Source organism: Cryptomeria japonica, chromosome 7 (genome assembly GCF_030272615.1).
Source record: "Cryptomeria japonica chromosome 7, Sugi_1.0, whole genome shotgun sequence".
Lineage (NCBI taxonomy): Eukaryota > Viridiplantae > Streptophyta > Pinopsida > Cupressales > Cupressaceae > Cryptomeria > Cryptomeria japonica.
Window position 1 is genome coordinate 613,526,900 of NC_081411.1, and position 144,179 is coordinate 613,671,078.

Consider the following 144,179-nt stretch of genomic DNA (forward strand, 5'->3'; position numbering starts at 1 on the left):
AAATGTATTTATACAATGATATTTTATTTTTTCATAAATTAATCTATTTTGTAACACCATTTACATGTTTAGTTCTTTAGATGTAAATGAACGTACACACACACATATATAAACAAGGAAGGTGTTGTGAATGTGATATACAGATCCTATTGAAAGATTCATAAAATTTAGTAATCTTGTTCAATTAATGCTAGAAAATTTTCTTAATGTGGGGACTTGAATATACTAAGATAAGTGAAAAATTATCTATTTAATATTGCAGGTATGTTTTGATAGATGGTACTTGCAAAAGGTCATTAGTAGCAGAATTACTCCTTGTGTAAAAATAGGCCCAAAACAACAATAAAATAGAACAACGGTAAACAGGGAAAAAAGAGTATAAAACATAATTATGTAGTTGAAGAAAATATCTTTGTTGATCTAACTTGTAGTACATTCAATCCAATGTACAATTAGTATTGTTTGCAATGAACAACCTCATATTTATTCTGAAATATTCTAATATCTAAAAAAATTTCATTTTTAAAAGGATTCTACATATAGACACTAAAAATTGGTATCACCTACATATTTCATTTTTAACCTAATCGCGCATATAATCTTCATTATTCATGCGATCTTGTCCTACTATGCCTTTTCCATTTTCTATCCAAATCATTTCATTGTCTTCCCATTTCGAGTTTGGGATTTCATTTTATCCTCAACTTCATCCCCTTTGCGATAGATTGTTCCCTTTTCATTTTTTGCGGCATTCGTTTACCTAATTTTGTCCTGATTAGGTCATTTTGCTCTCGTTTTGTCCTTTTCCATTTTTTATCTAGATTGTTTCATTTTCTTCCCATTTCGAGTTTGGGATTTCATTTTATCCTCAGCTTCATCCCCTTGGTGTCAGTTTGTTCCCCTCTCAATCGGGTGATGTCAGTTTTCTATTTAAACCCCTATCTTGGTTAGGGTTTTTTGTTTCCTTTTTGGTCCTATTGCTTCTCGCTTTCCATTTTTTGTCTTGTTGGCTTCATTTTTTTCCCTATCCCTGTTTTATGGTTTCATTTTGACCTCTTGTCCCTCCCCATGGCATTGCATTCGTCCCTTTTACATTTGTTAACCCTCTTTGACCCGGTTTACCTGTTTTTACTTGGTTTTACATAGTTTAACCTATTTTTCCCATTTTCGCTCTATTCCTCCCATTTTTTGTTCTAACCTTCCCAAATCTTTCCAATTTCACCCATTTTGACCAAAATTACTTAATTTGACTTAATTAAGGTCTTCGGACATTAGTTTGACTAATTCCTCCTTTAGGTTTAATTAATTCTTTAATTAATTAAGCCCTTTTTTACTGATTTTTTATTTTTAAATCTTTCATCATTTGACCATCTCCTTTTAATATCAATTAAATAATTATATTATTTAATTAATTTCGATTTACACTTTAAATAAGTAATCTTAATTATTTAACTAAATGTTCAATTTCTATCTCCCATAATTGAGTAATTTATTTAAATTACTTAATTAGCTAATTGTGTCATAGTTGAATATATATCTTTATTTATTTAATTATTTGTCCTAAATATATTGCTAATTTTCGAAAATTGCAACAATATCTTAGATATTTATGGGATTTTCCCTAATATTCTCTTTTGTTGTTATATGGAGCCTAATCAGACTCGGAGGTTAAATTTTGCCTACTTCTATCGGCGCGGTTTCCCACCATATTTTTCAACGGGAGTCCCATATTAGAATGTGAGAATAGACACAACATGCTCAACAACCGATTCAAACAAATCTCCCACAACAAACAGATCAATTCCCAAAATTTACAAAAGAAGACTTACGGAAAAAACCTCACAAGAAATTAATTATGCAAGATCCCTCAAGAACATCATTCGAAAAGTTCAATAAACCGTTGCTTAGTATTGCATCATCGACACATCAAATGGATCCATACCAGGTGCCAATATCACAAGTAACGATGAGAACCTTGGCAAATACTATCTAACCTCAAACATAAAATTTTCCTCAAACAGGTCCACAACAACCCATTACCCAAGAAGTGGTTACATATACGACAAGAATGTTGTACATACCACCCTTGGACGAGAATACACAGAATGCTTCCGTCACACAAACAACTACGAATGATCAAGCATATTAGATACAAACTCAATCTCATAAACAAGCAACTATTGCACTAGTTGACATACTCATTCCCACGTTACAAATTAACACCAATACTCAACAAGGTCAACCAAGTAATATTCTACCACAAGACGGTGTAAACATGATATCCCAATCCAAGCCTTCTAAACATCAAAAGTGCAAAACAAAAATGCTTGACAACTTGCTTGGGAGATTAGGATACACACAACCAATTGTTCAAGAACATATTGCTACCAACTATGCAAGTTGGTACCCAATATCAAAATGCTGGACAAATGCATCAAGTAACACAACAACTGGTTATCCAACCATATCAATTAGACCAGCAACAACAAGAATCTGTGCCACAATATCAACAACAGATACCTCAAATTCCTCGATTTCAACAACAGGTGACACAATCAAGAACTCAAAAACAAATACTAGTAGCGCAATTGCAACAAAACGCATGTCGTCCATTACTCACAATTCAAACTCAACAACAACCTGTCAAACAAACACACCAATTTCAACCACAGACACAATGAAACAGGCAATTTCAACCTCAGACACAATCCAACACTCAATAGCAACCCCAAGTTTAGTCTGCAATGCAGTATCCACAATAACAAAATAAACACCAACACACCACTGTGACACAGTATGGCAACCCATACCAGGACACACCAATAACAAGTGCAACTCGATCCAGTATTCTTGAATATCGAGAGCAATATCCACTTGGAGGAACAATATATAGACAATGAGGTCATGTAGGGATGAACGATGAACTTCCTAGATAAGGACCTACTTACACAATGAAACAACAAATTGAGAAACTGTCCAAACAAGTTGAAGCGTTATACACAAGGAACTAAAAGAGGTTACACACCACAAGACCTATGTCCTAATCCCTTCAATAGAAGTCTGTACATGCTTCCTTTCCCTAAAAATTTCAGTGTACCTACGTTTGACAAATATAGAGGAAAAGGAGACCCAAACGATCATATCAGAGAATTTTATGCATCTTATATGGAAATTCTCTATGATAGCACATATGTCATGCGTTTATTCCTGCAAATTATATCTGGACAAGCGATGGATTGGTTTGCCCGACTACCTGGTAACATTAAGTCATGGAATGAGTTAGCTGAGAAATTCATTTGCCACTTTGCCTTTAGTATAGACAATGAAATCACCGTGATCGACCTTTGCACTACTAAACAAAAAACATGAGAATCCTTTGTCACATTCTTACAAAGATGGCGAAACTTAGTCAGTCGATGCCCATTCGACGTCCCTGAGGAATAGCAAGTCAGTGTGTTTATTGAAAAACTAGTACCAGAATTAATGTACGAATTAAAGATCAAAAGTCCTAGCTCCATTGACAAACTTGTCAAGAAAGGGACAAACGTTGAGAAAGCTCTTATACAAAAAGAGGTTATCAAAATCTTTAAAGACAACATGGACAACCCTAGCAGTTCCAATGATAAGAGCAAATTTTGGTCTAGAAACAAAAATGTTACCAATGATGGGGTTGTGGATGCGAAGACAGTAAAAAATACACACAAAAAAAAAATCATCCTCAAAGGAGCTATACCATGAAATACTCAAACAAACAATCAGTCACCTCAGCAAACCCAAAACAATGTACCCAATCAACAAGAAGATCAAGCGGTCAATACTATGCAACAAAATCAACAACAAAGACCTCCTCAAAATAGAGACATCTCCTCGTCAGTTTACATCGTTAAGGGAATCCATTGAGTCTGTATGGAAACAGTTACTTCAATCAAATCTTGTGCAACTACCTGAGATAAAAAAAAAATGAACCAATAGTAAAACCTAGGTGGTGGAATGACAATCAATATTGTGAATACAACTGAACAAAGGGACACAAAACCACTTCTTGCTTCCAATTGAAACATCTGATACAAGACCTTATTGACCAAGGTTTGGTTGAAATAGATTGTCCTACAACTTCCTCAAATACAGATCATATAATATTCAAGACTTCGTTTCTTGGTCATGATAAAGGGAAGGCCTATACATCTAAGTTTGACTTGAAAGACAATGTTAAATACACCATTGATTCCCATCAATATACCATTAATTATCTTTGAATGCTAACTTGAAAGGAACATTTGAACAACAAGTACATGCAAATAGAGAATCTTCGTTCTCCAATGACACTTCTCGAAACCTGGATCTTCATACATTGGCTAAATTGTTTAAAGGAAAAATCAAAATTGAAGATTAGGGGTGTAAATAATACACTATGGCACAATCATTCTGCATCTAGAAAATTACCTACTTCTCCTAAATCATATGGAAAGCCACATCTTGTGCAAAAGGAACCTAAAGTGATAATTCAATATCAACCTCATACTACTTTCACAAAAATGGGGAGACCATAATGAAGAAAAAATTGAAGAGGATGTATCAAAATGGCTTTATAAAAATGAAGAAGATGTTCCACTTGTACAATTGCTTGTGAAAGACTATGGTAAATGATTCACCATCATGCAACATAAAGGTTATGACGAACATAGTGGTCTTGGAACAAACAAACAAGGAATTATAGAACCTTTTCAACCAAAAGAATGACATCACACCAGAGGACTCAGATTTAAACCATTATGAATTGGTCCTTCCAATACTAAGTTAACCTCATGTGCAAAAAGAATGTATTCCTGACGATGATAAGACACCTGAGGAGGACCTTAAAGAAATTGTTTCCAATGAGTGGGAATGAGATTCCTATTCCTCCAACTCTTATGCCTTAGATAATATTTTCATTGATCTAGATGACTTACCCATCAAAGAAAAAAATGTCATTATTCCCCTTCCAGAACAACCTTGTCAAAGAGCTTGGATTATAGACTTTTGGGATCCTATCTCCTCTTTTGAAAAATATCATAGTGAAAACAATGCTGACAGTGATGCTACTGATATCCATCTCATGACTTTCACCTTTGCCACACTAGACCTGTATAATGCCAATGATAGCATTCCCTTAGTCCATCCTGAACTTATTGATTGGGACCAACAAGGACTACCAAGTTTAGACCATTTTGAGAATGATGACACCATAGAAGCATTCCTTGAGTCTCATGAAGATATATCAACACAATTTGGGGAATCAACTCCTTCTAGCCAAAAAAATGAAAAAAATGAAAACAATGAGTCTCTTGGTGAAAACCGAAAGACACCTCTAGACATTAAAAAAGTAAAAATAAATGACATATCCAAAGGTGAAAACCTTTCTGAGGCGCCCAAGGATGAAAGAATGGACAAATCCCTGACAGAACATGTAAAATATCCTCTCTTGGTAGAGATCACAAAAGAAATCAACTTGGGAACATGAGATAACCCTAAGGTTATTCACTTTGCAGCTTCCTTGTCAAAACAAGAAAAGACAGATTTCATCATATTCATTTTGCAAAATTTAATTTACTTTGCATGGTCCTATACTGATATGCTAGGGATAGATCTAGAATTGGTACTCCATCGTTTTCCGTTACAGCCAGATGCTAAACTAGTTAAACAAAAACTAAGAAAAATGCATCCACACATTGCATTAATTGTTAAAGCCAAGCTTAAGAAGTTATTAGATGTCCCGCCCCCCCTCTAGATAATTGGCCGGGCCCCTCCCCTTAGAATAGTAGGGCTAAGGTAGTTGGTAGATTATTCTACCCAATGACCATAAAATTGATAGGGGGCCCTTCCCCACCCCTATCAAATTTTAGGGCGGCTGGGGGTTTGAAAACCATAGAAAATAGTAGGGTTAATGGCATCAGTAAATTAATCAGTTCATTAATAAACTTGCTAGCCCTTTAGAAAACTATAGAAAGGGGGAGGCTAGAAGAAGCTAAAATAGAATTAATTACTACTATAAGTAAGGGCTAGCAGGTTTCTTAATTCTGAATTAATTACTGATTAATAAGGGGGGCTTTACTAGGGGGCTCTGCATGCAGGGTGGGAATTCTAGTTGAGGTAGATTAGTGGTGGACCCCTACTATTCTATGGCAGGAGGAGAAGGTGAAAAGTCGAGGAAGGTTGGGTGGGCCCTACTATTCTATGGGGTAGTTACGAGCATGTGTTTCAAATCTGAGGAAGGAGCCACGCTCCACTCCGAGAATCACCTCCCCCCTCACTCACGGGTTTAGTTCTCGTTCATAGACAATCAGGCTTGGGTGGGCGGGCCCTTATTTTCTATTATTCGATTGAGCCATCACATTTATAAAGTCTATGGGGCTAGGGTTGTGAGCTCCCACGAGCGCGTTGGTTTCATCAGACCTATTGATTATGCATAATGTATATCTAACCTTGTTCCAGTGAACAAACCCATTGGGGGAATCAAAATTTGTATTGATTTCAAAGACTTGAACAAAGCATGTCCAAATTGATGACTTCCCTTTGCCCAACATCAATATAATTGTGGACTTAACAACAGGCTATGAAATTATGTCCCTAACGGATGGATTTTCTGGGTACAATCAAATCAAAATAGCTCCCGAGTACAACCTAAAACAACTTTTACATGTGTCTGGGGAACCTAATGTTGGAATGTAATGCCCTTCGGCCTAAAAAATGCAGGAGCAACTTATGAAAGAGCTATGAACCTTTTTTCATGATTTAATGCATACATTGATGGAAGATTATGTAGATGACCTACTTTGTAAATCACTCACTCGAGATAGTCATCTTGGCATCTTGAATTTGATCTTTGATAGAATGGAACAATATAAGCTTAGGCTAAACCCTAAGAAATGTGCTTTTGGGGTTACATCAGGAAAAATCCTTGGATACATTGTCTCTCGTCGTGGCATTGAAGTAGATCGAAAAAAAGTGAAGGCTATCATGGATATGCCTCCCCCATCCAATATGAAAAAATTGAGAAGTCTACGAGGAAAACTACAATCTATCAGAAGGTTCATAACACAAGTGGCTGATAATTGTCATCCCTTTCAACATTTTCTTCACAAGGGAGTATTATTCAAATGGACTAAACAATGTCAACAAGCTTTCCAACATTGAAAGATTATTTGCTATCTCCACCTATCTTGATGCCTCCAGTTGAAAAAAACCCTTTCATATTGTACATATCAACAACAACAACATTAGGAGATCCCCTAACGTAACATAATGAAAAAGGGAAAGAGAGAACTATATACTATATCAGTCGAACTCTGGTTGGCTATGAATTGAATTATACCACAGTTGAATATGCATGCCTAGCAGTTGTCTTCTCTACTCAAACTCTAAGACATTACTTGTTGAGTCACAAAATTTTTCTCATCGCAAAGATAGATCCATTGAAATATCTACTCAACAGGGCAACACTAATTGACCACCTTACTAAATGGGTTATGATGTTGAGTGAATTTGATATAGATTATGTAGACCATAAGGCTATAAAAGGACAAGCAATAGTAGATCAACTGGTTAAAGCTCCTATCCAAGATGATCACCCATTATTATTTGATTTCCTAGTTGAATCCCTATTCAATGCTACAACTAATCCTGAATGGAAAATTTGTTTTGATGGCTCACATACACAACATGGATCAGGAGCAAGTATCTTATTTCTGACTCCGCGGGGGGATGCAATCCCTAAATCATATAGAATCACTTTTTAGTGCACAAACAACATTGCAGATTATGAAGCCCTTGTCATAGGATTGAGAATTGCAGTACAACGAGACATTAAAAATCTTGAAGTATATGGTTATTCTCAACTGATCATCTGGCAAGCAAATGATGAATATGAGACAAAGATGAGAAGCTCATTCCTTGCAAAAAGGTAGTTGATTTCTATAAAACAAGGTTTGTTACAGTTACCTTCAGTTAGGTACCACAACTACATAACAAACCCGCAGATGCTATGGCTACTGTCTCTTCCATGCTCGATATCCCACAAAATGCTGCTAAATGCAAGTTCTTGGTCGAACAACTGTTGATTCCGACATTTGAGATTCCACAGTTTGAATTCGTGTGTGGAATTGTTGGTACCAATATATTTACAACTACCTAAAGTCCCAAACATTACCTCTAACATGTCCAAAAACCAACTTTGCTCCTTTATCCATCAAACCACTAGATATGTTATCATTGGTGACACCCTATACATCTATTCTTTTGACCAAACCCTCCTCAAGTGTCTTGATTCTGACAAAGATCAAACTGCTTTACAAGAGGTTCACGATGGTATTTGTGGGGGCCACTTCAATGGTTTAAGTCTTTCTAAGAAGCCGACAAGAGAAGGATACTATTGGCTTACCATGGAACAAGAAACTCACACTTTTGCAAAGAAGTGTTGGAAATGTCAAATTCACAGAGATCTAATTCATGCTCTAGCATAAGAACTCTGGCCTATCATATCTCCTCGGCCTTTTTCTCAATGGGGACCTGACCTCATAGGTAAGATTCACTCTACCTCTACCAATAGTCATAAGTTCATTATCACTACCACAGAGTACTTCACCAAATGGATTGAAGTGATCCCTATGATCTACATTATCGACACACAGATTTCCAAATTTATCATAAATTACATCATATGCTACTATGGAGTCCCTTAAGCTATTGTTACTAATAATGGTTACCCCTTCAAAAACCAATATGTTAAGGAACATTGTGAGAATTGTCATATACAACACCACTTTTCCTCTCCTTACTACCTACAGAGTAATGGTCAAGTTGAGGCATCTAACCAAACCATCATGAAAATCCTTAAGAAGAATGTCAATGATGTTGGCCAAGACTAGCATGTGCAGCTTAATCCCGCCTTATGGGCATACCGAACCAGTATCCACACATCTACAAGCACGACACCTTATTCCCTAGTCTATGGTGTTGAATCTATCCTTCCTAGTGAGGTCGAGATCCCTTCGTTAAGAGTCTCCCTAGGCAATATCATTGATGATGAAGAATACAGGGTATCCAGATTGCATGACCTAGAAACATTGGATGAGTGATGCCAAACCGCTCTAGTTCATCTACAAGCATATCAGAATCGTCTCCATAGAAATTATAACAAGAAAGTCATGGGTAGTAAATTTGAAGTCGGAGACCTGGTCCTCAAGATGAATCCTAAGAATCAATAAGAAAGGGAGAAGCTAGGAAAATTTGAGCCTAATTGGCTAGGTCCCTATGTGGTCACTGGAGCCTATGGATATGGGGTTTATCAACCAGAAACATCAGAGGTAGAATCACTATCTGACCCTGTAAATAGCATGTACCTCTGCAAGTTAATTTATACTTGGGGATATATTACCCTCAAAAAAAAAAAAAAAATGGATCCTAAAAAAAAAAGAAAACAAAAAAGGAAAAATCATTCACCCACTAGTGAAAACCTGGCAAATATGTGCTTTGGGTAAGTACTATGGTGAAAACCTAGCAAATAGGTGTCACGTGTAGCAAGTGTCTTCTTCGTCATCTATCCTCACTCTATCTGAATCCTATTCATATCCATGATAGATTTTCCATCCATCTTTCCATTAACCCCTTTATTCCTTTCTGACCTGAAACTGGTCGATGTTCATTGTCTTAACTCAATGCAAACCAATCTTGTATATATGCTCATTTTGGCCATTGTATACAGTTTCACAAGTTGGGGGTATCTTCTTTATCATGATCAATAGATGGAGTTCATCTCGCTGCAAGATCAGAGAATGACACATGTACATAGCTTAAATGTCCTTAAAACTCCCTAAAAATTGCAAAATGTCCTAAAAAAATCCCTAAAAATTGCAAAACGTCCTTAAAAAAGATTAAAAAAAATCCAAATAATGTCTTGAAAAACAAATCCAAAAACATTCAAAAAATGATCCTAATTTTTTTTCCAAAAACATTGAATAACCACAAAATACCTAAAAATTGAAAAACAATAAAAAATTCCAAAAAGAATCATTTTTCATCTCATCAATAAACTTGTCCTTTTGCAACAAACAAACATTTGAGCAAACACAGACGGAAACCCGTAAAACACTGTGCTTATCAAATCATGTTTCAACAAAAAGTTTTCAATCAAATCAATAATTAGACAGATCAACTTGTCATATCAATCAATCAATCAACCTATCAAACTAGCCCTATCCGACTATCATCTATCTTATACAGGGTGTAGTATATTCGAAACCAAATTGTGTCTGTCTTATATAGTGTATTTCATTCCTGAAACCATACATCATGATCATCCTATCAAACACAATCTATCAAAACTTTGACAACAAGATCAGAATGGTTGTTGGCTTGCTTGGTCTAGTGAGTCTTATCCTTCTTTGATTTATCTTTGATCATGCTCCTATGCTACTCAAGGATATTAGAGTGACCGAGATGGTGCATGGGCTTCTTGTTTTGTCTTCTATTTGTGGGATGTTTTCATGATGTTCTGAAATAGGTATGTCTTAGGCGTCTGTGTTGGTACATTCACTTTGTGACTATCACACATACCTCGACCCTTGACAAACCCCCAACATTTCAGAACTAATGGGAACATTCCTTGTCTGCAATATGTCTATTTCTTTGCAAAAGGATCGCATTATCGCTCTAACCTCATATGTCACAATGCAATGTATCCATTTGCCATATTAAATAAAGCTCTCTGCTGCTAATGGTGCATTTATGAAAGCTAGGTTTCATCACTACTAACCTTTTCTCTAACTTTTTTCATTCTAACTACTTTCTCCATCTAACATTTTTCTTTTTTTGCTGGCCCTCCTTAGGTTAGTCCTTGTCGTCTTCATCATCTTGTACTCTGATACTTAAGGTGGTAAGCATCCCGCATTCATAAAACATTAGTGTCATGCATTTCATAATCATTTATATATAATCTCATCCTGCATACATAAGTTAGTAACATTGTATAACATCATTCACAATATCATAGAAATGAATACATATCTCGTTCATAAAACCAACAGTTTAATGCATATCCATACACATAAAACAACATCACATATAGAATCTGCATTACATATATATCATAAAAGTGTCAGAGTACATAGTTTGAATATTTTGTGTCAAAATGGAGCTCGCGGGCTCGCTACAACCTCAAAAGGTGTCTACACATATCTATATAACTGCAAATATCACTGGATGCTCTCTCAATCCACCTAACCTTTGTCCTATTGTGAGGATGAAGCTCCTATTGTTGCTACTCACGTCTATCTTGGTAGCCTCAATGGTCCTATCACCCTTGCGTTGCTCTGTGCCCTTCGTGAGTGTGTCCTATTGCGTGACCTACTCTATGTCTGAAATGATGGTGCTCTCTTCTCTGCTAGCACTACCCTTTCATACAAATCTCTCCAGTATCTGGTCTCCTTCCCTAGCTCTCTTATCTCTCGTATATCCTTGTGCATGCCCATATTTGTGACACTTTGGATAAACTCCTGAAATCTCTCTTCATCTCTCTGTGCTCTAGCCATTGCTATGTCTCAAGAAGCTATCAATATAGCTCTCTTCTTTGTGAGTCTATCCCTATTAGCGACCAGTTATGATTGCTCTACCTCCCACGTTCTATCTGCTTATGTAGCCCGAGAGGCCATTAGAGTACCCCTCTCTACCAATAGTGTAGCTCTCTTTGCACTCCATTTCTCCCTCTACACTGTCAACCTCTCCACGCTTGTGATCAACGATGCTCTCTCGACATCCCAAGTTCTCCTATCGCCTCGAAGAGCTACTATCTATCTCTCTAATACTGAGATGTTCTCTCTCTGATATCTCACCTCTCCTCTAACTGCTCCATCATCTGGAATGTGCTCCTATTGTTATATCTTGCATAGGCTCATCTAGTGGATCCTGTATGTCATCCATCTGATCCATCGATATGGCTTCTTGATCCTCAGTCCCATCCTCATTGTCTGACTCTGTCTCTCCATCCTTATCATTTGACTCAATATCCCCGTCCTCCTCACCTGAATCTATCTCCTCAACCTCATTCATCTTCTCATCCTCATCCCCCTCGACCTCCTCCATCTCTGCCTCCTCTTGTCTGTGTCGTAATGACATTCTTAGAACTGGAGCATCTAGATCTGTCAAAGGCACTAGCCTGTGCTCTATGAACCATCTATCATAAGCTTCTATCGGCCCTGCATCTATAACTTCTAGCCCCACAATCCACTATGTAGGTTGTAACTAGTCGAACTCTGTGAAAGCTACATGCAGTATGATAATTGGTCCCCAGTCTCCAACCTCTCACCTGGATCATGCATAATATGTTGTGCCTATCGATACATCCCGTCGCTCCCCAAATTGCCTCTAAACCCTCTTTGGTAGCTGAAGCTCAATAATCCTTTGTCTCATAATGGTCCTACCTATCATGCACCTCTCATGTCTGCAATATGGAAGATGATCCTCATCATTCAACCAACCCTTGCAATCCTTGTATGGTCTCCATGTGAAATATCTCAAGCAGTCTAACTAATGTCTCATGTACATGGTCTGACCCAATGGCCCCTGTGACAACGCTCCATCATAACAATATACATATGATCATCCAGGTTGTACCTTCTTATAGAGTTAGCCCATTGCTAATAGTCAAAGTCTGTCTATATGCCACCTGGTGCTGATGAAAGTATAGCATGCCTAACATGCATGGTCCCCATGCAAATGTCGTCCCCTCCATAAACATCCACTCTAACACTTGTCCCCATCCAATATGGAATCCGTTAACTCTCCTATTTGCCTCTACCAATCTCGCTACAACTGCATTGATGACATTCACCAACATCAAGTGTTGCGCTGCCATAGTCTCCAATCTAATCTCACAATCAATGATGCATAGCTCCTCCTCATCTACCTGAAACATCTATCTCAACACCTCTCTCCCAATAGAAGGCTCATACACTGCTAGCTACCCATGAATATTGTGGAGAGGAAGATTGTGTTTCATCTTGTTGTGTCTTAGGCTTAGACCGCTTTTTCTTCTTGTTGGAATCCTTTCCTTGATTCTCTTGATTAACCACCAAAGCCATGGACTTTGAAGACTTAAGAATCCCCATGCTCATCAACTTTGATTTCTCCAACATCAACATTTTTGTGAATGAATCAAATGAAGGCATAGTGAAGGAACTACCCACTGTTAAGCGATGGGTTTGGAAGCTAGAAACAAATGTTGCATACTCTGATGGAAGCTTTCCCAAAAGGTTGTAGACCAACTATGCATCCTTCTTATCAATGCCACAATCCTTCAGCTGTGCTCTTAGCTCATTTGCCTCGGTAACATAATATTGGATTGTATCAAAGTTCTTGGGATCCAACATGGTGCGATCGTTATCAAGCTGATAGCCTCTAATCTCATCAATTTTTCCAATAATTTTCCCAAGACATCCCATGCATCCTTAACTCTTGTACACTTGTCAATATGAAATATGAGATCCTTTGATATGTATTTCCTCAATGTCCTTATTGCCATAATATTTTTAGTAAGCCATTCCATGTGAGCATTACTATCAGATTTAGGATCATCTGGTGGAGTTATAGTTCCATCAATATGATGAGTTAATCCCTTTTCCATTAGCTTACTCCATACATCAATTTTCCATGAAGCATAGCTATGTGGAGTTAAAAGTGGAAATTTCGGAGAACCCATAGCAAAAAAATGAAAGAGAACTAGGAAAAGAGAGACACAATCACACAAGACACCTCCCCAAATTCACTCAATCAAAGAACCCCCCCCCCCCCCCCCCCCCCCCTCCTTCCCCCACACCCCCTGCCCCCCAAAATGATGATTTGACACTTTATACTTAGTGTGTGTACAATGGACCACTTGCAAAAAAGGCAAAGTGGACTTCTGATTGCAAATTTACAACTGCCTCAAATAGGCTAAAGAGACTCCAACAAATATTGCAAGTGTTCTAAACTGAGATCCAAGCAAAATACAAGTACCAAATAGGCAAAAAAGACCAAATACTGAAAGTACAATTTCTACTCAAGATGGTAAAAAATAGATAGCACCACATGAAATTAGATGAAAAATTATGCACTTTCAAAAAAATGACACCTGAAAAGGAGGGTGTATGACCCCAAACGAAGCCTTTGAAGTTGAAAAAATGAGGATTGGATAGGTACAGTTATGAAAAACTGAAAATTGTGAAAATTATGTTTATCAAAATAAAAAAATACCACCACCACTACGAAGAAAACAAAAAATTAGCCCAAATAAAAAAAATTGCATCAAAAAAGGAGCTAAAATGAGCAAGTTATGGGCCTCCAAAGTTGGCCTGCAAAACCAAAAAGCTCATTGGAGAGGAGCTGATAAATTTTCAAAAAAATTGTTGACGTCATCATTCAATAGATTAAATTTGACAGTCGTCTAGCCGAAAGGAGTAGTGGTGGCGTGGAAGTCGATGATCGCTAGAAGAAGAGTACGGGGGGTGGGGGCCTCAAAAAAATTAGACGCTGCAGAACTTTTAAAACACAATACAAGGTCAGGGGTTAAACCCCCCCCGTAAACAACAATTTTTTATTTATTTTCTAATAATATTAAAAAACTTTTATAGAAATGAAAAATTTCTAGAATATTTAAAATAAAAATTGAAAATATTTTTTTCTCAGAAAATAAAGAAATTTTTATTTTTATTTTTTATTTAAAAAAAAAAACCAATCTAACAGGTCGATTTTTTCCTCCAAAGCCCCAAATTTGATTTTCACCAAATATAAGCAAATTTATACTCAAAATTCATGGAAATAGCCTCCCAGATGCAACGGTGAGGTCAAAATCACCATAGTATGCCCCCAAAACGCGTAGTTCCCCAAATCCAAAATATGAATGCTCCAAAGGCTCTCCAAAAGACTACTCAATGAAGCCCTAATGACTCTGATACCATGTAAGAATTGGTTGAAATTAGCCAAGATCAAGAGCACATTGAATAGCACAAAAGAGAGAGAGACAATATATTTGATAAGAATAAATGGTATTCTAATCAATATGCAAAATGTTGATCAACTGGATCATCAAAATTACATACAATGTAGATGAGCATACTTATAAAGGCAAGGCTCAGAGATAAGAGAACACACAATGATGACATGTGGCTCAATGAGATGCAAGGGTAGGTAGAGTAGGTAGAAGAAATAATAAAATATTCCACAAGAGGTGGATCACCCACCGAATGTGGAATGTAACAACAAGATAAGACCACAAAATGTGGAATTTCTCCTACATACATCATCCCTATGTGCACACTTCCCTAAGTGTGCCATATCCAAACTACTATAAGATGCATTATCCTAAGTCAACTTAAGTAAGGTGTAATTATATCCTATATGAATAAATAAGTACACCAACACTAAGTATCCTCCAAACGTCCTCTAAATTCATTCTCCCCTCTCCCATCGGTAGATAAATTGAATTTGTCTCTGAGTGCCACCGCTCTGTCAATGTAGTAATCAGTGCCCTATTTGTCCTTATCTCGGGCATAAATGTGATGTAATATAATCCCAAGCACAAAAAATAATATTTCTCATGTCTTTGCAACTGATGATGCAGTGCTAGATAGGGAGGTCGACTCTCATGTGTTTGTAAAGTTGGAAGATCCACCTACAATACAATGGAGCAAGGATCATGTTAACCTAACCTCTTCCATCATGATTTCCTTGTTCAAATCCTAATTGTTTTAACCCTCGGTCAACCTAGTTGATCACCAATCAAACCCTAACCCTAGGACACCCTCCAATTGCCTATTGGTCTAACCAATTGCATAGTCCCCTTGACCAACTGCACAGTTTGCTTAACCAATTGCACAGTTTGCTTGGCCAATAGTGCATTTTGCCTAGCTACAAAGTTTCATCCCAAAATTGCATAGGACTATAAGCCAAGTGTACATATCTAGCCAACTACGCAGTTTCTATCCCAAACCCACCCTAACATGCATCGAAATCAAAGAAATTAAGCCTAGAAAAGTGTTATTATTAAAACTTAAATTGACAAGTAGGATTTGGGGTACATATCACTAGTCCTATGCCCTCTGATTTCTAATAAGTCCGTACATGCTCACAATGATAATTCTCCCTCAAAATTTGCACCATCCTGCTAACTTCCCCTTCCTTCTAGAGTTCCAATTCTTCCAAAAAAGATAGTGAAAATGAGCTCTCTTAACCCTCCCATCCCCTTTCATACCCCTCTTTCCTATCTAGATGGACGTGCATGCCCTCCTTTTTGTACTGGTAGAGGTCATTTTCACCTTCCCATGCTTGTATCTTTTGCATCTTAACTCCGATTTCACTTCCGTTCACGATGTTATAATCCAGGCGTCATTGTGGACAAATTAACTTTTTTTCAAGATTTTTCAATCAAATTCTCGAGGGGGCAACCTTATACCCTATCATGTCTAGGGTATGTTTATTGTGATTTCTTATTCATATCTTTTTTGAAACAATGTTCTAAATCGCATTGTCTCAAAGAGGAGAAAAATGTAGACACTAAAAATTGGTATCACCTACATTCTTCATTTTTAACCTAATCACACATATAATCTTCATTATTCATGTGATCCTATCTCGCTTTGCCTTTTCCATTTTTCTGTCTAGATTGTTTCATTTTCTTCCCATTTCAAGTATGGGATTTCATTTTATCCTTAGCTTCTTCTCCTTTATGATAGATCATTCCCTTTTCATTTCTGCAACATTGATTTAACTAATTTTGTCTCGATTAGGTCATTTTGTTCCTATTTAGATCTTGTCGCTTCACCTTTTCCATTTTCTGTCGAAATTGTTTCATTTTTTTTCCATTTCGAGTTTGGGATTTCATTTTATCCTCATATTCATTTGCTTGGTGTTGGTTCATTCCCCTCTTGATTTGGTAATGTCAGTTTTCAACCTAAACCCCTGTCTCGATTAGGGTTTTTTGCTTCCTTTATGGTCTTGTCGCTTCCTACTTTCCATTTTCTTTCTCATTGGCTTCATCTTTTCCCCTATTCTTATTTTATTATTTCATTTTGACCTCTTCTACTTCCCCATGGTGTCACATTCGTCCGTTGACTCGCTTTGACACAGTTTACCCACTTTTACTCGATTTTACTTGGTTTTACCTAATTTTCCCATTTTGTGTATGAACATTCCCAGTTCTTTCTAATTTCACCCATTTTAAATAAAATTGACTTAATTTAACCTAATTAAGGTCTTGAGATGCCAATTTGACTAATTCCCCCTTTAGTTTTAATTAATTAAGCCCCTTTTTACTAATTTTTCATCTTTTAATCTTTCATCATTTGACCATCTCCTTTTAATATTAATTAAATAATTATATTATTTAATTAATTTTAATTTTACATTTTAATTAAATAATTTTAATTATTTAATTAAATTTTCAATTTCTATTTGCCATAATTGAGTAATTTATTTAAATTACTTAATTAGCTAATTGTGTCATAATTGAATAAATATCTTTATTTATTTAATTATTTGCCCTAATTATCCTCATAACTTTTGAAAATGGCAACAATATCTTAGATATTTATGAGATTTTTCCTAATATTCTCTTTGATTTTTGAAAATCCTTCTTTTTGGAAATATCTCATTAATCTTAATTTTAAATTCTAAAATGAGGTATGCATCCTCAAAAAATCTGCTTTTTGTTTTTTCTCCGCTTTTTCCTCATCTCCTTCATCCTTCTTTGAATGGAAGCTCTATCGTTCGCTTAATCAGGTCCATCCATCTAACCAAAAATATTTTCAGTCGTGTTTGTCCATCGAGTCTCCGATTTTCTATAAATTGGGACTTCTCTATCAATCAACTCATCAAATTTTTTAGCATTGTCATTCTGTCCAAATAGCTTGTCACGTGTCTATAAATTTGGAAGATCTACCTACAATACGATGGAGTAAACAAATCATGTTAACTAACTCCTTCCATCAATATGATTTTCCTATTCAAATCTTGATTGTTTTAACCCTAGTTGCAAACCCTAATTTAGTCCCCTAACTGGGTACCTGATTGTTCAAGCCTAATCCATCCAACCTAGTCCATCACCAATCAAACCCTAACCCTAGACTAATTATGCAATTTTGATGAGGGAACAATCCGAGAATAGAAAAAAATACAACAAATTGGAATAAAGAGATTATATTAATATTATCATAAAACTATCTTCCAAACATGCATACATGCAACTAAGAGGAATAATCCTCACAGGCTATCACAAACTATAGCTAATACCAGTTTCTAGGGAAAAAACCCTTGTCTCACAATCCCACTTATCCAAACCAAAAACTAACTACTCAGAACTGACTACAAGTTTCCCAAATAGCCTTTTTCCATCTTGGAACCAAAATTAGAATTTAAAAATTACCATTTGGCAAACAAATGCCAAAACATGAAATTGGAAATTTGAAAATTTAGCCAGATTCGAAAACTAGAAACTTTATGAATAATTGCCCAACTTCTGATAGCCATAACTTTTGATCCGGGAATCGGATTGATGCGTTGTTTGAATCATCGAAAATATCTCTGAGTGAAGAATATGCGAAGAATTTTCTCTACCAATTCCTGCCATTTTTAGGATTGTTCAAGACTGTTTAATGCCTCAAATCTGACTTGGAAGATTTTTTTTTGTTTTTCAGGAAACAAAAAACTTGAATAACTTTCAAACCATAAATGATTTTAAGTTGATTCTTTTGCCAAAGTGCTTATTTTTCCATTCTCAAGCTTCTCTCAAAATTTGAGCTCCATCCGCCTTTAAAAAAAACTTTCTATTTTTGGCAATCGGCTAGAAAAAACGACATGTCAATTCTGAAAGTTTGAATGTCTTATTAGAACAAATGGGTAACCAAAAATGCAAAAATATTAAAAGAAAAATAACTAAAGAGATATTTTTGGGTGGTGCAAGATTGTCCTTACACCAATTGATGCTCCTGCATCAAGTTCCCTTGACCAACTACGTAGTTTGCCTAACCAGCTGTACAATTTGCCTAACCAACTATGTAGTTTTTTGACCAACTACACAGTTTCATCCCTCAATTGCGCAAGACTATCAACCAAGTGCACATATCTAACCAACTGTAGAGGTTCTAGCCTAGACCCACCCCGACATGCATCAAAATAAAAAAAATTAAGCCTAGAAAAGCATGCTTAATACTCAAATTGACAAGGAGGATTTGTAGTACATACCACTGGTCCTGTGCCCTCCAATCATTGATAGGTCCGCACATGCTCACCACAATGATTCTCCCTCAAAATTCACACCATCCTGCTAACTTCCCCTTCCTTCCAGAGTGCTCTCTTAACCATACCACCCCCTTTTATACCCCTCTTTTGTGCTTAGATGGACATGCATACCCTCTCTTTTGCACTGGTCATGGTTATTTTCAACTTCCCAAGCTTTTATATTTTGCGTCTTAACTATAGACACCTAAAAATGTCTCATTAATCATGCACTAATTATTTGTCTTATTAATTAAATAATTATTTGATTAAACTAATTAAATTCTTCTAAATTAATTTTAATCACCATTTCAACATCCCTAATTATTCTATTTCTATCGCCTTAATCAATTAATCATTTAACCTTTCTATACAATTACTAAATATTTATTATTTAATTAATTGTGATTTAATACTATAATTAAATAATCTTTATTATTTAATTAAATTCAATTTCAAATGATTAAATAATTTATTTCATTTATTTAATTAGCTAACTCATTCTTCTTTAAATTCAAAATTCAAAATTCAAATAAAATGCAAATCAAATGCGATTTCATCTCAAAATACTATAACACATGTTGAAAATCTAACTCCCATTACTTTCAGTCTGACTGGGCAATCAATTCAGTCAACTGAGCCATCTATCTTGTCATCTCCCCAGTTAACTTAGTTAACTCATCAATCACCTTTTTCAATTCTCAATCAACTTTTTGGAATAGAGTAATCAATTCAGTTAACAGACCAATCAACTCAGTTTAATGACCAATCTATTAAGTCATCTGACCAATTAGTCCAATTGACTCATCAATTAAATGAATTTAACTCCCAATTAGTTTTGTGTCAAGCAATCTCAGCCATTGATCAATTCTGTTCTAGAATGAATCTCAACAGTCCATTCTTATCCTCTAGAATAAAAAGTTAGCCCATTTCTCCTCAATTTTCTTAACCACTATCTTCGAAATTATTGTACCATTTTTATGTAGGAATCCCAACACACACTAAGAGCCACACAACACAAAATTGGATAAGAGCAATGGAAACCATGAAAGAAATCGAGGGAGTTTTGATTGAATTTTCTATATTTAATTGATTTTAGCATACATTTCATTGTAATTTATGGTTTTCTTAATTGGAATCGAGTTTTAGTGGTTAGCTCAAATATTCTAATTAAATATGATTAATTTTTCCGTAAATCATCTGGTGAACCCAATGTGAAATTACAACTATTGACCTTTGTTTTTTGTTTTTTGCGTGTTTTACATGTTTCCCGTACGGATTCTTGTAAGCATGAATGTCATTTCGCATTCGTATACGCATATTTTTGCATTTGTCCAGTCAACATTTTGCATCAGTGCAAATTTTTTTTTGCATTCGTCTAATCAAAATATCACATTCGTAGATCGAGCATTTCACATTCATTTACAATAGTTTTGCATTCCCTTGGTTTAGTCACCCCTATTCGCGATTTGTTTCTTCTCCTAGCCAATATTCAGATTTACAATTCTGGAATTTTTTATTTACAGTTTTCCTATGCTTGATAACATGAAACTAACCCTATGACATGAAAGCTAAGGTTTTAAATTTCAAGATCCAAGAGGAGCGTTGAATAGAGAAGACAACAACAATATTTTCAGAGACTTTTGCAAGTACAAAGAAAAGTCAACGAACCCAAACTTCAAATCGCCTATCTCAAATACCAGAGATGAGCCTACACCTACATAGCAAAATATTTTCAAGTTTGAGTTTTCTAACTCTCTGTTTTGTAGTTTTTAGTTTATGTGTTTTGAATCAGTATTAATTTTGCATTCATTTTGAGAGAAATTCGTAAGAGTTTTGTCAGAATTTCACATTCCTAGTTACAGTGTCACATTAGTTTAAATAGAGTTTTGCATTCATCTAGGTATAATTTCGCATGTGTCTACTAAAATAGATCATTTGCTATTTTTGTTTTATCATTTTCTATTCTAGCTTTTATGTGTTTTTGACAGTTTGTTTGCAGTGTGTGGCAAGAAGAACAGGGAAGGAATGATCGGTCCAAGACTCTTATTGAAACTACTAACTTGTGGATTGCAGGGTTTCCTTTCTTAGTTTCCATTTTGATTCACAATTTAGTTTGATGCTTTAAAAATAAACCTGTATGCAATTCACGTTTTGATTTGGGCTTAAAAATGGACATGGATATGTTTTATGTTTAGATTAGATCACACATTGCGACGCTTTAAGGTTAATAAACTCTTGTTTGTTGTGTTTGGAGCGCTTGCTCATTTCGTAGGGTGGACCCATAGTTGCATGAATTACCTTTCCACCCACCTTTGGGGTCTTGGGAGATAATGAAAAGTGACAACGACACCCAATTTTATTTTAGTAATGAGGGGTATCTTTGACTGGAGATTTCATCACCCCACAGAGGTATCTCGAATTGGGACACATTGGGAATATCGACTCTACCAACGTGATCATGAGCGGGTTTTTTGAGCCGCTATATAAATATGTTGGTCAAGCGACTGTAGCATTGAGTGAATTTGGCATATGTGGAGGCCCCCTCTGCACCGATAAGCTCAGTTAAAGCCTTAAGTGGCTTGCTTTGAGAGTTCATTGTTGGATTGGTGATCCCTCAGAACTATACTATGAGCCAATTGTTTTAGTTGACCAAAAATCCCACATTTGATGGTTCCGCGAGTGTGGATCATACCCTGTAGATACCCTTCATGTACCTTTAAAGAATGAGATGGGAATCCCCCAGTTACAAGATCTTTAGATCTTAGGGGTAAGAGAATCTGGTATTCCTAAGAAGTGAGTGTCATGGTGGGGGAGCCAGTGCTACCAGATTCTCTATCTGTCTGTCTTGCTTGGGTATTTTGTTGTGGGGCCCCCATTGGATAGTTTCCTCTTCCCAGCCTAAGTTGTAAATGCTTTCTTTATGTCTCTACTTTGTTCGATGTTCTAAGCCAGTAAGAGTCAGTCTTTCTTGGGCCCAATTAGGCCCATTTGCTCGCATAACTAATTTTCAAGAGTTTTCAAAACAAGTCCAATTGGTCATATTGTCTTCAATATCTATATGCAGTTTTTTCAAAACCACTCAAAACAAAATTGTGCTCAAACAAGGTCACTCAAACAACCAACCCAGTCAATACCAAAACTATCAAATAAGGTCTCAAAATACCAAAACAAATTTTTTCACCTCCTTTATGATCATAGGTTGGTTCAAAGTGCCTAGTCCTCATATTACATAGTCCATCCTTAGGTCCTTTCATAGTCCTTGCATAATCCACATTGCATAGTCCTTACCTAGCTTATCTTGCATAATCCTCATAGTGAATTTTCCTAGTTCATTGCTTAGTCCTCATATTATCTTTGCCTAATACATCCTTGGTCCTCATATTGCATGCATAATCCTTTCATAGTCCTCACTTTGCATCAATTCTGAGTTAGTCATTTTCACTTAGTTCTTGCATCAGGTCCAAACATTCTCTCAAAGATCATTAAGTCCAAAAGATCCCCAACTTTCAATCAATCATCATATCAATCTCGGTCCCTTTCCTCATTAGTTTAGTATAGAGAAACATTTTCCAAAATTCCAACTTGGGTCATCAACAAATTCTTAATATTTTTGAGCAATGTCAACCACTTGGTCAATAGATTGATTCTCCAGTAATTGCATTGTCTTTAGGAAATCTTCTTTAGTTACATTTTCTAGCATGTGTTGCAATGGCTTTGCATGGTGACGGTTTCTTTCCATTTATACAACCTGATCTGGGACCAAATGACGTCCAGGAAGAAATCATTGATGGCTTGGATAACCTTGCATGGAGGATAAGAACAAGTGTCCCCCAATATATGGGAATTGAATTTGTCATAGATGAGGAAATATGAAAAGCAGTCTGAATCCAAAGAGCAGCTGAAAGAAAAATTGTTTAGCAAAGACTTGAAAGACTTAGATTGCAACAACAACAACCTCCTCATCCCAATCCTCAACAGCCTTCTCCATAACCTCCTCGTCCCAATCCCCAATAGTGTGTCAGAAATAGTTTGCATACATAATATTCCTTCGATCCAAGAGTCTAGCATTGTCATCCTAAGTGCTTCATAACTTGTCATAGGTCTTGCATTTTCCAAGTCGTCCTAGGAGTCATTCATGCCCTTAACAATATTTCAAAAGGCTAAGAATAAGATGGACCCGAATAGTGACCCATTGGTTAATCCCACGTGGAACATGGACTTATCAACCTACCAACACATGCAGCCCGGAAGAGTTGCAACACTACCAACAAATATAAACATGCCTTCAACAGAAGAAATCCAACAAAAGTTGACACAAGAAGAACTTGAAGCCACCCAACAAGATCCGGAAGTCCTCATAGTTCTCAATGCGCTTATTAATCATGATAGGGACATATATCTTTCCCTTTTATTCAAAATGGAGCTAAGTTACCCCCAAACTTTTACATTTCAACAATCTTGCCACTAGGAGTAACTTTGAATCAAAATGTAAATCAGACACCAAATTCTACACAAACACAAGCTACATCTTCAAGCTCAACCCACAGTACACCTCAAAACACACAAGCAGCAACAAACCAAGCCACTGTGGCTTCAACTTAGAGTTCTCAATCAAGTGTTGTGTCCTCAATGGTCAATGTCACATCTCAAACAACCTCCAATATTACTTCACAACCCACAACAAATGTCTCAAATACCTTTGCTCAAGGTCAAACAAGTGCAACTCATAATACAATTCCCACAAGTACTTTTGAACCAACAGTATCAGTCTCTATAGGATCTACTTACAACAGGTAGGTTTTGAATCAAGGCTCCATAAGTTCATACGGATCTAGTCAGCCCAATGTCAGGACACAGTTCACCTACTTCACAACGCCCAGTGGAGGTCATAGCACACAATTGCATAATCAATCAATGTTTTAACAGTCTCCAATAAACACCAATCTTTTTGTGGGGAATACATATTCAACAAATACACCTCTAACCTAGATAGAGATCTTGGCTCAGCAAGTTCGAAACCTCCAAAGATAGATGATAAACATGCAAACTAGGAATGAAAAGAAAAGATATACCATGGAGGATCTCCACCTTTATCCCTTTGATAGGACCTTGTACATGCCACCCTTTCCACCACATTTTGAAACTCCGAAGTTTGATAAATACAGAGAGAAAGGTGATCCCTGAGATCATGTTAGGGAATTATTCACTACATGTATTGAGGTAGCTCATGAAGACACATACTTGATGTGCCTATTTCCCAAAAGTCTTATAGGAACAACACTAGAATGGTTTTCACGCCTGCCACTGAGGATTGCCTTGTGGGGAGAGCTAGCTAAGTAGTTTATAACAAACTTCTCCCATAATATAGATAATCCAGTCACTCTAATGGATTTATGTGCTTCCAAACAAAGGGAAGGCAAGATATTTGCTACATTTTTACAAAGGTGGAGATCTTTGTGCAACATATGCCTTAGTCATATCCCAAAAGTTGAACAAGTGGACATCTTTGTTGAAAATCTCATTCCTCAAATCAAGTATCCACTGCAAATTCAATGTCTCAACACCTTCAAGGAAATCACATAAAAGGGTTTAAAATGTGAGAAAGGTCTTATAGAGTAAGGGATTTAAAGAATACTAAGGAAAGTGGTTTGACCAATAATGTGAGCAATGAGATATTAAAATACTAGTCGAAAAACAAGAATGTGACAAATGATGGAGTTGTAGATGCTCGTGTGGTCAACAGAGCTCAACAAGTGGTGTCACTAAAAGGACCAGTTAATTCCTTTACGCCAAGTAACAACCAATCTTAAGACAACAATACAGTGTCAACAAATGCAAATATAGTGCAATCTAGTAACCCCAAACCTCCAAGGAAAAATACACCAAGGAGAAATTATACGCCACTTGGGTAGCCAATTGAGTCAGCTCTTAAAAATTTGATATAAACTAATATAATAAATCTACCAAAGATTAGGCCATATGAACTAGGTCCTATCAAGTCAACCTGGTGGAAAGATAACAATTTTTGCAAATACCATCACACCAAAGGCCACAAAACATCAAGTTGTTATAAGCTCAAGAACTTGATACAAGATCTTATAGATGAGGGGGACATTACTGTAGATGTTAATAAAGGATCTGCCAACATAGACCATACTATCTTCAAGGATCCTTTTGTCAAACATGACAAAGGAAAGGCTTCTAGTTCAAGGACACAAGATAACACTACAAACTACACCAACTTTAGCCTATGATTATACAATCAATGTAGTTAGTGCAGGAGATGAGATAGTCACCACAATCCCTATCAACCCAAGAAACTAATATTGTGCATTTGTTACTTGCTGATCAAAAGTCACATTGCAAGGGTTTTTGTCCAATCCTCCTCTACCAACAAGTAACTACAATGTGGTCGATCAGTTAAGAAAGACCCTTGCACAGATATCATTGTTTGAGTTGCTTCACATTTACCCATCACAAGGCAATCCTAGATAAATCTCTCCAGGAGTCTATCGTTGGCCGTGACATAGATGAGAATACTTTCCAATCCATGCATGGTTGGGAACCTAGCTACTTCCCTATGGCGTTTACAGAGAAACATGTACCGATAGACATACCTATGCATAATGATCCCCTCCATCTAGAAGTATTTGTCCATAAACAGAAAGTCAGTAGAGTGTTAATATATGGTCGAGGTGGTCTTAATATATGTGCTCTTAATCTAGTTAAAGAATTGGGCTACTCACACCATCATATTGATCCTACTAAAAGAATAAACATTAAAGCATATGATGATGAGGAACGCCCCTCAAAAGGAGTGGTTACTTTGTCTGTACAAGTAGGACCGGTCACCACTAATGTCACATTCCAAGTCTTGGATCAAGAGTTGGGATACAACATGCTACTGGGTCAGCCATGGATACATGCCATGCAGGCCAAACTGTCAACTTTCCACCAATGTGTCAAGTTTCCTTACAATGGCATTGAGATCATGATACAAGGTGATCCTAACCGCTTCCAATATTGCAATTACTTGAGGGCGAGCATAGACAACCAAGTTGCTATCAACCAAGCAACTCCTCTCACCTCATAGTTGGAATCATTGACAATATCTGACACATAGGCATATTCATCCTACACACCTACTGCACCACCACTCCTAATCAAGGAAGAAGGATGCAATAAATATTCTATTTCAGACACATCGTCAGTTAGGCAATTATCTTTATCCCCAAGATCTTTCAGGAAACTACTACCAAACTCTACAAATAAAGACAAAGGAAAAGAGGTAGTTAGATATTCTTCCTCTTGTTCTTTTATAAGGTGGGGATAATTAAATGAAGAATCCCTGGAGGATGTGAATAAATGGTTGTATAAAGAAGAGGATGAGAGTTCAAACATCAGACTTCCTTTAGATCAATATGGCAATGGCTTCAAAATGTTATAGAAGCATGGTTATGATGGTGCAACACAATTAGGGGTGCATGCTCAAGGCATCATTGAACCAATATTACTGTTAGAAAACCTAGGGAATCAAGGATTGGGATATAGCAACATGACAAGAAGAAAAACAACAGTTAGACCAGATACCCTGGTTGTATTAAATCTGCCAACTTCAACATCACCACTTCTCATAAATGAGAATGATGATCCTGAGTCACCAAGTTAGAACAACTTATTAATGATTTTTTTTACATTAGCATCACGTGTGAATACAGTTACAAAAACAAGAATATCACTAGTATCACATGTAAATGCAGTTACAGAAATAGGAATAGCACCAACAAATGAATCAAGTACCTATTTTGCATCATCATCTTCAACCAACACATTAACAGAGACAAGTATAACACTAGGTAGTGACATCAACATCATAGTACCTCAGTCTCTCATCCAAGGATTAAGTGTTATCTCTATCATAGAGGAAGGATCCACAAGTCATGAGAATGTTCCATTATTCATCAATGCTGAAACTACACTCCCTTCAATTGAAGAAATTGATGAACCATATGAAGATGGGTCAAATATAGAGACTTACATTGAAAGTGTAACATATTCTCATGAATACAAATGGATGTCTCTTCATAGCAATAACACCTATGTAGTAGATAAGTCTTATGATCATCAACCACCTATTGATGATGGCATCATTTATGAAGATAAAGCAATAGACCCTAATTTCTGGAGACATTATTTTGACACCAAAACTTGTATGATATCAACGGTACCTCCTCCTAATGAAGATAGAGACCTTTGTCTTATGTATCCCCACTTGATAGACTGGGGGCAACAAAACCAACCACATCTCTATTGGTTTGAAAATGATGAGGCTATAGAAAAATTTCTAAGGGCACAAGATGGATTTCCCTATGACGATCACAAAACTAGATTTGCAATAGACTTGGACAAAACAACCTATTTTGGAGAAGCAAGTTCTTCCTCTCATTCAGAAGATTTTAATGAACCAAAGAACATCAAAACTTGACTAGATGATCTCCCCATCGATCAAGAAAGGTCATCATTGCTCGTTGAAAAGATAAAGGAAGTCAATATTAGAGATGTTGGAACTATACGCCCGGTACATTTGGCTCAGTCTCTCAAACTAGAGGAAAAAGAGAAGTTTATCCAGTTCTTCAAACAAAGGCCAATAAACTTTGCATGGTCATATGCTGATATGCCCGGACTAGATCCAGAGTTAGTGTTGTATCATTTACCATTACTACCAGGAATGAAGTCATACAAATAAAAGCTCTGTAGGATGCACCCACAAATTTCTTTTCTAGTAAAGGTGGAGCTACAAAAGTTGTTAGATGTGGGCTTCATCAAGCCCATATATTATGCAGAATAGATATTAAACTTAGTATTAGTGACCAAACCTAGTGTGGGCATAAGAATCTGCATAGAATTTAGGGATTTAAACAAGGATTGTCCCAAGGATGACTTTTCGCTACCCAACATAGATATGATTGTGGACCTAGCTGTCGAACATGAAATGCTTTCACTCTTGGATGGCTTCTTGGGCTATAATCAAATCAGGATTGTGCCAGATCAACACAAAAAAAAATTCACTTGCCCATGGTGGACCCTGTTCCATGACATGATACACGATATCATGGAAGACTATGTTGATGATTTACTAGCAATATCCAAAACCAGGGATGATCATCTTGAGGTTCTCACCAAAATCTTTGACAGACTTGAACAATACAATGTCTGACTTAACCCAAAAAAGTGTGTTTGACGTAACCTTCGACAAACTCTTGGGATTAATTGTATTCAACATATGAATTAAGGTGGATCCTTCAAAGGTAAAAACCATACTAGAAATGCCACCACCATCCAAGCTCAAGCAGTTAAGGATTTTACAGGGAAGATTGCAATCCATTAGACACTTTATAGCATAATTGGGAGAAAAGTGCCAACCATTTCAATAGCTTCTCAAGAAAGGTGTAACCTTCAAATAGATATATCAATGCCAGGAATCATTCTAGGCATTGAAAGACTACTTCTTATCAATGTCAGTACTAGTTCCACCAACACCGGATAAACTTTTTCTTTTGTACATTCTAGCAATAAATTTGTCTTTAGGAACACTCTTGGCACAACTGACCAAGTGAGAGAAAGGCCATCTATTACATCAGCAGAACACTTGTGGGGTATGAAATTAATTATATGCCCATATAGAGAGCATGTTTGGCAGTGATATTTACATCTCAAAAGCTAAGACACTACATGCTTAGTCATAAGATCAAATTCATAGCACATTTTGATCCTCTTAAATATCTTTTGAGCAAAGCTTCCCTAACAAGAAGATTGGCCAAATGGGTTATGATCTTAAGTGAATTTGATATCGAGTATGTGGATAGAAAGGCGATCAAAGGCCAAATCATAGTAGATCAGTTGGTAGAAGCTCATATGCAAGACAATCACCCAATGTTAGAACACTTTCTTGGTGAATTTGTGTTCACACTAACAACATCAAGAACATGTAAGTTACACTTTGATGGCTCTTACACCAATCATGGGGCCAGTGCTAGAATTCTCTTTATCACTCTGAAGGTGACTCAATTCCAAAACCCTACAAAATAATTTTTCCACGCACAAATAACATAGCTGAATATGAATCCCTCATCATAGGTCTTCATGTTGTCATTCAGTGAAAAATAACAAAATTAAATGTCTACAAAGATTCACAGCTCATTGTAAATCAGGTCAATGATGATTATAACACTAAGGATTACAAGTTGATGCCCTACAAACAAATGATTGAATGACTCAAACAATACCTCAGTCATATAACCTTTGAGAAAATTACTAGACAACAAAAATAAAGCAACAAACGCTATGGTGATTGTAGGGTACCTTTTGGATATGCCAAATAATGAAACTCAGTTTGAGATCATACTAGAATAGCTAATGGTACCAACATATGAGATCCCCTCTTCTAAATATGTATGCATGATAGTGGGCCCTGAATCACCATGGTACAATGAAATATATGCATACTTGCATGACCAATACATGTCTCCTAACCTTTCTAGGAATCAAAGGAAAACTCTCATATGTCAAGCATCTAGACATGTTATCATTGTTGACACTTTATATAGAAAGAGCTTTGATGGGACTCTTCTTTGATGTTTGAATTTTGAAGAAGCACAATTAGCATTAAAAGAGGTACATGATGGAATTTGTGGTGCCCATTCCAACGACCCAATGATGGGAAAATATTCTTACAAAGAAACTGTTGAGAATTGGATATTACTAACCAACTATGGAAAAATATGCTTACAAATATGTACAAAAATGTAGACAATGCCAGATACATGGGGATTTGATTGATACGCCTACTCAATATCTCCAACCCATTACATCACCATGGCCATTTTCACAATGGGGATTGAATCTTGTAGGGAAAATCAACCCTACCTCTTGTAATGGACACAAGTTCATTCTAACAACCATCGAATATTTTACCAAGTGGGTTGAGGAAATCCCTCTCACTTATACCATTGTTAAGAAGATAGAAAAAATCATGCTTAATTTTATTATCTGTCCATATGGAATCCCCATGTGCATAGTTACTGATAATGGGCACCCATTCAAAAATCAAGAGGTGTGAGAACTTTGTGACCAATTTTAGATCCAACATCAATTTGCAACCCCATATTACCCGATGGTCTAGAAGAGGAAACCAACAAAACTATATTGAAAATCCTAAAGAAAGTTGTCAATGAAGCAGGATGAGACTGGCACCTTCAGTTAAATCTCGTGCTCTCAGCTTATAGAATAAGTGTGTGCACAACTATAGGCACCACACCATACTCATTGGTCTATGGTACAGAATCTATTTTGCCTATTGAGATAGATTTTCCATCTCTTAGAGTTTTCTTGAAGAATATCATATCAGAAGAAGACTATAGAGTTGCAAGATTGCAAGAGCTAGTAATATAGGATGAAAAGCAACAAAGCACACTAAAACACTTGAAAGGCTACCAAAATATATTGAAAAGAAACTATTTAATAAGAGGGTAAGACCAAGAAACTTTGAGGTAGGATATCTAGTTATCAAAGAAAACAAAAGGAATCTAGCAGAGCGAAAACAACCAAGCAAATTCAAATCTAACTAGTTGGGTCCTTTTGTAATAACAAGGGTCATTGGTAACGGTGCTTGTAATTTAACCACCATGGAGGGGGATCCACTCCTTGATCCCATGAACAACATGCATCTTAAATGATACTATATATAAAGGGATGGTTAATTTAGGTGTCATTTTTACTGCATTTGCATATCATTTCCATAGTGTTGCATTGTATACATTTTACTTTTAAGGTTGCATGATAGTTGCATTATCATAAAATTGCTCACACATTGCATTTCATTCACATATAGATACATCAATAAAACAAGGCGATTGTCTTAGTTGATTACCTGTTTGTGCATGAATGGAGCAAGGGTCATCTCATTTCTTAGATATTTGTTCAAGAAGATTTCAAAACCTAAGGTCACTCACTTTCAACATGACCTTGTGGTTAGGCTTTGTCTATGGTTGGGTAGAAGTTTCACTATTGAGACTTGTCACTTAAGTCTTTCAATTGCTATATCTTATACATTAATCATTTGCTCTAAATCATTGTAGATACCTGGTTTATAATATGGCTAGTGAAAAATCTTAAATTCTACTTCAGCATCACTGTAATTGTCATACCCATGTAGGTTTCATTACTTACAATCCAATGCAAGAGTAAAAAAGAAACACAAAATATCTATGCCTAATTACATATCAAAATATCAAGACATAAGAGCAAAGAGATATAACTGAAATATCATTCATAAAAAGTGCATTAAAATCTTGGCTATGGGAGCATACGAGTAACTCCATCAGGGTAATGGACGCCTACTGGAAATGGAGCAATATTCGAGAAATTACAGTGATAACCTCATCGGGGCTATAGACGTCTGTTGGTATTGAGGCTCTATCTAAGATGCTTTTGAAGTATGAATAACTCACGTAGCTAGTCATATAGAATTCTAAGGGTCTCTAATGATCACAAGAGCCACAATAAACTCAACTACACACACATGGGCAAGAGAAGACCAAAAGCTTCAAGAATCAGTGGGGAAGTTTTCTGTGTCTCCATTTACAAATCCTAGTCACTCAATGTGTTAGTTTGGATGGACTAAGTGTTCTTGAGAATAGAATCAACCCATTGTAAAAGAGTGTGATTTTTATTCCAAAGGGACCTTAACTCCTTGACCCATGCACCAAACACCATCTCCTTTCTATCCATACTTGGAAGAAATATTAAATCTTGGACCATAACGTGATTGCAACTGCTCCAAAGGGGGATGATCACCTTTAATGGTGTAGCCAATGGTGTTCATATGATCCCATGATACAGAAGAATAATCATCTTTGATAGCGAGTGTGAATGATACTTTTGGAAAGTTAAGGTAGATATGGTCAACTTTGTATTCTCCAATGGATGAGCTTGTAAAGTCTAAGGAACCCCAATCATCACCAAGAAATGCATTTGATTGAGAAGGAGTAGACTTAGGACTTTCTATTTTAGGAGGATCTTCTTTAGGGACAAACTTCTCGCGGGTTTCCTCTTTAGGAAGGTCCATGGGAATAGTTGTTGACATATTAGAAGATAAAGATGGAATATATTTTTGAAAGGTAGGTGTAACTAAGGCATGACCAGTTGCTGCAATTTGACATAAGTGCATAGCTTCAGGATCAACCTTGATTGTAACTACCTGATTGTTAGCAAAAAACTTAAGAGAACCATGAAGGGTATAACTGACCACTCCTAAAGCATGAATCCAAGGTCTACCCAAGAGAAGATTGTATGATAAAGGTTCGAGCATAACATGCACCAGGGTTAGAATAGTAACTAGTCCAACCTTTATAGGCAAAATAACAGTGCCCAAAGCGGTTTTACCAGTATTATCAAAACCAAGGATAAACATATAAGATGCAACGAGCAACTTAGAATCTACTTTGATTTTGGGCAATAAGTCTAGACTACAAACATTGAATGTTGAACCAGTATCAATGAGAGTCCTTCTAATGCCGACACATTTAACATAAATGATTATCATTAATGGATTTGCTTGATTTCTTACTTTTGAAGGTGGGAGTTCGGGTGGATAGAATGTAATATTTGGTGAATCTGCACGAATATGATCCATCAACGTATTTACATCTGAAGGCCTAGTAGAAGAAGGAAATGAGATCTTTTGAAGAGATTCCTCTAGCATACCTTGATAAACTGGAGCAATCTGAAGAAAATACCAAAGTGATATCTTAGAAAGAGTAACACGTAGTTTCTCAATAAGATTGTTATCACTAGGTTGCTTAATTGAAGGCTTAGGTGCTTGAGGAAGATCTGGTTGAGATGGTGGTAAAGAAGGTTGTGAATGATCAAGATGTTGCTTATTTCTTCGAGTATTATAAGTATGGGCTACCATTCTATAAGAAGGAGCCTTAGACTATGTATATCTCGTAAAAAGATTTGATGAGTCATTTTCAAAAGGAACACCATGAATAGATTTTACCTTCTTTGGAGAAGGACTAGTTGCAGTCACATGAATGATCAGTCTCTTAGGCCTTTTAGGGGCGGTAGAGACATAAATGACATTCACAGAATCATTATGATATGTAAAAGATTTAGATGATGGAATTTTCTCAACATCGACCTTTGGAAAATTAGATATGAGTCAAGACTCATCATTCACTAATGCCTCATATCTAGAAGAGAGGGCACTAGAATGAAGAGATGGTAGAGTAACATTAAGAAAGGTGCCAATAATTTCATCCTCTTGTAACAAAATATCCTTTGAAATAGAAAATATATTACGAGAGGGATCAAAGGCATAGAGTGACATAGGTAGAGCTAAGTCGCCATCACAAGCATGAAAAGGAGCATCATCAACACTTTGAATAAAGCTAGAAACCAAGTTAATAAAAGAAGATAACATATGCATTTTGAAATTAATAAACTTAAGCTGAAGAAAGAATGTGTAGCATCCTAAAATTGCGACACTTGCAATTTCGACTGCATTTCGGTCTTCACGATGGCGACGCAACACGCAACCTGAATGGAGACCCCAAAACTTGCTCACGACACTGAAAACTGCATTTTTCAAGCACCATTGGCCTGAACCTCCTTGCACCCCGCTGTCCCGGAGGTGGGACCAGAGTGCCTAGTGCCCTGGTCCCTCAGGACCAGGGCGCCCAGTGCCCTGGTCCTCCAGGACCATGGCGCCCAACGCCCTGGTCCCTGGGTCCTATTTTGGGCCCGGTTTCCTAAGTGATATCAAGTCTTTTTGATTGCAATTTGGAAATATACTTCCCTGGTCGGCCTAAGGTCGGGAAAATTAGTCTATCAGCCCTAATTGACAAGTATATAAACTACATTTTTCTCTCTCATTTGGCATGAGAAGGACATATGTGAAAAGCGTGGAAACTATACTCAAGCATTCAAGCATTCAAGCAATTGATCATTCCAAGTCTCCATTCAAGGCTAAGTGTTGCATTCAAGTCAAGGATTCAACCATTGAAGAGGAGATCACTTATTACATGCTACATACTACAACATACAACATCTAAACCTTTGCACATAAGGATACAAACATCCTTAGAACAAGGTATTAGTACTTGTTTTACATTACAGTCATTTACATTTATAGCACTTGCTCATTTCTTGGTTAATTCCAAAACCGGGGTTTGACCTAAAGGCAAACCCCTAATCCCTAACCCCCCAATCGTCTTCGCTTTTCTGTGTGTAGGTTGCAGGTACGCGGCTGAAATTGAAGATTTGGAATCCTTGTGCAGAGACGAACCGATCCCACTTCGTTTCACGGATTTTTCGGAGGACCGTGGCGCCGGGCGCCATCGTTCCGACAACTTTTTCTCAAATTTGCAGGACAGCGCCGTATCAACATTCTACTGCTAATTCCAGGTCCGCAGCTTCATCCTATAACCTAAACTTAGTTTATAAGCGAATCTTTATGACTTTCTATGCATCCTTAGCTTAATTCCCTTAATCAACATTCTTTACAAAAGAGGGTAGCTTTGCTTTCCAAACCCTTGAAATTCATTTAGCATCCAATCTTACATTGTGTGGGATTGAATCTTATGAGTTTCAACCCCTCTTTTGAATGTAAAGTCTTCCTCCTAAGTGAAAACCCATCGAATCCTAGCGAACCTCCCTTCTCTCTCCTCGGAGTTAGAAGAGGGGAGACCAACTAGGGTTCGACCGCGATTTTCATCTTTACATTTTGGTGAACCCGACGTGAACATCCTTTCTGATTTTTCATGCTTAGATCTGAAAATTGATTCCTTGATTACATTTCCATGTTTGATCTTTTGCAAAATTTTAGAGGTGATTGCATAAAAACCCTAAATTTTCTTTTTTTTGAACATTGAACTTGCGAAATGTTTAATTATTAATGCTTGCTTCAGATCTGCTTTTCTATTATAAATTATCAATTCATATCTGTACTTTAATTTTGAAAATTAAGTGGTTAAATGTCAAAACCCTAATTTTTGAAACCCTCTTAATTCAACCTTTGTTTGACAATTTGACCGATCAAAACATCTCCAAATCAGCTGTAACTTTGGATTCTGTAATAAAATCACAATATCTTTCATCCCTGAAAATTTGGAAAAAAGTTGCGAGGACCGTGTTGCACTCCGAGCGCCATCGTCCCCGATATTTTTTCCAAAATTTCGGGAGTGAGATCTTGCTGTATTTTCCTGCTAAAATCCAGAATTTTGGCTGATTTTGTCAATTATAACACTTTCAAAATTACGGTCAAAGTTGGTCTTGTGATTGCTTGGTTTAAGGCTCCTAATCATTCAAAAATTGTTGAAATTGAAATTTTGTGTCAAAATTGTGTTCTTACTGTCCTAAATCTGAAAATTGTGTTTGCATTCATTCAAAATTTCAGTGCTTTATTCAAATTCTTGCATTTTGTGACTTTTGAAATTAAGTGCCTAATTACAACAACTTTGATTTCTGCTTTCAAAATTGAATTTTGCGTGAAATTGAGTCAATTTTCAAATTTCAAAATTTGCATTGCTCTTAACATTCCCTCTAAAATCATAAAATTCAAAATTTCAGTTTCCCTCTCTTTTTCAAAATTCAAATTTTGCATTTTTCGATAATCTTGATAGGGTTCAATTTTGAATTTGCAACTTTAATTTGGCGTATCTACAGATCGTAAAATCACTCAATTTTTTCAGATTAGCTCTAAAATCATCATACCTTTCATCCCTGCAAATTTCGAAAAAAGTTGCAAGGACCGTGTTGCACTCCGAGCGCCACGGTCCCGGACATTTTTTCTGAAATTTCGGGAGACTGTCGTGATTGCATTTAACAGCTTAAATCTGGAAGATTGGCTGGTTTTACTGAAAATTGCTACCTCTAAATTCAAAATCTTTTCTCTCTCTCTAGTGCATGAGTTTTACAACAACAAGCCCTACTTACACTATTCCCGTTAGACGAAGCCGTAGAATTAAGTCCTTCCGAGGTTTAACTACTGAGGAGATGGAACCTAATTTGAGTAGCCTTTTTAACGAGGACATGGGTAATTCCTCTAATCCTCCGAATGATGAAGAAGCTCTCCATGAAGTTTCCGTTGAACAACTTTCCAAATTGGATAACCAATTTGACGATTTTCACCAATGGATGTCTCATGAGTATCCCGATAGTCAAGCTCTTCCTTTAATTGAGGGTCTAAAACGCATGCTTCAATGTGATAAGAATGGAATTGATATTTTGCGTGGTATTTCACACATTGTGAATTCGAATGTGATGCCTATGAAGAGTTGTGCTGAATCTTTAGGTTATACACAGCCTCCTACACAAGTCAATCATTCTATTCCTTTGACCACTTCTATTGCTAGTATACCTACCTTTACATCAAACATAATGGCTACTTCTATACAAGACATTCCTCCTGTGATCACTAGTCATGGGGGCAATCCTCCTTCTTCAATTAACCCTATTCCTTCATTCAATCCGACTTCTTCATTCATTCCTTCAATAAGTGTTCCTATTACATCTTCACAAATGAACATGACGCAAGGGAGCAATTCATTTAACCATTCCATTCCTCCTTGTAGTGTTCCTCCTATCCAATCATCTCCTATGGTTGACTATCATAGGGTCCCACCACCTTACTCTTTACCTTCTTTCAATAACATCACACCTCCATCTCAATCTAACACACCTAATATGAACTCTTCGACTGAAGCTACCATTAATAATCTTGCACAAACTGTCTCTTCTTTACAGCAACAAATTGCCTCTATGAATCAATCTAAGTTTAGTGTGCCCACATTTGATGTTGCGAGCCCACTTTCTCTTGATATTGTTCGAGCTATCCCTCCCAAACATGTTGAAATCCCGCATTTGGAGCTTTATAATGGTAAAGGAGATCCTCTAACACATGTTAAGACTTTTCAAACAATATGTACTGATTTTGCTTATGACCAAAGGTTGCTTGCAAAACTATTCACCAGAACATTAAGAGACAAAGCCCTACAATGGTATTGCTCGTTGCCTTCTTATTCTATTACTTCTTTCGAACAACTTGCAAATGCTTTCATTCAACAATTTCAAAACAATATAAGTCCTAAAGTTACTTTGATTGATTTAATGCATTGTAAACAAGGTGTTAAAGAAAAAGTGACTGATTTCATTGGTAGATATAAGCATTTGTATGCTCAAATTTCTTTTCCAGTGCCTGATAATGATATTCAAAGAATCTTTATTTCTAATTTGCAAAAAGATATTCGAGACAAACTTCTGTTTTCTGAGTTTACTTCTTTCCAACAGTTGTGTGCCACTCTTCACAATTATCAACTGACTGTGAGTCAAATGGAACAATCACATCCTATGGCTCCGAGTGATAAGGGTGATAGCAGTCAACAACCATTTGGGAAGTTTAAACCGAACAGAGATTCCATCAAATTCAATGAAAACATCATCAACAACAATGTGAATGCAGCATCAGGTGTGCCTCCTATTTCTAAATTTTTCAGGAAAGAAAGAAAGTATACTCCTTTGAATGAATCATTGCATGATATTATGAATAAGTTATTGGAACAAAATGTGCTTACTCTTCCTCCTATACGACAAATTGATCCTGCAAAGATTACTTCACCTTATTTTGATCACAAAGCTTTTTGTCACTTTCATCGTCAGCCTGGGCATGATACTGAAAAATGTTTTTCTTTAAAGGGTAAAATTCAAGATTTGATTGATAATAATACTATTTCTGTTTCTGGAGTGAATGATAAAGGCAACACATCTGTAGCTCCTCCTAACCAAAATCTTCAGATTTTTACTGATCCATTACCTTCTCATACCTCTCATACCTCTAATGCGATTGAGGCTAATGATTCCTCTTTCTCATCTGATGGTCTTGTGTCTATGACTCCGAATGTGATTAACTTTGTAGAGCAGCAAGAAATCCCTAAAGAACCTTCCATCACATTTGATTCTAGTGAAACCATTAGAGCACCTGATGGTCCTTTATACATAGTTGCAAAAGTCAAAAATACACCTTGCCGTGGAGTGCTTATTGATCCTTCGTGCATGGTTAATGTTATTACTGAAGAATTTCTTTTTACTTTGCAATTGAATCAAGTGATCTATGACAAAACAGATGTGATTGTGAAAATATTTGATGCATTTTCTTCTCCTGCAATTGGTTCTATTACATTGCCTATTGAGGTTCATAATAAATCTCTTGATGTGAACTTTGCTATTATTCCATCTTCCGAACAATTTCGTGTGAAGCTTGGCTATCCTTGGCTATCTTCCATGAAAACTATTGCTTCTCCTATTCATAAGTGTTTAAAATTTCCCCATAATGGTGAAGTTGTTATTGTCAATCATAGTCTCTTTAAACCAGCCGAAAGAACCTCTAGTGTTCCTATTGATTACTTTTGGCCCAAACAATTCCAATCTCTTCCTCCGCGAAGTGATCATCTTTTTAAATCTTATCAAAAGTGGAAAACAGATATGATCCTATCTCTAAGTGAACCTAGAACACCTAAACTTGACATTCCTATCATTCTTGAGAAGGAAATTCTTCCTTTGAAAGACAAAACTAATGTCTTTCCTCAAGAAGATTCCCAACCCGTCCCCATGGATGTGACTATGTCTATGCCTAATAAATCTTCTAAAAGTAGACCTATACCTCCTCGTCATGATGGACTTGGTCTTCTTCCTAAACCAAAAACTCTTCCTTTATATGGAGCAGTTCCTCCTCCTGCCTTTTATAGAGAGAAGAGACCTTCTTCTTCTCCTATTATCCAGCCTAAGAGACCACAACCTAAACATCCAAGTGATAAGGATGAGAACATTCCTCCTCCTCTATCTTCTACACTTCCTACTAAGACTAGACGTAATCGTTCTGCACGGGAACGCCGACGAAAGCGTCGTCTTAGGGCTCAAGCAGCTGCTTCTCAAACTTCACAATCTCCAAAAACACCTTCAACAAGCATTATTCCATTTTCTCCTCCGCCGGATATTGAGCCTAAATCTCCTAAACATAAGATGCATGATGGTCTTGATCCTGTGCGAGTTAAAGATCCTATTTTTATAAATCTTGATGATGATATAGATGAAAATGTTATGCATGATGAAAATGTTAATCCTCTTGCTTCTGATAGCAAATATGAACTTGTTGATGTTGATAACCATTTATCTAATGAATTTTCTAAAGCACTTATCCTAGCTCCTAGACAAGAACAATGTGGCTTGGAACATGAACATAGCCCTTGTTTGGATCTTGTGATAGCTCCATCTGCTATGTTGGATGTTCCTCTAGCGTGTTCCCTGCCTTCCCGAAACATTGATCAGCAAGATCGGGGGGTAGATGACGTGCTAGACTAGTTACATTAGCATAGCAGATTCTCTCCCCCTCTCTTTTGTTACTTCTTCTATATGTTATTCTCATTCTTCTATTTGTCATCCTTAGTGTTGTCTACTTGAGGACGATGCAAAGCATTGAGATCTCTTTGGTCTCTCTCATGTTGACTCAAAAGACACATGCGTTCCCTTCTTCTAGGTGACCTTCCTTGATTGGGGAATGAAGAACAATTATGCATACATCCATATGATATATACATGACTTATCATACAGCATACTGACCCCGAGGAAAGCAAAGTCACCTCGTGCTTTGTGTTTTGTGTCTATTATCCTTGGGTTTATCTCACACTTGGGGGCTAAATCTTTGCGATAACGTGCTCCTTTTCCTTTCTCATTTATTATGTGTATCACTACGTTAAAACAATCACCCCCGTTGAGGCGTGTGCGATCGCTTTAACGTAGGGGGGCATACACCCTGTCTATCCTTTCAAAGATACTTGAAAATTTCTTGGCAAACTTAGCTTTGTCTTGAAGATTTTTGGTATTTCTTTTGCATGACTCATAGTGAGGGAACCTTACTACTGACAGTCATGGTTCTCCCTCGTGATCTTCCCTTTTACTTTGTCAATCGAAGTCGTAAGATCCTTAGTCCACTGGGGGCTTGGTGTACCTTGCCTCCTTGACGTGGTGAAAGTCTTTCAACGTTGTTTCCTTGTACTTTACCAGAAGTATGAGCATACATACTCCCGCTAAAGTGGGGGCTAAATGTAGCGTCCTAAAATTGTGACACTTGCAATTTCGACTGCATTTCGGTCTTCACGATGGCGACGCAACACGCAACCTGAATGGAGACCCCAAAACTTGCTCACGACACTGAAAACTGCATTTTTCAAGCACCATTGGCCTGAACCTCCTTGCACCCCGCTGTCCCGGAGGTGGGACCAGAGCGCCCAATGCCCTGGTCCCTCAGGACCAGGGCGCCCAGCGCCCTAGTCCCTGGGTCCTATTTTGGGCCCGGTTTCCTAAGTGATATCAGGTCTTTTTGATTGCAATTTGGAAATATACTTCCCTGGTCGGCCTAAGGTCGGGAAAATCAGTCTATCAGCCCTAATTGACAAGTATATAAACTACATTTTTCTCTCTCATTTGGCATGAGAAGGACATATGTGAAAAGCGTGGAAACTATACTCAAGCATTCAAGCATTCAAGCAATTGATCATTCCAAGTCTCCATTCAAGGCTAAGTGTTGCATTCAAGTCAAGGATTCAACCATTGAAGAGGAGATCACTTATTACATGCTACATACTACAACATACAACATCTAAACCTTTGCACATAAGGATACAAACATCCTTAGAACAAGGTATTAGTACTTGTTTTACATTACAGTCATTTACATTTACAGCACTTGCTCATTTCTTGGTTAATTCCAAAACCGGGGTTTGACCTAAAGGCAAACCCCTAATCCCTAACCCCCCAATCGTCTTCGCTTTTCTGTGTGTAGGTTGCAGGTACGCGGCTGAAATTGAAGATTTGGAATCCTTGTGCAGAGACGAACCGATCCCACTTCGTTTCGCGGATTTTTCGGAGGACCGTGGCGCCGGGCGCCATCGTCCCGACAACTTTTTCTCAAATTTGCAGGACAGTGCCGTATCGACATTCTACTGCTAATTCCATGTCCGCAGCTTCATCCTATAACCTAAACTCAGTTTATAAGCGAATCTTTATGACTTTCTATGCATCCTTAGCTTAATTCCCTTAATCAACATTCTTTACAAAAGAGGGTAGCTTTGCTTTCCAAACCCTTGAAATTCATTTAGCATCCAATCTTACATTGTGTGGGATTGAATCTTATGAGTTTCAACCCCTCTTTTGAATGTAAAGTCTTCCTCCTAAGTGAAAACCCATCGAATCCTAGCGAACCTCCCTTCTCTCTCCTCGGAGTTAGAAGAGGGGAGACCAACTAGGGTTCGACCGCGATTTTCCGCTTTACAAAATGCATAAATTTGTCCGCCAAAGGCCAATGAACCATTAAATGGGGTTTAGGGCAGCGCTCCAATTTTTTTATTTTTTGGAAGAAGGGGAAAGATTTAGAATTGTCCTTTTTTTTAGAGGGACATCGAATGATGAAAGGAATGATAAAGAATACTCTAAAACTATTATAGAAGAAGTGTTCATGTCGGGTTCACCAAAATGTAGAGGAGGGGATTTGTCACCTCTAAGATGATGAATCTTAGAGGACAAATCAATCTTCCACTACCTCACTCAAACTGGCGCAAAGGATGAGCCGGGGGCTAAAAATAAAAAGCTAAGTTAGTAGACTGCGGATGAGACTCCTGAACAACTCTATTGAGTCTCTACCTCAGGATGAGTGTGCAAAGCTGGGACACCAGCGTGATGCACTGTCATCCAGTACGGATAGAACACAAAAATTTTATGGGGGTAGTAGATACAATTATAATATTAAATAAACATGGAAAAAAGCAAGATAAGATAATAACACGAGATGAGAAATATTAGAATGACTTGAGAAGAGGGAAAATAAAGAAGCTCGCAACCGGTCCACAATTGAAGCCTTCAACCAAATAAATCTTCTCTAATGCAACCTGCACACAAACCAGAAAGGAAAAATGTTTGGGGCTGCTTGGGGACTTGCCTCAGTCAAACCCTTGTTTTGGTGTTTCCACCTCCACATACAGCCAAATAGATTGATAGAATAAAAGATAAATTCAAGATAAGATAAATGATAATTGATAGAAGAGGGATGTGATAAATTCCAAGATTCCCAAAGACATGATAAATAGACATATATTACCAAAGAGGCTTGAGAAAGCCAAGAGAGTTGCAAAAGAATATTGTGAGAGCTTGAGAATGTTGTAGCAAAATAGAGACTACTGTAGCAAGTGAGAGAGAGTCAAAGAAAGTTGTGAGAGCCCAAAGAATAAGAGAGATTGTGTCCAGAATCTAGAGAGATTGAAAGAAGAGAAAAGAATGATTTAAAAGAGAGAAGAGGAGGGAAAGAAGAGATCCATGAGCCTTTAAGAAGATTTTGAGCCATTTCCACCGACGTGTGCAAGTGACAAGTGGAAATGCATGCTCAAAACTAACATTCAAACGTTAAGATGTCATGGGACGAATGCACGATGCGCAAACATCCGTGTGGCATGCTAATGTCTAGGAGAATTATGCTCAGAAACGACAAGTGGCAAGATAAACAAGCGACTAACATGAAATAGAAGTTGAAGGATAGATGTTAAAAGTTGTCTTGAGCATCCTAAGAGGAAAAAGGCTAATGCAAGGGCTGAAGTGAGCCTACTCAAGTTCTAGGGGAATGGACACCAAAGTGGTTCTAAAATATGTAGGTCGAATTACAAAGGGGTATGCAATTTTTGACACTACACTCATCAATCAACCTTTTCCAACTCTCAATCAACTTTTTGGAACAGAGTGATCAATTCAATTAACAAACCAATAAACTTAGTTCATCGACCGACATATTCAGTCATCTGATCACTCATCAATCAAATGAGCTTAACTCCCAATAAATTTTGTCTCGAGCAATCTCATCCATTGATTAATTTTGTTCTAGAAATGAATCTCAATTGTCCATTCTTATCCTCCATAATCTATAAATTTAGCCCATTTCTCCTCAATTTTCTTAACCACTATCTTTGAAATTATTGTGCCATCTTTATGCAAGAACCCCAACACAAAATTGAGAGCCACACAACACAATATTGGAGAAGAGCAATGTAATCCATGAAAGAATTCAATTGAGGGAGTTTTGGTTGAATTTTCTATGTTTAATTGATTTTAGCATACATTTCATTGTTATTTATAGTTTTCTTAATTATAATTGAGTTTTAGTGGCTATCTTAGATATTCTAATTAAATATGATTAATTTTCCTATAAATCATTAACTTTGATTTCATCACATTGTTAGAATCTTGGCGTCATTGTTGACAAATTAATCTTTTTTCAAGATTTTTCGATCAATTTCTTGAGGGGGCACCCTTATACCTTATCATCACTGGGGAATGCTTAATGTGATTTTTCATTAAACAACATTCTAAATCGCATTGTCTAAAAGAGAGGTAAAATACAGACACTAAAAATTGGTATCATCTGCGTTCTTCATTTTTAATTTAATCGTGCGTATAATCTTCATTATTTGTGCAATCCTATCCCGCTTTGCTTTTACCATTTTATATCTACATCATTTCATTTTCTTCCCATTTTGAGTTTGGGATTTCATTTTATCCTCAAATTTATCCCCTTTGTGATTGATCTTTCCTTTTTCATTTCTGCGGTGTCAGTTTACCTAATTTTGTCTTGATTAGGTCATTTTGCTCTTATTCTGATCCTATCATTTTGCCTCATCCATTTTCTATCCAAATCATTTTATTTTCTTCCCATTTCAAGTCTGGGATTTCATTTTATCCTCATCTTCATCCCCTTGGTGTGGGTTCGTTCCCCTCTCAATCTGATGATGTGAGTTTTCAATCTAAACCCCTATCCCGATTAGGGTGTTTCGCTTCCTTTTTGGTCTTGTTGCTTTCCATTTTTTGTCCTGTTGGCTTCATTTTTTTCCCTATTCCTATTTTATGGTTTTCTTTTGACCTCTTTTCCCACCACATGATGTCTCATTTGTCCCTTTTTCATCCGTTGACCTTCTTTGACCCGCTTTTACTTGATTTTACCTGGTTTGACCTAATTTTCCCATTTTCACTCAATTTTTCACATTTTTTGTTTGAACTTTCCCAATTATTTCTAATTTCACCCTTTTTGACCATAATTAAGGTCTCCAAACATCAGTTTGACTAATTCCCCCTTTAGGTTTAATTAATTCTTTAATTAATTAAGCCCCCTTTTACTATTTTTTTATCTTTTAATCTTTCATCATTTAACCATCTCCTTCTAATATTCATTAAATAATAATATTATTTAATTAATTTTGATTTTACACTTTAATTAAATAATATTAATTATTTAATTAAATTTTCAATTTCTATCTCTCATAATTGAGTAATTTATTTAAAATACTTAAATTAACTAATCATGTCATAATTGAATAAATATCTTTATTTATTTAATTATTTGTCTTAAATGTCCTCCTATTTTTTGTAAATGGCAACAATATCTTAGATATTTATGAGATTTTCCCTAATATTCTCTTTGATTTTTGAAAATCCTTCAATTTGAAAATATCTGATTAATCTTAATTTTAAATTTAAAAATGAGGTATGCATCCTCGAAAAATTGACTTTTTTGTTTTTTCTTCGCTTTTTCTCATCTCCTTCATCCTTCCTTGAATGGCAGCTCTAACATGCATTTAATCAGGTATGTCCATCTAACCAAAAATATTTTTGATCTCGTCCATCAGTCGAGTCTCCGATTTTCTATAAATTGGGACATCTTTCAATCAATTCATCTAATTTTATCATTGTCATTTTGTCCAAATAGCTTAGCAATCCACTTTTCGAGTATTGTTATTATGTCTAACTTTTGAATAATCTTAATCATCTAGTTTAATAAATCACACTTTTGAGTCATCCTTGCAATCACCTTTCTTTCATTTATACTTCCATTTGCATGATGAGAGTGACATCAATTACAAGATAAAGAAAGAACAATGGAGCCAAGCTGAAAGAATAGGTCATACTTGTATGGTGTTTTCATATTTTGTTTTAGTGTCTCTATTAGTAGGATTAGGATACGTTAGCATAATTGTTAATAAGTTTGTGATTTTCTTTCAAATTATGCTATTGGTTTTATTTCTCATCTAACCTCATGAGGGCTTCGCTAAATAGGTGATATCATATCACATGCATTCATATTGGGGTGTTTAATATCCCAAAAATGAGGGTGTGATATATTGCCCATCGGTGAAAATAGGGGAGGTTTTAATTCAGGCTATGAAAAAATGCAATATTTTGTGCAAATAGGGGGGCTTTTAATTTAGGTTTTTTATTGGGAGGGGGTGGAAAAAAAGGAGTTTAGGGCAATATTTTTTTAAAATAGGGGGATTATTTAGTATGCCATGAACGCAGGTGATATAACCTAGGTTCACTAAGTGAAGCCCCCGTGTCTAACCTCCCCTCAAATCTTTTGCCAATCTACACTACATTCTAATTTTCTAATTTGTTTTGTTTTGTGGAGACTCTAGAAGAATATTTGTATTGTTTTAGACAATCTTACTTTTCTTTAACACCCCCAACCTTAAATTTTTTTGGAACAATACAAAGAAAATAAAAGAGAGAGGGGAGCACTATACCACTATTCCCCTAGATAGTTACCTCTAACATACCATCATTCCTTGTAATTTTATAAATTTGGTTTCAGCCATACTTTAGTAAATAGATCAATTTTTTTTATTCAATTGGATGAAATTTTAGATTGGCATGAATTGCTTAAACATGAATTCATATGTGGTGAACATAAATTTGAATATGTTTTGTCTTAACATGAAAAACTTGATTGTTTGCAACTTGTATGGTACTATGATTGTCACAATACAAAGCAGTAGTAGAGCTTTGAAATCAAGCTCAAATAAAAGACATAGAAGTTGGATTGCTTCCTTTTTTGCTTCTTTTGTTGCTCTATATTCTACTTCACATAAAGACAATGATGATGTTTTCTTTTTCAACTCCATGTAGTAGGGCCTAATCCAAGATATGATATATATATATATATATATATATATAACCATTGCTAAATTTTTAATCATCTAAATCAACACCCCAATCTAAATCTATAATCCAACCAAAAAAATTAAATTTTAATAACTATATTAGATATCATAGCGCATTTTTCATTAACATATCACAAAATTCATTTTATAGCCAATCATTACTTTCTTTAGGTGCTTGCATAAATCTAGATACTAGATTGACCATAAGACAAATGCATGGTCTAGAATGAATTAGATAAACCAAACTACCTACAAGTTGTTTGTATAAAGTAGCCTCCACTCTACTGCAAGTTGTAACGTCCTAAAATTGCACCACTTGCAATTTTTCAATTGCATTTGGGTCTTCTCCTTAGTGTTTGCGCCCCTCGGCCTGATCGGAGACCTGATTATGCTCACACATATCAAAAACTTCATTCAACTCAATGATGCACCCTGCCTGCACCTTGATCCTACCCCAAATTAGGGCAGAACCAAAGTGTGGTTCCCTGGTCCCCATTAATGGGGACCTATCTTGGACCCCTCCCCCTGACCCATCTCAAATTTGAAGTGGGAAAATCCCCCCCTATGTCGGCTCAAGTCATAAAATTAGTCAATTAATTCTATGAGCAAGTATATAAGAGGGATTTCCCCTCTCATTTGACAATCTGTTATCACACACACACATAAGAGGTCTTCAAGTATTCAAGAGATCAAGCATCCAAGCATTCAAGAGCAATTGAGCATTTTCAGTCTTCCTTCAAGCTTTGGAGTAGCAATAGAGTCAAGATTTCAACCATTGAAGAGGATATCATCATTCTACTTCATGAAATCATAATTCCATGTGGAGGCAAGAAAAAATTCGCAAGGATGTATAAGCATTTCATTTTTCAGTCAATTCAACATCCCCTCAAAGAGGAGGATTTCTACTTTCAGTCATTTCAATTACATTATTTCAACCACTTGGTTAATTCCAAATCTGGGGTTTGACCTAAAGGCAAGCCCCTATTCCCAACACATTTCCCTTTCCTTCTGTGCGCAGAAAGCAGGTGCGCAGCTGTACTTCTGGAATTAAGTTTTATTTGCAGAGATGCAAAAACCCTTTTCGGCGTGCTGAAAGTTTGGAGGACCGATAGTAGGGCGACTTGGTCCCTTAGTCTTAATTTCACAGAGAAGCTCTGAATCATCTCAAACTTCTCAAATCCAAGCGCATGACTAAATTCCAAATCTGTAGCTCATTGTTTTCTCATACTTGTCTTCATTTCTAGCACTTAGTCTTAATTCAACTAGTCAACTTACAAAAGAGGGTCAAACACATTCCAAACACAACCAATCTACTTAGTATTTAGCCATTGCATCATTTAGGATTGGATCTAGTAGATTCATTCCCCTCTTTTGAATGTAAAGTCTCCCCAAGTGAAAATTGAGCTTAGTGAATCCTCCTTTACCCGTGGTGAATTTGCTAAGCTCCCAATTTTCTGCTTTACACAAGTAAGATAAATGCATGGTCTAGAATTAATTAGATAAACCAAACTACCTACGAGTTGTTTGTATAAAGTAGCCTTCACTCTATTGCAAGTGCATTCTTTAGTAAGCTTGACTCTAAATTGAAAGGGAGCAAGCTAGCTTGGTCTAGAATGAATTAGATAAACCAAGTTACTTACAATATGTTTGTATAAAGTAGCATCCACTCTCTTGGAAGTACATTCTTTAGTAAACTTTACTCTAGATTGAAAGGGAGTAAAAGTCAGCTTTCCATCAATCATATTAATTTTTTTAATAAGATTCAAAGCTACTTGTATTGTGAGATGAATAATCCATCATGTAGTCTACAAAATTTAAAATCAAGAAAATCATATAGTTCACTCAATCATTCATACGAAATATCATTTTAAGATCTAAATTTAAGCCATTGATTAACCCAATATCTGGTCAAGCAATGAGCAGGTCATTTATATAAACAACAAGAAGAAGAATCTCAACTTGGTCTTTCTTCATAAAAATATTTGGATCATTTAAACTTTTTAAACCCATAAAAATGGAAGTAACTATCAATTTTATCATTCCATTCTCTTGGTGTTTGTTTTAGACCATAAGTGACTTCTTTGATCTTTTAACAAGGTTAAGATATTGATCAATAAAACTTGTTGGTTGATTCACATATATTTTTTCATTTGAAACTCTATTTAAATAAACATTTTTGACATACATTTGATGAATATACCACCCAAGGCTAGCAACCAAAACAAGAATAATTCTAACTATATTCATTTTTTATATTTGGAGCAAATGTTTCTTCATAATCAACATCTTCTTGATTAAATCTCTTTGCAATCAAACTAGCTTTGAATTTTCCTATATCTCTATATGATTTGATTAGATTTTTTTGTAATCCCTTTCGCAACCAATGATGTTTTTACTTTTAGAGAGGGGAACAAGTTCCCAAGTGTCATGCCCAAACTTTTGGGCAAAAACTCAACGACAATTTTTTTTTTTATTCACTTAATTACTTGTGACCTACATTTAATTAGATGTGATAACTTAATAAGTTTCACTAAAAGAAATCTTAATTGACATTAAGAATGGGTTTCTAAAGTGAGCGATGTATTAAAATTTAACTAGAAGACTTAGGTCGTATCTCAAACTCCTAAGCGATCAAATTAGATTTTAATTTACGTAATAATTATAATAACTCCCATTATCGAGAGCAGAATAAATTAATTTTTTAAGGATAATTTCCTTTTTAATATTAAATAAATTCACCCAAAAGATCCTCCAACTTTAATTACATTTCAGAATATTTAAATAAACCCAAATCAACTAAATTAACATTAATACAAATTTCTTGAATTAATATTAATTATTTAACTAAGTAAAGGAATATAAAGTTTTCAAAACGTCGTTAAATTACTAATCCATTAATAATGTTGCCCAGAAAATATATTCTCCATTATTGACATTTGGTCCTCTAATAGTTTTAAGTAATCACTTATAATTAAACTATCCCCTTAAATAAAAGAACACATTAAGGATTTAGTTAATCAATTATAATTTAAAAATACACCCCTTAGAATTCATATAATTAGTTATAATTAACAATACCCCTTAGGGATTTATATATAATCAATTACAATTAAAAGACCCTCCTTAATAAAATAACCATCTAATAATCTTCATTAAAATATTCCATTTAAAACATATATCCTATGAAAACAAATTCCCTAAGAGATTTAAATGATCCCTATAACTTTATAAATTTAAGTCTATTAAAATGGGATCATCCCCATTCACTTTATTTCAAATTTAAAAAAAAAAAACCCTCTATTATTATTTTATTCTTTTATACCTTATTTAGGATTTCTCTCTTTTCCTTCTTTTAAAACAAACATGTCTTTACATACTTCTCTCTTATTTTCTCTCTTATTTACCCTAACTATGTTAGGGTTTTAATATTTTTGGTTGCAAGGCGAACTGGTTTTATCCATGGCTGAGGGCATGTCAGTAGGGTTTGCAGGCCATGACGGACGACAGGGGGATTTTAAGGCAGAGAGTTGTCTCACTGTGGATACCCACAGTGGCAGTCGAGCCTCCACTACGGGGTACCCACTCGACGGCGGGGGCTGGGGTGGAGCTCTCGGCTCCCCCATTCCCCGTGTCAAATTCATATTTTTTAAAATTTTATTTTATTTTATTCTTTATTTCTGCATTAAATTATATTTTAAGCATGATTATTATATACACGTGTAAATATGAATATATTTTCCAGTTCATTTATATCTACAATAAGATGTATATATGTATTTTCTGAGAGATAATAACCAGTTTATTATGTCAAACAGAACCTTATATTATTAAAAATATTATATATATATATATATATATATATATATATATATATATATATATATATATATATATATATATATATATATATATATATATATATATATATATATATATATATATATATATGTTTGTGTAGAAACATACATTCACTGTGTACATTTCTTTCCAGAATGATTTATATTAACTAGTAATACTAGTTTTACCTTTAATGTACAAATAGATATATATAGTTTGATGAAATTTATTTATTCACTGTTTTAAATTGTTCTATTGCAGATTGGATTAGTTTAGCAACACAATATTAATCTACTTGTAATACTTCTTTTATTTTATTTTATTTTATGTTAATCTATAGATATAAATATGTAGAGATACACAAGTTAAAATCATTGTATTCTCATAGGGGTATGCTCACTGTCATTTTCCAGATTTATTAAATGAAAGAAATTAATAGAAATGTTACAATGAACTTCTACTTTCAGATTTAGGATACTACTAGTTTCATGAGTTTGAATGAATACTAATGGAATGAATACTAATGTAGTGATTAAAATAACTGAACTTTAAACTAGGTAATAACCAGATTTAAATACTAAGCAAGAATATAAGCAAAAGGATTAACTATCTATTTTCCTTCCAATGTAATCTATTTTTTTACTTATAAAGAAATTATGCAACCTGTAAATACATATTTAATTCTCTTTACTCCTACTTTTGCAAATGAATATTTTTTTGAATGAATCTACTCAATAGTTCAGATAGATTTAAAAATAAGATGCATATTGTTGGTATTATGGATGTGCTGCATTAGTTTTGTCATTGATGTCAACAGTTATCATCTAGAGATCTTTGGTTATGTTGAACCAACACATTGTGTTCACCAGCATGTTCAATGACTTATGCACAGTCATAGGTTATATTGTTCACCGGTAGGTTATATTGTTCACCGGCACTAAGGATGACTTGTTATCATCTGGAGATCACTTGGTTATGTCGAAGACATGGTTTGGATACTTGGTTTTGGTGTTTTGGTTATTGTTCTAATCGGGTTGGCATATTTGTTGTTACTGGCAAATTGGTCTAGGTTATTGACCGGTATGCATTATCTATTCCAAATCAGCACAACACGTTATGGAGATGATTTATTGATTGGATATTGTTGTAAATATATTGAGTTGACATGATGCATCGCATCTTGACTTATTTGTAATTGGTTTTATTGTAATATTCTTAGTTAGCCGACCTACACATTTGGTTTTAGGTTTTGGTATATATGTAAGATCTCATTTGTGAGATGAGATGAAGAGAAGTAACGGTATATGGTATATGGTATTGTAACATGGTATGCGTGAATATTGAAGATCATATGAGAAGACCATAGAGAAGGTTCAAGGAAGGTTTGAATGTGATTATCATAGCTTAACCGATACTAAATCCAGCATTGAAGATGCTACTTTGAGCAATACATTATCATTGGATTTAACCATCCAATTGTAGTCATTGTGACTCCTATTTTGTGATTGAGCAGTGAGCTCTAGGCGGTTGGCCTTTTTGCATGTGCAGACCCCATTTGTATACACATACTATCTGCAGTAGTATCATCTGATTGTGGGTAAGGTTTCCCACTGTGGTTTTTCCCCTTACAAGGTTTCCACGTACAAATATTTGTGTTATGTGTTGTGGATGTAGTTTCTCTTTCTGTTTTATGCATTAAGCTTCACCGGTATTAATATTAATTGCTAATCTATCAACCGACATTAAGTTTGGTTTACCGGTATTATGCATCAAGTTTGATTAAGTTATATTTGGATTGAAATTAATAGACAATTGATTCACCCCCCCCCCCTCTCAGTTGCCTCCTGGGTCCTAACAATTGGTATCAGAGCCTAGTCCTCTTTTTGCAGAAGTCTAACAGCTTGATGAGATTCTATGGAAACAAAAATTTCTAGGAAGGATAGTCTGAAACTTGATGGAACCAACTATGGTATATGGAAGATCAGAATGGAGACACATCTGAATTGCATTGGAAGAGACATATGAGATGTTACAAATAATGGCTATGTTGGTCCTACACCGAATCAACCTAATCCACCGACATTGGGTAAAGATCAAGAAAATGATTTGCAAAGCAAGAGAAGCACTTTTGAGCGCATTATCATATCAGCAAATCATGGGCTTATCAGACCGATCTACTGCTAAAGCTATTTGGGATAAATTGGAGACACTGAATGAAGGTAATACTACTGTCAAAATTGCAAAACTAGAATGCTTCCAGGTTAGGTATGAAAATCTGAAAATGGAAGAAGATGAAAGAATTTATGCTTTTATGGAAAGAGTTAATGAAATTATTTTAGGAATACAATGTTGTGGAGGATCCTTAAGTGAAGATGAAATTGTTTCTAAATTTTTAAGAGCATTGCCACCAGCATACAAAATGAAAGTAACTGCTATTAATGAGTTGAGAACAATGCCTAATACATCAGTATCTAGAGATACCTTGGTTGGAAAACTTTCAGCATTTGAGCTTGAGGAATTTGGTCCTGTTGCTACAATTAAGACAGATTTAGCCTTCAAAGTATCATCATCTGCATCATCATCATCATCATCATCATCATCTGAAAAATCTAATTGGAAAGCACTTTATGCAAAAGAACTTGAAGATATCAGAAAGGAAAATGAAGAACTAGAAGAACTTGAAGCACTATTTGCAAGGAAAATGCCTAAAGGTCCTATTGGAAGTAAGTATGAAGGTAAAGCACCATTTAAATGTTTTAACTGCAATAAAGTTGGTCATATGGAATCTAGATGTCTTGATAGACATGCAATATTGAGAGAAGCTAAAAGAACATATAAGCCTAACCCTAAATATCAGAGATACATATTTAAGAAGAATAGAGACAAATAATGTTAATATGTTGATGAAGGAGTTACTGATGATTTTGATGAAGAACTAGTAGACAATGGATGGGCTTTTGTTGCAATAAAAGAAGATCAACTGACACCTACTGTTCCACCGGTAGAGCAGGCCCTGGCAGCTAAAATTGAAGAAAATGATGAATGGATTATAGATTCCGGATGTTCACATCATATGACTGGTGATAAAAGTAAATTATTATCTTTTCAAGAATACAATGGAGGTCTAGTAAGATTTGGTGATGATAAAGCTTGTTTGATCAAAGGAAAAGGCACTATATCTTTTGATAGTAAGCACAATACTGACAACATTTATTATGTTGAAGGTTTGAAGCATAATCTTTTGAGTGTTTTTTATTAAGATAAAAACAGGTTTTGAAGGGGCCCCGAAACCCTTTTACAAAAGATCCTTATGAGATAAAAGCATTAAGAAACTGAAAGGAACATACATAGGAAAAACCAACATAGCAACTAGAAAAAACTAGCAAAAAAGCCCCAAAAAACCAGTGACAGCTGGCCAAACTAGACAAAGCACAAAAAAGGAGCTATTTTATGTTTTTTAGGGCATTAGCCAAGTTACTGCTAATCCCATATAGTTCTTTGATATTATCCCTAAGATTAGGGATTTCCTTAGCAAATGCCACAGCTGCTTTCTTCAAGCTCACCCTAGTTCTCTTTGCCGCTCCACCGGGAGTAGAATCCCCGATCCCAGTCTTGATAGCATCTTCATCAATGTAGAGGTCCACCACTAGTTTGGGAGAGCTGGAGCTTTCAAGGACCTTGGAAATTTCCTCTAGGTTCTTTGTAACAGCAGTCAAGATGTTCAGAAACATTCCCAACAGGTTTTTCATTGCCGCTTTACCTTCTTCTAGATTGTCAATTTGAGCTTCCATCTTCTTAGCTTTTTCCTCCATGTCCTGCTTCCATTGTTTATGGTTCCTATCATCTTCCTTCCTTTTCTCCTCCATCTTCTTACCATTTTTTTCCATATTCTTCAAAAATTCATATGTCCACTTGTCAAAACCTAATCTAGCCTTGGTAAGGTTTTTGAGGTTATCCAGGAACAACCCTTCTCCAACACCCTCCTTTTCTTTACTCAGACTATCCTTAGCCGTTTCCTTCTCAGTTTCCTTATTCTTCTCCCTCTCAAAATTCATTTCTTTTTCCTCATTAACCTTATCATCCTTCTCCACCATAGGTTGGCTGTTGACATTGCCTAGGATAGCACTATGAGTTGGGCTATCTTGGTCAGACACGTCCTCAGCTTCATCTTCCTCGGCTCCCACATCCTCATCTTTCCAACTTTCTTCACCTCCAGACTCATCTGTATCCATTTTATTGCCATCTTTTCCGGTTTCCTCTATGTCATTCTTGTTTGCTTGGGTTTTCATCCCAGTAGCACTCTTGCTCTTTTTGCTCTGAGTCGACTCTTCCTTGCTGGGTCCGCCTTCCTCTAGCTTTCTCTTGCCTTTCCCTGGATAAGCAGATAATCTCTTGTTTTCCTGAATGGCAAGGATTTTGCAGTGCTCATAAATGAGCAGAATGAGGCCACAATGAAGCACCGGGTTCGAAGGATGCTTGTTGTGTTTTTTGAGAGACCTCGACAAAGACTTGAAGAGGTAGTAGGGCAGGGAAACCCTTTTCTCATGCCTAAAGTGGTTTGATAGCACAAAATGGTAAGTATGGGCCCTAGTAAAATTACCCTCCACTATTATGTATTCCATGATAGCATTCAACACACAGCCCCAATTTTTTTGATGTTGGAGGCATCATAATAACCCCCCGTGGCTTTACCTATTTTAGCCCTCTCCTTCTCCTTATGCGGAAAAAGTTTAACCACGTTATTGGAAACTTTAAGATCTCTAAAAAAATTGAGACCTGAGTGGGGCATACCTGTTACAGTCACAATGAGGTTCGCGTCCAATTTGAACCTCACACCATGGATTTTAAAAGACCCATTACTCCAATTTTTAGTTATTTTGGAGACTGCAAGATTAACCCTGCCTTTATCATAATCAACCAACTTCTCCATAAAATTCGTCAGAGACCCTTTTTCCAGCTTCGTCCATACTTTTGGCATTTCCTTCCATCTGGATATGTTATCTGGTTCCTCCCTCCTTAGATCCCCTCCCATATTCAATTTCAAAATGTCACCTCTGTTCTTCTACAAACTCAGAGCTTCTTTCCCGTTGTCTCTTGAAATTTTGAAAATGTTAACCCACAAAGTGTGCGGAGGGTTAATATCTTTGATTATGATTCTGCCAATTTGCCAAGTAACCATTACCTTTCTATAAATGCATAAATTACTCATTTCAACTATCATAATTGTGCGGTCCTTCTTTCCCCATGAATCTATCCTTTCTTAGGAGATTTTTAATACTAAAATTGATATTATCTTCCCCATGCCAAATGGTTTGAGCTTCAAAGTTAATGCCTAGGTTCGCCAGGCCATCCACAACCAATTTTTTTTCCCTTAAGGCATGTTCAATTATTAGAACTTTAAAGCTAGCAATAATTTCTCTAGCTTTAAAAATTATGTTTTTTATAGACCATGATGGCTTGGTTTCCCCCTTCAAGCACTTGATAATATTTAGAGAGTCTCCCTCCAGCCATAATTTGTCATGATTTAGGTTCTTAGCAATAATCAAAGTATTCAGAGTTGCTAAAGCTTCAACATAATGACTTGTTTGACTTCCCAGAGGACCAACAACCGCCACTAGGCAACTTCCAACAAAATTTTTGACAATACCCCCATAACCAGCTTTACCCGGATTCCCCTTCGATGCCCCATCAAAGTTGGCCTTTATCCATCCCTGAAGAGGAAAGCACCACACCAGACCTTCCCTACCCTTCTCCTTACTGGACTTGGTGATAGAAAGATTCCATCTATCATTAAAGTCTTCTTTAGCTACTAAACCATGATCAGTACCATTGAGACATTCGAATATACCTCTATATATTTTATCCACCACAACTTCAGGGTTAACACTTTTATCCCTAAAGATCCTATTATTGTGCTCCTTCCAGATGTTCTAGATAACATTAGGGAAAGAAAGTTTCCAAAGCTCCACAATCTTAGGGTTGGAATTAGAACAGTACCATTGCTGATAGGACTCTCCTAGAGAATTCGAGAAAACCCAGCTCAACTTCCACCTACTAAAAATAATTTTCCAAATTTCTTGGCTGAAAGTACACTGGTGGAGAATGTGGCAAGCAAACTCTTCTTCCCTGCAACAAAGAGAACACCTGTTAGGAAAAACAAATCCCCTCTTTTGAAGGTTGTCCAAAGTCAGCACCTTATTTTGGATAAAGATCCAAAAAAAGATATTAACTTTAGGAATTAATTTCTTATTCCACACTTTAGCCCAAATAGGAATATCTTCCATAACTTTGTTGTTGATAGCCACAACCAACGACACGGAGTAATTCCCATCCGAGGTCTCCCTCTGAATCAAACTATCCTCTTTATTATCCCTCAAAATTTTAGAAGAAAGCAAAATCTCAAGAAACTTTAAACCCGGACAATGCTGGCTAAACTCAATCCAATTCCCATTTCTCCAGTAGTCTCTAACCAAACCCCCATACCTATTTTTGAACCAATCTTTCCAATCATTAAGGATTGGAATTTCCTCCAAAGGCTTATCCATAAGCCATCTGTCTTCCCAAAATCTTATACTTCTTCCATTCCCCAATTTCCACATTCTTCCAGCAGTAGCCCAACTTTTAGCCAATTGAACTGCATTCCAAATTGCAGAATCTTCAATAGTAAAAGATCTATCCAGAAATTCTTCCTCAGAAGGTTACATGTGAAGATATTTCTTTTTCCAAATTAAATTCCACTCTCTTTCCTCCCCTTTCACTCTCTAGATTTGTTTTGTTAATAAGGCATTATTCATAGAGCTAATATTCCTTAAACCCAACCCCCTAGAGGCCTTAGGAGAACAGATTTTGTTCCAAGCTATAAGGGGAATTCTATTCTTGTCTTCCACTCCTGACCAAAGAAATTTTTTTTGGATTCTTTCAATTGCCTCCGCAAACTTTCTAGGGATTTTAAACAGACTGAGGGCATAATTAGGCAAGTTTTGAAGAGTAGCTTTAAGGAACGTGACCTTGCCCGCTTGACTAAGGATAGCCCCTTTCCAACCTACCAGTTTAAAGTTGAATCTGTCAACCAGCTTAATCAAGAAATTATTTGCAGGCTTAAAATAGAGGGGAAGCCCCAAGTAAGTAGAGGGAAACTCAGCAATTTTACATCCAAGAATTCTTTCAATCCTTAATTGTCTTTGAACAGGGGTGTTGATGAAGAACAGAGAGCTCTTGTCCCAATTAATTTTTTGGCCAGAAGCAGATTTATAAGTATCCATAACATTCTTCATATTTCTTGCTTCCCTTATAGTAGCTTCCCATATGGTAATAGAATCATCAACAAAATATTCATGGGTACAAGTAATATTGGACGAAGAAGGTTTCAGACCTTTGAGATTACTTTCTTCCACATTTAAAAAAATAAATCTGCCCAAACTTTCAACTAAAATAGTAAACAAGATTGGGGAGATGGGATCCCCCTATCTTAGACTTCTAGTGCTTTTGAAGAAACTGGAAGGAGATCCATTGACAATAACCGCAGATGAGGAAGTTTCCATCAATTGAGAGCAGAGCTGAATAACTTTTTCTCCAAAACCAAAGGCTTTCATTATCTTGAAAAGGAACTGCTAGTTCACTCTATCATAGGGTTTAGACATATCTAACTTAAGAAAAAAGCCCCGATTTTTAGCAGATGTTAGAGAATGAATATTTTCATGAACTGAAATAATGGAATCCAGAATTTGTCTACCAGGGACAAAACCATTTTGCTGAGCAGAAATAATTCTGGGAAGAATATCCAGCAATCTAGAAATGAGAACCTTAGACAGAATCTTGTAAACAGAGTTACAAAGACTAATAGGTCTAAACTTATTGAGAGAGTCAACTCCTGAAATGTTCGGAATAAGAACAATGAAGTTCGCATTCAATTCTTTTAGAATCCTTCTAGAACCAAAGAATTCTTTAACTCCTTTACAGATATCAGTCTCCACAATGTGCCAAAAGGAATGGAAAAAGAACATTGGAAAACCATCTGGACCAGGAGACTTATCTCCCTGAAAAGAAAACACCACCTTTTTGATTTCCTAACTAGAAGGTATCCGAGAGAGATATTTGTTGTCTTCCTCAGTCAAGGTAGAAGGGATAGCCTGCAAAAGGAGGTTTTGATTACTAACGTCAAGATTATCCACTTCTCCCAGGAGGTTGCTAAAATAATCCAGAGCTTCCTTTCTTATGTCATTATCATCCGTTAAAATCCCCCTATCACAGGATAACCTAGAAATCATGTTAACCGCCCTGTGCTTAAGAGCAGTTAAGTAAAAAACCCAAGTATTTTTATCACCTTCCGTCAAATACAAGGCTCTAGATCTTTGTCTCTGGAATGTCTCTTCATTAGAAATAACAGTGTGGTATTTAGACAACAAACCATTTTCAACAGATCTCAAATCTTCTGAAAGCCCATCCTCTTGGATTTTACCTTGGACTTCTTTTATTTCAGTCTTAATTTGGGCTTTAATTTTGAAGATATCTCGAAATGTCTCTTTGTTCCAAATTTTGATTTTAGCCTTTATAATATTGAGCTTTTTGGCTATTCTAAATAAAGTCATTCCCTCAACCTCAGAGCTCCACCAATCAAGAATACAAACTTCCAGAGACGGATGGGATAACCACACTTTTTCAAATCTAAAAGGGAAATTTCTCTTAGCAAAAAAAGAATTGGCAGTAAAAGAAATAGGGAAATGATCAGATCCAATCTTAATAATAGAAGCAAAAGAACAACTATACTTAGATAACCACTCAGGGGAAATCAAGGTTCTATCTAACCTTCCTTGGATAAGATCAACTCCAGTTCTTCTATTAGTCCAGGTATAGTTGATCCCTTGGAGATCCACATCCATAAGAGCTTGATCATTAATAAAATCCATAAGATCTTGTTTTCCATCAAGCTGCAAGGGGAGACCTCCCATCTTCTCATCCTCTTTAAGTGGAGTATTAAAATCTCCCATTATTATCCAGCTTTTATCAGCAAAATTTAATCTGTCTTCTGCAAGGCTTCTCCAATATTTAAATCTTCCAGCTTTGGTGTTAGGCGCATAGACATTAGTGATAACCCAAACAATGCTATCCATAATATGCTTGAGCAACACAGAAGTCCTATTGATTTCTGAAATTATTTCCTTACCTTTAATAGTTTTTTGGTTCCAAAAAATTGTTGTTCCTTCGGAGGCACCCTCCGAACTAGTTCCTATAACCCCATTATTTTCAAATATTCTAATCCTTTCCACTTTATCCTTACACATCTTAGTTTCCTGAACAAGTACCACATCCAGTTTATGATCTCTTATAATATTACGTAACACATCCTGCTTATGAGGGGAATTCAACCCTCTTATATTCCAAGAAATTATCTTCATGCTTTAACTAGAGATAGAGTTGACTCGATGGAGCTCTATGTTCCATCAACATGGTTCTTCCAACTTTCCTGCTCTCTTTGATTTTTTAGAGAAGGTCTCCCCTATTTTTTGTTGTGGCTTCCAACATCTGCATTTTTCTTATTCTTGCTTCTAGTTGAGATACCTCCATTGGGCCCTTCTTTCTTCAATTTTCCCTCTTTAGTATTGAGAATCCTAAGATTTCCCTCAAGGGCCAACATTTCCACACTATTAGATGGGGTTTTGCATTGAAGCGGCTTAGGGCTTCCATTGGTTAATAACAAAAAAGGCTTAAAATCAGAGATGTTGAAGTTATGCGCTTCATTGAAGTCTTCCCCGTTTGCTTTTGTATAAGATGAAGCAGAAGCATCATCATTGGAACTCTCCTCTACTTTATCCTAATTGACAGTCCCTGCCTTCTAGTCCTCTGGATCATGTTTATGCACATTTGCCTCTATCCTTTTCTCTGCTTCTTTGGTACTTTCTATTTGATTATTAGAACAAGCACAACCGGGTTTTTCATTATTATTATTCATATCCTTCTTCTCCTCATTTTCCAACTCAATCACTTCCTTATCAAGAACACACTCTACTGGTAGGTCTTCTCTATTATCTTTTGTTTTCCATTTTTGCTTCAATTTGCTATCACTCTTTCTATTCTTACTCTTCTTAAGAAGACAAGATTTTGCCCAATGACTAGACTTTTTGCAAAGAAAATAGGCAAACGAGAGCGATTCATATTCAATGTCCATTTTCCCAGCTTTGATATAATCTCAATAGATTGGGGCATATTCGTCATTTGATTAACATTAAAACATATGCGGGCAAAAACCAACCTTCATTTAGCAGCAGTCATTGGATCGATCAAGAGAATTTCTCCAAAAGAACTTGCTATCCCCTTGAAGACTTCCTCATTCCAGAACTCCAACATGAGGCTCGGGAGACGCATCCACGCAGGCGCCAACACAAAAAAGGACTCATCAAGAGAAAGGTTTGGAGCCCATTTCTGTAAAGCCAAAGTTGACTTGTGGAACATCCATGGTCCTTCACATAGAGCTTTATTCATATCTTCTTCAGAATTAAAAGCAAAGGAAAAAAAACCCCTAGGAAAAGTCGCCACATCCACATGACCCTTGAGAACCCATTTTCTCCTTATAATATTCCTAACAACATCAATGTTAGGCCTAAAACCAACAAACCTTCCAACTAAGGTCATAGCTAATCCAGAGACAGTAAGATCAACTAGCTTATCCGGAACAAAAATTGCAAATACCCCTGTCACAGGATCGGATATATTTTTAACTTCTGGTAGCCCTTATTTAACCAGCAGCTTCACTCCAAAAAGCGAAGACCATTTTTTTTTCCTTACCTCTATCATGTGGGTCCCCGATTTTGGAATCTTTGTCTTCCACCAATTTGACTATTTCCTTGACCCCTTCAGGACCCTAAGATGCCTGGAAACTAGCCTGATTACCAGTTCCACCCACAGAAAGACTGCAATCCCCAAGAATTTCACCATTCCCAGATTTGAAATCTGAAATTCCCACTCGCCGCTCTTCTTGCCGCTCCGCTCCCATGCTTGGGTTTGTATTATTATGATATAATATTTTGAGTGTTGGTCAATTAGTTGAAAAGAGTTTTCAGTAACAATTCAAGAATGGTAAATGCAAAATCATGAATAGAACTGGTTTGAAGATTGCAACCGGTAATCAGACTAGAGGTAATATCTTTCATTTGAATAATAGTGAAAAGACATGCTTGATTGCACATATTGATGAAAGTTGGTTATGGCATAAGAGACTTTGTCATGTGAATTTTGATTGCATTGTAAAGATTAGTTCAACTAAGGCAGTAAGGGATTTACCTAAGATTGTAAAACCTCATAATCTGGTATGTAAGGAATGTCAAATGGGAAAGCAAGATAGAACAACTTTTAAGAGTATTTCTGAGAAATCCAATAATGTTCTTGATTTAATTCATACTGACTTGTATGGTCCGGCAAGAACAAGAAGTCTACAGGGAGATAGATACTTTATGCTAATCATTGATTATTATTCTAGAATGTGTTGGGTTACTTTTCTCAGAGAGAAATCAGAAGCTTTTGGAAAATTCAAACTGTTCAAGGCAATGGTAGAGAATGAAACCGGTAAGAAAATCAAATGTTTGAGATCAGATCAATGAGGAGAATTCACATCTAAGGAGTTTAATACATTTTGTGAAGTAAATGGAATCAAAAGACAACTATCAACACCCCGGACACCTCAGCAAAATGGAATTGTGGAAATTAAGAACATAACTATTCTGGATGCAGCTAGAAACATGATATTGGAAGCAAATATACCTCATGTGTATTGGAGAGAAGCAGTGAATACAGCGGTTTACACTTTTAACAGAGTTCACATCAAAGGTGAAACCGGTAAGACCCTTTATGAACTATGGTTTGGTAATACTCCTACTCTTAAATACTTCAGAATATTTGGAAGCAAATGTTATATTAGGAGAGATGAGTATATTGGTAAATTTGATCCTAGAAGTGATGAAGGAATATTTCTTGATTATTCATCTAAGAGAAAGGCATATAGATGTTTTAATAAAAGATTGCAGAAAATCATTGAGAGTGCTAATGTGAAGATAGATGAACACTTTAGAGGAAATTCAAGGTCTATAGATTTTGAACTGGTAGTTGAGATGATCATAAATGAACCTATACAAAGTGCACCGATACAGAGTGTGGATCCAGTCACACTGGCATCATCGGAGAATTCCACAGTGACTAAAGAACAACAGCAAGTGAACAAACCCAGGTATGTAAGACTGAATCACTTTGAAAATCAGATAATTGGGAACAAATATCAAGGTGTTATAACAAGAGGAAGACTGGCAAATAAAGAGGTATGTTTAATTTTTAAATTGAACCGGCATCTGTTATTGAAGCATGTGAAGATAAATTTTGGATTAAAGCAATGGAAGATGAATTAGAACAAATTGAAAAAAATAATACATGGACATTAGTTCCCCGGCCTAAAGACAAAAATGTAATTGGAACTAAATGGGTATTTAGAAATAAACTTAATGAATATGGTAAGGTAATCAGAAACAAAGAAAGATTAGTGTGTAAAGGATATTCACAGAAAGAGGGAATTGATTACAATGAAACCTTTGCACCGGTATCTAGAATTGAGGCAATCAAATTATTTCTTGCATTTGCAGCTCACAAGAACTATAAAGTATATCAGATGAATGTAAAATGTGCATTTTTGAATGATCTTGAAGAAGAAGTTTACATTGAACAACCTAATGGATTTTCATTGACAAATAATGAAGATATGGTTTGCAGATTAAGGAAAGCTTTGTATGGATTGGAGCAAGCTCGTAGAGCTTGGTATGCTGGATTAGACAAATATATTTTGAAGCTTGAATACACTAAAGGTAATGCTAAAAACAACTTATATTTCAAAGTGACTAATGATGACATCTTGGTTATTGAATTTTTTGTTGATGATATCATTTTTTGAGGAGAAGATGGATTGTGTAAAGACTTCGCTAATAAGATGCAGGAAGAATTTGAAATGTCTATGATTGGGGAGATAAAATTCTTTTTAGGATTGCAGATTTCACAGACTAATAAAGGTATATTCATATGTCAAACAAAATATTTGAAGGAACAATTGAAGAAATTTGGTATGGAAAACTCTAAATCGTATGTATTTTTTCAATATTTCAGAGTAATCCTAAACAAAATCATGAATCAACAGTGAAAAGGACTTTTCGGTATCTACAAGGCACAACAAATCTTGGTTTATGGTATCCTAAAGATGAAAATTTTGATTTATGTGCATACACCGATGCAAATTGGGCAGGAGATGTAGATGACAGAAAGAGCAACACTGGCGGAGCATTCTTTCTTGGTAGCAGATTGATTTCATGGTTGAGCAAGAAATAGAGTTGTACATCATTATCAACAGCAAAATCAGAATATGTTGTAGCAATAACTAATTGTACTCAGGTATTATGGATTAAGAAAATGTTGAAGGACATAAAGGTAAAATGCAAAGAACCTATAATAATTTATTGTGATAATTTAGCAGCAATTGATATATCAAAGAATCTGGTATTTCACTCTAAGACTAAACATGTTTCTATCAAATATAATTTTCTGAAAGAGAATGTTGAAGCAAAAGAAGTAAGGTTGGTTTATGTGAACACTAAAGAGCATATTGCAGATATCTTTACTAAGCCTTTGCGTAAGGAAACTTTTGAATATCTCAAAGAGCAACTTGGGGTAATACCCTCATCGGTAGAGACTTAGATAGATGATGATTGGCATCAAACCGACAGAATTAACAAAGAAACCTTTTTCCAGCTTTGATGGAGGAGAGATACTTCTCAGGGGGAGTAGTTGGTTATAACAATTGGTTATATTGATTGTATGTTCTAGTATTTGTATTGCTTTGGCGTTTGATGTCAAAGGGGGAGAGATATCTATGGAAAAACTTTGTATGTAGGAAACATTATCCTAGGGGGAGAGATTATTCATTGAGGGATCTATTTTGGAGATTGTTGGTTTTTGGTTTTTGGCATTCTGTTTTTGGCACTTAGATGTTTTTCCATCTTGTGTTGCCATCAACGCCAAAGGGAGAGATTGTTGGTATTATGGATGTGTTGCATTAGTTATGTCATTGATGTCAACACTTATCATCTAGAGATCTTTGATTATGTTGAACCGGCACATTGTGTTCATCGACATGTTCAGTGACTTATGCACGGTCACAGGTTATATTGTTCACCGATAGGTTATATTGTTCACCGGCACTAAGGATGACTTGTTATCATCTGAAGATCACTTGGTTATATCAAAGACATGATTTGGATACTTGGTTTTAGTTTTTTGGTTATTGGTCTCATCGGGTTGACATATTTGTTGTTACCGGCAAATTGGTCTAGATTATGAACCGGTATGCATAATCTATTCCAAATCAGCACAACATGTTATGGAGATGATTTATTGATTGGATATTGTTGTAAATATATTGAGCTGACATGATGCATTGCATCTTGACTTATTTGTAATTGATTTTATTCTAATATTCTTAGTAAGCCGACCTACACATTTGGTCTTAGGTTTTGGTATATATGTAAGATCTCATTTGTGAGATGAGATGAAGAGAAGTAACGGTATATGGTATATGGTATTGTAACATGGTATGTGCGAATATTGAAGATCATATGAGCAGACCATAGAGAAGGTTGAAGGAAGGTTTGAAGGTGATTATCAGAGCTTAACCAGTACTAAATCCATCATTGAAGATGCTACTTTGAGCAATACATTATCATTGGATTTAACCATCCAATTGTAGTCAGTGTGACTCCTATTTTGTGATTGAGCAGTGAGCTCTAGGCAGTTGGCCTTTATTCATGTGCAAACTCCTTTTGTATACACATACTATCTGCAGTAGTATCATCTGATTGTGGGTAAGGTTTCCTACCATGGTTTTTCCCCTTATAGGGTTTCCACGTACAAATATTCATGTTATGTGTTGTGGATGTAGTTTCTCTTTCTGTTTTATGCATTAAGCTTCACCGATATTAATATTAACTACTAATCTGTCAACCGGCATTAAGTTTGGTTTACCGGTATTGTGCATCAAGTTTGATTAAGTTATATTTGGGTTGAAATTAATAGACAACTGATTCACCCCTCCCCTCTCAGTTTCCTCTCGAGTCCTAACACATAAATTTTAAAGCTTTCAAGATTATCTTTTTGACAATTTCTTAAAATCTGAAACTCAACAACTTAATTCCATTTAAGAAATAAAAGTTTCCAACTTTATTCCTTTCTTTCAAAGAAGATTACAGCAGAAATATAATACATTTATAATTCTTTTCTTGCTACTAAAACAATAAACTTACTAGAACAATACATCCTTTTACTCATAGTCTTTTGAGTACTTTCTAATAAAATATAAATATTTCTTTCTTTTTTTGTTTTGTTTTAAGATACAATGCTCTCCACAAAATATGAGAGTCTTTCCTTCATTACACTTTTATTGAAATGACTAAATACAACAAGAAGATTTAGATAGGTAGATAACAAAAGGGTGCACTTTAAACATTTTTAGACACCACTTTAGGAGATCTAGTATTCTCCATCCTTTTAACCTAAATGTGAACCTGAAAATAAAACTTTTAGGTTGTGACCATGGAGGCTCACCTCCCAACCTAGGCTTACAAGAAGCCACCCCCGAGCTAGGAGAACCAAGGCTAAATGGGTTACAAACAAACTCAACCACACATACAAGAAAAGCTTAAACAAACATGAATTCCCAGCCCAAGGATTTACATTGTCACTATGTGACTAACTTTATAGGGTAAAGGTGGACCAAGCACCTAGAGGAGATCTGCAAGAAAGAGGAACAAATACCTTCACAAGGCTACCAAAATACAACCAACTCAAGGTCACATACTTGACCCAAAAACATCCCTTATGTCCGCCATGGCTTACAACCCCATATCTCCCCTTATGACCCCCTTTTGCATAAGCATAAAAACAATGCAGCAAGGGTTCCATAACCCTTGTGTATCTCTTGTTAGATACTTGCTCAGTCCCAAAGACACTGAGAGGGGGGGCGTGAATCAGTGTCTAACCAGTAGATGAAAGATTTTAACTTGTTTGAAACTTTATAACCCAAATTAATATACCAGTAAAAAAATAATAATGCAATAAAGAGAAACAAAAGTATAAGCATCAATGCACACCATAACATAGATATTTTTGGCGAAGAAACCCGGTAGGGGAAAAACCTCGGTGGGATTTGTGACCCACAACATTTTCTCACTGGCCAATATGAATAAATATTACTTGTACAATAGGGGCCTACACATGCAGGAAGGCCAACACCCTAGAGCTCACTTCTCAACACAAAATGGAGTCACACTGACTACAAAATTGGATGATTAAATCCAATAACAATGTACTGCTCAAAATAGCATCTGCAATGTTGGATTCAATACCGGTTTAAACTCTGTTAGATACCTCCACCATAAACCTTGCTTCGCTTTGCTTTGCTCTTATTCGCTCATAGGATAATTACATCAAAATGCATATATAGTTATTTGCTTACATACATACCTAATTACATTTCAAAATGACCTACAAGATCTCATACATATATGAGTCTTTACAAAAAATCATGTTGGTTCTACAAATATAAAACAATATTATTTCAAGTCATCTTAGAGTGTCGGTATAATCTGTGGTCGGTGTAGATTGGATGCTGGTGTGAATAAACTTGTAGTGCCTGCTGGTGTCGGTAGATGATGTCTGTTGCCGGTGTAACCTGTGAACCATGTTACTAGTTGGTTGCCATCAATGACAACATCAACTATTCTCATCCGAGTGTATAATGCCAACAATCTCCCCCTTTGGCATTGATGGCAACACTCATGAGAAAAATCCAAAAACTGATATCCAAAATTGAAGTCCAAAAACTGGGTGTACTCCCCCTGAGCAAATGATCTCCTTCTGTACATTTTTCTCATACACCACTACTCCCCCTTTGACATCAATGACAAAGGATGTCAAAAGAATCAAAGAATTCAAAATTTACCTAGAAACCTATAACTGGTTATGTACAATTTGGAAAATGTCTGCCAAAACTAAGTTAAGACCTTGCAAAAACTTAGTACTATCAAAAATTATGGTCTTGGTCTGTCGGATCATACCGATGAGATGATGCATCTGTTTCTCCGATGATCTATCGCCTTGAATAAATGATTTAGACAACTCATTCTTGTGTGTTAATAAGTTGTCCAATCTAGGACCAAGCTTGTTCTTCAACTCCCAGGTTTTCATTCTCAACCTTGCCTTCTCTCTTTCTAATTTCTCAATCTTCTCTTCATAGGTTTCCATTTCCTGATCCAAAACTGAAGTAAGTTCCGAAGAACCAATCATATTATCATCTATGTCATCAATTTCCTTCTGTTTTTTCCTTATTTCCTTATCAATATCCTCAGTTAAATGGTGAGGCTTACATGCTTCCCTATACAACTCTTTGTATTCCAAAATAGTGGAATTTAGTGTCGGTAACAAAGTATCAATCTGTCCTATATAGTCTTTAATTGTCCTATCAAAGAATTCATCTTTCTCTTTATTCACTCTTTCCTTAACGGTCTCTTCATTTATTTTATCCATGGTTTGAATGTTAGAAGCAATGAATTTGGACAATGTGTCCAATTTACCTATAGATCCATCAATGTGATCAAATTTAAATGTCGGTGCAATCATTTGGAAAATTGGTAAAGTATCATCAATGGCCTTAAATGCTAAGGCATTGCATTCTGTAATCCTCTTTATTGAATTTAAAAGTACATCTGTAACATTCGTTGGTCTATAATCCATAGTAGAGGTGCTAGGTGGAGTGCTTGGTTCTGCATTTGGTTTCTTTTCTTCTCCAAATGTCTGCACAGTTATCTTAACCACTTCTGCTTCCTTGCTTCCATCCTTAACCTCTTCTTTATCCACTTTTTCTTCCTTCTTATCTTCATTCTTATCCTCATTCTTATTCTCAACCTTACTTTTTTTCTTACTGTTTGTCTTACTATCTGACTGTTCAGATATATTTTGTTCATGTCCCTTTTCTGCTTCTGCTTCTATCGGTATTTCAATGTTAAGCTGGAAGTCAACAATGTTCGTCGGTGACTCAGAGATCACATCATTTGTAGCTTCAACTTTCTTTACCTCTGCAGTTTCCTTATATAACACAATATTGATATCTTAAGTGTCAACATTCATGGTAAAAATAATGTCAGACTCCGGATTAATGTCATCTTTTGTTACTTCCTCTGACTTCTCTTCTTCAGGCTAACTATCTGTTGTGTTGGTGCCTCTGAGAATATTGGTGTGGTGTCATGTGTCGGTGGAGGTAGATTATCCTTAACTGTAATATCCGATATATTTCCAATCTTACTCTTACCCTTATCTATCTTCTGATATGCCTTAGTAAATGACTTATCCATCTTTTGTCTATCTTTTTCTTCTTTCTTCTCTCTCTCAACAAAAAATATGTCCCATTTATTGGCTATTTCATCTGCAATTTCTTTCACTTTGTCGGCCATAAGACTAACTTGTCAGTGACCACTCACAAAAATAGTTCTATTGGCTTCAGATATAAGGTCATCAATTTCCCACTTGGAATTAACAAGATGCACAGCTAATAGAGATTCTACCTTCAATTTCTTATCAGGTTCCATAACAAACATTCGATTTGCTTCTAATCTTAAGTACAAATCATTAGGTAGAACATCTACAACTTCGATAAGAACCTTCTTGCATATGTCTAGATACAAAATAATACTTTCCTTTATAGTATCCTTATCTGAATCCTTAAAAGAATTATAAAATTTATTTCCATTACTAAGATTACCATCTTGAGTGATTTCATTGACTAACTCTTCCGGTGAAAGAGTATCTGGTTCCTTTGGTTCAAATTTCTTTTTTGGAGTAACTTTCTTCTTAGGACCAATAGGCTCTCTTACATCCTATTGCTTCTTTTTGAGTGTCCTTGATTTCTTAGGAGATGGAGCAGGTGTCGGTGAGGGTTTTGTTTTCTTTCTTTCCACTCTTTTGAATTCAACTGCCCTATCATTGTCAGAATCAGATGAGGTAGCCATAGGAGAGATATGTGCTACTAGTTTGTATTATGTTCTTCTTTCTTGTTCAACAACACCTTTCATTGGATCTAGTTTCAATAAGCCTTTCTTAAAAATTTCAACAAACATCAAAGCATATTTCATTACCTTGTATCTTATCTTCTTCTGCTTCTTAGCTTCAATGCATTTCTCAATTGTTTTAGCATTTCCAAATATCTCCTTTGTTGGTTCCGGTGGAGCATCTAGGATAATTTTAGCATATGAATCCAAGATGTGTGAATCCACCTCATAGCCCATCTCTCTAATCCAGATAGTTCTAGGTCTAATTGCCTCCATCCATACTTCATCTCTTTTGATCAAAGCATATTTGTTTGTCATACTTATCAACAATTCTTTGGGGAATCCTTTCCCTTTGTCTCATTTTTGCTTGAAAATTCTTAAAATACTCTTTTACCAGTTTGTCACTATCAGATCCCATGTCGATAATTGCCTCCTTTATCTGTTTTCCAATAGAAATATCATAGGCAAAATCCTTATGTCCAATACCGGGAATCTCTTTTGAGAAGTAAAGCATTAAACTCACAATCAGATTTCCAAATTTAAAGGTTTCCTTCTTATCTCCTTTTATCTTGCTCAAATTCTCTAGCAATTCATCCTTTAACCATTCATAGATGTCAATTTTAGCATTATTCAAGATCATCTCATGAGCACTATGGATGCATAAACTAGATGCAGAATTCAATCTGTTAGTATGAGCAACTTTATAACCAATGACCATACTTGAAAATTTTACATTGTTATCTTTTATATCATTAATCCTAAGTCACTTGTTGTCAAATGTAGTGTAATGCCCTGCCAGGAAACCCCGAAGGGATTAAGCCATAACACAAGAATAGAGTGCAATAATTTTTATTTTTTTAAGTTACACCACAATAAGATACAACAAGATATCAAAGATTCAGATTACAAAGCGGAAGACATCAACTAACACCTAAAGAGTTTCCCAACGAGATTACTTAAATTTCACAATTCACTAATTCACACATTTAATCCAACAAGCTGATTACCTTAATAATGAGATAATTCTTAATCAGGATAATTTCTTTCAAAAGATGGAAATATAAATCACAAGCAACGACTCATCCATTAAGATCTATTCATAATCTTCATTCAAGCTTTTCATTTAAAATTACAAGCCATACATCTAATATTCTAACACACTAGAATTTCATCATAAACATAAGAGATCTTTTCAAGCATACCTAATTTCCTTAACAACAACTAAATATATTCCATTACTCTAAGTTACCTTCTTTCATATTCCAATTTATTGCATTTTACAAGACGATTGCATACTAGCATCTACGATAAATCTCATCTAAACCACTTATGCATTCGATCAACATGGCATTCAAGAAAGGACTGAATATAAGCATATAAAGTTAATTCCATCTTATCCACTTATACATTCTAACGTAAGCTATTCATACATGATAAAGCTGAATAAAGGAAACATAAGAGAATACATCACATAACACCATAATGATCTCGGAGTTCACCCCTAAAGGGCTACATCTCCGGGTCTGCTCAACTGCAAGACCCCTCTGATAATTAATAAAGTTAAGAATACAAGAGGTTACACCAATTACAATCCTGCCGTTAAGGCTAAATATAAACAATATACAAATGACCGCATCGATCAATACTACATAAACGATCCTTGATGAGGAAAGGATCCAGCTGAACATAATCAAGCTAATACAAAGGTCCAGAAGAGCATCCATAAAACTGAGTCATCACCACCCAAGGTCTAACATGAAACCGATACTCACAAGGGCAGAGACAAAAGGACGACCCACAAAGGTACTCCTAATAGGACAAAACGACAACACACTAGCGAACGTAGGGACAAGTGTCATCACACAACCTAGTATGGTTACCATGGCAAGTCTTCATAGGTCCCGACCCCATACACTGGGTTACCCTGGCAACCTAATCTGAGCTTCCGGCCCATCCAAGCCTCATGTGGACCCACACATCCTCTCGTGAAGACAAGGATGGTGGTTTGCCATTTCAGGCCTTCTCACAGCATGTCGAGTCTATGTTAGCACTCGTCCCATGTGTGAGGCACATTATCTTACTTAGAGATTACATTCTAATCTACTGATAGGTTATCACTTATTAGACTCACTTTCAACGGGTTACCCAACAACCACTTTGGGCGTGGCCCCCAATCGAAAGCCACTTTCCCATATGACACTAGACTAAACTCGGACGAACTCAAAACCAAGGAATAGGCATGGTCAGACGAACGGAGTTCAAGAAGGGAGAAACAACCATCTGGTCAAATACGACTCAAAGATGAACACTTACAAACGGTACTCTAACTAGAGACCTGACAAACTAAGGTCAACCACGAATCATTATTCGACTCACACAAAGAGGATATGACCAAAAATGACACTACCACAATACAATAGTCAACTCGGGATCGAGGACTGAAACAGGTACCCCAAATCATTCCATACGACAGGGTCCTATCAAAACAAGCACGACTTGCCATTACATAAGCAAAAGCGAATACAGAAATTAAACTCACATAGGAATAATCGGAAAAGACAATATTTTCTCAAATTGATTTAAGCACAACAGTTGATCCAATTCTCTGATTGATCTAAGTTTTCAAAAAGCATTGACGGGAAATCACCGTTACCAGGTGAGTACAATACCACAATTAGCGATAGTACCATTGTCTATTACTCAAACAGAGGAAAAATACAATTTAACCATTCATTTCACTAAATGAGAATATCAGTAACTAACAATTTCCCAAATGATACTAAATTAAGTTCCCAAAAGCACATCGTTTAAATTCAAATATCCAACGATAAAATATTTCACTTACTTCTCAATTACTCAAATGATATGTTCTTGAATAATATTTCACATCATCAATTAGTAATTACATCATATTTCAACAATTTTCCAATAACATATTATTCTATATTATTTTTAAACAATACTACCTCAATTAGCCAACTACCCTAATCAGCTAGAAGGTAAGATATAAATTTATTAATCCGAGATTAGTCCAAAATATAACCAATTAACATTCAATGGCGAAATTAACAATTCTAGAATTTAATTAGAAAATGTGCACTAATCCTAAAATGAAATTGAATATTAATTAACGGGTAAATTCCATTATACCATTAATTAATATGAAATTAATCATTAAATAGAATTATGCCACATTATTCATAATTAAAAACTTAATTAAAAATTTCCATTAAATAATATGAAAATATTATATATATTTTTTTTATTAAAAAAAAAAACATAAAAAAAAACATGTTAAAAATAAACTAATTTAAAATAAGCATTTTACATGGGGGCGGCGACGGCCGGACCCACCTCCCAACGTGGGGGTTGGGCGAGCCAAACCCCAGCCGCAGGAAACCACGCGGCGGCGCCACTATGGTGCCCGCAGGTTCCGCGGCGCCCTGCGGCCACCGAGGTGTGCCCGCGGCCACTGCGAACTGCGATAAAACATAAGGGAGGGGAGGAGGAGGTGGGTGGAGCTCCGCTCCCCGCCCTCCGAACCCCAAACCCATAAAAATTTATTTATATTTCGCCCAGTTCGTTATTTTTTTATTATTTTAAAACAGCAAATCAAAATTTGTTTTATAGTTTCGATTTATAATAAGATCCGGTTCCAATGAACTATGTTTTGGTATCAAGATATATTTGATGGGTTTTCATTCTATCCAACCACAAATGGGATATCAAACCACCCAAGCAAAGAAATGAGGAATAACAAAACCTCAACTAAAATTTCCAACCAAACTCATAATGGGCCAAAAGGGAACTATTTTTTTTTTACCACAATGATGCAACCAAATTGTTTTCTTGAAGATCATAAGCAAATAAGCATAGATCTAAACCCACAATTCCAAATTTCAATCTGATAACAATTTTAAAAAGATTGGATTTTAACAACAAGCAATTTCATTCAACAACAGGCTATTTCCATAGCAACAAGGAAGAACAGTTAAGGTAATTCCTACCTTCATACGCATTCCTGGAATAGCTGAAGGAGAGCCCAATCCTGCCAGATCCAGAAGCACTTCCTTCCTCCCAAAACCCCCAATTTCATCCCAAAAATCTCTTTCCAACCAAAAATTTTCCAAAAATATCCATCCTCCTAAATTTCCCCAAAAATTAGGTTATATGGAAGAGTTGACCAAAAATTTCATTTTTGGGAATTAAAATTTTTATTTAAAATTAATTCTCAAAAATAATTCTTTTTCCAACTATATCAACAAAATAAATTGCTTTACAATTAAAAAAATCGATTTCCTCATTTAATTCAATTTACCCTTTCTAATCAAAAGCCAACAGAATACAATTTAATCTATTGCAATTAAATACAGAACTTTCTTTTTCGACAGCATATACAAAATGCATTTAATATTTAAATTAACTATTTAATTGAACTTGCTCCCAAATTAAAACGAGCAATCCAATATCAACAAAAATCGTATAACGGAATCCCGATTAATCTAGTCCATTAATCTTCAATGCACAAACACATATATAATCAAAATAATTACTAAGGACTATATAATCAATTTAACCAAACGCACCAAACACGCAAACCGAGAAGGTCAACCAAACAGATGACTCGCAAACCCAACCAAAAAGGGATTACCGGCGGTGACTGACGATGCTCACTTGAGCACGACTAAGGTCAACTAGGGTCTTACGACCACCTAATCCAACTCTAAGGATTAAAGAGGTACACTCAAACCTGCAAATTCAGGTGAAGACGAACCTCGCACTCATGCGGCGTTGTACCTGAAATCTCCTGCAACCAAGAGTCATACATGCATACATATATAAAATTTAATGAAAGCATTAGCTCGATATTAATACCACGAAATAGGAACACTGAATAACTTGCATACAACTAGCGTGGGAACCCACATCAACAGCTATGCGTTAAGTCAAACATCTGACTATAACATTATATTAAGATAAACTAAACAAGATTAACTGAGATTAGAGATTGATTAGGGCAGGGGTATTACATGTAGCTTCAGATAAGCTCATAACTTCCTTGTTTGGAATTTTCTTTTTCTTGTCAGGCCTAGTGCTGGTGGAGGGTAAACCAATAACATCCCTTATAACTTCCTTAGTGATCTTAAAAACTGAATCTAACCACATGAATTCACCGTGAACCCTGCTAAGAACATAACGTATGGTTTCATCTAAAAATTATGGCATATGAAGGATGTTAATGAACCCTAAATCCTCAACAATCTTGTGTTCCGGTTTGACTATACCTTGGTTGTCAGCAATAACATTTATGAACATATTCTTTAAATATTCGAACCCTAAACTTTCAATGTAGCAATGTATGTATGCCCTAGGGTCTTCAGCAAACGCGACTCCCTTCGGGATTTTAGAAAATGCACCAATGGAGTCATCCAGTTTTGCTATCTTAGGGATTATCTTGAAAATGGGTCTAGGTCGTTTTATGTTCTCCACAATGGTAGGGTTTGCAACGAATTCAGGAATGGAGGATGAAGAAGCTATTGCGTAAGATAAATACCTTTTAGCTGAGAAATCCTTGAATGCTCTGAAAAACTATTTGTTGCTTCACCTTTGGGATGCCTTCGCTCAATTTCTCTCTTCTTCGAATGCTTGAATGCTTTGGTGAGTTGAAATGAGAAATTACAGTGTTTTATAACCAAAAAGTTAACTTACAACCGCAATAAATGCTTCGCCAGTGAAGTGAATTTCCATTGTAACTCAACATGTCTGCCAGTAAAGAAGAATTATAACTTCTTACCACCAACCAAGGGTAAATGCATGATTTTCAATTAGTTGCCTTTCCCCTAAGGATTATTCCTTAGTTAGACAAAGAATCTCTTGTCGGTGCAGGATTGCCTTGTTTTGTCAGTGTAGAGACAGATTCATCATTCCTCTAATCTCTCTTCCTGATCCATTGTTTAGTGAATTCTTGCTTAATTTCATTTACCTTTTCTTTGCCTTTATTGTTCGATCCTTTTTTGTTCATCATTACACTCTTGCTTCTACAAAATTTTGCAATATGCCCAATCTTGTTACATGCATAACAAGTTACATTGTTTCTCTGAATAGCTTTTCCATAACCTTGACCGGTTTGAGTTCTGCATTGATTAGATAAATGTCCAAATCTACCACAAATATAGCATTTCAAATTCATTTTGAAATTGTCTGAGTTATGACCATTTTTATTGCATTTGGAACATTGACTAGCGGATGAGTTTGTATTTTGATCATTCCTAAATCTGCACTGATTTGCTCTATGACCAAATTTGTTGCAATTAAAACATTTCCCATTGAATTTATAAGCATTAGGTTGCCTTACCGGTTTGTTATGATCATGATTGTTTGCAGTCTCGGAACTTTCTCCATGTTCAAATCCAAGTCCAATTGTTTCTCCATCAGGTTTCTGACTTTTCAACATATCATCAAGCTTCTCTGAACTATTTTTGAATTTGTCTTTGTATTCATTTGCAGTGACCAACTCACTTTCCAAAGTGCTAATTTGTCTCATAAGTTCCTCTTTGTCATGTTGCATGTGAATCAAATATGCTTTAAACATATCATTTTCATAACTAAGCCTTAGAGATTCATTTGATCTTTCATTAAGTCTTATGGCCAAATCTTCTTCATTCCTCTTTCTATCTTCAATATCCTTGCATAATCTCATGGTTAAATCTTGCATCTCATTCTTCATGTTATTGTTCTCTTGTCTCAATTTCTCTGCAATATCTTTGAGAGTTTCCTTTTCTTCGTCATCTTGATTTTGCAATTGCACATGTAATTCTTTTCTCTTATTCTTTGCTATAACCAGGTTATCTTGAAGTGCTTTGATAAATTCCCGAGCAGTTCTAAGTTCATCTTCCAGTTTGATATTCTTCAATTTTTCTGCATCAAAATCTTCAAGAGATCCTTCCAACTGTTGTCTCAAACTTTCCATCGGTACTAGTTTCAGAATCTTCCTCAAGCTATTAGGATTCTGTAAATAGAGGACTATACTCCGATACCAATTGTTAGATACTTGATCAGTCTTAAAGACACTAAGAGGGGGGGTGAATCAGTGTCTAACCGGTAGATGAAATATTTTAACTTGTTTGCAACTTTATAACCCAAATTAATATATCGGTAAACAAATAATAATATAATAAAGAGAAACAAAAGTATAAGCATCAATGCACACCATAACATAGATTTTTTGGTGAGGAAACCTGGTAGGGGAAAAACCTCGTTGATATTTGTGACCCACAATATTTACTCACTGGCCAATATGAATAAATATTACTTGTACAATAGGGGCCTGCACTTGTAGGAAGACCAATAGCCTAGAACTCACTGCTCAACACAAAATGGAGTCACACTGACTACAAAATTGAATGATTAAATATAATAACAATGTACTGCTCAAAATAGCATTTGCAATGCTAGATTCAGTACTGGTTTAAGCTCTGTCAGATACCTCTTCCATAAACCTTGCTTCACTCTGCTCTGCTCTTATTCACTCATACAATAATTACATCAAAATGCATATACAGTTATTCGCTTACATACATACCTAATTACATTTCAAAATGACCTACAAAATCTCATACATATATGAGTCTTTACAATACATCATGTCGGCTATACAAATATAATATTACAATACAAAACAATATTATTTCAAGTCGGCTTAGAGTGCTGGTATAATCTGTTGTCGGTGTAGACTGGATGCCGATGTGAATAAACTTGTAGTGCTTTTCAGTGCCAATAGATGATGTTTGTTGCCAGTGTAACCTATGAACCATGTTACCAGTTGGTTGCCATCAATGACAACATCAACTATTCTCATTTGAGTGTATAATGCCAACATATCTCTCTCTTCCAAGAAGAGAGTCTCTACACTCTTAGGTTGTCAAGCAGCCCTTCACCCGAAGGCTACTCTACCCTCCCAAGGGTGAGTATGGCCTTGAAACACCCATAACACAAAATAATCACAAAGACAAACACAAAAAAGGAACTCAACATCCAACACCACAAATCACATATACACAAAAGCTAATACAAAAGCAAATCTTTTTCTTCACATAAATCCATGGAAATTAAAATGCATGGAAGAACACTACCAACCTTGATCCTGCGAAAAGGTGTGAGGAATGGTTGAAGAAGAGCTGCCCAATCCACTAGTCTTTTCTTCCCAAAACCAAAATGCAACTTCTAATCCCAAATTTTCAAAAAAACTACTGTAAGTCTCCAAGATTGAAGAGTGGATGATCAAAATCCTAAGTTTGAATCCCTTCCCTAAGTAGGCTCTCCTCACACTTTTCAACTTCCTTGGAAAGGATGTGAGATCTCATAGGTTGGTCTTCCCAACCTCTTACATGGTTTCAAAAAATGGACACTGAAAAAGGTAAGAGAAAGTGGGGAAGAACAACTACCACTCAAATGAAAGATTGTCTAACCAAGGACAAATCCTCAGAAGTTAAATTTTCGTCCATCTTGGAAAAATCACTTTTGAGGTGACTTGATAGTCACATGTGAGTGGTCACATGGCTAAAATTGACCTTTACCCATAGGTATAACATATGGGCCTTCAAAAATGCCCTAAACCTAACCTTAGGAGTTATTTTGACCCTCCGGAAACTCATCTAAAGTTTGTCTACGGGTAAAACTTGAGTTGACCATTCTAATGGCTCTCTAACCAAGACTCTATTGGGACCACACTAAGATTTTTTGAATAATGCATTGGTTATACAAATTCCCTCCAAGGGACATGTCATTGCCAACTCACTTCACAACACAAGTGTCAAGTGACACCATAAAAATACACAATACTATAATATGCATGGCATGTCCATTCTAGAGGAAGAGGTGCACAAGGTGGTCCAAGTAGGGGTAGACGTACTGGTAGAGGTAACTCCAACTTTGCAACTATGAAGTGTTACAATTGTGGTCAATTGGGACACCCGACATATAGATGCCCTAACAAGTGTACCTCATCAAACAGTGGAAAGAGGGTTGCTTATGCACATGAAGACTCTTCAAGCAGTAAGACACCTAAGGTGGACCATATTGAATCAGAGATTGGAGAAAATCTGATGTTCAATAGGATTTTGATCAGACAGCCGGTTAAGGAGGAACCCAAACAGAGGAGAGCATTGTTTAGGGTGAGATGCAAAGTTCTTGGTAAAGTGTGCAAGGTGATAGTTGATTCAGGCTCAATTGATAATATAATATCAGAAGAGGTAGTTAGAAAGTTGAAACTTACAAGAATACCCCACACTAACCCATACAAGGTGACATGGTTGAACCATGAGCAGAGTGTGCTAGTCAATGAACAAACTTGGGTAGAGTTTTCTATTGGAGGATACAAGGATAAGATCCTTTGTGATGTGTTACATATGGATGCCTGTCACCTATTACTAGGTAGACCCTGGCAATTTGATAGGAAGGTGATCTATGATGGAGACGAGAACTCCATTACATTTAAGAAGGACAACAAGACCTTTAAGATTCATTCTCTGACAGAGAATGAAGAGGGAACTTCAAGAACACCTAGTGTCTTATTGGCTACTGGTAAAGAGTTCTTAAACTTGCTACATGAGGAGGAGATACTGAAGTGTGTCATCTTTGTGAAACCAAAGGAGAAAGAAGACAAGTTGCAGGCAAAAGTACCCAAGGAGGTGAAGCAAATGTTGCAAGAGTATAAGGATATAGTGAGTGATGGAGCACCTGCAACACTCCCACTAAGAAGGTCTATAAGTCATCAAATAGACTCTGTTCCCGGAGCATCCCTACCTAACAAAGTTGTATACAAGCTCACACCCGATCAGAAAAAGGAAGTAGCAAGGCAAGTGTAGGAGTTATTGGAACAAGGACTGATTAAGAAGAGTATTAGCCCATGTACAGTCCTGGTAGTGCTAGCATCCAAAAAAGGAGGTAAGTGGATACTTTGCACTGATTCAAGGGAAATCAGTAGGATCACCATAAGGTATAGATTTCCTATTCCTAGAATAGAGGATTTTATGGACTGTTTAGGAGGTGCTATGTATTTCACCAAGTTGGACCTTAAAAGTGGTTATCACCAGATTAGAATCAAGGAGGGTGATGAGTGGAAGACTGCTTTCAAGACCACAGAAGGATTGTATGAATGGCTTGTGATGCCATTTGGACTCACCAATTCCCCAAGCACCTTCATGAGGTTGATGAATGAGGTGTTAAAAGACTTCATAGGTAGATTTGTGGTGGTGTACCTAGATGACATTCTCATCTATAGCAGAACCAAAGAGGAGCACCTTGAGCATTTGAGGTTAGTCTTAGAGACGTTGCGTGAGGAGAAGTTATCCATCAACCTAGAGAAGTGTGACTTCTTGAAGCAAGAGCTAGTCTACTTAGGATTTGTGGTCTCTAAAGGAACCTTGAAGATGGATCCAAGCAAAGTAGAGGCAATCTTGAATTGGCCTGCACCTAGAACAGGGACTGAAGTTAGGAATTTCCATGGATTAGATCAATTCTATAGAAAGTTTGTGAGGAACTTCAGTGGCATATGTGCACCAGTCCTTGACACCATAAAAGGAGGCCTTAAAACTAAGTTTTAATGGACTGAGTAGGCTAATAAAGCATTTCAATTGTTAAAGCAAGAAGTAGCCACAAAACTTATCCTTCTCCTACCTACTTTTGATAAGCTATTCACTTTGGAGTGTGATGCAAGTGGAATTGTAGTAGGGGGTGTATTGAGTCAAAAGGGAAGACCTGTGGCATTTTTCAGTGAGAAGCTTAGTGAAGAAAAGAAGAAGTACTCAGCCTATGACCTATAGTTATATGCATTAGTGTAGTCACTTAAAAAATGGAGGCATTACCTACTTCCAAAGGAATTTGTGGTGTTCACAGACAACCAGGCATTGAGTTACATTAACACTCAAGAGAAGCTTAGCAATAGACATTTGAAATGGATGGAATACCTCCAATCCTTCACCTTCACCATCAAGCATAAGAATGGGAAACTCAACAAGGTGGCAGATGCATTAAGTAGGAAGTTGTTGACAGTTCAAGAACTACAGTTGCAGAGCATAGGAATAGAAGGTTTCAAGGACCTCTATGAAGGAGATGAAGACTTCTCATCAGCTTACAAATTTTGCAAGGAGTTTGAGAACCATTTCCATGGTGAGTATGTAGATTATACTCTCCAAAATGGTCTCTTGTTCAGAGGTAATCAGTTGTGTATGCCAAGAGGATCCATGAGGGAAAACCTCATCCAAGAGAAACACAATGGCAGTTTAAGTGGACACTTTGGAGTCAACAAAACCTTGGATTTAGAACAAAGGTACTACTATTGGCCAAAGTTGCCAAGAGATGTGAAGAGGTATGTGGAGCAATGTGGTGTATGCCAAAGAGCAAAAGGAGGATCAAGCAATGCTGGTCTCTATCAACCATTACTGGTCCCAAATAGGCCTTGGGAATGCATAAGCATGGACTTTGTAGGACTTCCCAAGACAAAGACAGGTATGGATAGCATCTATGTGGTAGTAGATAGATTTTCCAAGATGAGGCATTTTGTTCCATGTAGAACTACACATGATGCTAGCTATGCTGCACATCTCTTCTTTAAGGAGATTGTTAGGATTCATGGACTCCCTTTAAGCATTGTTTCAGATAGGGACAGCAAGTTCATGCACCATTTTTGGCAAACATTATGGAGGAGACTAGGAACTAACTTGTCATTTAGCTCAGCTTACCATCCACAAACTGATGGTCCAAATGAAGTCATCAAGAGGGTGTTAGGCAACTTGTTGAGGTGTTTAACTAAGGAATATGGACAAACATGGGACCTAATCATTCCTCAAGCAGAGTATGCATATAATGATAGTGTGAATAGGACCACTGGTAGAAGTCCTTTTGAGGTTGTATATGGCAAACATCCAAGCGGAGTATGTGAGTTGAGAGACCTTGGTATTTTTGAAATGAAGAGTGGGCAAGCAGAGGACTTCACTCAAACCATCAAGGAAGTTCAAGAGCAAGTCAAAAAAGCCATCCTTGAATCCACTCAAAAACTGAAAGAAAAAATGGATGAGAAAAGGAGAGAGGTTCAGTTCAAGGTGGGTGACTATGTGATGGTCCATTTGAGCAAAGCTAGGATGCAAAGTGGTAAGCCTACCAAACTGCAAATGAAGAGGGTAGGACCTTGTAGAATTCTGGAAAAATATGGTGAGAATGCTTACAAGGTTGACCTGCCTTCAAATTTGGCTATTTCACCAGTCTTTAATGTTGCTGACCTGATCATGTACAGGGGCGAGATAGAAGGGCAGACTGAGAGCCAAGCCAAGGTACTGCAGGACCTAGATGTTAATGTCTTACCACAGGTGAAGAAGCCTATAGCAGAGGAGATCATGGAATCTAGAGTAAAGAAGTCCACCAGACACCATGTCTACATGGAACACTTGGTGAAGTGGGCAGGTCAGCCTGAGTCTGAAGCTACCTGGGTTGAAGAGAGCAGGTTCAAGACACTTGGCATAGACCCGGCTCTCATCTCTTATTCTACTTCTTAGTTGTGTGTAGAGGGGGAGCATGGTGTAGGAGCACCCTTTCAATCTCTTCCTACTTTTTTGTTGTTGGTGTTATGCTTCTTTTGAAGCCATTGTAAATAAAATAAAGAGCCATGTGCTCATTGGTCATAGTTAAGGTCCTAGTTGAGGTCTTAGGGTCATAAGTCAAGATTGAGATTTTCTTGCAAATAGAGGTTATATGTGCCTTTGTGGTGTTTAGGGGTCCTTCATAGCATGGTGGTGTCCTTAGGTTGGCCCAATGTGGGTCTAGGAGTCAAGAAAAGCAACATTGAGAAAGTTGCTCAAAAGTTGCAAAAGTTGCATGACAACTTTTAAAAGTTGTCAAGCAACTTTTTCACCTAGTAGCCAAAATTCTTAGTTTGGCATGGACAACCCTAATATTGGCACATAGATGGAGGAGAGGGTAGTGTAATTATTTCCAAATTCTAAGTTAATGGGTTGGATGTCATACATTGTACGGCCCAAGCAAACTGATTGACTGTGACTGCAATTTTGTTGCCAGTCGGCACAAATGGTTTAAAGAAAGATCATTAATCGATTGATTTGCATGCAAAAATATGTGGAGTGTCTTGTATGGTGTACTTACTCTCAGTTTGAGCATTTATAGTAGGTTTTGATTTGTAAGGGAGGTGTGTTTGTAATTATTTTGTGAATTTTCTCCTTACTGTCCAGTTTTGGACTGGTTTGAATAAATTTTCTCATAACTCCATTCCCCATTGTGGAATCACCATGAAACCATGGGAATGAGAGTATAGACCCTGTACTATAGTTCAATGCAAGAAAGGACCTTGAAAATGAAAGGAGGCCAAACAAATACCCACTCCTAGGCGAGACTGGACAGTGCCCGGCTAGGAAGGGTCAAGTTGCAGAGGTCTTGGAGAGCAAGGTTGGTCAGAGGAGAGTGCACCCTTTGGAGGAGTTGTAGAGGGGTGAGTGAAGCATCATTGGTGTGAAGGAGGAGCTTCCACCAATCCAAAAAAGGTGGAAAGAGCAGCAAACACACACTGTGTCCCTGGTAGGCCTAAAAACCCTCACAAAACCCTTAAAAACCCCAAAATTTGCCCTAGGCACTGTATGGCCACTTGGAGGCCCAAAACTAGATAAATCCTTGAGCCCTTGCCAAATGAATGGTAGTCCATTTTGAGAGTTTGGGTAGTTTGTGCATCATTTGTGAGAGGGAGCCCTAAAGGACCAAGTAGGAGGCCTAATTGGTCAAAATCCTTGTAGCCCTATTTTGTAGGCAAACACACAAAACAGTGAAATCGATAAGGGGTTGAAAGCTTGAAACCTCTTGGGGGCACATGGATGGGTGGAAAAACCTTGTTGGAGACCTGACCTATCCTTGCTAAGACCTAGGAAGCAGTAGGACAAGCCAAGCCCTTATTAGCCATAGTAAGGGGTTTTGAGTCTCATGAGTAGGTGAGACCTTAGGAGCAGCATTGCAACTCATTGGTGGGTGGATTGGGCAAGTTCAAGGGATTCCTCAAGCAAGGGAAGTCCTAGAGACCCTAGGGTGTGAAGAGAACACTAGGTGATCCAAGGGAAGGATCCAAGAGCATAGACTAGGCTAGTCTATCCCAAACCCCATCCCATCAGATTGGTATCAGAGCAAGTTAAAGATTTGTTGGACTATGTATGTCTCTATATACTGTTGAATCAGTAGGGGAGAGCAGAATGGTCACTAATGTAGAGCTGGCTAGGGAGGTAGAAGAGCATAAGGGGAAGAATACACTCCTTTAAGAAGCTATGAGTGAGATAAGGGATAAACTGCAGGAAGTGGTGGATCAGAGGACACAAGGACCTTGGGGAGAAGACACCAAAGATAAAGGCAAGAAAACTATAGACATAGATGATATTATACCTGAACCAGATCCCTTGATTAATGAAGAACCATTTGTAAAGGCTATTAAGGCTTTGAACACCAAATCTTTTGAAGGATTGCCACATTTCAGTGGAAGGATGGACATTGACACTGTCATGGAATGGATTGAGGGCATAGAAAACCACTTTGAGTGTGAAGGAGTGACAGAGGCTCAAAAGGTTAAAGTTGCCAAATAAAGATTAAGGGGAGCAGCTTTGACATGGTGGAAGTACCTGCAAGAAGAAAGAGTTAGCATGGGGAAGCTACCTATTGCCAATTGGAAGGCCATGGTGAGCAAGATCAAGGAGAAATACTTACCAGAGGATTATGAAGTCCAACTTCATAAGAAGAGATAGGGATTGAAGCAAAAAGACCTTGATGTGACCTCCTACACCGAAGAATTTCAAAAACTTTGTCTTAGATCCAAAGTCCAAGAAGATGAATCTATTAAGGTGGCTAGGTATCTAAGCGGCCTAAAGTGGAACATTCAAGAGGAGATAATCCTATGGACTCCTACTACTGTTCAAAAATATCATCAGCTTGTTGTCAAGGTGGAAGAGAGGAACAAAAGGAAAGGAGACTCTAATAATAGGGGTAGAGGCAGAGGTAGAGAACAAGTGAATCACCAAGGTGGTTACCAAAGCAAGGCAAATGAGCAGAGGAACCAAGGAGAAGCCAAGTTGACTGAACATGGCAGTGAAACCAATCTCAGAGGGGGCCATTCTAGAAGAAGAGGTGCACAAGGTGGTCCAAGTAGGGGTAGAGATACCAGTAGAGGTAACTCCTACTTTGCAACTATGAAGTGTTACAATTGTGGTCAATTGGGACACCCGACATATAGATGCCTTAACAAGCCTACCTCATCAAATAGTGGAAAGAGGGTTGCTTATGCACATTAAGGCTCTTCAAGCAGTAAGACACCTAAGGTGGACCATATTGAATCAGAGGTTGGAGAAAATCTGATGTTCAATAGGATTTTGATCGCACAGCCGGTTAAGGAGGAACCCAAATAGAGCAGAGCATTGTTTAGGGTGAGATGCAAAGTTCTTGGTAAAGTGTGCAAGGTGATAGTTGATTCAGGCTCAACTGATAATATAATATCAGAAGAGACAGTTAGAAAGTTGAAACTTATAGGAATACCCCACACTAACCCATACAAGGTGACATGGTTGAACCATGAGCAGAGTGTGCTAGTCAATGAACAAACTTGGGTAGAGTTTTCTATTGGAGGATACAAGGATAAGATCCTTTGTGATGTGTTACCTATGGATGCATGTCACCTATTACTCGATAGACCCTGGAAATTTGATAGGAAGGTGATCTACGATGCAGAGGAGAACTCCATTTCATTTAAGAAGGACAACAAGACCTTTAAGATTCAATCTTTGATAGAGAATGAAGAGGGAACTTCAAGAACACCTAGTGTCTTATTGGCTACTGGTAAAGAGTTCTAAAACTTGCTACATGAGGAGGAGATAGTGAAGTGTGCCATCTTTGTGAAACCAAAGGAGGAAGAAGACAAGTTGTAGGCAGAAGTACCCAAGGAGGTGAAGCAAATGTTGCAAGAGTATAAGGACATAGTGAGTGATGGAGCACCTACAACACTCCCACTAAGAAGGTCTATAAGTCATCAAATAGACTTTGTTCCCGGAGCATCCCTACCTAACAAAGTTGCAAATAAGCTCACACCCGATCAGAATAAGGAAGTAGCAAGGCAAATGCAGGAGTTATTGGAACAAGGACTGATTAAGAAGAGCATCAGCCCATGTGCAATCCCGGTAGTGCTAGCATCCAAAAAAGGAGGTAAGTGGAGACTTTGAACTGATTCAAGGGAAATCAATAGGATCACCATAAGGTATAGGTTTCCTATTCCTAGAATAGAGGATTTCATGGACTATTTAGGAGGTGCTATGTATTTTACCAAGTTGGACCTTAAAAGTGGTTATCACCAGATTTGAATCAAGGAGGGTGATGAGTGGAAGACTGCTTTCAAGACCACAGAAGGATTGTATGAATGGCTTGTGATGCCATTTGGACTCACCAATGCCCCAAGAACCTTCATGAGGTTGATGAATGATGTGTTAAAAGACTTCATAGGTAGATTTGTGGTGGTGTACCTAGATGACATTCTCATCTATAGCAGAACCAAAGAGGAGCACCTTGAGCATTTGAGGTTAGTCTTAGAGAGGTTGCATGAGGAGAAGTTATCCATCAACCTAGAGAAGTGTGACTTCTTGAAGCAAGAGCTGGTCTACTTAGGATTTGTGGTGTCTAAAGGAACCTTGAAGATGGATCCAAGCAAAGTAGAGGAAATCTTGAATTGGCTTGCACCTAGAATAGGGACTGAAGTTAGGAGTTTCCATGGATTAGCTCAATTCTATTGAAAGTTTGTGAGGAACTTCAGTGGCATATGTGCACCAGTCCTTGACACCATAAAAGGAGGCCTTAAAACTAAGTTTAAATGGATTGAGAAAGCTGACAAAGCATTTCAATTGTTAAAGCAAGAAGTAGCCACAAAACCTATCCTTCTCCTACCTACTTTTGATAAGCTATTCACTTTGGAGTGTGATGTAAGTGGAATTGCAATAGGGGGTGTATTGAGTCAAGAGGGAAGACCTATGGCATTTTTTAGGGAGAATCTTGATGAAGAAAAGAAGAAGTACTCAGCCTATGACCTATAGTTATATGCATTAGTGTAGTCACTTAAAAAATGGAGGCATTACCTACTTCCAAAGGAATTTGTGGTGTTCATAGACAACTAGGCATTGAGTTACATTAACACTCAAGAGAAGCTTAGCAATAGACATCTGAAATGGATGGAATACCTCCAATCCTTCACCTTCACCATCAAGCATAAGAATGGGCAACTCAACAAGGTGGCAGATGCATTGATCAAGAAGTTGTTGACAGTTCAAGAAGTATAGTTGCAGAGCATAGGAATAGAAGGTTTCAAGGACCTCTATGAAGGATATGAAGACTTCTCATCAGCTTACAAGGTTTGCAAGGAGTTTGAGAACCGTTTCCATGGTGAGTATGTAGATTATACTCTCCAAAATGTTCTCTTGTTCAGAGGTAATTAGTTGTGTGTGCCAAGAGGATCCATGAGGGAAAACCTCATCCAAGAGAAACAGAATGGCAGTTTAAGTGGACACTTTGGAGTCAACAAAACCTTGGATTTAGTATAGAGGTACTACTATTGGCCAAAGTTGCCAAGAGATGTGAAGAGGTATGTGGAGCAAATGTGGTGTATGCCAAAGAGAAAAAGGAGGATCAAGCAATGTTGGTCTCTATCAACCATTACCGGTCCCAAATAGGCCTTGGGAATGCATAAGCATGGAATTTGTAGGACTTCCCAAGACAAAGACAGGTATGGATAGCATCTATGCGGTAGTAGATAGATTTTCCAAGATGAGGCATTTCATTCCATGTAGAACTACACATGATGCTAGCTATGTTGCACATCTCTTCTTTGAGGAGATTGTTAGGATTCATGGACTCCCTTTAAGCATTGTTTCAGATAGGGACAGCAAGTTCATGGGCCATTTTTGGCAAACATTATGGAGGAGACTAGGAACTAACTTGTCATTTAGCTCAACTTACCATCCACAAACTGATGCTCAAAATGAAGTCATCAAGAGGGTGTTAGGCAACTTGTTGAGGTGTTTAACTAAGGAATATGGACAAACATGGGACCTAATCATTCCTCAAGCAGAGTATGCATATAATGATAGTGTGAATAGGACCACTGGTAGAAGTCCTTTTGAGGTTGTATATGGCAGACATCCAAGGGGAGTATGTGAGTTGAGAGACCTTGGTATTTTTGAAATGAAGAGTGGGCAAGCAGAGGACTTCATTCAAACCATCAAGGAAGTTCAAGAGCATGTCAAAAAAGCCATCCTTGAATCCACTCAAAAACTGAAAGCAAAAATGGATGAGAAAAGGAGAGAGGTTCAGTTCAAGGTGGGTGACTATGTGATGGTCCATTTGAGCCCTATACTATAGTTAAGTTCAAGGTGGGTGACCATGGGTAATGAGATTATAGACCCTATACTATAGTTAAATTCAAGTAGGGCCCTTGAAAATGAAAGGAGGCCAAACAAATACCCACTCCTAGGCGAGACTGGACAGTGCCCGACTAGGAAGGGTCAAGTTGCAGAGGTCTTGGAGAGCAAGGTTGGTCAGAGGAGAGTGCACCCTTTGGAGGAGTTGTAGAGGGGTGAGTGAAGCATCATTTGTGTGAAGGAGGAGCTTACACCAATCCAAAAAAGGTGGCAAGAGTAGCAAACACACACTGTGTCCCTGGCAGGCCTAAAAACCCTCACAAAACCCTTAAAAACCCCAAAATTTGCCCTAGGAACTGTACGGCCACTTGGAGGCCCAAAAATAGAGAAATCCTTGAGCCCTTGCCAAATAAATGGTAGTCCATTTTGGTAGTTTGGGTGTTTTGTGCATCATTTGTGAGAGGGAGCCCTAAAGGACCAGGTAGGAGGCCTAATTGGTCAAAATACTTGTAGCCCTATTTTGTAGGCAAAAACACAAAATAGTGAAATCGGTAAGGGGTTGAAAGCTTGACACCTCTTGGGGGCACATTGATGGGTGGAAAAACCTTGTTGGAGACCTGACCTATCCTTGCTAAGACCTAGGAAGCAGTAGGACAAGCCAAGCCCTTATTAGCCATAGTAATGGGTTTTGAGTCTCATGAGTTGGTGAGACCTTAGGAGCAGCATTGCAACTCATTGGTGTGTGGATTGGGTAAGGTCAGGGGATTCCTCAAGCAAGGGAAGTCCTAGAGACCCTAGGGTGTGAAGAGAACACCAGGTGATCCAAGGGAAGGATCCAAGAGCATAGACTAGGCTAGTCTATCCCAAACCCCATCCCATCAGTATTGAAATCAATCATAATGTGGAATTACATCTTATCCACTACTCTCATGATGATCCTATGCCAAAAGGGTCTCATGACCATGATCTATCAAGGTTCTATCTTGAAAGTTAATTCCATAACAGAAATGAAAGATATTCTTATGATGGGTTCAGGATGGGACTCCAAACCCCTAACATATATATGATACACAAGCAAATTACATCTAATCATTCCTCAAGGGATCAACGTTCACTAATTTATCCGTCTAACATAGCCCATCCTTATGAATCAAAGAATCTTTACATAGTGTACCAACCATCCATGCAAACTATTAATAAGTTTAACCAGAGCCTGATCGGGGAGGGGCTCTACACCAAGTTTTGTTCTTTAGTAATGCATCAAATTCCTCTTTCCTTTCTTGCTTGCATTCTTTTTTCTCTTTAGCTTTCTCATATGGGATTGGGTCATTTATTTGTAAGACTTTGGCCATGAGATCATTGCCATTGTCTTTTCTCTAGTTGAAAGTTATTTTTCATCATCACTACCTATATAAAATAGCTGATTAAAAGCATTTGTCATTTCAATTTTGATAATATTATATTGATTAATAGTAATTCACTCATCAACCTAATCAATACAAAATCCTTTTCCTTGTAAAATATCTGAAAAGTAGAAATAGTTTGTTGTTGTAAGTTGTGATTGTTCATCAAACTTCACATATCTATTAATAAAGACCCTTTTTGTTACCAAATCATATAATTTGCAATTCTTTATTCTTCAGTAAAGCCCACAAACACACACTTATGACTCTTTGGTTCTATTTTTTCCTTGTTTTCATTTTGGATGTGTGCTCAAGAAATACACCCAAATACTTGAATATACCAAACATGAGGCATTTTTCCACTTCATGTGCAACACAAGAAATAGCAAAACCCCAAAAATTATTATGTAAACTTTTTAAATGCAACATAAAATGAGCCATCTATAAAACATTTATATTCATTTGTTCAACCACCCCATTTTTTTGAGGGGTCTATGGAAATATGTGATGGAAGGATAACCCTAAGTCATATAAATTGCTATGAATGAGTTATAGTGGATGATTGGCTCTCCATGGTTTGCTAGAATCGAAATAATTTCAATGATATCCTAAATCCTTCATATACACCTTCAAAAGATAATCTTTATTAATCATTTAACAGTGTTTATTATAAACTTGTCTTGTTATTTAATATAATTTTTATGTCCAATTCTAGCATATCTTTGACATAACATAACTTTGAATAATAAAACCATGGGAGAATGTATTCATTGTCGACAAAATTAACAAATTTAAAAGGATCTTTTAATGATCAACTCTTCCAATAAAAAATACATTTCATGGGTCTTTTATTTTAATCTCTAATGATGACTTCATCAATAGTGACAAAAAACTCATAACCAAATTGAGAAATTTTATATATTGAAATAAGGTTCACTCATAATCCTTCAACTTGTAAAACATTTTTTAAATTTTTATTTGTTGCAATGACAATTTCATTTGGTTGTCACTTATAATATCTTGGTTTGCATTTTACCTTCATTGAAATCAATAAACAAAGATCCATCCCTAATGATGTGAAATTATGCTTTTGAATCTAATATGCATCCTTTATTAGAGTGTGAAGCAAATTATCCCCCATGAATTCTACATTTATTTTTGGGTTTAGAAATTACCTCAACACTTGATTTTACTTTCTTGGAGATGGCCACAAAGCTATTTTTATATGTCTTTCCATCCTTAGACCTCTGTTTCTTAGGTTTGTATTCTTGTCTTTGAATATTCTTCTTCTTAAAGAAATTATTTTCTATGTGGTTCTCACCTCCACAAACCTGCAAATAATGGGTTTTCTTCCTACTTGCTTTTTTGCACCATCATTTCCAGAAAAAAATAAAATTAGAATCATTAATTATTTTGAAATTTATTATAGTTTTTCCAATTTGTAATGTCCCCTTTTGGGATTTCCTATATTTTGCCCTAGAATTTCAAAAAAGGTATGAAGTACATTTAGGAAATGTAAATTGCCAATATTTAAATCTTGATTAAGATCCCTCCACTTGAAAATATATAAGCCCACTGTGAAGTAGTCACCAATGAGGAGGGACATCAAAGAGACCAATCCGGACCGGTCAGCAAGAGTAAACACAACGGAAACACAAAGATATGATGGAGGCAATACAGAACGTATTGTTTTATTGCATGAAAATTATCTACAACCAATCGGTAACAACCGGGTTACAATATACTGACTCACAAGCCTAGTAGAACATACATAATAGGTCACAACCGGGACCTTGAATCTTGATATCTATCTTCTACACATAGCCTAGCTACTTGATTCTTTGATCAATTACAACATTCTAATGCACAATTACAATTATATATATATATATCAATCCAAAGGATCCAGTCGGCCCAAAAGGGATCAAAACCCGAAGAATCAAGACCTAATGTGTAAAATAACAAGGTCGGCCTCCGCCAAGAGATTCCTCTGGAAAATCCAAAGGATGAAACGTAGATCACGAGAAAAGGTCAGCCACATGCCAAGGAACATCGGAATCAACTCCCAAGGCTCCGTAAGCTTCGGAAGGGGTTCTGGTAGATCACCAAAATAGGTTCAGGCAACCGGTAACAAGAACAATGAACTGGTAACAAAAAACTATCAAGGAAATTGATAGCGATATCTTGTCAAAAAATGATCCAAATGCGATGCAGTCTGGAAGCAAGAAAGATGTTGAAGTCTTCAAGTAGAATCCAAATCCACAGGATTCAATGAGCCAAAATCGGGACACATAGAAAAGAAAACTGAAACTGCAAACAGAAAGCAAAACAAAAAGGAAAATGTTTTTGGTTGATGCAAGATTTCTATGAACCGGGGATGCTCCTGCATCACACTGACTATCCTTATTAATACAAAAACTAATTGTTTCTTCCTTGACGCTGAGTACTTTTTATCTTCTTCAATTGCCAAATTCATTTTACACTTGCATATTATATTTAGGAGACACATCCCTTTAAAAAGAGATACCCATTCTAAGGGTCATATCTCCTCATTGCTTGCCTTATCACTCCAATCAGATTTGCACTTTTGATTATAGATTAAATTTTGCTTACTCTTATTCTCTTCCTCTCTCGCCCCCTTCTCTAATTGAATTTGTCCTCCTCCTTATATCTTCTAGTGTGCAACAACCCCAAACCTAAACTCCTATGAAAATAAATACTTTTACTTTTACAGAAGATAAATTCCATAACAATAATAAAAGCATAATATTTCTTTTTCAAATGAAATATATATTCAAATAATAAATTTACTTTAACATTCTTGTCAGAAATCATAATGAAGGAAATCTTTCATTTAATTTCATTGCATTGGAAATCATGAAACAGAAGCATGGCTTGAATAAAATTTTACTATATATATCCTCTAGGAAATTATTGCATCTATCTCGCAAGCATCGACTAGTCAGTTATAGGAGAGAGAGCATCATCTAGGTGCTACACCTCCAACCACAAACCAACATTCTCTCACTTACCTTCCTACTCGAAGTTGTCCTACCCTTCATGAGCATTATAGACAAGGGAACCTATGTGGTTCCATGTGAATACTTGTGTTGTGTGCCAAATATATCAATCTGGCCATGCTATTATAAACTATCTTCTCACTAGGTATGACCATTCTGGATGATCTATGTTCTAACAACACTTGTGAAATGACTTGTCATATGCAGTGACAAATATGACACTTACGCTAAAGTTTTATATATTTCATAAAAAGTCTTTATCCACTCACCTCTTACTCGACCTATAGACTACTCTTTTCCTAGGGTTTGGTAGGTAATAGTAGCAAGACCAAAATAAAAACATAAAAAGTACTTACTTACACAAACACTTAATGGTATGAACTTTCCCTTTGCAACCGTAACCTCAAATATAGAATTGCTACCCTTAGTCCAACTTAGTTCATTTTAGGTATACCTTCCACGCATGATTTATAGAGTCTATAGGAATATAATAAACTCCTTGACTAGGATTCTATGATCCATTGATCTCTCTTGAGTTCCTAGTTCTTTAAAATAGCATTCCCTTACCAATACTAAGAACATATACATATCATTAGTTTATTCTCATATAAATACTTATGCATATTAATATGGCCATGTATTACCATAATACAAATAACTCTATTTTCAACCACCTATCGAATACACTCATACAAATTTTAATTATAATTTTATTTCAAGAATGAGGATTCATGTAGTATTGACTAAGAAAATTACAAGCATAATTTAGAAATTACACCAATTCTCATTTCTTCTTCTTTAACTACGTCAAGCTTTTTCAGATTGGACATTACATAAAAACACATATAATCTCGCATTTTGAAGAAGAAAATTACAAGTACAAGAAATCAGCTATCAAGCAAAAATATAAAATGTGCTTGAATGCTTTGGAGACGAACGGGGAAAGAAGAACGTGAGACTCAAAGTCCTTCCTCTAAATTTCCTTCTCAAGCTTATCCATGCCTTATTCAAACAAAATAAGCTCGAATGAATCCTCTTATAACCTTTCTTGTAAAAAGGATAAGGTAAATCTTCTCCATTCTAAGACTTCCTAAAAATAAAATAAATCTTTTGAAAATTCACAGTTCTACTTAACAATAATTTTAAGTAGCATGTTTTGAAATGGGTGAGCACGCACGTAGGCAGGGAGCAGTTGGGGCTTTGAAAGATGTTGCAAGCAATGAGGAAGATGGTGAATTAGATGGGGAGGAGGATTGTGTGGGCTCCTTTATGGCCCTTCTAGTCTCATTCCTTCACTTCCTTGGCTCTGTTCTTGTTGAATGTAGCGAGAATTGGTGCAAGAGGTAGTTTGGATCTAGGGTTTTAGCGAAGGATGTTGAGGAGTTTGGAAATGGGGACAAGGATTTTGAGGTTGATGGTCTTCTTAGCTTCTCCTCCTTGGTCTGGGGGGTTGTATGGTGGCTCGTGGTGGTGGCTTTACGGCTTTAGTTTGGCTTGACTCAAGTCCTTGTTTGGAGGACTTGCTCTATTCCTCTAGGCCTATTCTCTACAAGGGACTTGTTTTTCTGGATGGGTTTGGTGGTGCTCGGGGTGGTGTTTCTCCTCCTCATGGGTCTCAAGCATTTCCCTCTATGTGTCACCCTTGTTACACATGGAGGTTTTTCTTAGGTGAACTTTTTGTTTGCGAGATGGGCTGGTCTAAAGCGACGAATCTTTTGGGCCTGCTGGTTTTTCTATGAGAGGCTCCCTCCTTATTTTGTGGGGTCGCGAAGAAGTTCTTTTTGTCCTAACTGGGAGATCTTCATGACTGAATATTTGAGGGCTTCTTTCATGTTCTCAGCTTCTTCTCTACCTTTTCTTTGGAACTATGGTGGTTTCTCTATCTCTCATCTCTCCTTTTTCTCTTCTATTTATCTTGATCTATTGAGAGAGTTTTTTTTGTTTTGGGTTCCTTCAAAACCTCTTTGATTTTTTTTCTAATATGATGAGGTCTAGATTTTTGTGCTTATCTCTTATGAATCATTGATTTCTCTTTGATGGGGGTTTTTTTTCTCCCTCCTTGTTTTCCAGGCCTCAGCCTTTGTGCTTCATTTTCTGCATCTTTAGGTTACTTTGGTTTTTCCTATAGAGGTGGTCAAATCTTCTATTGAGGGGGAGATGGATGTGGCTAGAGTTTAATTTTCTCATATTGAGGTGGATTTTGGTGCTTCTAGTGGTGCCTGGAAGTGTTGTTGGGGGATGATGGTGCCCTATCTCTTGGTTGTAAGGTTGATGATGCTAGCCTTCTTGCTAACTTTTGTTTTTCTCCTATAGAGGTGGAGATCTGGTTTGAAAAAAATTTCTCAATGTTGTGCATTCTCAAGGACATGGTTATGGGAGTCATGATAAAACCCATGGTTAAGGTTGAGGGAGCCTTGTTCCCTATGCTCATGTCAGTCTAAGTTATTTGGAGGTTGATTTCGACCTTTTTCTTTTACAACCATATATTTAATGTATAATCTTATTTGTTAGGTTTTGGTTGGGTTTTTTATTGGCTATGTTGTATCCTATTGCAATGTTCTATTGAAGGTTCTAGATCTGTGAAAAATCTAAGGGTTTCAGGTCCCTTCAAAACTTGTTGTAAGGGGTTTCAGGTCCCCTCAAAACCTATTTGTTTCTTAATCAAAAACTTTCCTAAAAGTCCCTTTAAAAACCCGAGGTTATTTTATTTATAGCTTCTCAAGTGAGAATAATTCTCAATTCAAAATTATCCTTTCCCTAAAAAAATGAGGGTTATTTAATCCTCATAACCAATTGATAACCATAAGTTGGTTGTCTCATTTAAAAACATAACCAGAATATTTTTAAATATTTCCTCCAATAAATTCAAAGTTCTTAGAAATTAATTTAATATAATATCCTTCCTAATAATCTTGCCAAAATAATTGGCATTAAAAATTACGATATTGAAAATACATACTAAAAATCCATTCCCTAATATGTGGGTTAATTACAACCAAAATATTCCCCAACAAAAAGGCTTATCAATATAATTTTTATTTTTATTAAGAAGGAAATGCAATTAAATATAAAATAATCTCATTCCCAAAAGAGAAGGGAACACACAATTAAATTCCTTGTTTTCCTTAAAAAAATGGTGCATTAATTTAGAAACTTATCCTTTACCACTTACACAGTGCTTACCATACGCCACTCTTTACACTCCACTAAAAATAGTGGTAGTGTTTTTAGCATTGGCATGTGTATTTACCCTCTATTCGTGGTGATTGAAGTCTTGTATGGTGATTAGAGACTTTTCAACATACTCCCACCATTATGTGGTGGTCAAAGGACTATTGGAATCAATGAACACAGAGGGGGGAGGGGGGGTGAATTAGTGTTCTGTAATTAACAACTTTCTTAAATTGATTCTTGAACCACCAGATACAAATGAATTAAAGTAAAGTGCAGAAACAAAATGCAAACAAGAAAAAACCATAACATCAGAATTTTTACGTGGAAACCCAGAAAGGGAAAAACCATGGTGGGATTGGAACCCACAATATTATAATACTGTGATTAGGAATATGATAATATTACAAGAGGGGAATGCACATGCATTCAGGCACACTTCCTAGAGCTCACTGCTCAATTACAAAAGAGGGCTATAACCCACAGGAAGGTTCACTGCCTTACAAGTGATTACAAATGATAAAAAAAATGTCTGAATTGGATAATACCATCTACTAATTCCAAATTGTAGTTCCGATTAAACACAAAAGATCTTCTTCCACTATTTTGTCTCTCTGCTCTATTCTGTTGCATTGTCATATATCAGAGCACAGAACTTTCAATCACACACACAAAACTTCGCACAATCACTCATACAATTTTTGCATATTCACATCTCATCACATCACACATCAAAATCCTCAAATGAATCGGTCTTATATATTCACATCAACAAAATAAATCAATTCCATGTCGGCCTCAAAAATTGCATAACATGCAACATGAAACGTGTAACCATAAGTCGGCTCAATATGATTACCAATCCATATGCAAACCTAAATAAATTTCTAATATGCTTCACACATGTCTTCTCAACCACCTCGAACATGAAACCAAACACTGAAATCATCCCAAATATTTTGCACAACATGTTACACCAAAATAACTTTGTTCTTCCTGAATTACCGAATATCAGATCTTCAATCTTGCATGAGAATCAATACTGGAGACTAGGATTGCAAAATAAGCTGCCTCTAACATCCAATCAACTAACTCTTTCACTGCAACCAAAACTATTTAACCAAAATGGAGATCTTCTCAATGTACCCATACTTTGTCGCATTTGTATTCCACCTTCCAGACTCAAGCAAAAATGAATATCAAACTTCCGATAGAATATTTATGCATATATCGGATGTGATCTCTGATCTAAGTTGCCATCAATGACAACCCAAAACATTCCTCGTGCATTTAACTCAACCGATATAGTTTCTCTTTCCAACAATCTCCCCCTTTGGCATTGATTGCAACACTGATGAAAAATGACACTGTCACTGCAAAACTTAAAAATTTCAAAACTGCAACACCTCAACAACTCAATAAGATCAACAATCTCCCCCTAAGAATATACATCATTTTTCATTCCTCTCTCTCCCCCTTTGACAACAATTCCAAATATAGGTATCCGTCAAAATTTATGTAGAAGGGTATACTCAATATCTTACATGAATTTAAAGATGTCTGCAAAAATTATCTTTAGGGACTACAGGTGATCATCCCAACCTTTCTTCAAATTCTCCAAAATGTTGATAAGAGCACTAAAAAAATAAGCATGCATCTTTTCTCCTCTAAGCTTTGTCATAACACTCTTATTCAAAGAATTCATAACATCCTACTGACTTCTCAGCATGGTGTCCAACCAGGGAGTTATTAAATTCCCGAGTTCTCCCACTCTACCGACTACTCTATCTTTTTCTTGATTAAGGCTCTTGATTTTGTCAAGTAGTGACATCACCTGAACTTCATAGTTACTAGCAAAAACCGATTCAGGGGCATAAGATTAAGATATACTAGCTAATTGCCCTTCTCGTTCCTTTATCTTCTTATCTATCTCAATTGTGAATTTAGGCAAAAGAAGGCATAACTTGTATATCTTACCACCTTCATCTAGAGCCTCATGTATAGTCTTTAAACCAAAGATCAAACTAACTCTATCACCTTTAACCATTTTCAAAATTATCCTTAACTGCATAGCATTAAATTGACTAAGTACCTTTCCTTCCACTACTTTCTCTAAGGATACAAAATGAGAATCAAATGCTTTTAGCACGCTCCTCAGCTTATCGGAGGGTGAGTCTGTTGAATCTTGCTTAAAAGATGGCAAAATTTTCTCCACCACACTTGTCACCATGGATATCAGTTCTTTGTCTTCAAAGTGATACTTCAATAATTCTTCACTCGCCTTGGTCTATGCAAGTGTTGCAAGCTTACGTGCTTGGACCAGAGATAGAGAATTAAGATCTAAAGGGCCTTTGGTAAGATCTGTGTCACTGATAATTTTCTTTCCCTTGTCCATAGTGTCTATTTCTGTTGGAACCTATTCAATCTTATCTCCATCCTTCTCCTTCTTTGTCTTCTTTGCTTTATCAACTTTCTCTACATCTTCGCCCTTTTCATGTCCAACCTCCTCATCTTCACCTGAGTCATTAACCTTTTTATTATCAACAATATCATCTCCAACTGCATCTTGCACATTTGTTTGCTCATCCGGAATGAAGGTATCATCTTGTGTACACAGTTCCGAAGGGGTATCATCTTTTACCGGATTTACTTCATACTTGTTTTCTTCCAAAACTTGTTTCAAAATTATTTTTGTCTCCTTAGCCACTTCATCAACTTTTTTGAGCATGATCTTATTAACTCTTGTTTTGCTCCTAAATCTTCTCTTCGCAATCTTAAGGAGTCTATCAACTTCACTCTTTAAAATTATAGAGCACAAGTTAACCAATACATATTCTTTTATTCTCACATCTTCTAAGCTAGTCGTATTCCTTTTGCCATCCAAAATGTCATATAAACCCTTAGGAATCATTGATGATAATTCTATCAGGACTTTGCTATATACATTCATGTATTGTACAATGACTTCTTCTATTTCTCTTTGATCATTCTCACCACAATTCTCATAATATTTAGATATATTCTTCAAATTTCATTCCTTCACTACTTCATCAACTATCTGACTAAGTGAATGGGGGGCACAATAGTGTAGTTACCTTCTATCTTTCCATACTTCAGAGCTTCATCAAGCTCAAACTTGGGCTTCTTTCTGGGTCTAGGTCTTTTGGATTGTTCATATTAAACTTTAAGCTTTTTGCTTGGTTGACCTTCATCGGATGGTGGCTTCTTGACTACCTTGACAGAGGTAGCAGTATTCTTCACTTCCCTCACTACTTCATCAAATTATGTCTCTTCCTCTGCAATGGTTTCCACATAGACTCTCTTAGGATTCCCTTTCTTCTTCTTCTCTTCTCCACCGATTGATTTGGTTTGAGTTTTAGGTGTAGGGACGGGCTTCTAAGCACCAGAGGAAGGTACTGAATTTGTTTTCCTAGGATTTAGAGGAGTCATCGGTTTAGTCTTCTTTGGTTTTACCATGTCCTCCTCTTTTAGGGTGTTCTTCTCTCTAGACTTGCAGACAACTTCCTTTGGTATTCCCATATCCTCAGCAAGTTGTTCTACTTATTTCCTTACTCTCTTCTACATACTAGGCTTGGTAAATTGGAAGTGCAAGCTTAAACTTTTCTCCTTACAGGTCCCAAATCTCTCTTCCTTCACATCCACCGGCTTGCTCAAAATATGTTGAGCATACATGTCAATAGTATTAGCATCAACTGCATACCTTATGGGCATGATCCACCCATTGTTCTAGGTTCTACTGCTTCCATTAAGCATTGATCAATCTCCACCATGAAGCATATGGTTTCCTCATACTTCTCCACAATACCCTTCGGGATCCTTTCCCTAATCTACATCATGTCTTGGAATGATTTTAAATAACCCCATAGGATAGCTTTCTATGCTTGAGCATCTCCTAATCCTTGTAAGGATTCCTTGATCTGCATCGCCACCAATTTATCATATGCAAATTGAATTTTGCCTATACCGAGGATCTCGTTCATGAAATAGAAGGCCAAACAGACAATCAAAGTGCCAAATTTAAAGACATGCTTCTTATCTTTTTTGATCTTCTTCAAATTGCTCATAAGTTCACTCAGCAGTACTCCATATAGGTCATACAACTTGTTCTCCTTCATAATTTGATAGGCTGTATATATTGTTGTACCAGAGACATAATTTTCTCTGCTAGATTGATATACCTTATATCACGTTACCATGGATGCGAATCTCACATCATACTCAATGATATCACTAATTATCATTGATTTTTTGTCATGTTGTGAACTGGTTACCTATATCATTGTTGTGTTCTTCACATTTCTCAAACCGGGGACTTCGTCGGTTGTATTCAAACATGTTACCATTTGGATTGTGTTCTTGGTAATATTGTATGGTTTGTCTAGCCATATGAATTCATCATGGACCTTGCTTATAATATATCTAACCCATTCGGGTTCACCGAAAACCGAAAAGTTCACAAACTGAATGAAACCCTTATCCGGCAAAGGTTTGAAATCAGATTTAAGATTGCCCATATCATCTATCCTGTGCTTGGTGTATAGTGATAACATTTCCACATTTTCAAGATCCTCAATATTGCAATGGATATATGTCCTAATGTCTTCAACATGCAATACCCCATACAAAATGGATGAGAACGCACCATTCAGATCATCTTCCATTGATTTGTTGGATGTTTCTTGAACTTTGACCTTGTCCTATCAGTTATCTCAACAACTAATGGAGTTTCCAAACCAGAACTAGATGATGCCTTTATTAAAATCTAGGTTATGAACAAATAGCTTAGAAATTTGAAAAATACCTTTTTTGACTTAAACTAGATGCAAGAAATCTTTGTGGAATCCTCACAATTTCAGTTGCACAAACTTCTTCACCACACTCTTATTCTCTTTTGCTTCACACAATGTGAAAAATAAATGTTAAAATTCCTTTTTATCCTTCTAATACCTAACTTTAAGGTGCAATAAATTCTCAACCCTAAAGTCCTTATGGATGCCCTGAAACTCATGAACATTGTACCAGAGCATCTAATTGGTACCAAATATTTTGAATATCTCTCAAGATCATTTGGACAATTATTTACAATCATCTACAACCATTTGCAACATGTTGCAGATCTCAAAAGGGGGGGGTTTTAAGGATCTGCATGAAAAGATCCCCCCTAAGGCCAAGTGCCTTAGTTACCTGATGAAGATCCAACACCGGAATCAAGTGTGGACCCATTTGTTGTGTTTGAATCTTCCTTCTTAACCCACATCTTCTCATGTTTATCTTTGATCTCTTCAACCTTCGCTTTTCTCTCTACATCTTCTTTGTTCTTGTCTAACGAAGCATTATTTCTCACATTCTTGCTTCTACAGTATTTTGCAATATGACCGAATTTTTTGCAAGCATGACAAACAATGTTGTTTCTCTAACTAGGCCTAAACTACCTTGATCTCCTTTTTATATGAATTGGTTAGAAACATGTCCAAATCTTCCACAAGCATAGCATCTTACATTTCTCCTATTTACCATACTTCTGCATTCAACTGACTTATGACCATATTTATTGCAATTGAAACATTATCCGGAGATTGATGTAGTATTTTGATTAGCTCTATTTCTGCATTGACTTTCCATATGACTAAATTTATTGCAAACAAAACATTTACCATTAAATTTATAAGCATTAGGTTGTCTTACCAAAGGTCTCTTGTTCTTCTAATGATTGCTTTGACTAGATCAAAAGCTTTCTCCTTTCTCAAATCCAAGTCCTCCCATATCACCTTTGTTCCTCTGACTTTTCAACATCTCATCCAACTTAGTCGAGCTAGCATTGAATTTTCTTTGTACTCATTAGAAGTGGCAAGTTCATCTCTTAGAATTATGATCTGTCTTTCAAGCTCTTGCTCATTATTCTGATATTGTATCAACTCAAGATTTAGCGGATCATTTTCATGATTAAATTTGCAACATTCATCAGATCTATCCTTCAATGACTGAGTCAGACTTTCTTTATTCTTCTTCCTGTCTTCAACCTCCTTTGTCAGCTTCATCATAATGGATTGCATTTCATTCTTCAGGACTACATTATCTCTAGCAAGTTTTTCACATTTATCTATTTTGTCTTGATTATCAATGCATTTCTCTTCTTTCTCCTTAAGTTTGTCCATCAACTCCTTTCTCTTCTCTCTGGATGTGTTCACTTGATCTTTCAATGATTCAATGAAATTTTCAGCATCACTCATATTTCTTCTCAGATCACTTGCTTCTTTCCTTGCTGCATCTAGGTCTTCAAGTGCCACAATAAGTTGTCTCTGCAAACTGAAGTCCATTGATTCAATCTCCTGAATCTTCCTCAAGTTGTTAGACTTCCTTGGAGGAGCTAGGCTCTAATACCAATTGTTGGAATCAATGAAAATTGAGAGGGGGGATGAATCAGTGTTTTGCAATTAACAAGTTTTCTTAAACTGGTTCTTGAACCACCAGATACAAATGAATAAGAGTAAAGTGCATAAATAAAATGCAAACAAGCACAAAACTATAATATCAAAATTTTTTACGTGGAAACCCAGAAAGGAAAAAACCATGGTGGGATTGGAACCCACAATATTATAATATTGTGATCAAGAGTATGATAATATTACAAGAGGGGAATGCACATGCATTCAAGCACACTTCCTAGAGCTCACTGCTCAATTACAAAAGAGGGATACAACCCGGAGGAAGGATCACTACCTTACAAGTGATAAAAAATGATTTAAAAAATGTCTAAATTGGTTAATAGCATCTACTAATGCCAAATTGCAGTTCCAGTTAAGCGCAAAAGGTCTTATTCCACTAATCTATCTCTTTGCTCTGTTCTATTGCTTTGTCATATACCAGAGCACAAAAATTTTAATCACACACACAAAAATTCACACTATCTCTCATACAATCTTCTCATATTCACATCTCATCACATCACACATCAAAATTCTCAAATGAATTGGCCTTATATATCCGCATCAACAAAATAAATCAATTCCATGTCGGCCTCAAAAACCGCATAACACGCAACATGAAACGTGTAACCATAAGTCATCTCAATCCAATTACCAATCCATATGTGGACCTAAACAAATTGTTAATATATTTCACACATGTCAACTCAACCACCTTGAACTCAAAACCAATCACCGAAATCATCCCAAAGATTTTGCACAACACATTACACCAAAATAACTTCGTTCTTCCTGAATTACCAGATCTTTAATCTTACATGAGAATCTATACCGGAGACTAGGATTGCAAAATAAGCTACCTCTAACATCCAATTAACTAAATCTTTCACCACAACCAAAACTATGCAACCAAAATGGAGATTTTCTCAATGTACCCATACTCCATCACATATTATATTCCACCTTCAAAAATGAATATCAAACTTCCGATAGAATAATTCTACATATGCCGGATGTGATCTCCGATCTGAGTTGCCATCAATGACAACCCCAAAACATTCCTCATGCATTTAACTCAACCGATACAGTGTATGTTGCCAACAAGGGCCCCTCCCACCACATGGTGTTAGAGACTCATAATTGAGCCCCACCTATAAAACTGATAATTACTAATTGATTTTTCATATATATATATATATAAACAATAAATTTTGATAAATAAAACAATAATTATATTATTAAATATTTATTCAAAATTACATAAAAGTGTATACATTGTGAATAATTTACATAAAAAGTGCATACATTTACTTGTTCTTACATATGTATGTATGTATCATGTCTATATATATTTGTTCACAATGAAATGACACATTCATAAATACATATACATATAACTATTATGGTATTTAGTTTATGCGTGAACATAAACATATCACTCTTTTTGAAGAATACCCAAATAATGAAAAAAATCAAGCTTACAATGTTGATCTCAAGTTCTACACAATCTGACTTGACGCTAGACTGACATTAGGGTTTTATGACAACTTTAACCAAAACAAGGATAAAGATCTAAAATGAAGGACCAAAGTACTTAGTTCAACTCACTAGCAATTCAATGCTCAAAGGACTTGAGATGGCATTGACACAATTTGCCACTCGTCTATACTCCTCTCTCAGATGATACTCTCCCTTGTTCTTTCAGTGATGTTGGCTTAACGACCTCTTCTCCTAGATAGCACTTGGTCAATTGAAACACATTATTAGACCATATTTATTTTTAGGTTTAGATAAGTAAATTCATCATGCATAATCAAATATACATTAAATATGCATTTCAAAACTATGCCATTGTAACTTCAATAACATAATAGAATTTAAATCGACAACCGTTCTTGTTGTTAACAAACATATGTTCTCATTCGTAGCAAATTACCAACCATTTACTATGATATTTAAAAGTAAAGACTTCATAATTGGAATCAAATACTATGAAAAATTTGGGGATGTGACATACTCCCCCCCTTAAGAATCATCGTCCTCGATGAATTCAGTATAACAAGTTTATAAAGTATAGTATCAAACATAATAAAGTTTAAAATTTAGTCTTTTCTCAGCTAGAATATCAAGAAAATGAATGGGGAAAATTCTAATGGATCTCATCAAAATCCTCCCAAGTAGCGTTATCTTTTGAGTATTGGTCCCACTAAACCTTGCATTGCAAAACCTATTGATTATATAGGTGAATCTTATGCATGTCAAGTACTCTGAGAGGCTTGATTGTTACTAGTCCTAGATCCTGCAACTACAATGCATTCCAATCCAAGATGTGTGCAAACCCACTAATGTACTTTTTCAAATATGGAACAGGAAAAACATCATGTAACTGGGCTAAAGCTGGTGGCAAGGAAATCCTTTGGGAAACCTATTTAACTAATTCAAGAACTTTGAAAGGCCCTACATATTGGGGTGCTAGTTTGGAGGACTTTCCAAACTTGATAGAGCTCTTGTGGGGTTTAACTCTCAATAAAAAATTGTCCTTTACTGAGAATTGTCTCAGAATATGCTTGGCATCCCCATAACTCTTTTGCCTATAATTCACATTTGTTATTCTTTGCTTTTTTAATTTCACTTATTCTTCCATTGCTACTAGCATGTTCAGAACAATGCTAATCCTATCTTCTAGCTTATCCCAACTTATAGGATTTTGGCATTTCCTTTTGTATAATGCACTTCAAATGGAGTCATTTTGATTGAAAAGTGATAAGAATTTCTATAGGCAAATTCCACAAGAAGAAGATAATCCCCCCTCTTGTACTATTGATCCATGCAATATACCCTTAACAAACCCTCCAAGACTTGATTAACTCTCTTTATTTTTACATCGGTCTCTGGATGATATGTTGAACTTATGTTGAGTCCCTAGTGAAGTAAATAAGGCTTTCCAAAACCTCGATGTCTTATGAGAATCTTTGTCTAAGAGATCTTCGCATGAACTCCATGTAATATTAACACCTCTTGGACAAACCTAATGAGCTATAACAAATGCATTATCAATCAAAGTATAAAATGTACTACCTTGGTGAGCCTATCCACCACTACCAAAGTAGCATTGTGTTTGTTTCTCAACATAGGAAGTCCTTGTACAAAATCCATGCTGATGAATTTCCACTTCCTTCTTGGAATCTCATTGTTATATAAGAGTCTTTTTGGGTGTCATTGTTCCACCTTCACCCTTTGGAATTCTAGACATCTTTCCACAAATCTTGCAACATTCTACTTCATGCCCTTCTAGAAATATAGCGGTTTGACATTGGCTAGGAGTTTTGTCACCCCAGGATGTCTTGAATAGGGTGCAATGTGAATTTCCCTCAACATAGTATTCCTTAAATCTCCTGAGTTTAGAAGTTACATCATTCCCTTATACATGATCAATCCATCTGACTCAAAACTAAATAAATCATACCTTGGGTCTGAGGGGTTTATAGAAAGTGATTTTTTAACTTGCTTATAATACTCATCACCTAATGAGTTGCGCAAAACCAAATTCCTAAAATCTAGATGAATAGGGACCATGGATGAGATGTGTCATTTACGACATAGGGCATCTACCACTTTTTTCTTGTTACTTATAATATAATTGATCTCAAAGTCATAGTAAAAAATTAGGGCAAACCATCTTCTCTATTGAGAATTAAGATGAGGTTGAGTAAATAAATACTTAAGACCATGATGGTTAGTCTTCAACTCAAAAAATTTCTCCAGTAGCTAATATCACCACATCTACAAAGCATGTGCCATAGCTACTAGTTCTAGATTCTGAGGAGCATAGTTTTTCTCATAAGTCTTAATCTTACGAGACTTATAGGCTATAACTCACCCTTCTCCTAATGCATCAGTTGTTAGTTCTAAATGACCTTCTCGATCAGGAAATTTTAAAATTGGAGTTGTAGTCGACAGCTCTTTCAATAGATCTAACGCTCTTTGGCACTTCTCAGTCCTTTCAAAGCACTTACCTTTCCTTTGAAGAGAGGTAATGGGATATGCAATTTTGGAAACTTTTACCACAAATTTCCTATATTATCCTGCTAAACCCATAAAGCTCTTGACCTCATGCACATTCCTTGAAATGAGCCATTCCTTGACTACTTTATTGTTTGTTGGATCCACCACAATTCCCTCAACGGATATAATATGAACCAAATATTGGACCTCCTTTTGAAATAAGGTGCATTTTGAGAGCTTTGCATATAGCTTGTGCTCTCAGAGTCTTTGGAGAACAAATCGAATATGTTGAGCATGTTCTTCCTCATTCTCGGAGTAAACGAGTATATCATCTAAGAACACCAAGACAAACTTGTCTAGGAAGTCCCTTAACGCATTGTTCATCAAGTTCATAAATGCAGCTAGGGTATTGGTTAGTCCAAAAGGTAAGACCATGAACTCATAATGTTGTCGCCCCATGCATTTTATCAAAGAGATCATCTATACCTTGCAATGGATACTTTTTCTTTATTTTTTCCTTATTAAGCATATGGTAATGAATACATAATCATTGGGTTCCATCATTCTTCTTGATGAAGATAACTAGAGTTCCCCATGGTGACACATTGGGCCTAGTTAGACCCTTACTCAATAATTCATGCAATTGTGCCTTTAATTCCATTAGCTTTGTAGTAGTCATTTTGTAAGGAGCCTTGGAGATTGGTACTAAATTGGGCACAAGATCTATGGAGAAATTGAAAAATCTCTTCAAAGGCATTCCTAGAAGTTATTCTAGAAATACATCTTGATAATCTTGCAGGAATGGACAATCTTCTAGACATGGTTTCTTTTGTTCCTCAAGTTTCTCTTCATTCATCCCCTAGATTATAGGAGAATCACTAAAAGCTAGATCATCAAGGACATGAGCTTCAAAAATATCTTCAATCTTCTCCATTTTAACCACAAAGAGTTTCCATCCTCTTCACTCTACTCTTTTTAGTTGCATAGCTGAGATTTGTCTCAACTTGACTTCTCTCTAAATTCCCTTGAGAAACACCTTATTCCCCAAACCATCCAAACATTCTATTTCCTTGGTGAAATAAAATATCTTAGCCCTACACCTCCATAACCATTTCATACCAAGGACCACATCATATGACCCTAAGGAGGCTACGTAAAGGTTGGCTTCAGTTGAGAAGTTCTAAAGGTTAACTAGGGCTTCAAATAGGCATTTCTCTACCCTGGCCTTCGATTGATTGGCATATTCTATGGTCTAGGGTTTTGCCATTTATCTAGCTCTCCTAGGAAATTTATTTAGTAATCTAGGTGCTATGAAATTCTTTGTTGCACTAGTATCAAAAAGAATAGAAATAAGGACTCCAAAAAGTGTACCCAAAGTCTCAATGGGAGTGATTTGGTATTTTGCTTGACAATCATCAAGAGCAACATGCATTCTTTGTTGAAAGGCTTCTTGTTGACTCGACCATGATTTATCCTGAGATAGGGCACCTTGGTTCTTGTTTGGACATTAGTTATCATAGTGATCACCGCCACAAGAGAAACGTCCCCCTAGAGGTCCTCATTTATCAATATCATTGTCCCCATTGTCCCCATTCCTTTTTCCATTGTATCTCCCTTCCTTGTCATTTTTACCTTCATTTTAATTGCTCTTGAAACTTGTATCTTCTCTTTTCTCGAAATCAAACTTGTTTCCCTTTTACTTAAAATATTGATGAACCAGTTATATTTCTTGAAACCTTTCTCACATTGTGCGTGTTGGAGATTGTTGTAAGTATGCTACAAATATGTGCTTGAGAGATGTGTTGTCATTGATGTCAACATATTTCTCTATCTGTGATAGTGTTGCAGTGAAGTTTAGTGAGTTAGTTTGTTTGGCATGTTGATGATCAGAGTTGGCAGATTAAAGGGTTTGTAGAGGATTATTTGTAGATGATTTACTACAATTTTTAGGGGTCCGCATGAAGATCTGAGTTATGGGGATCTATGTTGAGACTAATTTTTCAGTTGTTCAATGGTGGTAGAGTGTCAGTATTTTGATCTGCATTGCTCCACATTGTAATATCTTAATCTACATATTTGGAGATATGTTTGGGATTTTTATGTGTATTCTCAATTCAGATGGTTCTTGGTTTGGAGCTCTGCAAGTTATTTTTCCAGGTTGACAGTCATTGCAGTGAGTGTTCTTGAAGTTTGATATAATGATGATATGATTATAGTAATTTGAGTTTGTATGGATGTGGTATTGGTAATTCATGATTCTTGAGGATGTTTATGGATCATGTACCTTTTGTGTTGGTGGTCTGCATTGATCGGTGTGCACGTAATTGATGGTTTTCTCCAATGTGTTAGTGTTCTTCATATTTGTGGCCAACCAAATGATCATAGCATGTTGTGGATGTTCAATGAATAATTCTTGGAGGTGTTTCACATTTGAGGCATGTGATATGGGTCTGTGCTATGTCTTGGCCAACATTTCTTGGTCCGCATGTGATATTGTAGCATGTGTGGTTATATTTTTGTAATTAGGTGATGAGTGTTGAGATGACCTTGTTGATATTTTCAAGGTTGATATCATGTATAAATAAATATAATGTCTCTGTAATTGAGTGTGTTATATATGGGTGAGAATCAAATGTGTGTGAGCAAATAATGTATTAATCTTTCGAAATCAAAGAAGAAGTGTGAAGAAGAGGAAGTTGTTATGTGCCTAACCAAAACTGTAACTAGGCATTAAGGAAATGTTATTCTTTAGTTCATGATTTTTTGGATGTGATCTGAATCTATTTGTAAGACAGTGAGTCTTCCCTAGGTTGTAGCCCTTGTTATTTTTTAGCAGTGTGTTGAATGCATGTGCATTCCCCGTTGTAATTTTTCTATACTTCTAACATATTATCATCATATTGTGGGTAGTTTCCCATCATGGTTTTTACCTTGACCAAGTTTTTCACATCAAAAATCTTAGTGTTATGTGTGTTCATATTGTGTTTTTGATTCATGCTTTCCTGCTTAATTATTAGATCTAAGAATAAGTTTAAATTGTGTAAGTTTTTGTGACAACTGATTCACCCCCCCTCTCAATTGTTTTCCCTATTTCCATCAGTGCAGCCATAGACTTGCTCATATACTTGGTTCATAAACGTTGGACCCAAAACATCCACATGACTTTCAATCAAGGTGCTCAAACCTAGGATAAACTTCCTTACTTTAATCCTCTCATCTAATTGAAATTAAGGCACATATTTAATCAAGTGGGTGAACTTCTCCAAGCAACCAATCACTGAAATATTCTCTTGAGTCAAATTTTGGAAGTTAGCCAACTTTTTATTGAAGAATAACTGAGGCAACCACCTCTGATGAAAAAATGGCCACAAATTGTTCCCAAGTCAGGGTCATGGTTTTACTTTGCAATTTATGCCTTCTTATTTATCCATCACGTGGATGCTTCTACTGACAGTTGAAAGGCTCCCCAAGTTGCCTTGGCAACTTCTAAGTAATTCCTGACATCGAAATATTTCTCCATTTTTGGAGATCCATGCTTTTATTGTATCTCATATAACTATTCCATCAAACTTGGGTGGTGTTACTTTCATAATATCCCTGGATAGCTTGTGTGCCAACTGATCTTTCATATTTCCTTCTTCATTAGAATAATTTTCCTAATGATCATTCCGATTTGTGTGCTTAGAGTGATGAGTTTGATCATGCCTGGACTCTTCTTCCTCTTCCTAATGTGTTCCTCTATCAGAATGACCTTGTCATTATGACTACTCATCATGGTTAAGATGGGTATAACCCTCAAAGTCATTAGAACTAATAACTATCCCCTTAGGCAGTCTTTGTACATGAAGATGCTTCCTTGAACCTACTAGTTCAATTGGCGAAAACATAATGAAGGAAATATTTCCTTTAATTTCATTGCATTGGAAATCATGAAACAAAGACATGGCTTAAATAAAATTTTACCAAATATATCCTCTAGCAAAGTATTGTATCTGTCTCTTAAGCCTCAGCTAGTCAACTAAAGGAGGGAGAGCATCATCTGAGTGCTATACCTCCAACCACAAACCAATGATCTCCCACAAACCTTCCTACTGGAAGTGTCCCTGCCCTTCACAAGGAGTATAGACAAGGGGACCTATGTGGTGCCATCTGAGTACTAGTGTCATGTGCCACATATCTCAAATCTGACTATTCTAATATACACTATCTTCTAACTAAGTATGACTATTCTAGATGATTTTTGTTCTAGCAACACTTGTGACTTGTTGGGTGCAGTGAAAAATATGACACTTTCGCCAAAGTTTTATATTTAATAAAATGTCTTTGTTAACCGACCTCTTACTTGACTTGGAAACTACTCTCTTCCTAAGGTTTGGTAAGTAATAGTAGCAAGACCAAAATTAAAACATAAAAAGTACTTGCTTACATGAACAATTAACGGTATGGACTTTCCCTTTGCAACTACAACCTCGAATATAGAGTTGCTACTCTTAGTCCAACTTAAGTTTGTTTTAGGTATAACTTCCATGCATGACTTATAGAGTACAAGAATATAATAAATTCATTGACTAGGATTCTATGAGCCACTGTTCTCTCTTGAGTTCCTAGTTCTTTAAAATGACATTGTAATGCTCACCAAGAGTAACCTAGAGAAACTAACTATCTAACTAGAAACTTAGAGATAAATTTTTTTTAAAGGTTACAACACACACATAGTAACTTCAGATACATTCATTAAACTATTATTAACACAGTCAAGGTAGGGAGATCCAATGAAGGACATCCCTACCTTGCAGCCTATAACACAAAACACCATGCAAGATACCGACAACCAGTAACACAAGATATTATGTATGGTGAAAATGGATAACAATAATAACAATATTGAAAGGCTAAATGAATTCAACCACAAAACCCTAGCCTAACAATCAACAAAGATCCACCATAACATATGAAGATTACCTAAGATAATGCAAATCAAATGAAATCACAAAGATTATACCATCACATGTCCAATAGGGTTTTGATCTCCATTCTTCCTATCTCCATTGATCTTGCTTGATATATTTGCTCTCAGATTTTATGTGCACAAGAGCTCAACAAAGAACGGAATGTGGTTGCAAGTAGGATCGTAGTGTAGCAAGTTGCATGAAAGATCATTAGCATGAGTGATTAGAATGCATAGAATGATTAGGGTTTGATAATGAAGAAGGCATCTCCTTAAATAGAAGACACAATATGAAATGGAGGGATAAGATTGAGAGGTGTAAAAAGGAGGTCGGCTAGGATTAGAGGGTAGGTAAAAGAAATACCAAAATAATGAAAGGGGTAGGTAGTGTATGAATTAAGAAATGAATGACATGTGTCATGGGTAGAAAAGGTTAATGAATTAATTAAATAAATAAAGATTTATTTAATAAATAGAAGAAGTAGGATAATTAAATAAATAAAAATATTTATTTAATTTAGGAAAGGGATAATTTAAATAAATAAATGTATTTATTTAAATGAGAAATAAGGCTAGAAGAGGATAAATGAATTAATTAAATAAATAAGGATTTATTTAATTAATAGAAGAATTAGGCTTAGATAATTAAATAAATAAAATATTTATTTAATTAGACATGACAATTTTAGGTGTCTACATTTTGCCCCTCTTTGAGACAATGCGGCTTGTCGCGTTGTTTCAAAGAAGATAAGATGAACTGATACAGAGTTGCCCCAGAATGGGAATGATATGCCCCCTCGAGAGATTGGATGAAAATGTCTGAAAAGATTGCAGACAATCTCTCGATAAGAAAGAGAGGCTAGAATGGACTGACCGGATAAAGTGACAAAGTCATGGGATAAAGAAGACTGACTCGGGAAACGAAGGCTAGGGGTAGTCTATAAGATAGACCACGGGGGAAAATACATCCTCATTGTCATCTACACATCCACGAGAGCAGAGTGCAAAGCGAAAATAGAGCAGCAGCAGTCAGCAGTGATGGCTTTGGTTCATAGATTTGACCGCGTTCGCCGATTCCAGAGGCCAGCAGAGGCAGGAGAGCCAGTGAGTACCACAAAACCTCCTTGTACTTTGATGCATTTATTGTCATTAATGCATGTCGAATAGGGTAATAAATGCACTTAGACTAGGGTCCAAAAAGTGTCAAAAAATGTCCAGGCACGTCTGTGCAGAGCATAGGCAGGTCTGTGTCAAGAAGGCGCATCTGTGTTTTTCAGGTGCGTCTATGCAGTCTTTGAGCGTGTTTATGTCATGTAAGCGTGTTTGCGTTTGAAAAGTATGAATTTGCATCTTCTAGGTCAAATCGGCAGTTCTATGATGAACATATGCTGTCGATTGGATAAGCTACTGAGAGGATCCTCTAGGAAGACTAGGATAGATCAAGGCACTTTGTGATGAACAGTGAGTACCAAGATAGAGTACTTTGTGATGAACAGGGAGTACTGAAATATGAGCAGCACTTTGTGATGAACAGGGAGTACTGAAATATGAGCAGCACTTTGTGATGAACAGGGAGTGCAAATGTGAGTAACACTTTGTGATGAACAGGGAGTGTCACACACGTAGTACTTTGTGATGAACAGTGAGTACCACTAGGATAAATAGCAACACTTTGTGATGAACAGTGAGTGTCACTAGGATAGATAACCATCTGCATTTAGGTAGCTAGTAGCATTTTTTGATAAACAGTGAATGCCACCATGACTGACATGATTGATTTTCTTGACTACAGGAGTATTTGCCTATGTTGGAGTCACGGGAGAGATTCCCGTCCACACAGAGGTTGCAACCAGAGTTGTCGTTTCAGGATAGAGCTGCCATTGAGGAGATGGGATTTGAGACATGTGTTGTATGTGCCTGAGTTTCGGGCAAACATGGGTTTGCTGACTGCGTTGGCTGAGAGATGGCACTCTGAGACGTGCACGTTTCATTTGCCGATGGGTGAGATGACAGTCACCCTGGAGGATGTATATAGGATTATGCGAATACCGATTGATGGGGAGCTGATTTTGTACGATCGAGATGGAGATAGGGATGCCCTTAGACAAGTTTTCTAGGATCCAAGACTAGAGATGAGGGTGGGACAAGTGGCATGGGATACCATGACATAGACAGGATTAGCACTACCAACAGTGTTGGCAGGAGTTATCAGTGAGTTCCTCTGTATCAGTTTTGTACCATTTTGTATAATGTAGACACCTGCGGGTGATTGTAGCCATATGATTTTGACATCATTGTATCATGACACTTTATATATATATATGAGATGATTCATCTTTGCGGCCACTATATGCATGTGTACCTATGTGATGAGATGTTCTTATGTGATGCTTATGATATGGATGCAAATATGTATATGATGCAATGCAATATTTTTTTTATTTTTTTTATTTTTTATGTTTTATATGTGTATGCATTATGCAAATGTGAATGTATGTAATGCAGATGAATATGATAATGCAGATGTAAATTGTGCTAACAAGTGTTGTGTGCAGGATGTGATGCAGTTGTGATATCTATATGTATGTATGAAATACTTATATGTGGTAATGTAGGTGCAGCTACATGAAATGCAAATATTTTTGGTGTGTCATTATACTCAGTCATGTGATAGCAGGCTACGCGGACTCGAGAAGGATGATGGAAGTCAATCAAGAAAGGGGGATGAAAGATAGAAGATATGAACGTGAAAGAGCTTCTTGTGCGTTATCATCATTGAGCTTTATTATGGCAAGATAGGTTATGACAATCGAGGCATATGTTTGACCCAGAAAGTCATTGTACCTGTTTGCATGGAGATAAGACAGTCACAAACAAGGAATGCCCCAATTCATACTAGACTCACAGTGTCCTCATATCCTTGGACAAGCCATAGCATTACTAAAAGACAATCCACAAACAGCAAACAAAATAGGTGACGATACCCCATCCTCGCCTTTCTAGTCAAAGACATCCTGGAGATAGAATCTCTAGTCAGAGACATCCTGGAAAAGCTAAAAGACATGTCACCAAAAGATAAAATCAAAAGAAAACCAAGACTCGACACCAACATCCACTGTAGTCCTCAAGTTTAGTGTCTCTTATCACTTGTATAAGTCTTATTCGATTGTGGTCACAATGTTTACTTTCACATAAAGGATAGATAGCACTGAACCATAATGTTGTCTGAGTCTGTTGAAAGATTTGATTTGTTGAAGCCCATTGTTGCTGCTGTGTCTCATCTAAAACTGACTGAATCCATGAAACTGATACTTTATTGTGGAGAAGATGAAACTTTATTGCGGATTGTGCGCGGATAGACTGAAGAAAGCTGGAAGAAACTATACTCCTCAAAACATGTGATGTTCTCAGTTCCACACCCATCACTAGACGTAGGATTTGCCTTAGCCACAGATAGGATCTGATTTATTATGGATGGAAAGGGATGTGAAAAGGGAGGTTTATTATGAATGGCTAACCAATCTTGGGTAGATCAATAACAAGCCATGATGGGAATGGGTAAGTTTATTATGAACGAATAGGTTGTGAGTGTGTGCAAAGTGAAATGATGAAAAGAATCCTGAAGGAGGGAGGAGCAATGTCTCTACACATGGCACTGGTGACCCAGTTTTCACCATGGTACTTGCCCAGGGCACCACCGAAGTGGTTTTCACCGTTGGACGAAATTATTTCTCTTTACTTTTTTCAATTTTTCAATGTTTTTTGTTGTCACAAGGCACCTGTTTGCCAGGTTTTCACCAGGTAACGATTTTTTTGTTTTATAAATTTTTTTTTAATTTTTGAATTAGGATATTCTGAAGAGCTATGTGTAAAACCTACGAAGGTGCATGCTATTGATAGGATCCTCCAAAGGTTCACCTTCTGTAGTTGAGAGCTGATATGCCTCAGAGCCATATGCTGCTGTAATAATGTAAGGACCAAGCCAGTTTGGTTCGAACTTGCCCTTCTTCTCTCTGTCTTGTTGATTTTTAGGATTTTCTCTGAGAACCAAGTCACCTACCTCAAATGTGCGAGGCTTAACCTTGTGATTGTAGCTGCATTGTTCCTTGACTGAATGATGTGTAGCTTGAGTGACTGTCTTCCTTGATGAAGGAACTGCGATAGAATTACTAGTGTGTGGACTACACAAGCCCATATGCGTGTCACCTGAAGAAGTTTGGGCATCACTGATAGCAAAGTCCTTCGAGGAAGCTCCATTAAAGGTCCGTGATGTATCACCAAAAGGGGATGGATGTGTGGAACAAGTGGATGAGTGATGAAGGCTTATGATTGTGAAAAGAAGTGAAAGTAGGATAGCATGATGGAGACTTAAGATCAACAAGTGTGCTTTTTGACTTGAAATTTTAGAACTTTTGCCCCCAATTATTTTGATATTAGGGGAGATCAACTCTTGTTCTTTTTGCTTCATAGGATTTTTATCCTTGACCTTGATTTTTGCAGAGTCCAATAGCTTTTGATTTTGATCTGGACTAAAGGACTTTTCTTTATTTTTGACTTTTAGATTTTTCTTTTCAAAGCTTGATTTTTGATCCCCAGTTAGTAAGGGCTTTTGTAATTCTTGTTGATCCAAGTCTAGGGGAGGAGTGGAAATGGAATGAGCGGATGATATGGTAAGGCTATGTGAGTTCTCAAGAGGGTTGGCGATACACTCAATAGATTCTTTGTTAGAACCACTCTTAGGACTATTGATATCAAGAGTTGCTTGCACCGCTAGAGGAGATTTGCATTCAGACTTAGTAGACACAACACTAGGTGGTTCACACCCAATTCCTTGGCATTGAAAATTGTTTGTAGGTTGTTCTTGTTGATAGAATACCTTAGGAGATAATGGGAGTTGGTCAACATGAAATATATACTCACCACATCCTAGGTCTTTAATCTTGAACTTTTCTTTTAGCTCTGCTTGTTTGGATGTAGAAGCTTTTAAGGATTCAGGATCCACATATGCCGATGAAGGAACAGCTTCGCGATTGACTGGGATTGTTATTTCTGATCTAGGTCATAGATTGTTGCAATATATGAATGGATTTTGATCCGCTTTGACAGTCACTTCAACTCCATTGTGTAGAAACTTGATACATCGATGATATGTAGATGGGACTGCGCTCATTTCATGAATCCATGGGTGTCCCAAGAGTATGTTGTATGTGAGATCGATGTCTAGGACTTGACAAACCACATCCTTTGTAACTGGCCCAACTCTGAGAGGTAAGGTGATTGTGCCCTTGGATGAACGCTCTTCATCATCATATGCCTTGATGGTGATTTTGTTTGTAGAATTCACAGCTTTATCAGAATATCCCAATTGTTTAATTGTGCTCAATGTACAAATGTTTAGACCTGCTCCTCCATCTATCAAGACTCATTTGATTCTATGTTTGTGTATGAAGGCTTCAATGTGTAATGGTGCATTATGTGGCTAACTTACGGAGGCATCATCAGCTTCTGTGAATGTAAGGGAATGTGGAATGGAAAGGTATCCCACCATGGCTTGAAACTGGTCCACGTTCAGATCAGTAGGAACAGTAGTATCTCTCAAGATTTTGTCAAGAATAGCTTTATGAGTGGGGGATATACGTAAGAGCTCAAGGATGGAGATGAGTGCGGGTGTCTTCCCTAACTGTTTTACATGGTCATACTCAAGTTTGGTTGATGAAGAAGCAGTGTTTTTAGTTGGAGCACCTTGCAAAGTGAATTTACTTCGGTGAGTTGTAACATGACATTCAGAGGTAGGTTCAGAAGAAGATCCAATACCTTTTAGGACAATCCTGGGTCTCTGAGTAGAATTCTCAGATGCTTTGTCCTTGATGATAATAGTAGAGACGTAATTGTCCATCGAGATATTATTGATAGTTGAATCATAGTTGTAAGGTGCTCTAGTATAGTTGGCTTGGTCATTTGTGGCTTTAGCTTTTCCCTTGTCATGTTTTGGAAATGGTTCCTTAAACATCTCATGTTCTTGATTAGACGAATGTCCCTCAATCTCAATGTCACCTCTATCAATGAGATCTTGTATGATGTTCTTTAGTCGATGACAATTTCCTATCTTATGACCCTTGCTCTTATGAAATTCACAATACTCATCATCATTCCACCAATTCGGCTTAACCTTTGGTTCATATGGAGGAAAATCTGGAACTGCGATTACCTTGTTTGCCACAAGCTTCTTGAAAACTGACTCAAGTGGTTCTCCCAATGGAGTGTACTTCCTTCGTGATCTGGAAGTTGTTTGAGTATTTACTTGATTGTTTGTAGAACTTGATCCTGAAAAGATGAATTTGGGTCGCACCATGTTGGCATCAACAACACCATCATTGACTGTGTTCTTGTTTTTATTCCAAAATCTTGGCTTGTCTTTTCCTTTAAAGTCATCTTTGTTTTCCTTGAATATCTTAATGACTCCTTGTTCAATTAGGACCTTCTCTGTCGCTAAGCCTTTTTCAATGACATCCTTGAAGGTGGACAAACAAGCTTTCCTTAAGTCATAACCAATGTCTTTGTTAACATTTTGTGTGAACATCTCTACCATTTGTTTTTGTGGAATCTCACAAGAGCATCTGCTGGCTAGATTTCTCCATCTTTGTAAAAATGATGCAAAAGATTCTCCCTCTTTTTGCTTGGTGTTGCACAAAGTAGTGACTGATATGTCTGTCTCTATATTGTAGGAGAAATGTTGAATAAATGCTTCTGCTAGGTCACCCCATGACTTAATACCAGGTGGAAGTTGGGAGAACCATTCCATAGCTTGATCACCTAAGCTTTGTGGGAATAATCTCATCAAATATGTCTCTTCTGCTGCTACCTCAATGCAAGCTGTGAAAAATTGTCTTATGTGTGCCTTAGGATCCCCTTTTCCTCTATACTTATCAAATTTAGGCGTCACAAAGTGTGTAGGAAAAAGAGGCATTGGAATGCTCTTGTCAAATGGATAAGGACATATGTCTCTCATTGTGTATGTTGGCTTTGGTGTATTTATGTCCTCCATTTTCTTTTGTAAGTCCCTGATTTGTTGCTCCAAATTGCTCTTAGGTGGAGATCGACTTCTTGGACCGTATCCTATGTTTGAGGTACCCATTGGAGGAGGTGCATGTTGCATATATGGATGATATTGATCATACACATGTTCATATGGAGGAGGTATGTAATGATGTTGCATATATGGACCACTTGGTATAGATTCATGTTGAGGAACACCATATCTATTTTGTGCATGTATACCATACTCTACAGGCATGTCATGTTCTATTGTATTGCCCCCAAATTTGACATGAGGTTTCCTTGTGTCCAAATTTTGAGCATGCCTTGGAATATCCCATTGCTTTGGTGGTTGATCCTTAGCATTGATATGTGATTGAGCATATTTTTCTCCATAAGACTTCCATAATGGTCTGCGAAGGTGAGTATCATATGTTTGACCATGTGTATGTGGGACCTCTGGTTTTTGAAGCAAAGCAGATGGTGATTCAGGTACCATGTGTGGTCCTCTATTTCCTCCACTATTAGGTCTCCTTTGATCCATATTGGAGTGAGGTTGTTGCAAAGGTCTATGTTCCATTATTTGAGACATGTCAAAATCATGAGGTATCTTGGCTCCACTTTGTGCCATCATGTGTAAGAAGTATTGTCTATCTCTCCTCATTATTTCCTCAACCAATCGATTGAAATGGGGATTCATAATGGATTCTTCCACATCTGCTGAATGTACTGAAAAGTTGTCCACATTGTCATTTTGTGTAGTATTGTTGTTTATAGTGTCCATGTTCTCAACATTTAGATTGTTTCTATAGGCATCCATGTCAGGTAATGTAGTATGACCAGAATTGAAAAAGATCTCATTGTCATACTCATAAGAACTCATGTTTGCGGACTCTTGAGCCTCTTTAGTTTCTCTCCTAGATTTTTGAAGACGGGTTTCAACCATGAACTAGGTATTGACCAAGATGTGAGAGACTAGATGAAAAATGGAAAGAGTATGGAAGACCAAGAGTTGGATGGAATGTAAATGAATCTGAGGTGTACTTGCAAATGTCCAAAGTGTAAGACCAAGTATGTAAGTAGTAGAGTAGGTGTGACTTCCAAACAGATGATTGTTTCTCTTGATGAGGTAAGCTGACCTTGACTCTAAGTAAGACCAAATGAGACCCAAAGGTAAGAAACCTTGATGAGGGACCACTTAGCAAAATGTAGTTGTATGTAGTATGTTGACAAAGTATGATGAGGACAAGCAAGTGACCTTTTGACTCAAGTTTAGACAAGTATGAATGTAATGTAAGGTGTAAAGCAATGATGGATTTTGTGAGACCCAAAGACAGGTTGAATGCTAGATGAAACCTGAAGAAACAACCTAGGAAGCTCAAGTATTCCGAAACTGATTTCTTTTGCTTGCTGGACTGTAAAATTTTTTCAATTTGTGAAGTTGTTGGTTGTGACCAAATCTGAATGTTTGACTGTTTTTCGTGACAAAAGGACACAATGTTGTTGAGGACTCAATGTTTGCAAGTGTTTAGACTTCAAAATGACTCCAAAAAAGTGTGTTGTTTGATGTAAAATTGTTTTGCATACACTTGAAAACACAAAAGACACAATGTTTTGTTGTTTGGTCTTGAATGTTTTGAATGTTTAAAATAAGTCAAGCACAATTTTTATGGCTGGCCAAGACAATAGTTGTTGATCCCACATGGGGTTTTACCCCCGAAGCTACGGTATTCAGAGCGGATACTTAGATGCTTGACCTCACTGGCTCCACCCTCGGCACTCACTTCTCAAGTCAGCCAAGCATCAGTCCCCATGAAAACTCCCCATGGCGAACTTTGTATCTCTACTAAGAACCGTATGTGTGTGGGCCGCTACCAGAGGTCCGACCTCCTGCCCCAACAACTAGAAGGATTTGGGCTTCTAAAACAAAAAGGTGCTAGTAAGGGCATCCGCTCGTGTGGCCATACATGCGGCACTTTCAGCTCTATAAATACAGAAGGCTCCCAGCCGGTAGGGGTTACGCCCTACAAATGATCAAATAAATTTGATCAAACGGGTTTATGGGGAGACATAGTGTCGGTATGAACTAATCAGCACACGTTATCCATAGTTTTCACCATGAATACATTTGATTATAGTGGTTCAGAAGAGGTGGGTTTTCCTCGCTACCACTTGGGTCATTCTCTTCTCACTAGTAGTCCTAATGACCACACGGGAAGACAGACCCTCTAAAGATTGAACAAAAAGAGCCTATTGCTCAAGACACAAAAGACAATGATTCAATTTTAGTGCACCAATTGAAGTGTTTGCTAGTCTATGAAAACAAGGCACACAATGAAAATCCAAAAACCCTTGCCAAGGATCTACAACAAAGATTTATTAGTAGTTTGGATTGTTTGAAATAATCACCCCTTCCTGCAAACACACAAGTTAGGTAAATTTTAGATCCAAAAGACTTTGTGAAATAGGGGCCTTCAATAATGTGTTTTGTTGACCAATTCAAAGATCTGATTTATCATAAAAAAGGATCACCTGTAAAATTTCAAGAGATTTCCAGAAATGTAAGAAAATCCAAAAAATTTGCTAATTTGCTCCAAAAATTAATTTTTTTATGAAAAATCATAAAAAATTCATATAAAATACAAAATTGATCCAAAAAATCTGAAATTTTTACTGGAGAGTTTCAATGGTCTTCCAAACTTGCACAAAAAATTTTCTGCAACAAATTCAAGCAGTTTGTGAGATATGAGTAAAATAATGCAAAACCCTAATTTTCAAAGATCTGATTTTTGAGGAATGATTTTGCTTCAAATTTAAAATAAAAAAGAACAGATCCTGTGTATAATTATGAGATATTTCCAAAAATATAAGAAAATCCAAAAAATTCTCTCATTTGCTCTCAAAATTAATTTTTTATGAAAAATCATAAAAAATTCATACAAAATGAAAAATAGATCCCAAAAATCTGAAATTTTTACTGAATCTTTCTAATATGTTTCTTGACCTTCACACAAAATTTAATGTCAAAATTCCAAACTGTTTGTGAGATCGGATCAAAATAAGGAAAAACCCTAATTTTTAAAGATCTGATTTTTAGGGAAATATTTTGCATCAAAATTAAAATCACAAATAACAGATCCTATGTATAATTATGAGAGATTTCCAAAAATATAAGAAAATCCAAAAAATTCTCTCATTTGCTCTCAAAATTAATTTTTTATGAAAAATCATAAACAATTCATAGAAAATGAAAATGTGCTCCAAAAATTCTGAATTTTGTCTTGAGAGCTCCTGATACTTTCTTCAACCTGCAAAAAAAATTTGGTGCAAAATTTCCTATCCGTTTGTGAGATATGATCGAATCTCTCCAAGATCTTGATTTTGTGTCCAAAACCCTAGCTGCACAAGGTTATTCTCCAAATTGTTTTACAAAATAGCAATATAGGGTTAGAAAAATCTGCAAAAAAAACATAGATCTAAGAAAAATCCATGTCCCACGGGGCGTGCCAAAATGTGTATGGTGAAAATGGATAACAATAATAACAATATTGAAAGGCTAAATGAATTCAACCACAAAACCCTAGCCTAACAATCAACAAAGATCCACCATAACATATGAAGATTACCTAAGACAATGCAAATCAAATGAAATCACAAAGATTATACCATCACATGTCCAATAGGGTTTTGATCTCCATTCTTCCTATCTCCATTGATCTTGCTTGATATATTTGCTCTCAGATTTTATGTGCACAAGAGCTCAACAAAGAACGGAATGTGGTTGCAAGTAGGATCGTAGTGTAGCAAGTTGCATGAAAGATCATTAGCATGAGTGATTAGAATGCATAGAATGATTAGGGTTTGATAATGAAGAAGGCATCTCCTTAAATAGAAGACACAAAATGAAATGGAGGGATAAGATTGAGAGGTGTAAAAAGGAGGTCGGCTAGGATTAGAGGGTAGGTAAAAGAAATACCAAAATAATGAAAGGGGTAGGTAGTGTATGAATTAAGAAATGAATGACATGTGTCATGGGTAGAAAAGGTTAATGAATTAATTAAATAAATAAATATTTATTTAATAAATAGAAGAAGTAGGATAATTAAATAAATAAAAATATTTATTTAATTTAGGAAAGGGATAATTTAAATAAATAAATGTATTTATTTAAATGAGAAATAAGGCTAGAAGAGGATAAATGAATTAATTAAATAAATAAGGATTTATTTAATTAATAGAAGAATTAGGCTTAGATAATTAAATAAATAAAATATTTATTTAATTAGACATGACAATTTTAGGTGTCTACAGATATAACTGGTAAAAAGATAAAGAACAACCTAACCGGTAGAAGCAACACACGATATAACTGGTAAATAGATAAATCAATCACTATAACCATTTAATGAATTACATAAGCCTTTAGCGGCTACACATGTTGGACCACATCCCAGGATTACAAAACAATCCATACAACACAAATATAAGATCAATAGATCTTCTGCTCAAAAAATAGGCCTCCAGTAATAGTCTGCATTGTTCTGCACTAATTCGGACCTTAGTCCATCCGGACTTCAGTCCCCCTAGACCAAAATCTCGGTCTTTGGTAATAGTTTACATTGTTCTACACTGATCTAAACCTCATTCCATCCGAACTTCAGTCCCCTTGGACCAGAATCTCGGCCTTTGGTAACAGTTTGCACTATTCTGCACTAATCCAGACCTCAGTTCATCTGGACTTCAGTCCTCCCGAACCAGAATCTCTCCAGAAAATACATCTTTGCTCGATCTCTTCTTTCTTGGGTCATTGTCCTGCAAAATGAATCTCAAAACTTTCCCTTTATACCATCTGCAAGTAATAACAACTAGATCAAGTCAGCCAAAGACCAACTAGTTCATGATGAAACATGTAAACGATAACATGTCAGCTCAAATCACCAAGAACATCTTCAAAAGCATAAAAATTCATGTGGTCCTCTGGAAACATCGGACAAGGCCCAAAACAACATCGCTAAGTGATCCGCAAGTTATGAGAACCACCTACAACCTGATTCATCTTTGTTCCATACACTATAAGACCAACTGGTAAGAACATACCAATACCAAGCCAATACTAGGATCGATGTCTCACCGGGATCAAATCCAAATTTCGGTTTCAACTACTCTGGTGCTCCTGCATCAAACTCTTGGGGCTAATTAAAAAGTGAGTTCCATCACTTTAATTGGTTCGACGATCTATTCAAGTCTCCACCCACTAATTGCCTCAATCTCAAGCTCTAGGTTTGGTGGTCTAAACAAGTCTACAAGCTGCCTCAACTTCCTTTCCAACCAATCGGTTCATAACTAGGTCTTCTTCGATCAACAGGTTCACAAACAATCTCTGATACCACTTAACACAGTCAAGGTAGGGAGATCCAATGAAGGACATCCCTACCTTGTAGCCTATAACACAAAACACCATGCAAGATACCAAAAACCAGTAACACAACACAAGATATAACCGGTAAATAGATAAAGAACAACCTAACCAATAGAAGAAACACACAATATAACCAGTAAACCAATAAATCAATCACTATAACCATTTAATGAATTACATAAGCCTTTAGCGGCTACACATGCTGGACCACAGCCCAGGATTACAAAACAATCCATACAACACAATTATAAGATCCGTAGATCTTCTGCTCGACAAATAGGCCTCTGGTAACAGTCTACACTATTTTGCACTGATCTGGACCTCAACAAATAGGCCTCTGGTAACAATCTGCACTGATCCAGACCTCAGTCCATCCAGACTTCAATTCCCCTAGACCAGAATCTTGGTCTCCAATAATAGTCTGCACTATTATGCACTGATTCGGACCTCATTTTATCCGGACTTCAGTCTCCCCAAACTAGAATCTCGGTCTCTAGTAATAGTCTGCACTGTTCTACACTAATCCAGACCTTAGTCCATCCGGACTTCAGTCCCCCCGCACCAGAATCTCTCTAAAAACTACATCTTCGCTCGATCTCTTCTTTCTTGGGTTGTTGTCCTACAAAATAAATCTCTAAACTTTCCCTTTATACCATCTACAAGCAATAACAACTCGATCAAGTTGTCCAAAGACCAACCAGTTCATGATGAAACATGTAAACGATAACATGTCGGCCCAAATCGCCAAGAACATCTTCAAATGCATAAAACCTCATGCGGTCCTTCGAAAACATCGGACTAGGCCTAAAACAACATCACTCAGTGATCCGCAAGTTACGAGAACCACCCGCAACCCAATTCATCTTCGTTCCATACACTGCAAGACCATCCGGTAAGATCATAGGAATACCAGGCCAATACCGAGATCGATGTCTCACCGGGATCAAATCCAAATGTCAGTTTGAACTGCTCTGGTGCTCCTGCATCAGACTCTCAGGGTTAATTGAAAAGTGAGTTCCATCACTTGATCTGGTTCAACGATTTATTCAAGTCTCCACCCACTAACTACCTCAAGCTTAAGCTCTAGGTTCGACAGTCTAAACAAGTCTACAAGATGCCTCAAATTCCTTTCCAACCAACCGGTTCATAACCAGGTCTTCTTCAATCAACAGGTTCACAAACCAAATTTGATACCACTTAACATAGTCAAGGTAGGGAGATCCAATGAAGGACATCCTCACCTTGCAACCTATAACACAAAACACCATGCAAGATACCGACAACCGGTAACACAACACAAGATATAACTGATAAACAGATAAAGATCAACCTAATGGGTACAAGCAACACATGATATAATTGGTAATTAGATAAGTCAATCACTATAACCATTTAATGAATTACATAAGCCTTCAGCGGCTACACATGTTGGACCACAACCCACGATTACAAAAAAATCCATACAACACAAATATAAGATCGACAAATCTTCTACTCGACAAATAGGCCTCTAGTAATAGTCTGCACTGATCCAGACCTCAGCCCATCTGGATTTCAGTCCCCCTGGACCAGAATCTTGGTCTCTGGTAACAGTTTGCACTGTTTTGCACTGATCCGGACCTCATTCCATTCGGACTTCAGTCCCCCCAGACCAGAATCTCGGTCTCTAGTAATAGTCTGCAATGTTCTGCATTGATCCAGACCTCATTCCATCTAGACTTCAGTCCCCCCCGGACCAGAATCTCTCTGGAGACTACATCTTCGCTCGATCTCTTCTTTCTTGGTTCATTGTCATACGTAAGCATACATAAGCATTACATTTGTAAGTTGATAAACAATAAATACATACGTATCATAAGCATCATAAGCATCACATGATGTATCATCATATATATAATTGAGCATCATAATTAGCATCACATATGTGTCATCATAAACATGTAATCCATCACATATGTATCATAAATAACCACCCATCACATAGGTAATAAACAATCAACATTCTATAAATAAACACAAAGTTCAAAAAATGTCACATGTATCATCATAAACATGTAATCCATCACATATGTATTTTAAATCAACATCCATCACATAGCTAATAAACAATCCAAATTCCATAAATAAACACAAAGTTTAAAAAATATCACATAAATAGTCACTCTCCCTATCTCCATCTCCTCGGTGTGGCATAGTTGTACTCTAAGGACCTGCTAGAGGTCATGGAACATGAATTAAAAACATTAAAATGTGCATCATGAATTAATTATGTAATGGCATTAGAATTCAAAACATAATTAATTAATTATGTAAGCATATAAGTCAAAAAAAATTCTATCAAGAAATCAATATTAAATAGATAATATACTAATCGCATACCTCATACATTTCATTCATCGTCATGACCATCATGATCATCATTGCCATCATCATAATCATCATCATCATCATCATCATCATCATCATCATCACCACCACCACCACCACCACCACCACCATCATCATCTTCGTCTTCATCATTTTCATCACCATCACCATCACCATCACCATCACCATCACCATCACCATCACCATCACCACCATCATCATCATCATCATCATCATCATCATCATCATCATCATCATCAGCAGCAGCAGCAGCAACAGCAGCTTCTTCTCCTTCATCATCATCGAGTAATTGTCGATCGTGATCATCATCTACATCATATTCTACTTCTTCGGTATCTTCTTCTTCCATCACATTATACTTTATCGGCCTTCCTCTTGGATCATGTCTAACAACAAATGACCAACCCGATTTATTTGGAACCTTTGAGTAAAATACCTACTCACATTGGCTTGGAATAACATAGGGCTCATCCCCAACTGGTTCAAATGACCTTGCATTAACCATTGTAAAACCATTATCATGTTCAATAATAGTTCTATCAGGATCATTTTTATTCAATCGTAGCCTGTACCATTTGACGACGAACAAAACTAATTTGAAGGAATTAAAGTCACACTCAAGTATATCATCCAAGATTCCATAGTATCGATTTTGAGACTCTTGAGGATGTATGTCATTTATCGATGAAATATTTGTCACCTCAAAGACCGCAGTTATCCTAGAATCACAAGTTTTCATCATGTCATCCAGCTTTTTGATGTGAAATTTATGACCATTGCAGCACATGGTGTTGTGGTGTTTCACCTGCGATATGTCAAACATGTAAAAATTATTGCATCATGAGTTGATAAACATATGGGTGATTAATAAATTTATGCGTACCTGTTTATCTCTTAAACCATATGCTAAATCAATTTCCTTTTGTGTAACATTGGAATCTCTATTACGATGAGCTTCTTTAACCAATGAAGCCACACCTTCCCATGTTAATGTGCGAGCAAAATGTTGACAATGTTCAATCCATACCGTCATCCAATCAAGATTGTTTGCAATATACAAATGTAGTGCATCCCACTCTCGACCAATTGTATAAAAAATAAATAGACATCTTACAACCGATTTATTTTGAATATTAAGAATTAATTAACTACAATAACATCTTATAATTACCTCTCACTTTCCTCAATCTACCTTTCCTCGTCAAGTACTCCCCTTCAAATTTATTAATGGGGTTGGGATCCCAAATACGATCCATGTGGATCTTTGCTACAAACTTAGGAAGATATTCAGAAATGTACACCATAGTCTGGTATACCATATATCCCTCCACCATAGAACCCTCAGGATGTGCTCTTTGTCGAACCAAAGCCTTCAAATTTTCAAGTGCCTCTTAACCATCCACATTGACCTAGTGTGTACAGGTCCACACAATTCAATCTCCTCAACTTGGTGTATGAGGTAGTGTTCTTGTGCATTGAAAAATGTTGAAGGTAGACACTTTTGCATTTCACACATTAGATGAGGAATTTTTCTGTTCCAATATTTTATATCTTCTTTACGGATTTCTTTACATGACAACCACCTACAAGATATTCAAGATGCAAAAAAATATATTAGATAACTAGTGAAACAAATCGCAAATATAATAGCTATACAACGAACTGAATAAATATCACTACTTACCTCATGTATTTTCCAAGATCATATATGGCTTGCTTGACATTATTGTCGAAGTCGTCTGGGAGAGATAGAGGTAGAACGTACTATAACAATTATAAAATTATCTTTTCATTTTTTTCTAACATAATACAATGAAAAGTACATGCGCAGTATACAAATATATAGTAAAAACACAAGAACATGAATTACCTTAATGAAGGTATGCCAATCATGCGTTTTCATCCCTGGCCCAAATTCACTTTTCTTTTATATGAGATTGTTTATGTTTGCAACAATTCCTATGGGAAATCGAATTTTTTCGTGTGACTTCTTTTATAGCATTGCTTTGCTTGTCCGTTAATAACCAATGAAGGTCACTTATATTAATTTGGTCTCCATGGCTATTTGATTGAATGATATTTTTTATTGCATGATTGGAATCCTGAATGTCACTACAAATTTTGACAATTTTTTCTTTGTTACGTCTTCCATCCAATATTTTCCATAATGTCTCTGTTATATTCTTTCCAATATGCATAGTATCAAACAAATGCACAATTTGTAACTACTCATAGTAGGGCAACCTACTAAATTGTCAGGGATAACTTTTTATTCCCTTAGGAAGGTGGTCATTTATGCCTTCACGACCTTCATGATCATCAATAACAAAAATAGGCCACTTTTCCTCTATGTCCATAAATGTTGAACCATCCACAGGCATTCGAATAATGTCATCTCAACTTCTATTGCATGCATGTTAATCCATAAATTGTGCCAAGCTAGTGCACTTGAATAATCGTTGCATACGTGGAATAATGGGAATATAACGAAGAACCTTGAGAGGAACCCTTTTTGTTATTTGATTTGTTCGATATCTACTGATATGACATTTAAGGCATTCAGTTCGAAATTCATGTTGTTTGTGATATATAATATGATCATTGGGACAAGCATCTATTGCTTGATACTCCATTCCAATATCTTTCATAATGGCAGTAATTCTCGGTATGAGCGAGGTAGAATATTTGATGGTGGTAACAAAAACTCACCTATCAATCTATAGCAAAAAATATAATTTGTTAATATAAAGAATATTAATGGTACAGCATGATTCACCATTTATTAACTATAATGACATATATGACATACCTTAACATACATGAGATTTTTATGTTGGATAAGCTATTCATAACCTTCAAGTTCACCAACAACAATACAGCGGAGAGAAGAGTTGTCTGGGAGCCTTCGTAAAGAGCTTCAGATGCCTTCTCAAGTAGAGGGACATCATGAACAACATCAAGGTCATCTTCATCATCATGATCAGTTGCGCCAGTACTAAATGTGTCATGGATCAATGTATTTGTACCATCATCTTCAATTGTGTTTTGTGGCTCATGATCCTCATCTTCCATGGGATCATTATCTTTAGCTTCGATATTCACACCTCCATGTTCCTCCACTTCAAAAACCATATTCTTCGGGTTATGTTGATTCATATCATGTGCTCCGGGGTGCTCAACCTATATAAAATTGATAAACATAAATAAACCATGATCATGACCTCATCATCAAGTGATTTCTTATGTATATAAATTGTTAAAACGATATAATGAAAAACTTACTAATGGATGATAATCATGTCCACCTTCAATGTGACCATGCAGCGTACAATGTTTCTTAGTTGTTTTGATTAGAAGTCTTCTAGTCTTTAACCCCTTACAAATTTTGTAGGGACAATAACATTTTCCATCACCTTTTCTTTTCAAGCTAGACCACAATCTAGCAATTGTCTCCTTATTTTGTTGTTTGTTGATATTGTCTGACATGGTCTTTCTTCATAGGCAAAACAATTGGGCTATAGAACTAGTTATATAGAAGTTGAAATGTTAGTTATTAAATCACATTTCAGTATAATATACCAAATTAAATTATTTGAACATAGAAATTATGCAAATTGAACCAAAACCATTTAACTCTTCTTTTTCATCTCAAAACATATCTGATGGCTTTGTGGTGATTTAGAGTAGGTGATATGCCCATTGAGAGTCACAGACCCAAGTTATAGAGAGTCATAGACCCAAGTTAGTCTAAAAGGAAAGTAACTATCCATTCCCATGCTCATGCATACTTACATGACTAATGCTGCCCTTTTGTATCCTAAACATTGGAGAGACCTTATTTGACTTGCCTAATCAATGTGGTTGTTGTCCTAATATGAAATATTGAGTTCTACCCTTGCCTCTGAATCAAACTTCTCACATCATGTTTATTCACCAAAACACACTATTCCCAATCTTCACCAAAACACACTTTTTCGCTTTCTAGGTTAGTTGTCTTAGCTTAGTTGGTTGTTGTCGAGTCTTTATTGTTTACCTTTTGTTCATAGTTGCTCAGGAGCTGGCCAAGTCTTTCTCTTTGAAATGAAGTGAGGTTTAACATTCCCTTTGCCCAGCCAAGGCATAATCCCTTCCACTTCTGTTGATCATGTCAGTGGGTACCCAAACCCAATCACTCCCATTTCCACCTCCCCTAACACTCTTCACTTCCATTTACCATACCTTATAACTCACCAACCTTCCTATCCTCTATCATTTATCCACCTTTCATACCCCATGCCTTAACCTCCTTCACATCTAACTTAAACCTACCCTTCCATCTTACACCCTCACCTCCCTCCACTAGCTTCCTTTCCACCTTAACCCTACCCCTATTCTATCCTAGCATCTCCCTTCCCCTCATACCTTATATCTCACACTCCCCTCCACAATACCTACCCATTTACCCCTTTATTCCCCTAAAATCACCTATTCTAACCCACATCCCATAAGACTTACTTACTTTATTTCCCTAAGCTTACCTCTACCACACACCTATTAACCTACCCTTTCCATCTTATCACCTACCCCCATCCTAGCCTACCCATATCCTATCCCTATCCTAACCTACCACCCTACCCCCTTACCCTTTTTCCTTGCTCCTTATAACTCCCATTATAACCTACATCCCCTTTACCCTTTCATTGCCCTCTTATACCTCCCACTCCACTTTATTCCCCAACATATCCTAACTCCAACCCCTTCTACCGTCCACATCCTAAACCTCTTCCCCCCCCCCAACGTATCTTCTTCTTCCATCATTTATATCCCTTATGTCCCCCTTTCTCCACACATCACATTCCCTCCTCTTTCTCCATGTATCCTCTACCATTAACATTTCCTCCCACTCCCGCCTCATATTTCTCTCCACCGTATCATATCATCATTTTGGGCAAGAGCACCTAGCACGAGATGGCCACCATGAAGCCAATTTAGTAATAGGTAATTTTTTTGGGGTTTGGTTATGAATAAGGTCTTAGAAGACCATATTTCATGTAATAAATGTCATTAAGACCATTAGATGGTGTATTGAGTCCTAGTGGGGGTCATGATGATCAATGTTGTCAAAATTATTACTATGTTGCAAATATGTCTCAATGGGTCAAATGTGATGTTTAATGATATTTAAAGGTCTTATAGACCTATTTTAACCTATTTCTATCATTTTTTATTCATATCAGTCTTGGGTTGAGTCTAGGAGCAATTTTTGACAAAGTTGCTAATATTTTCAACATTGTTAAAGCAATGTTTTGTGCATTTTATGAGCAATTAGGTGTTAGTTTGTTGAGACAAGTTTAAAAGGTGGTTATAACCATTTAGGTATGATTTTTATTTTTTTAATAAGGTACTCTCCATGACCAAGGGTTGGTTGAGCATTGTAACTAAGCACAATTAATGAATATCTCAGTTTTACCCTGCAATTTCTGACTTCTTTATCATTGCAAACTGCTATATTGGAGTTTGGAATTCCTATAATGTTATTTTTCTTGAAAAATGTCTTTAATTTGTTATAAGGGTCAATCCTCTTCAATCTCCCTTTGGTTTCATCTTGTTTCATTTTGTATTGCAAAAGTTATAGCTAAATTGGTGAAAACTGTCTAAAACCTAGTCTAGGGTAACCCGAGGCAAACTAAAATGCATTAGGGGTCATTTCCAGGTTAATAAATCCATTTCAAGGTATAGGATGACTCATAAAATCATGTATTTTGTTTTCTTAATCATTTCAAGGTCTCATGCGCATTTTGGCACATGCAAATATGTGGAAGGTGTTGATTTTTGTGTCTTAATATAAGAAAGTGTATGCATGGAGTTTGGATGGAGTAATTGACTCAAGGGTCCTTGAATGGTCTTTTTAAGGGATTGGATAATTTTTGAGGGAGTTATAAACATAATCCAAGTTTTTGGTGACCAAAAAATCCCATCAATCCATGAGGGTGTATGGCTGTCCTAAACCTTGCATTGACTGTCACAATTTGACAGTCAGTTGAGTTAGTCCATTAGCAAGATTGGGAAAGAGTTTGGTATTGAGTTTGGTGTTGGTGGAAGGTTTAAGGAGGTACATTGTCATCATAATTAATGTTAGAGAGTGTTGTGAAGAATAATGGCCATGAAAGGAGTGATTGTCCTAAGTGCTTGAGACTGTCACAAAAAATGAGTGTTGCAGCATTGAATCTTCCTTTGACCTTTGGGTGGTTGGGAGGGTAAATACCCATGGTGGTATATGTTGAGTGGTTGGGAGGGTAAAGACCCACATATCAATTATCTACTTTGACATCCTTTGACGGTGTCCACCTACTCTAAAACCTTGTGGGCACTCTCTGTCTGATACTAACATATACATAACATGTTCCTCTCATATAACCCTATGTTGGCTAGGCCCCACCATAATTAGAAGATCCTAACTATTGTCCTAAAACTTGCATTGACTGTCACAAGTTCACAATGAGTTGATTTATTCCATTAGTGAGACTGGGAAAGAGTTTGGTATTGAGTTTGGTGTTGGTGGAAGGTTTAAGGAGGTACACTATCATCATAATTAATGTTAGAGAGTGTTGTGAAGAAGAGTGGCCATGAAAGGAGTGATTGTCCTAAGTGCCTGAGACTGTCACAAAAAGTGAGTGTTGCAGCAATGAATCTTCCTTTGACCTTTAGGTGGTTGGGAGGGTAAAGACCCATGGTGGTATATGTTGAGTGGTTGGGAGGGTAAAGACCCACATATCAACTATCTACTTTGACATCCTAGGATGGTGTCCACCTACTCTAAAACTGTGTGGGCACTCTCTATCTGATACTAACATATACATAACATGTGCCTCTCATATAACCCTATGTTGGCTAGGTCCCACCATAATTAGAAGATCCTAACTACTAAAAACACTAGATTCTCCCCTAAAAGGTTGTTGAGTCATAGAAGGCCTATCTTGATAGCCCTATAGTCTCTCATACATAAAATATCCTTGTGTCGATGATGGTCACATGTGACTACCCTATGGCCCCTACTATGCTCTAGACCTTTGTCCCTAATATTGATACTATTGGGTTTTTCTTTGAAATCCTATAGTAAGTCTAAATTCTCCTTTGAAGGATGGGGAGGCCTATGGACACTTTAGTCCCTTGATCAAGGTTTAAAACTTCTCTCATGCCTCTTGTGTCCTCCCATGTACCTCCTTTTCCATAAGAGACTTTGCCATAGAAACCCTAAAGTCATTTGGATTGGCCATGTGTAGGAAAACTGAAATTATGGGCTTTCCACCCCTAATCAAATAATTGACAAGTAACTTGTCTTCAATGTAATCTACAAACTACAAGAACTCTAAAAACTAACTCTCATGTTGAACCACTACGAAACCTCATTATGTAAATTGTGAAACTCATCTATGCATCTCTGTCAAAAATATTTTGAAATAGAACACACTTTGAAGCACTCCAAAATGGTATCCCATGAGAGGGTTTCTAATGTGGGTGTGTTTTATCCTCCCAGTACCACAAGGTGGAAGCAAGTACTCTCAAAAATTTCATTGCAAATTATGCCTTTAGGTTTCTCACATATAGATGCAACCCAAAGCATAAGTCCAAGCTAAGTAACCAAGACTTAGCCTCAACCCCATTTGTGGATCTTAGAAATGTAGAGGATTGGAGATGAAGCAACTCTCTAATATGATCCTTTGGCTCATGATATGTGCTTGCTATAGTCTATACCTCTTGTATTTGTGCATGATGAGGCTAGGTAATTTGTATTGATCAATCTTCTATAAACTCTATGTGTATTTCCCAAATTCAAGGTGAACTCCTAATAAGCTCCCAAGATGCAAGTATATGCTCCTCTACTACAAGTGGATCCTCATGAGGTGTCTCTGTTGTGGGTGAAAACTCTCAAAGTGATATGACTCTTCTTGTCCCTCATGTGAATGTGCTCCTATTGAAGCACTAGGGGATGGATGATCCATCCTCATTGTGTGTGGCATCATATAATCCCAAATTAAGTTTAATTAAGTACATGTTAAATTCAACCCAAATTTTCTAGTGTATGAAACCAATCTTTGATACCAATATCATACTCTCATTTTGTGATTTTTTTTAAAAGCATTTCTTTCAAAACTTCAACCATTCAAATGTAAGGCTCTTAATATTTTGCGGGCTTCAAGAAAGTAAGCATTAAACTATTGAATGTCTACATCCACAAGAAACTTAAAAGAAAACCTAGCTCACAATTTAAATTGAATACAACATAGACAACAAATTAAAGAAATTGAAACATCTTATATATATGGCGGATAATCAAATGATACTTGTGAATGAATTGGTTGATTACCTCAGAGGTTGCAAAGTTGCAAATATACTAGTCACTACACTTGCATAGAAAGAGACAAGCTGACATTCGCATCTACCTTTTTTCTTCAACTAGATCTTGGTGGCACCCCCCACCCCCAGCTATGGAGGCCCTATCTACCTATCGTGGGTGACCTCAATCCATAACATTTTGTTTCCCTCCTTGTAATTGATAGTTATGATACTTAATATAAGTACAAATCCAATACCCAACAAGATGAGAGGGGGGGGTGAATCATACAAACTTAATCTTCCATAAAAACATCAGATTCAACCTCGGTAACATATACTTTAGTAATATAACCAAAAATGCTAAACATGCAAACTCAAAAGCATATAAACATCATAAACCTCATAACACCAGATTTAACGTGGAAACCCAAATAGGGAAAAACCACTATGGGATTTCGGACCCACTAAGAAACATACTCTTCTCGAGTATGCTCAGTTAAAAGCAAATCCCGTTAAAGATTACAAACACATTGCTAGATGTGACCCGGTTAAGGGATTTCCCTCAGATCTGTTAGGATCTTCACCTTGTTAGAAGTGACCTTGTTAAAGGATTTCAAACACTCAATCAAAATGTCACCTTGCTAGAGGGTTTTACAAATAAGACTATTAAGTCCACTCAGTTAAGATATTTTCTGTCACTTTCAAAAATAACAGTAATAAGATCTATCTGCAACTTCACATCTAAAATGCTAAAGAATATTCTTATTTGTTCAATACAATCTAGACATAGAACTAATCTTGTCCATCTGTTGGTCTTCTATACTCTATTATTCAAACAGGTCTTCAAGCTTTTGTGCTTGGTAATCACTATGTAGCATCCCTATGCATACACTTTCCCGCATGCATTGTTTATCAACAGTTCCCTATTTATAAACAATTAGCTAACTGCTTAATCTCCTTGATCACATTTCCCATGATCAATCATAGCCATCAGATCTTCAAACTTGACCAGGTTTAGTGCATCTTTCGATCTGAAAATGTTTTACCTCACCTTGGAACTTGCATATATTTCTTGGAGCTTGTGCTAGGGTATTGCGGTTCAATCTAAATTGTAGATCTTCCTACAGACCTTCCATTGCCATAGATTCTTAACAAACTTTGTTTACGGCATACCAATCATTTAATCAGTTCCAGCTCATCAGCTTCCTTCATTAAATAATGCATGTAAACATTTAATGCATTCTGTTACAGCTCGGTTACAACTCGGTAAATACTAAACTTCACTCGATAGACATTTCGCCTTCATTAACCAATAGCGATAACCTTAGGGTTTACTGACTAGGTTCCTTAGGGTTTACCGACTAGGTTCTTTGCTTGGTAACATAGTATAGTATTAACCTTACAATTTACAACATATGTATGATGTTAAAACAATCTAAACATAATGATCTCATCATTTTCTGACTCAGTAATAGTTGCCCATTGAATACCTTATTCATCCTCTTATTCATCATAATCTTTCCTATATCATTTACCGACATCTTTATACTCTTCAAATCATATTTCTCAAGATATGGCAACATCATACTGAATTAGAAAATCAATTTCTTGACATTAATGACAAAATAATAATATTAAGATAGTAAACATCCTTAATCAGTTATATCCATAATCATCAACAACCTTCTCAATATCCTTATTGAAATGTCAACAATCTCCAATTGTTTGTTATAATGCCAAATGCTAACAATCTCCCTCTTTGGCATCGATGGCAAAACCAATTGATTTGACCTTAAAAGATTCGAATTGTTGTGATTCTGAAATGTTGAAATGCTCTATTGTTGTCAACAGATTTTCTCCCCTATACATTAGACTTCTCCTATTTTCAGTCTTCTTTCCAATCTTCAGTCTTCTCCCCTTTCTCAGTTTTCTCCCCTTTGACAACAATGCCAAAAAGTAAAGAATTAAAACATAATTTCTTCCTGTATGAAGTGAATTCCTATTGTAATGTATCAATTCAGTCTCGATCAAAGTATTTTGTCTTCAATTCTCGTTCCCTGTATGGTATCCTGTATTGTTTCCTGTAATATTTCTTGTACACCTTTAGAAAACATCCTAAAGTGTGTAAGTCAGCATAAACTCCTAAAAGATATTCGATAGAGTCATCAGATTGATGCTTTCACCGAACTCGATCAGTGAGTAGAAGATAGGGGTAGGACCCCTAACTTACTTCTAAGATATTCAAAAGTGTCCCTTGGTAGTGGCTTGGTGAAGATATCTTCTATTTGTTCATTTGTGCTAACATACTCCAACACCACTTTCTTCTCTTGAGCTTCTTCTCTAAGATAATGATATTTGATAGAGATGTGCTTTGTCTTAGAGTGCATAACAGGATTTTTTGAAATGTTAATGGCACTAGTATTGTCATATAATATAGTTATTGGTTCGGTAACTTTCTCATTTATACCTTCCAATAGTTGTTTGATCCATGCAATGTTGGTACAATTCAATGCTGCAGCAACGTATTCAGCTTCTGCTGTTGACTATGAAACACATCCTTGTTTCTTGCTAAGCCAACTCACTAGTCTTTCTCCTAAAAAGAAAGCTCCTCCACTTGTGCTTTTTCTGTCATCAATGTTGCCTACCCAATAAGCATCAGTATAAAATTTTAAATCAAAATCATTTCCTTTCTGATATACTAAGCCATAATCTTTAGTGCCTTTCAAGTATCTAAAAATTCTTTTGATTGTTGTCATGTGTGTTTCCTTAGGATCTGCAGAGAATCTTGCAGCTATACCTACTGCATGTGCTATGTCATGTCTACTATGAACAACATATTGTAGCTTTCCAATCATGGATCGGTAAAGTGTCTCATCAACAGATGCAAATTCATCATTCTTTGATAATTTATAGTTGGTAGTCATAGGAGTACTTACTGGTTTTGAATCCTCCATTCCAAATTTCTTCAATATTTCCTTTATGTACTTGGATTGAGTAATGAAAATCTCATTTTTCATTTGTAGTATCTGTAAACCTATAAAATACTTTATCTCACCAATTAATGACATCTCAAATTCTTTGCTCATTTCATTTCCAAAGTTCTTACATAGAGAGTCATTTCGATAAAATATAATATCATCAACAAATATGGCTAAGATCAGTATTCCATTTTCATCATTCTTCATGTACATATTGTTGTTCTCACTTGTCCTTATGAAACCAATCTTAATCAAATAAGAGTGCAATCTTTCATACCATGCTTTAGGTGCTTGTTTCAAACCATATAAAGCTTTGTTCAATTTACATACCTGATCTTTATTCTTGTCTTCAACAAATCCTTTAGGTTGTTCAATAAAAACTTCTTCTTCTAATATTCCATTCAAAAATGTAGATTTGACATCCATTTGATATACCTTGAAATTTTTGAAAGAAGCATATGCCAACAATGTTCTTACTCCTTCAAGTCTAGCAACAGGTGCAAAAGTTTCACCATAATCAATTCCTTCTTCTTGAGCATAACCTTTGCAAACTAGTCTTGCTTTGTTTCGAATGACCTCTCCTTTTTCATTTAGCTTGTTTATAAAAATCCACTTTGTACGGATTACATTTTTGTCCTTCGATCTTGGGATTAGTGTCCATGTGTCATTCTTCTTGATTTGATCAATCTCTTCTGTCATAGCATATATCCAATCTTCGCTGTTAAATGCCTCTTTCACTATTCTCGGTTCAAATTCAGATATCAAACATGTGTTTTGTCTCAATTTGTTCCTTGTCATCACTGGATCATCCTTATCTCCTATAATCTGACTTGGTGCATGATTCTTCTGACATACTTGGCTAATATAGGCTTAGTAGGCTCTATATGATCTTCTTCATCACTCGGTAACTAGATATTCTCTTCATTTTCTTCAACAGTCTTCTCGGTAAGACTTGTCGGTTGAACATAGACAAATTCATCATAGTCTTCTGGTTCTTTGGAATTTCCTTCATCATTTCTTTTTGCAAATTTATCAATTTTCAAATTTGCACTTTCTACTATTTTGTTAGATGATTTGATCTAACATTTAAATGCTTTGCTTCTAGAAGAATAACCTATAAATGTTCCTTCTTCACTCTTCTGATCAAACTTGCCATTTCTATCATCTTTGTGAACATAGCATCTACTTCCAAAGATTTTAAAATAACTTACATTAGGTTTCTTATCATGCCAGATTTCATATGGTGTCTTCAAAGTACCTTTCGTCAATTGTACTTGGTTTAGGGTGTAAACTGTTGTGCTTATTGCTTCTCTCCAAAATGTTTGTGGCACTTTCTTTTCAATCATCAGTGTTCTTGCACAATCCACAATAGATCTGTTTCTTCTCTCACCTATTCCTTTCTATTGTGGAGTTCTCGGTGTAGAGACTTGTCTTTTAATACCATGATCATTGTAGAATAAGTTGAATTCATCAGATGTGAACTCTCCTCCTCTATCTGATCTAAGACATTTCAGTTGTCTTCCTATTTCATTTTCAACTCTTTCCTTGTACCATTTAAACATTTGAAAAGCTTCTGATTTTTCTTTTAAAAACATTACTGACATCATCCTTGAATAGTCATCCACAAATAATATGAAATATCTATCACCATAATAACTTTTAACTTTCATAGGACCACAAAGATGAGTGTGCACAAGATCTAAAATTCCCTTAGAAGTGTAAGACTTGCTTGTAAATCTTGATCTTGTCATCTTACCCATTTGGCATCCTCGGCACATAGCATTCTTAGGTTTTTCAAGACTCGGTAGACCTCTTACTCAGTGCTTCTTATTTATTTTGATCAGATTATCAAAATTTACATGACAAAACCTTTTATGCCATAACCAGGTATCATCTATCTTTGCATACAAACACTTGTTCTAAGTTGAGTCAAGGTGAAATGTGCTACCTTTTGTTTGTGTCCTAGTAGTAGCTAACTTTCCATTCTTGTCATGAACTTTGACAATTCCTTTCTAAAATTCTATTCAGTAACCTGTGTTGTTTAGCTGAGCTACACTCAACAAATTGTATTTCAAACCTTCAACCCAATAAACATCATTGCATCTTGCATTGTCAAGAAGTGTTATAGATCCTTTACCTTTCACCGGACATGGTGCATCATTACCAAATCTAACATAGCCTCCATCATAATCTTCTAACATAACAAACTTGTGTTTATCTCCTGTCATATGATGTGAGCATCCACTATCTATGATCCAAGAATCATTAGTGTTTATGTGAGATATTAGGGCTTTTTCTTCATACTTTTCTTCATCTGATCCATCTTTGATAGCCACATAAACTACTTCCTCTATATCAGTGTCATCTGATTTATCATCGTTGGATTCTTCATCGGCTATTAAGCATGTCTTTCTATCTCTTCTTCTGAAGTCTCGGTGTCCTCTGTAATGATTGTCATCTCGGTAATCTCTCTTTTAAGTATAATCTTTGTCAAGACAGTTAGAAGCCATATGTCCTATTTTATCACAATTGAAACATTTCAAAGGTAGTTTTCCTTTATACTTACCTTTGCCTCTTGGTAATCTTCTGGCTAATAGTGCTTCAAACTCTTCCTGCTTTCTGATTTCCTCATACAGTTTATGTACTTCTTCCATGTTCTTATGAAATCTTTCACTTGCTCCATTGTGATCTCCTTCAGAGTACTAAATGCAAATTCAACTTTATTTACCGAAGATCCACTGTTATCGAAGTTACTTAAAATGCATGTAGCTTACCAATAGTAGCATCTAAAGAAACTGGCATATTAGGTACAGACCTCAATTCATTGATTGTAGAGACTCGGATTGCATAAGCTGATAGAAGGGTTCTTAACAACTTACTTGTTATATCCTTTTCTTCAATAGTTCCACTTGCTCCTTTGATTTGATTGACAATCTCCTTTAGTCTTGTATTGTACTGAGTTATGTTCTCACCTTCATTCATCCTCATAGATTCAAGTTGTCCTCTTAGACTATCTACTTTTTCTCTTTGAACATGTTCCTCTCCTCCATATACTGATATGAGCTTATCCCACATTGCCTTTGCATCATTGCAGCCTTCTAGATCATTAAACTCTGAGTCGGTCAATGCAGATGTTATTTCAATCATTGCTTGGATATGTTCTTGCTTTGCCTTTATCTCTTCCATTATCAATGGATAGGTGCTCGGTGTGATGAAATCATTCTCCAGATAATATACAACATATTCTCCAACTCCTAATAGATGCAGCTTCATCATTTTCTACCATGTAGAGAAACTTGACTTGTTCAGCTTCGGTGTATCCCTCTTATACATCTTTGGATCTTTAACTCAAGTGCCTATAAACTTTTCTTCCGGAGTCCAATGCTCTGATACCAATTGATAGTTCTGATACTTAATATAAGTACAGATCCAATACCCAACAAGATGAGAGGGGGGGTGAATCATACAAACTTAATCTTCCATAAAAACATCAGATTCAACCTCGGTAACATATACTTTAGTAATATAACCAAAACTGCTAAACATGCAAACTCAAAAGCATATAAACATCATAAACCTCATAACACCAGATTTAACGTGGAAACCCAAATAGGGAAAAACCACTATGGGATTTCGGACCCACTAAGAAATATACTCTTCTAGAGTATGCTTGGTTAAAAGCAAATCCTGTTAAAGATTACAAACACATTGCTAGATGTGACCCGGTTAAGGGATTTCCCTCAGATCTGTTAGGATCTTCACCTTGTTAGAAGTGACCTTGTTAAAGGATTTCAAACACTTAATCAGAATGTCATCTTGCTAGAGGGTTTTACAAATAAGACTGTTAAGTCCACTCGGTTAAGAGATTTTATGTCACTTTCACAAAATAACACTAATAAAATCTATCTACAACTTCACGTCTAAAATGCTAAAGCAGATTCTTATTTGTTCAATACAATCTAGACATAGAACTAATCTTGTCCATCTGTTGGGCTTCTATACTCTGTTATTCAAATGGGTCTTCAAGCTTCTATGCTTGGTAATCACTATGTAGCATCCATGTGCATCCACTTGCCTGCATGCATTGTTTATCAACAGTTCCCTATTTATAAACAATTAGCTAACCGCTTAATCTCCTTGATCAAATTTCCCATGATCAATCATAGCCATCAGATCTTAAAACTTGACCAGGTTCAATGCATCTTTCTATCTGAAAATGTTTTACCTCACCTTGGAACTTGTATATATTTATTGGAGCTTGTGCTATGGTATTGCGGTTCAATCTGAACTGTAGATCTTCCTGCCTATCTTCCATTGCCATAGATTCTTAACAAAATTTGTTTACGGCATACCAATCATTTAATCAGTTCCAGCTCATCAGCTTCCTTCATTAAATAATGCATGTAAACATTTAATGCATTCTGTTACAGCTCGGTTACAACTCGGTAAATACTAAACTTCACTTAGTAGACATTCTGCCTTCATTAACCAATAGCGATAACCTTAGGGTTTACCGACTAGGTTCCTTAGGGTTTACCAACTAGGTTCTTTGCTTGGTAACATAGTATAGTATTAACCTTACAATTTACAACATATGTATGATGTTAAAACAATCTAAACATCATGATCTCATCATTGTCTGACTTAGTAATAGTTGCCCATTGAATACCTTATTCATCCTCTTATTCATCATAATCTTTCCTATATCATTTACCGACATCTTTATATTCTTCAAATCATATTTCTCAAGATATGACAACATCATACTAAATTAGAAAATCAATTTCTTGACATCAATGACAAAATAATAATATTAAGACAGTAAATATCCTTAATCAGTTATATCCATAATCATCAACAACCTTCTCAATATCCTTATTGAAATGCCAACAATCTCCCATTGTCTATTATAATGCCAAATGCTAACAGTAATGCCCAATTTCTTTGTGGATGCCAAAGGTCAACAGGACAAAGTCTAGGTGGGATTAATGATTTATCAAATGACTTGCTCTTTTGTTTTGTTTTTTAAGTAATGCCCGCAGTTGTCGGAATTTCGACAAACACAGACACTTTTAAAAAAAAACACAAATTTCATTGCCAATTCCTTCTCCGTCGAAACCAAATGTGGAAGTATCGTCAGAATTCCGATGAATTCGGGCATTTTAAAAAAAAAAATCAAATTTGGTCACAATATACCTTCTCCGTCGGAAATGTCCGTCAGAATTTTAGGCCAAATGTATTAGTGAGAAGGTGGCTCTGGGTGTACAGCTAGATCCTAATGCTAACCCCTCTAGTAAATTGTTACAATTGATTAGTGTAAATACCAGTTTTGATTCTTTATAGAAGTCTACTACTAGACAAATTTTGGATAGATTCAATGAAGTAAGAATGCAGACATTTCGGAAGATGATAGAGTTGGAATAAATAAAGGTCTGCGGGTTATTTCAGATGCATTGATAGAAGGTGGTAAATTATATAAGTCGTGTCTAATTTTGCCCAAATTCATTGTAGATATAGACAAGCAAATAAGTGTTTGCTAGGGTAAACTTGTTGGTATTTCATAGTCTTTTGATCCCAATGTAGCTTTGACCAGTAGTGTTGAAGGGAAGATAATGGCTCTCAATGATCAAATCTTGAGCCTTAATGCAGACAAGGACATAATTTTGAGGAGAGTTGGTGAACTTTGAAACTTGATTGCCCCCCGGTTGGACACCATGTTAAGCAATAAGGTCGAGTGTATGAAGTCAATGGCCCAACCTGTGTCATCTGCTCTAGAGGAAGTAGAGATTCATGCAACTTTATTTAGTGGATTCATTATAGTTCTGGATAGCTTAAAGAGTGGGTGGGACACTCACCTAGGATCTTTGAAGACTATTTTTGCTGACATCTTCAAGTATTTGTAAAGTCTCCGACAGGTAACTTTGCACAACACCTATCTTTGGCATTGTTGTCAAAGGGGGAGAGAAAAAGGTGAAAAAATGTACAATATAGAAGAGTGTAATTATAGGTTTTAGAATTCTTTATATAAGGGGAAGCCTTAGAAACTCTTTTTATCTTATGTATAGTTTCCAACACTTAGCCATTTTTCACGAGTGTTGTCATCAATGCCAAAGGGGGAGATTGTTGGCAATTGACACTCATCTGGTGGCTTCTGATAATTGATTATTGGTTTAGGGTTTTCATTAAAGGCAACTCTTCATGAGATTCCCATTCAGTAATCACCGATCTTGATTTCCAGAAGAGGATGTCAATCAGTAGCCATTTAACCAGTATTTCAGGATGAATAGAGTAGTTTTGGTTCGTAGTTTTGGTCCGGAAGCTTTATTATGATTATGGAGTTGTGAATCATGTATGGGATGATTGAGCTAACAAAGAGACATCATTTTATCATTTTTTTGGTGATCCACATTTATCTTTGGTGATCTAGTCAAGCCGACATATGACTACACGTTACAGGCCGACTTGATAAATGATCTATTTTGTGATTGTGGATATATAAGTCCGGTGTGGAAGATCTTTTTGAGGTCTTGTATGATTTTATACAAGCAAGTGATGATCGAGAATCCTTTGTAGTTTAGTTTCACGTGCGCATTCTTGATCCAGTTGCTGACTGAGACGGTGAATAGAGCAAAACAAAGAAAAACAATAGAGGTGGTGCACTCAGTGTATTTGGCACTTAACCAGAACTCATCCAGGCATTGTAGATTATATTTTGGATTTCATTTTCTATAATTCATCATTGTAATTAATAAGTAAGGCAGTGAGCCTTCCGGGGTTGTAGCCCTTATTGTATTTGAGCAGTGATCTCTAGGCAATGTGTCTGAATATCTGTGCATTCCCATATTGTAATATTGTTTTTCTATTGGCCATAGTAGAATAATATTGTGGGTTCAAATCCCATGGTTTTTCCCATTTGTATTTCCATGTAAAAATTCCGGTGTTATGATCTTGTGGTTGATTGTTTGATATTCCCGCATTTTAGTTTCATGTTTATGCTTTCGGTGGTTTAAAGTCATGTTTGAAAATTTGCTAACCGGTAGATCACTGAATCACCCCCCCCCCCCCCCCTCTCTTAGTGATCCCTGATTTCAACAAGAGGAAGCCTATCAATTTCCACTCAAGTTGGAATAAAAGTTTACTAGGATCAAGTGTAGACTAGGAAGCCAGAATTAGAGGTCTGTAGAAGACTATCATCAACATAATGAAAGGATACCACACATGGAATGGAGTCAGGGAAGGAGTCCTTATTGTAGAAGGGAGTAGAGTGAAAGGAATCCTAGAAAAAATATTCCTATC

The 144,179-nt window shown here is 36.5% G+C and overlaps 1 protein-coding gene across 1 annotated transcript; it reads right to left on the reverse strand.

Annotated features, from left to right (window-relative positions):
- Positions 1 to 11,883: 11,883 nt before the first annotated feature.
- Positions 11,884 to 54,491, reverse strand: LOC131856869 (uncharacterized). The gene is made up of 2 exons (XM_059208820.1): positions 53,766 to 54,491; positions 11,884 to 12,258 (listed from the first exon to the last, which is right to left on the reverse strand). Exons 1-2 carry the CDS (start codon positions 54,489 to 54,491, stop codon positions 11,884 to 11,886), a joined length of 1,101 nt encoding a protein of 366 aa, XP_059064803.1.
- Between the last annotated feature and the right edge of the window lie 89,688 nt (positions 54,492 to 144,179).

What these genes read in the sequence shown, in the direction of transcription:
- LOC131856869 (XM_059208820.1), bottom strand. Translation starts at nt 54,491, where the DNA reads ATGAAAACCCAAGCAAACAAGAATGACATAGAGGAAACCGGAAAAGAT. An exon ending in GAGCGGCAAAGAGAACTAGG is followed by an intron (nt 12,259 to 53,765) that starts GTGAGCTTGAAG and finishes CAACCTACATAG; the next exon opens with TGGATTGTGGGGCTAGAAGT.